At 38.0% G+C, this 134,272-nt stretch overlaps 11 protein-coding genes, 2 long non-coding RNA genes and 1 pseudogene across 46 annotated transcripts; 7 read left to right on the top strand and 7 right to left on the bottom strand.

Annotated features, from left to right (window-relative positions):
• The first annotated feature begins 3,599 nt into the window (after window positions 1–3,599).
• Window positions 3,600–7,535, top strand: LOC103719464 (probable serine/threonine-protein kinase WNK4). 2 transcript variants are annotated; one of them, XM_008808720.4, is made up of 7 exons: window positions 3,600–4,295; window positions 4,662–4,699; window positions 4,821–5,048; window positions 5,129–5,349; window positions 5,792–5,949; window positions 6,049–6,454; window positions 6,535–7,535. In XM_008808720.4, exons 1-7 carry the CDS (start codon window positions 4,227–4,229, stop codon window positions 7,347–7,349), a joined length of 1,935 nt encoding a protein of 644 aa, XP_008806942.1. In that variant the 5' UTR covers window positions 3,600–4,226; the 3' UTR covers window positions 7,350–7,535. The 2 variants fall into 2 exon arrangements, with proteins under 2 accessions (XP_008806942.1, XP_008806941.1); XM_008808719.4 differs by having other exon boundaries at window positions 3,600–4,322.
• Window positions 7,536–8,842: 1,307 nt separating this feature from the next.
• On the bottom strand, window positions 8,843–14,459 carry LOC103719465 (DNA-directed RNA polymerase III subunit RPC10). 3 transcript variants are annotated; one of them, XM_039121827.1, is made up of 5 exons: window positions 14,251–14,459; window positions 13,925–14,082; window positions 13,742–13,829; window positions 9,526–9,942; window positions 8,843–9,444 (listed from the first exon to the last, which is right to left on the bottom strand). In XM_039121827.1, the coding sequence occupies exons 2-4, from the start codon at window positions 14,036–14,038 to the stop codon at window positions 9,812–9,814; spliced, it is 333 nt and encodes a 110-aa protein (XP_038977755.1). In that variant the 5' UTR covers window positions 14,039–14,082; window positions 14,251–14,459; the 3' UTR covers window positions 8,843–9,444; window positions 9,526–9,811. The 3 variants fall into 3 exon arrangements, with proteins under 3 accessions (XP_038977755.1, XP_008806944.1, XP_038977741.1); XM_008808722.4 differs by having other exon boundaries at window positions 13,925–14,197; window positions 14,307–14,459; XM_039121813.1 differs by having other exon boundaries at window positions 13,925–14,459.
• Window positions 14,460–16,789: 2,330 nt separating this feature from the next.
• On the bottom strand, window positions 16,790–22,411 carry LOC103719466 (protein yippee-like At4g27745). Of its 15 annotated transcripts, none has more exons than XR_003387961.2 (6): window positions 22,148–22,409; window positions 21,626–21,804; window positions 21,347–21,536; window positions 20,718–20,993; window positions 17,339–17,564; window positions 16,790–17,241 (listed from the first exon to the last, which is right to left on the bottom strand). XR_003387961.2 is itself a non-coding variant. In XM_026809384.2 (4 exons), the coding sequence occupies exons 2-3, from the start codon at window positions 21,437–21,439 to the stop codon at window positions 20,766–20,768; spliced, it is 321 nt and encodes a 106-aa protein (XP_026665185.1). In that variant the 5' UTR covers window positions 21,440–21,536; window positions 21,626–22,141; the 3' UTR covers window positions 16,790–17,564; window positions 20,718–20,765. The 15 variants fall into 15 exon arrangements, 2 of the variants coding, with proteins under 2 accessions (XP_026665185.1, XP_008806947.1); XR_003387967.2 differs by having other exon boundaries at window positions 21,347–21,557; window positions 21,626–21,708; XR_003387963.2 differs by having other exon boundaries at window positions 21,626–21,708.
• A 3,956-nt stretch (window positions 22,412–26,367) lies between these two features.
• LOC103719469 (calcium-binding protein KIC-like) lies at window positions 26,368–27,271 on the top strand. The gene has a single exon (XM_008808726.4). The coding sequence runs from the start codon at window positions 26,679–26,681 to the stop codon at window positions 27,057–27,059; it is 381 nt and encodes a 126-aa protein (XP_008806948.1). The 5' UTR covers window positions 26,368–26,678; the 3' UTR covers window positions 27,060–27,271.
• Window positions 27,272–30,615: 3,344 nt separating this feature from the next.
• Window positions 30,616–31,582, bottom strand: LOC103719470 (vegetative cell wall protein gp1-like). Its single transcript, XM_008808728.4, has one exon. The coding sequence runs from the start codon at window positions 31,369–31,371 to the stop codon at window positions 30,775–30,777; it is 597 nt and encodes a 198-aa protein (XP_008806950.1). The 5' UTR covers window positions 31,372–31,582; the 3' UTR covers window positions 30,616–30,774.
• Window positions 31,583–33,814: 2,232 nt separating this feature from the next.
• On the bottom strand, window positions 33,815–34,391 carry LOC120104651 (annotated as a pseudogene).
• An 11,886-nt stretch (window positions 34,392–46,277) lies between these two features.
• Window positions 46,278–54,137, bottom strand: LOC103719471 (serine/arginine-rich splicing factor RS31-like). 4 transcript variants are annotated; one of them, XM_008808730.3, is made up of 6 exons: window positions 54,031–54,137; window positions 53,630–53,771; window positions 48,842–48,954; window positions 48,441–48,670; window positions 47,081–47,332; window positions 46,278–46,651 (listed from the first exon to the last, which is right to left on the bottom strand). In XM_008808730.3, the coding sequence occupies exons 2-6, from the start codon at window positions 53,733–53,735 to the stop codon at window positions 46,621–46,623; spliced, it is 732 nt and encodes a 243-aa protein (XP_008806952.2). In that variant the 5' UTR covers window positions 53,736–53,771; window positions 54,031–54,137; the 3' UTR covers window positions 46,278–46,620. The 4 variants fall into 4 exon arrangements, with proteins under 4 accessions (XP_008806952.2, XP_008806953.2, XP_038977683.1 ...); XM_008808731.3 differs by having other exon boundaries at window positions 53,630–53,745; window positions 54,031–54,117; XM_039121755.1 differs by having other exon boundaries at window positions 53,630–53,807; window positions 54,031–54,113.
• A 6,202-nt stretch (window positions 54,138–60,339) lies between these two features.
• On the top strand, window positions 60,340–65,620 carry LOC113463554 (RNA-binding protein 1-like). The gene is made up of 6 exons (XM_026809385.2): window positions 60,340–60,557; window positions 62,366–62,487; window positions 62,573–62,792; window positions 62,866–62,927; window positions 63,023–63,104; window positions 65,247–65,620. The coding sequence occupies exons 1-6, from the start codon at window positions 60,455–60,457 to the stop codon at window positions 65,348–65,350; spliced, it is 693 nt and encodes a 230-aa protein (XP_026665186.2). The 5' UTR covers window positions 60,340–60,454; the 3' UTR covers window positions 65,351–65,620.
• A 5,266-nt stretch (window positions 65,621–70,886) lies between these two features.
• Window positions 70,887–83,730, top strand: LOC103719473 (probable N6-adenosine-methyltransferase MT-A70-like). Of its 11 annotated transcripts, none has more exons than XR_005509615.1 (12): window positions 70,887–71,613; window positions 71,756–72,852; window positions 72,989–73,701; window positions 74,153–75,613; window positions 77,170–77,268; window positions 78,634–78,717; window positions 78,806–79,161; window positions 80,506–80,722; window positions 81,760–81,839; window positions 82,487–83,035; window positions 83,234–83,333; window positions 83,451–83,730. XR_005509615.1 is itself a non-coding variant. In XM_039121740.1 (12 exons), the coding sequence occupies exons 6-12, from the start codon at window positions 74,189–74,191 to the stop codon at window positions 82,761–82,763; spliced, it is 2,538 nt and encodes an 845-aa protein (XP_038977668.1). In that variant the 5' UTR covers window positions 70,887–71,613; window positions 71,756–71,888; window positions 72,065–72,144; window positions 72,571–72,852; window positions 72,989–73,701; window positions 74,153–74,188; the 3' UTR covers window positions 82,764–83,142. The 11 variants fall into 11 exon arrangements, 8 of the variants coding, with proteins under 8 accessions (XP_038977668.1, XP_038977661.1, XP_038977665.1 ...); XR_005509611.1 differs by having other exon boundaries at window positions 83,226–83,333; XM_039121740.1 differs by lacking the exons at window positions 83,234–83,333; window positions 83,451–83,730 and having other exon boundaries at window positions 71,756–71,888; window positions 72,065–72,144; window positions 72,571–72,852; window positions 82,487–83,142.
• LOC120108168 lies at window positions 83,461–84,956 on the bottom strand. The gene is made up of 2 exons (XR_005509651.1): window positions 84,420–84,956; window positions 83,461–84,322 (listed from the first exon to the last, which is right to left on the bottom strand). It is a non-coding gene; the product is annotated as an uncharacterized LOC120108168 (long non-coding RNA).
• Window positions 84,957–92,633: 7,677 nt separating this feature from the next.
• LOC103719475 (26S proteasome regulatory subunit RPN13-like) lies at window positions 92,634–104,282 on the bottom strand. 2 transcript variants are annotated; one of them, XM_008808738.4, is made up of 14 exons: window positions 104,130–104,282; window positions 103,800–103,848; window positions 101,094–101,186; window positions 100,906–100,965; window positions 100,409–100,447; window positions 100,238–100,312; window positions 100,056–100,122; window positions 99,890–99,980; window positions 94,640–94,758; window positions 94,530–94,553; window positions 94,337–94,431; window positions 94,186–94,263; window positions 94,045–94,099; window positions 92,634–93,053 (listed from the first exon to the last, which is right to left on the bottom strand). In XM_008808738.4, coding segments are annotated over exons 2-14 (822 nt in total). In that variant the 5' UTR covers window positions 103,824–103,848; window positions 104,130–104,282; the 3' UTR covers window positions 92,634–93,051. The 2 variants fall into 2 exon arrangements, with proteins under 2 accessions (XP_008806960.1, XP_008806959.1); XM_008808737.4 differs by having other exon boundaries at window positions 92,636–93,089.
• A 6,068-nt stretch (window positions 104,283–110,350) lies between these two features.
• On the top strand, window positions 110,351–115,961 carry LOC103719476. 3 transcript variants are annotated; one of them, XR_605988.4, is made up of 6 exons: window positions 110,351–110,578; window positions 110,709–110,818; window positions 110,951–111,155; window positions 111,236–111,348; window positions 111,425–111,573; window positions 115,469–115,961. It is a non-coding gene; the product is annotated as an uncharacterized LOC103719476 (long non-coding RNA). The 3 variants fall into 3 exon arrangements; XR_003387969.2 differs by having other exon boundaries at window positions 111,425–115,961; XR_003387970.2 differs by having other exon boundaries at window positions 110,664–110,818; window positions 111,425–115,961.
• Window positions 115,962–118,083: 2,122 nt separating this feature from the next.
• On the top strand, window positions 118,084–119,211 carry LOC103719477 (mitochondrial import inner membrane translocase subunit TIM23-1-like). The gene is made up of 2 exons (XM_026809388.2): window positions 118,084–118,251; window positions 118,360–119,211. Exon 2 carries the CDS (start codon window positions 118,382–118,384, stop codon window positions 118,952–118,954), a length of 573 nt encoding a protein of 190 aa, XP_026665189.1. The 5' UTR covers window positions 118,084–118,251; window positions 118,360–118,381; the 3' UTR covers window positions 118,955–119,211.
• A 6,441-nt stretch (window positions 119,212–125,652) lies between these two features.
• On the top strand, window positions 125,653–132,252 carry LOC120108113 (F-box/WD repeat-containing protein pof10-like). The gene is given in 5 exon segments (XM_039121674.1): window positions 125,653–126,823; window positions 128,581–128,778; window positions 130,120–130,279; window positions 131,906–131,990; window positions 131,992–132,252. Coding segments are annotated over 5 exon segments (597 nt in total). The 5' UTR covers window positions 125,653–126,804; the 3' UTR covers window positions 132,127–132,252.
• Window positions 132,253–134,272: the final 2,020 nt, after the last annotated feature.

The raw sequence follows: 134,272 nt of genomic DNA, 5'->3' as shown, positions 1-134,272 counted from the left end.
AACTTTAGTGGCTTGTATTAAAGCTCTATCCAGGATAAATCTTACCGAACGCCTACTACATTCAAAGATATAGGCGTTCTTGGCCAGGCTAACATGACAAGCATCGTAGACGCCCAGTGCCCTAGCTTGTATGACATTACAGTATAAGACATACAACGCCACCCCACAGAAGAAAGAAAGGAATCATTTTTACGAAAAAAAAATAGAGGGAAGAAGAGAGAGATGCCGAACCTGATGCGAAAATAGTCGCAGAAGGAAAAAAAATTAAAAAATGAGCACACGCTTAACGACCGCCTACAAGTTACCTTGCGTAAATTACAAATCCAAAGCGAAATTTCTTGGATGCCAATAAACTAAAACTGACTAAAGATAAAACATGAACAACACAAAAAATCTAGTAAAAGGAATTCCAACGAAACTCATTCTAAAATTCAAAAAAGGAACCAATTTTATCGAAAAACAGAAAACGGGAAAGAGAGAGAGCGAGAATTTATGACGTTAAGAGCCGACTCCCATCGGCTATTGGAAATGGAGCGGTGCAGCACCTCAAGAACAGCTCCGGGCCAGGCCTTTGGCTCCATTCCACCCCTCACGAGAAAGCAAGCTAGGCAACCTAATTACTTTGACTCGGAGGATTGAGAGATTTTTTATTAATGCTTGTTATTCACCATGGAATGAAACTATGGTATAGAATGATGATTTAATACCAATAGATGTTCATGTATCAGATACTTTACAAGATAACTAGGAAATAGATGTGACTTTGTGATATATCAATTGGCACTTCTGCATCACCAGCTATATTTAGTTAATAATGCTAACATTTCTTGCGTTTTCTTTTAGCAATACTAAAACTTGTGAATTTTAAATTGCTTGGGAACTTAAATTAAGTAAATTATTTCTAGATGTATATATTCTAATCATAGTCAAGAAAATGTCTTTTTGGCTGCCAAGTTTTATTAAACTAGTCAACATAGAATCTAAGACAAAGAAAGTTGCTGAATATACAACAGTGGTTGTTTCCCATACAACATGCTTTGAAAGCTTATACATTACATAAATAATTAAAAAATGAGTCTTACAAAAGAAATTCCTCTACATGTTGTTAATTGCTTTAATCAATTTGTAAATAGGTTGACTTAAATAAAAATATCCATATGAGAATATACACATCAAGGTCGATAGCATTCCACTTATGCTATGCATCTAATATCAATACAAGAGGAAGAATGTATTTTACGAATTGTTGTAATTCTACTAAATATGAAATAGTCAAGAGGAAAAAAGCAAGAATCCATATCAGTTACTCCATTACAAATCTCTTTAATGATTATAATTCATATGGAACGATGAGATTATGTAGGGCCACAAAAATGTCATTTTAGAGTTGGCCTGACAATTAAAAAGTTTGGCTAAAATGAAGCTGACTTGGGGGATAAAGTATGTTCCAAATTATTGGGGTTATGATAGTACAAATAGAGATACTAGATATCAAATGATGATTTGCTAACAACAGATCGCTTAATTGGTTGGCACCTTTCCCTTGGGCCAGGGCTCATATTTTGGACATTGCACACAAAAAAATATATAAATAAATACTTTGGTGTTACATTGTATATAATGGTGTCTGTGCCCTTCTAGTATTGAATTTGGAATTTAATGCATATTCAGGTAATGGACCTTGAAAGATTAGCTATGGACCGATAGGTGGCTTTCTTTATGGCTGACCACTTCAGTATGGTACTCTAGACCGATATAATGCTTGCTCTGAAGATTTTTCGAGACTTGTTGCTTTCTGAGTCTCTTGGTAATATGAAATATCCATTTTAACATCATATGCTACTTGTAGATATTATAGGATATAGGTTTGACAAATATATTATACATTAGTGAAGTATATGTTCCTATCTCAAGTTCCATTGCTAACCTAGATATATGGAGGCCAATTAACGATAATTGCATTTCTACTAGCAAAAAAAAAAAAAAATGTTGGAGCCTTATGCTTCACCTATTAGTTGAGCTTTAAGGTGAACGGAATTTTATTGGCACAAGATTTTCATTTTAGTACCGTAGAAAAGAAAAGCAAAAGCCTACCTAAATCTTGCCCAATAAATAAGAGTAAAACATTATTAATTTATTTGTTATTTTTATTAACCACATAGCTTAATTACTACTACAATTTTCCAATCACTGGACTGACACAACAGGCAAATGCACATCATTTCTAGTATATATCAAGCCTTTGATCTATTAAACTTTTGACTCATACAAAAATTCAATCACAATTTATTAACACTCATCAACAATTTTACTAAGAGCTACATATGGCACCATGCAACTATTTATTATTTTACCTGAAAATACTATAAGTGTTGGTAGATGAAAACTAGCTATATGTGGTGTGAATTATAAAAAGCTCCACTTCAAAATGAATGAGCTCTAAATTGAATGTGCAAGTCTTTAAGAGTACCAACAAATGATGTGAGATAGGATTCGTAATATCAGAAAAAAGAAAAGAAAAGTTAGAGACACTTAATCCCGAAGATTTGGGGGATTGGCAGTGTTGCCATTATATCCGGACCGAGGTAGGAGTACAACTCGGATGTCCTTGAGGTCAGCTAGAGACCGACTGTGCAAGCTGGTTGAGATGTTAGGTGCTGGACTCCTCTGCTGAGTGGCTTACAAGAAGTTCACTTATCGAAGTATTTCTGACGGAGATCCTCCGATATCTAAGTCAAAACAACAAGATAACAATAGGAAAGAGAGATTTCAGCAAAGTGAGGACTCTGTAAAAAGAGTAGCGTATTGCATATCTCAGGTCCCGAGGCAGTGGCTGGTGGTACGGCCGTGGTGCAAGGGTCAGTCCGTGTGGACAGAATACGGTGCAGGTCTGATGCAAAACATGGGGCTACCATGATCACGGACTATCAAGATTGTCGGTTGTTGGGGATGTCAACCCTTGTCGACGCGTGCCGGTTGTTCTCCGTAGCTAGCGACTCCTCAGTTGAAGCCGAAGTCGTTCACCTCGATTTATATCTGAGAACAGAGAATTCGGTCAAGCTCGAGGTCAAGGTGTCCAGTATTTCTTCATCGGGTAGTATTAAGAGATAGGCTATCCCTACTTTGTTGTTCATTATACACGAGCAACTTCTATGAAAAGAAAAGAAAAACTAAATCAAATATATATACATATACATCCTCGATTTTAAGTAAATATTAGTAGCATTATGATTGAACAATTTATAGCAATATGCATATAAGTTTAGCATTGATTAAAAAAATTGGGTGCACGATATGGTGAGATTCCTAAGTCGGAATACCTCTTGAAAGGTAGGAGTTACCTTCTATCCAAAAAAAAAAAACAACCCCGACAACCCGGCCTCCAACCCTGACATTTTCAGATCTGGCTCCTCTTTTGGACCCAATTCAAACCAGCCGGATCAACCACTTCGCACGCCCAAACGTACCAATCGTGGGGCCCACAGGATTCTGCCCTCGCCTGGTCAGAATTTGTAGGTTCCAAATTGGCGTCTCCCCTTTCACTGTCCAGGTCGGAAAATATAGCAAGAGGCCAAAAAGGGGACGTTGGTTGGAATGAAATGCCTCTCGCCTGACCCTCCCCTCCGCCACCGAACATTTGTCGGCTCCTTCCTTCTTTTCCGCTCCCCACCAATCTCTCATCTTCTTTCCCTTCCTCCATTAGCATCAGATTCAGAGGGTTTTGTTTTTCGTTTCTTCCCGTCCTTCCAATAAAACCTATCCATCTCTCTTCTTTTCTTTCTCCCCCTTCTCTTTTTTCTTCCCTCTCCACACTTCTTCTTTCTTTTCTTTTATATCAATAATGGGTGGCTTTGTCTCATCTTCCTAGTATCGAGCTGCGCGGCTCCGTGCTCCCCGAATAGAAAGAGAGGAGGATGGTGGTTTCTTGGAATTGGGAAGAGACTTTGGTGAGAAAATGAGGGACAGGGGCCGGTCAATTGCGGGTGGGGATATGGATCTGGGCTCGTCGGAGATCCCAACAGTCGGATGCCGGTTCCGCCTGCGGTCGGCGTTCGATTCGTTCTCCGTCGCTTCCGAGTCGTTCTCTGAAGGCTGCCGTCGGGTTGCGATCGGGTTTGTGGCTCAGGCCAAGCGGCGACCTTTGGAGAATTGATTGCTATTTCTCTCTCCTCCTGTCTTTTTATAGACTATTATACGCACCTCTTGCTAGTGTCTGTTCTTCGGAAATGGATCGCTATAGATTTGGGTTTCCGAGGGACGTGGGCGGTGGCGATTCGGATGCAGAGTGTGTCGAGGTTGATCCTACCGGGCGATACATCCGTGTATCTCCATTCACCCTTTTTTTTCCCTTTGAAATTGAATTGGATCTATTGTTTCGGTATTGTTTTATTTGCTTGAATGAATAATTGCTTACTTAGCATCGCTTGGTTTGTAAAATTCTTATTTTTGTGATACAATCGATCCATTGATGCTTTCATCATTCGAAATATGCTGAATTGATGTTAATAGTCAAGTCAATGTTCATTTCCGATGATGATTTTGTTCAAGCGAGCATCTCATCGTTTGGATTCTGTTGCAAATTGATTATTTGTTTTCAAGTCATAGAATAATTTGTCTGATATTACATTTATTTGTTTTCCATGTTGTTTCGGTGCTTGCAGTACAAGGAGATCCTGGGGAGAGGAGCATTCAAGACAGTGTATCTATCGACAACCCTTGTCTTGGTCCTTTATTTTGTTGTCTTGCACTTTCCTCTAAATAATTTGTTGCCAGTAATGGCTATATATCATACATTTCTGACACATATCTCCACCATGTAGTTATAAAGCATTTGACGAGGTCGATGGGATAGAAGTTGCATGGAACCAAGTCAGAATTGATGAGGTGCTGCAATCTCCAGACAACCTCGAAAGGTTGTATTCTGAAGTTCATCTGTTGAAGTCTCTAAAGCATGAAAACATTATCAAGTTTTATAACTCATGGGTGGATGATCAGAAGAAGACCATTAACATCATTACTGAGCTATTCACTTCCGGAAGCCTAAGGCAGTAAGTACTTGTTGTACTACTGTTACCTTTTAGTTGGCTAGGTTATATCTATAACTGGATTTTATTTTGTAAATTTGCAGATACCGTAAAAAGCATAAACATGTGGATATGAAGGCAATAAAAAAGTGGGCAAGGCAGATTCTTCGGGGCCTGGAATACCTTCACAGCCACAGACCTCCTATTCTTCATAGAGATTTGAAGTGTGACAACATCTTTGTCAATGGAAATCATGGAGAAGTTAAAATTGGAGATCTTGGATTGGCTATTGTCATGCAACGGCCTACAGCTCGTAGTGTCATCGGTAAAATCTCATTCTTATTCGTCCATTTCTGTTAAAGACAATATTATGCATGTAATGATGTTGTGTGTGTGTGCGCGTGCAACAGGGAGGGGGGGAAGCGTATACTTATGTTACTATTATGTTATCTAAATTGAAACTCTAACTATTCATGAATAAATTCTCAAATAATCTTTTATATTATTTTGAAAATTTTTAGTTGTTCATAACAAGAATTTCGTGACTAACTCATGAATTTCTCATGATATATATCTAGTTTATTTATTAATTGTGCCACTTTCATTTGTTTTTTTTTGTTGTTGTTGTTGTCTCTCGTGCTTATTATATTTTGCGTGCTATTTTTTGTATCATCTATATCTTTTGTTGTATAAACTTGTTGATAAATTTATCTATTAGTTCAAACACTCATAGCTTTTATTTGATATTTTTGTGATAATGCATGTAGGTACACCTGAATTTATGGCCCCAGAACTTTATGAAGAGGAATATAATGAATTGGTTGATATTTATTCTTTTGGAATGTGCATGTTGGAAATGGTTACTCTTGAATATCCTTACAGTGAATGCAGAAATCCAGCTCAAATTTATAAGAAAGTAACCTCTGTAAGTTTATTAATTTTTTAACAGTTTATATAATTGGCAATGGCATTTGTGTTAATTTGTGTTTTCTTTGAAATCATCTTTCTTGGGTTCTCTTTGCAGGGGATCAAGCCTGCAGCACTTGCTAAAGTTACGGATCCCCAAGTAAGACAATTTATTGAAAAATGTTTGGTTTCTGCTTCCGAGAGATTGCCTGCAAAGGAGCTCTTGAAAGACCCGTTTCTTCAATATAATAATTTGAAGGAGGCTGTTTTTGATCATGTTGATTCATCAAATGTTAAACCAAAAGTATTGATTTCACATTCAAAACAATTGTCAATGGAAATAGACTGGGATAATAAGTCAGTTCCAGGGAGCTCTGGTACTGGTACAGAGAATAACAACATGACTCCACGTGCGCCAATATTAGAGTTCCGAAGAATAAATGGGAATAACGAATTCAGGCTGAAAGGAGAAAAAAATGATGACAGCTCAATCTCGTTGATCTTGCGTATTGCTGATTCATGTGGTAAGGTTCAATGATAATGACCAAGCAATAGTGAGCTGGATTTTATGTTTATCTATTATTCTTTTATTTTGTTTTTTCAGGTCATGCAAGAAACATCCATTTTCTCTTTTATTTGGATTCTGATACAGCGCTTTCAGTTGCTGGTGAAATGGTGGAACAACTGGATTTATCTGATTATGATGTTATTTTTATAGCTGATTTTATTGATTTCTTAATCATTAAACTTGTACCTGGCTGGCAATCTTCTACTCATCACTCTTTAAGTGGGCCTTTGAGCATGTACAGGCAATCAAGTCAACTTTCATCCGATTATTATTCAAATCCACGACATTCAATTGCTTCGGTTGAGATAGGGTATGAACAAGCTGTTCTCTCTCAGTTGAATATGGGAAGCTCAGCAAGGGATCTTGTGCAAGTTGATGATGGCATATCAGACAAGAAGATGGAAGAGAAATGGTCAAATATTAATTATAATTCTAATTTCAATGGTTTAAATGGAGGAGAAAAAGTTTCTCAAGGGTCAGCTACGTCAGTACTCTTTGCTGAAAGCTATAGAAGTTTAAGTGGGCATACTGATGTTGACTCAACAATTTTGGATGATGACGGGTGTAAAGAAGATAAAAATTGTAACATTAGGGAGGGGCTTTCTTCAAATGGTTATGTTAGCAAATTGGAGTTGCCTTTTTCGAACTTAGGAGAACCTTGTGACAATCCAAATTCGCTAAGCGGTTCTTCATCATTGTCCCTGATTGATAAAGAGCAGAAAGAGTTGAAGGTGGAGCTTGAAATTATTGAAGCTCAATACCAGCATTGGTTTCATGAACTGTCAAGGATGCGGGAGGAAGCTCTGGAGAATGCTAGAAAGAGGTGGCTGATGATGAAGAGAGATGGTTGATTGTATCATTCTCATCCTTCATCTCGGTAGCTTTTTTCTTTCGTTCGTTCTTTCTTTCTTTTTTGCTCATTTAGATGTGTTGAGCATTTTATTTGAATCACCGTTAGTGTTTTCATTGTACAGTTCATGCTGAGTTTGTTGATAAATATGCTTCCATGATATGAGTTGAAATTTAAGTTCATGTAACGTGCATTTTTTGTGGTTGGTTTGATGGTAAACTGATGCAACTCAAGTGAAACACTGCATGCTTGTATGCATATTTTGTTCTTTATATTGATTGGCTTTCAGCATATAAATTCTAGATCTTAGATATGGTGTGACAAAATATCATTCTTTTTTTCCTTGGGAAATGAAAACCATACTTTTAGAGCAGATGGTCTATAATAATCAAGATCAAATCTTCATTAAATGACAAAGCTAGGAAAGATGGTGAAGAGTGGGTCCAAAGTATTCTTCTCTTTCCAATTGGCAAATGTATGAGCACATCGAATAGTTGGTGTTCCATTGCATCATCAGTCTTCAAACCCTTTATTGCTGTCATGTATGATTAAATTGATAGAGATGCTTCGCATTTGGGCGAGTTCATATTCTCTCCTTTTTTTTGATAAAAAATTATTTGAAGCTCCCTTGCGTATAAAAATGGTGCTGTTCACACTGAAAATGTGACTCCTGGTTAAAGATTGGACTCTTCCAGACATTCTTGATTGAACAAGATGATAAAGTAGCTGGTGATCATCCAGGCATCCTAAGAGAGCACCTAGTCTGCTGTTATGTCAGTTTGCCATTTAATCATAGCATTTTTCTTAAATTTCATTTTAATCGGGAGCCATGAGCTGTCTCTGCCTCATCTTTTCAGGGGTAATTTGATTTGCAAATTATCTGCACAGATCCTATTTGGACGGTGCTGGTGACCTTTTAAAAGGTGGCTCTTATAATATGACTCATATATATATATATATATATATATATATATATATATATATATATATATATATATTCTTTAGTTGATATGTACAACATTCCACTATATTCCACTTCACTTGTTTCTAAATCACAGTAACTGCATGTCTTAGTTATATTTTACTACAATAACAAACCTCTTTCATTTTCTTGCTACATTTCAGAGTTGGACTTTGGCTTCATGATTCCCACCACCATGCCACTTAACAGAAATTATAGAGAATATTGCATCTGCATATTTGTGACATGGTTCTAAGCTAACATGACAATGCGTAATTGGAAGTGATTAAGAAAGATGTACTGACATGTGTGCGTAAGAGAGTATGCAGCCTTTGCATGGTTATAGTGCTACGAATAACCTTTCAAGAATCTATAAAGAAAGTTAAAAACGCCTCCATGTTAGCCTGTTCTTCCGCTTCAATCATTGCTTCAACTTTTTGAAAGAAAATAAGTGCCATGGCATCAACAAAGTGAAATTCCATATGCTGACTGTTTTACCAACATGTTTAATTGGTGATAAATAATCAAATAACTTTTCATGATAAGGCCTCATTCTGAGGAAATTTTTATTGAGAGCTTCACATTTTCCTATTTATTGAGCAGATCAACCTCCAGTAAATTCCCTGTAGTCAAAGGAATGGTAGCACTATTCAATCACCAAATGATCAGGTTGCATCGTTCTCATGTTTTAAAAAAAATAGTCATGAAACATTTGCCCTATCTTTTGGTAACAATAAAACATTTAGTACCTCCATTTAGTACCCATACTAATGTAGAGGGTGATGGAATGATCCATGGAGATCCTTCTTCTGCGACTTGAAAGATACTTTGGTCATTTCTCAAGAGTTGGTTTCCTCAGGTGGATAGTAATTTTTGCTACAATCATCTCATTTCCCCTTGGATCCTCATCCACCAGATGTGTAGGAGTGAGAATATTAACAAATGATTGCAAACGCTGTACACGGGGCTGAGGATCATTATCCAATGGGAAAAGCAGCAGCATGACCAAAACTTTCCATTTGGAAGCACCAGGGATAGCACATCATTTCCCCCTTTGTTATGCAGGAGCCTTTCAGTTGGAAGCAGCTCATCTAAGCTCATCAAACACTTCGCTGCTGCGATGGTCATTAACAAGCTGAAACTAACAGTATTCAGGCTTGCTAGGGCGAAAACAGAACTAAATGCACAAAGAGGAATAGGCACTTTCCAAACCTACCTTGGAAATGGGACATTATCTCTCCTTCCAGTCAAGATCAGATGATGCAGGTATAATCAATAAAGGGAACAAGACGAAACAAAACGACATCTCAAATATGGAAGGAAGACATCTGCAAATTAGTAGCATATGCAAATTAAGGACGAAAGACATTTAAAATGTTGGAATCATTTTTTCCTTGTCAAGTAATGGTCTTGCATGCCGAAACACTAAAATCAAATATCACGATTTGCAGGGAATTCTTTAGCATGCAAAGAATGCAAGAGCAGATGCAGGTGTCAAAAGATCAGTCATCTCTCCATTCAAATTGACATCCCTCATTGCAGCACATGTAAAATGTTGTCATGGGCTCATCAGCAGATCGGATTTGCATCTGCCTGAAGTATGCTTCTCCATGATGACATCTTGGACAGGTTGCTGCAAGATAAAAAGCATAGAATTTGTCAGCCAGCATAATCAAGTTTGTAAAAACAACTCATAAAGCCCTTCTTAACTATCAATAAATGCTATACGGGTTTCCTCCAAAAAACCAAATGCTAAACAAGGGAAAGGTGCAATCTGAATCAGCTTGCTTCAAAGTGCTCTAATTTATCCGACAAATTGTCCTGGCTCCCTTTCAAAGAAGAAGGAGATGGTGGCGTCTTGAACAGAGGAAAAATATGGCTAGCTTCAGCAAACTTAGAAAACATGAGGAAAATAAGAAACTATTGAACACTTGTGAATGCTCCAGCATACTTCATGTTCTTGACCTTAAAGTCACACGCCCCCACCATCACAAAACATCCATTAATTGTGAAAAAAGGACATATTGGATCCAAAAAATTAGCAGTCCTGAATTTATTTTCACTCAAGGTTTTAAATGTGCACAAGGAGAGATCTAAAAGTAAGGCTATGAGTGCCTCAGAGGGCCAAATCACTAGGAGTTGTGTTATTAGGTGGTTCACACAACAAAATGATGGAATCAATAATTCCCAGTTAAAAATTGACTGGAGAATAATATAGTCTTGCAGACAAATCTTGTTTGATAAGTTTGGCTCCTCAAGAAAAATATGGTTAGAGTGAAGGAGTTTTCTTCTCAAACTGATAGTCTGCACTGTCAAAAAGAGAGCCTGCAGACTCTATACTGAACCTTTGCAGGAAAATCCTTATTACTCAATTAGGTGGAAAATGTTGAGTGAGAACTACATCATTGAGAGAAACAGATGGAGTAATGCTTGTAAGTAGTTAGTGGTTAAGAAGGAAGGTGTAATAGAGACGAGCAGTGTTACCTTTTTTTTGAGAAATAACAAGCAATGCTACTTAAGTACATGGGATTGGTGATCATAAGTGTCTCAGTGTCTGACAATTTCAACCTCTGGATAACTCAACATGGCTGCACTCATGTATAATGCATTATACGAATATATAAATTAATTGATATACAATACTGCTAATTAAGTTGATTAGCGAATGGTACTTCTTAAAAGAAATAGCTATATAAGAACTGGGTAGGACATCTCGTTAGAAGTATTCAGCACTTCAAACTGTTAAAAATTTGAAGTCTCATTAGTTGAACCAAATGTCCATTGAAACTCCACTTTAAAAGGTTGTGCCAATTGCTGATACTTCGGTGATGTAAGCAAGACACTCCATTTCTGAGATGCCAAGGTGTTAGTGTCATGTTGTACCATGTCCATGTTTCCAGAACTTTTGGCAGTTACAAAATTCTAGAAACTAACTAATGATAAAAAGAATGCTCAAGCACATTTATTCTTTCCTGTAGGGAGGCCAAAGCCTAATAGACAACTAAAAGGTGATAGAAGCCTGACATAAGATTTCTAACTGCAGTATTTCTGAAGCTGAAGTTTAGTTAGATAACCATTTGACAGTTTCCAGTATTAGAAATAGTTGACCAGATAGCTAATCAGCTGCCTGGTTGGCTTCATCAGCAAGGTCCACAGGACATGTTGGTGATGCCCATGCAATTCGGAGTGTGAGTCAGAAGATTATGAATCCAGTTAGTCATAGTGCTTAAGTCATTTATAAATGAAATGGCTGAAGGTGTGATGGTGAAAGGCTTCTCTAATCGCACCATAATTCAGTCAAAATAAAGGTGCAACTAAAGTAAACACAACTAGTAAGGAAAATGCTACTAGACCAATCTTGATTACATGGCCAGGCCAAGACCACACATCTGAAACTTGATGAAGATCTTATGTAATACAAAGTGCTCGTACAATTGCTATCACATACGAAGTACTTCGTTCCAGCATTATGCAGTTTCTAGCAAAACCATGTAATTAAATCTCTCATGACTTGGACTAGCACTATGCCTATATGAAAGGCATCATGGAAATGATATTTGAGATTGTTAGTCTTTTCATTGACTGTTTCTGAACCACTTACAAGCTTTACATTCAATTTCGTTAGACTCTCAAGGAAATTGAGAGTAGGTTCTAGTGCATATAAAAAGTCTCTAGTAGAATATTAATGGGAAAACGATGTTTAATTATAAGTTCCATCAGCATTAGCAAACCTTGATACAGGCCAGGTACAAATAGTTTGCGCTGTCTTTATCAATCCATGGCTCCTAAACTCAAAACATGTATTCCAGCAGGATCATGTCAAAGCAGACATCAGTTTTCAAGATCATCTAAAGTCTCTCATTGGGGGTGGGGGGAGGGGGGTGGACCATAATAATTCTTTCAACACTTTCCATAAGTGCTTTAATGATCCAACATCCGATTTGTTCTATGTGTTGGATGTCGCCAAAGTCCAACCAACTGGGGGCGTTTTTTGTGACTTGACGAAGATGAAGTTGCGTCTCTTTGGTCTTTTAAGAGTTAAGGCCAGTCCAACCAATTGCTCCCATCTAGTGTCATCCATTCCTGAACAAAAGAGATGTGGTTTGTTCTGTGCCTGTTCAGTCACTTCTGAATAACTCCTTAAGAGTTAATGGGAAAAGCTCGAATCTAAATTATCACAACGAAACTGTCTCCAAAGGCGCATGAATGAAAACGAAACTTTGCCTTATCAGTGTGATATAAGAATTTTCAGTTATCAAGAAAGGAACAACTCCCATCAATCTTTGGAACCTTTGGAACTAAAGCTTCTAGAAATCATTTTTTAAAGGCCTTCACCTATGTTTCCTTTGTTGAATACCAAAGTCATTATTATCGTTTACCTATCTCAACATCCTCTCTTTTGCTATGCTCGTCTTAGTTAGTTTGCCCTTATTTCCTCAGACTTCTAATGTAAGTAAAAGTATTTGTTTCAAGGCCTATTAAATGTAAAAACTCAAAAAAAAAAAGGGCTGAATTTGTCAAACTTGTATAGATTTGTATGTCTCCTCAGAAAAAAAGGGGAGGAAACTGGCATTAATGGCAGATGTGCAGCTTTTAAAGTTGAATATAGAGAACAGGGAGAGCAGAAAAAATTGGAAGCTATGCTGCTTGAAGATGATGACACTTGGGGCATAAGTCAATACAAAAATTAGATATGATAACTGCAATTGTTTCCATGGTTCATAAGATATAAAACATAAGAATAAATTTGAACATATTGGATTTACATGACATGTAAACAGAGCATGAGGCTAAAAACATGACATAACATAGGAAAGGAGGAAGAAACTTGGATGAATGAATATTACAAGACCCACGGCTCCAATCTAGACGAACTTGACTGATACTGATAAACACCACAAAAAATGATTATATTATCCATTACAATAACCAGAGCTGTCAATAATTTGACAATGGACCCAAGGGAGTTAAGAACATGGAAAAGATGGGGCGTTAGTAATCAAGAAGAGGAACCACTTCTTGACATGTCATTATGAGTATAAGCCACTGTCTGTGGACTAAAGAATTTGACATCTGAATTTGGCATCACAAGTTCCAAGATTTTAAATGATGAGAACTCCCAAGTACTAAAAATTTGCTTTCTTTTTTGTTAAAAGAAAGTTTTTGTTGGTATTGAAATCATCATGTTAGAAGAACTAGCACCCAAGAACTATTTAGAACAAATAAAAAACAGGCGGAGAAGCAAACGTATATCAGCACATGCCCTAAGACGAGAAAAATTATTCCGGAAATGCTTTCTTGATCAAACTCTGCTTACACAGGAGCAATGAATAGGTCCAGATAAACAATCTAGCCTAAAAGGCAAAGCATAAAGAAAACGAGAAGCAATCATTCCGAAAACCGTTAATGAAACCAAGTTCAGAAGCACTTACTTCCGGTTTTGGGAGCGAACTTCATGGCATCCGATCCACTAAAAATGGGCTCCAATTCTTTCTTCACCAGATGCTCTTTCTTAACAATCTAAGCCAAGCCCAAGCAAAGTTATACAAGAGGGAATGATGGAAGAGAAAGAGAGAGAGAGAGACAGAGGAGGAGAAGAGAGAGAGGCCGTTCACCTTGTTCTCGATGGGGCAGACGTAAGGGCAGGTGGGGCAGAAGAGCCGCAGCTTCCGCCCGCTGTTTGCCGGCTCGATCTGCAGCAACATCGCGCACGTCGGGCAGAATTCCATCGCCGACAACCACCTTCAAAAACTCCCTGCTTTCTCCCTCTTTCCTGGAAAAAGAAATTGGGATGATTTCTGTTTGCTTATTTATGATAAGGGAAAAATTGGCGGCTCTTCTTGAAAAGTTGGAAAGCTTCGAGTGTTCGATATCACAGCATCTCTGCTCTGCGAGAGGAGTTTAAGATCAAATCAAGAAGTGGGAAGAAAAATCTAATTACGATTTAAGGAGGGAGCTTAGAAAGTTTTGGACGTCGAGAAGGCGGAATGCTCGTACTTCGATTTCTCGATTTCTCGGTTAGGACGTAACAGAAGCCTAAACCCTACTGGGAGAGAGATTTCCTCGGCCTGAAACGCAGTGGGGAGTTTGCGGGATTGGCAAGCCTCGACCAGGACTCGGGCCATCCAACCCACCACGAAAACCGGGCTCCAGCCTACGATTTAATGACCGAACCGGGTAGGCCCAAACCCAACCCATCGTACCTGTTTACCCTAGCTTGCAGCACTACCTACAAAATAAAATTTTTCAGAGAATTTTTCAAATAAAATACACCTTTTTGCAAATTCAAAATCATTTTAATCTTTTTTGGGAACAATAGTAGCCTTAAGCCTTCGAGATTTGATTTTTTTCGCCTTATGATGTAAGCATGTTAAAAACTTGGGACAAGTTTTTCAATTACCTTTTGTACAAGTTTTAAACAGGATTTATAAAGTTTTATGAAGAACAGGATTCAAAAATACAACTAATATGACAGTTGGTTTATAAAATTATTCAATAATAATTATAAAATAAATAACTAATACTATAACTTATTGGAGTATAATAAATGAGCATGTTAATATATCGACAAACTTGCAAAAATCAGTTATAAAAGATTTTTGTGAAAATTCTATTTAGAATTTATGCTGGACCAACTTGTGCATTGGTGAGCTAGTGTAAAAGAGTGCTTCTAGCCCTTCAGGTCAGATTTCTTCTTGTTATACTGGCACAATGAGAACTTGCACAAGTTTTTAATATCTTTTGCATGCACAAATTATTAACATCTTTATTCAAGTTTTGCATAAGTTTTACGTGGATTTATAAAGAACAGAGTTTAAGAATCCATTATAAAATTTACCATTAATAAATATATAGAATAAACAGCTAAAACTAAGGTTTGTTAGAGCACGACAAATAGGTAAAATATAAAGCTAACATATTGGTAAATGTGTACAAAATCCATGTAGGCTTTCTACTATACTAATTATAGTATGAAATCATGTATTCATAATTTTATGTGGATTATATTTAGAAGTTGTGCATGTTGGTGCAGGATGACAGACAATTTTGTTCTAGTTTGGTAAATTTATACTAGATTTGCAAAAAAATAGAAAAAATAATATTAAATCTGTGAATTGAAAAGTAATTATTTTTTTCTTGCAAAATCCTCAATTTTCTAACATGTAAGACATAAAAAAATTCTAGTCCTCCCAGGACAAACAATTGCTAATATAGAAAATAAATTTAAGATTTTTAAGTAGACCCCAGCGCCGGTCTTATTCTTGAAGTGATAAATTAGCGGTGCGGTTCATTTGGCTTGCCTCCCTTCTCGTTCTCTTCCCAACCCATGCCAGTAACATCATGTCTTTGCACCCACGTAAAAAACAAAAAAAAAAACAAATTTTTTTTTTTTGAAAAAGATGGGTAGGGGAGGGGGGATTGGGGGGGAGGGCAGGATGAATTCCTAATGGACAGTGGAACCAAGCAACCACCCCCTCGATGACCAATCCCGAATTCCTTCCAAAGTTATCTTAGCTCCGAGCCCCTCCCCCCTAACCCTAAGCCCCAATGGGAAATACCTAAAATAACAGCTGCTTAAGAAAAAGCTCCAAGCCGAGCTGATACAACATCTGCCATCAATTAAAGTCGGTCCGAAAGCAACAGGTTTCATACCCCTTCGAGACCATTCACAAAATATATTGGATTACATAGAGCCGTTGAAGAAAAGGAAAGCAGATCAGTTTCATCGGGTTATTTCCAGTCTAATCTAGAATCAACACCAAACGAAGCTTCATCTTAACACTAAAATCAAAAATGGAATGTTTGAGGAGGAGATCCCAGAGACACCTTCAATGTAACCCTTTAGATCCTGACTTGATCAGAGAAGAGATCAGGGCGGTTAGGGAGTATGTGGAACTTAGCAGGGCCGAGGTTATTCAATACTCGACCGATCCTTAATCCTAACCCTCGGAAGACTACACCAACTAGTTGGCTATGTAAAAAGAGAGTAATGCATTCATTGAAAAAGGAATACAGCGGAGAAGCCTCTTATCTCCGGTTCTTGATTTCTCAATTCAAATAAACATAAAACAGCTTACGTTTTAGACAGTTTTTCTGATGTGACACCAAAGGCGCATATTTGGGGATTAAGCCTCTTTCCATTCAACTTCGGAGGGTGGGATGGAGACGGTTCTAAGGTGGGAAAAGTTCAAATCAAATCCTTGTCGCAAACCTTTCACATATACATGAATCATACTTTTTTGGCTTGCTGTCATAATATTTTCAGCCAGCGACCGTATACTACCACTGTATAATGTGTGTTTTATTCAAGATGTTCTCATAAAATATATCTTTCCGCGAATCTTGCTTAATGAAGTAGAAAGCTTTTTTGCTTGTTTAGATGCCTGAATATACTACCAATGAGATGTCTCCAAAGAGGTCTAACGGAAGTATGAAACAAAGGGATAAAAACAGACACAACAATCCAAAGGGACCAGAAGAAAATTACAGTGCAATTTTAAGATTTTCAGGATACCAGCAATCAATCGTTTTAGATGGGGAGGGTCCTCCCAAAAAATATCCAAGGTGTGATTTATAGCTTTCCTTGGTATATATCTCTGTTCGATAGCTCTCGAGTGTGTGAAACATCAACTAGACAATCAATCTGGCCATTTCGACCATTATTGGATATGCTTTGATTTCTGATATCTCTTGCTTTATGGAGGAGAAAAGAACTTGGGGCTGAAATGCTGGAATTGATAAAAAAATAATTAGAGCATTGCAGCAATTGAATATACCAAAAGGCACCCCCGTATAGTAATGATAACCTCATAAGAACTGGATAACCTGACAAAACTTCCACAAATGACTTGATTCATCTCCCAACTGCCAGCCACCAGTATCATTACATCATTTAGCAAAAGTAGCAGTCAAGCAAGCTGTATCTCTGTACCTGGAAAAATTCATTGAAATCAAATGTCATTCGATACCTGGCATGTCTGCCTAATCCAGTAAAGTACAACTACTAAGGTTATGATTAGGGATCAAACCCAGGTAGCTTCAGGGGTTGCTCTCTATGGGATGTAAGGTGTTCCTGTCATGTAGCATACCGTCGAAAATATAAGTGTGGAGAAATGAAGGTTAATCAGCAATGATACCTCCCTCAGCTATTGAGTTATAGCACTCAGGATTGCTACTTCATGTTATACGAGATGTCATTTGGATTTACGACGAAAGTTCGAATTCGCTAGGGCTGGACCACTTTAATTCAATCTTCTGCACAAAAAACTAAAGATGATAACAGATGCTTGAAAACTGTCTGAGATAGATCCATACAATACTCAGATCTTGAAATCAATTAAATACATACATAATAAATGAACTTGATTAGCAGTTTTCAATGATTCGCCCTATGGTACTGAACACAAAGTCATGGACAGAACTCAAGCATCACCTTTGGGGTCACCACTGACATCCTAAAATCTAACTGAAATATTAAAAAAAAAAACTGCACATAGGTTTTCTTTTACATGGAAAAGTAATGCATGGGAGATAAAATCAACCCACCACAAGCAAAAGGCAATTGGAAGCAGATGTAATAACAAAAAAAGGACCACACAAATGATCCCATCAACAAGTTCTAAATGAGGCATGTGAAATTGAACTAAAATGATCTTTCCTGAAGCAGTCCAGTCACTTCAATCAATTATTGCTCAAGATAACTTTTGTTATTGTTAAATAACGAAACAGATTGTAACCAAAAAAAAAAAAAGAAAATCCCAAAACAGATGGAAGGATCGTGAAACTGATTCAAGACATGAACATGGCTCTGCCAAATAAGTTGGCTTGAGTAATCACGACAGATCCTAAAAGAAAGAAGCCTTTTTCAAGCTCAGAAAGTAAAAGTTTTTTCTTGTTCAGAACAATGGGCAGATCATAAGACCTTAAATCATATATTAAATAGTTATCATCATTGACAACTATTAATAAATAATAAAATGTGAGAAGATTTGTGGTGTTATAAACTCTGTAATGAAGATTGGTGAATCTTTCAATAATTTGGTACAAGACATTACTAATGGCAAAGGCATGTTTCCAAATTACCAAAACAACTATACTCGGATTTCACTGTTGGATCACAATTTCTTTCACTCGGAATGATCAAATTTGCAATGTTGAAGCTTCTATGGTATCAAGTAAAACAGCAGTTGAAGAACAACTTGTTTCTTGGTGACACTCATGACTATAAGCTGTTTTCTCAGCTACTTCATTTATTATGAGTCCAATGGAATAGCTCAAACAACTAAGCAATAGTCTTGTGCAGAGTTATGTCATTGAAGAAAAAGAGGAAAAAAATGAATTATGTGAAATGGCTAGGTATTCACGTAAAGTTGCAAATTGGTCAATTTTCAAAGGTACCAAATATACAGAAGAAGTTGACTATAAGGGAGCAGATTTTTCTTCAGTACACACTAACAACCAAATTCAATATAAAATAGGATAATACTTATTGGTAAAGGATATTGAATTAGACACCAGATGATTTTAAAGGAAAATGGCTCAGAGTAAAAGGCAACCAGCAATCATCTAAGATGTGAGAATCACAACATGGAACAAAGAGAACTACTTATAAATCTTAACTTCTTTACCAAAGTTCAACACCTGCATCAAGAAGCATAACGTCAATACGATGGGTAAAATTTGGCGAAAGATGGTGTACTTTCTCTCCATTCAGCATATTATACCAAAATATAATACATGATGTAAATTGGACCAAGGGATCAAATAATGATTGATGATTTCTGCATACTGAAAGGGTTTGAGCTTTCACTTTATTATATTCTGATAGGTAATAAGAACCTTCAAATATAAGTTAACCATGACATATATATATATATATATATATATATATATATATAAAGTTATCATTTGCATGGATATCAGTTTTCGCCATGGACAGAGCTCCAGCACTTAAATCACATTACCATTGTCTCCCTGATCATGCAAAGACTGATCAAAGACTTAAATTCTGACGAAAGATATTTTAAGAAAGATTGGGTAATTAATTCTTAAGTATTCGAGTGATGATAAATGAGGAAGAACAGAAACAGAGAAGATGCCAACAAGTCTTGTTCACATAAAAGGACATATCTCCTGACGATACTAAGAACTCGGTGAAGTAAAAAACAATGGTAACTTTAGCGGTGGCAGATAGAATGAAAACTGGGCCTCCTAGTAAAGCTTTGCAGTTTTATGTTTAACCAACCTGTGTCTGCTTTCAGTATCAGGAGAGTGAAGCAACAAGTCAAAGGATTGGCAAGGGTTGTGCTAACTTGAACAACTTTTTCCACTGCCATTTCTATGGGAATAAAGGGAATATTAGATTCTAGAAGGTAACAACAGTATATAAGCAATAATTGTCACAAGGTCCAGGTTTATATGCAGTTCAGCAAGTTCACATTTTGGCAAAAGGCTTATGGTAAAGGAAAAATATCTCACATCATAGATATGCTGCAAAATCGCAAGATATAAGCCTGTTTGGATGGCCAATCAGCTCATCTTTTTGATAACTCCCATGTGCATGGGTAGGTTGAAGAGATGAAACAGAAAGATGAAGAAGTTGAAGAAATCATGGGAGCCCATAGATCCTGCAGTCCCAGTATCTACTGACTGAAAAAGGTAGAAATTGAATGATATGGGGGAGAACATTTTCATTATGAAGTCTCAATAAATCATGGGAAAAAATAGTTAACATTTTCATTATGAAGTCTCAATAAATCATGGGAAAAAATAGTTAATGGTAAATCTAAGAAGAAACATCAGATGCTCCTAAAGTTTAGAAAGATCATATGACTATAGCCGTAGTCAATGAATCGTTCCCATTGTATATGAGACAATCAATTAAGAAATCCTTCTTTGACATTTATGCCAGATCTTCTTATTATTTAAAAGCTAACCAATGCTTTTTATCTGTTCAACAACTAATAAATAAGATTCCGTTTTAGTTATATGACAAGCAAAGAACTCGTTACAAGACATTTTTGTCGTTTTCTTAATGACATCCTTACTCCATAAAAGCAGCTTTTGAATGAGATAATCTTGCCTTTTATGATGTTGAAACAATATATGCAATTTCTTCAAAAAAAAGAAGAAATAATATATGTAAGAAATTAATACTTCAAGAGTAGTTCATCAAACTTATAAATGCTCAGTAATGATGGGACACATGATCCCTATGCATGAACTTGTGATTTATTCAAAAGAAGAATAACAGTTTCCACTACACAATCTCTTCAAATGGCAGTGGCATGGCAGCAAGATGTTTCAAGCAGTAGTGCTGGAACTTTCATTGAACCATTCTGTACAAGATGAATATTTGGAAACATGAAAACACTCAAAAGGATCGTGTCACAAGAGAAAGGCACTTGCATTAAGAAATTTTACCAACACAACGCCCACAGTGCCCACAGGTGGGAGCTACCAGTTCTCCTTCACAATCTTTGACTTCTCAAGTATAAACTTCCCTTCTTTGTACTTCTGCGTCTCCTCGTATGCTCTTTCATACTTCCAACCCAACACTTCATGACAATCACAGCAGTAGATATCAGCAACCGTATGCAATCCTGTCATTAGCTGCCTATCCTCCTTCGGCCCCACAACTATGTTCATTGTGTGAGAAAACAGAAATGCACGCCCATGTCTCCCCTGAGACCATTTTTGAAGGTGGCAGAAACACAGACCATATCATTCTCTCAGAGTGCAAGCAAAAGCAAACACTACGCAAATACGCCAAATCAGCAAAACTTCCTTTTATTCGAATCCTATATCTTTTCTCAAATTTTTCAATCTTGAAGTTGAACATTTAGAGATCAATCAGTACGGTTCATTCATTGCTCCATTTGTATATCCAATAATTTAAACTACGCTATCATATTGGAGGCATAGTATATAAGAAAAGAAACAATTTGAAAAGGAAATCCTAATGTAACAAAAAAAAAAAACAAACAAAAAAATCCTAAATCGCATCACATACAAGCAGAGTGATGCAAGAGCTTCACCTGAAAAGCTTTCGAAATGATATCATCATGAAGGGCGACATTGTTCCGGCAATTGTAACAGCTGTATAATCGAGGCCCAACCACTTCAGCCATCAGCACCCTGCCCTTCTCGTCTTCAACTGCTCCAATTAGCGGGAAAAAAAATAGAATCACAAGCTCACACAGACAACAAGCAATTGTAACCTCTACACTGCATCAAAACACAAGAGATCTGAAACCCAATTACACCAACTTTTACCTAAATCAAACATCGAAGAGAAACAGAACAATTAAACAAACCTCAAACTCTAAGATACTTCAATCGCTTCTTCTTCCTTCCTCCTTCCTACCGACAAAAAAATTTGTCGCCCATTATCCGATCGCTGACAACGCGTCAGACAACAATTATAATCCAAAAACAAAACACAGCTCGCATAGACCCAAATGATAAGGGAGACAGAGAATAGGTTAATTAACCACTGCAAAACTCAATAAAATAACAAGTAGGAGTTACAATCCAAACAAACTACGAATTATTTAAGAAAACACTAAAAACTGGTCGATACAAAGGCTAACTGGGAGGCTGGAGTTGAACATCTGAACATCACTCGGGCATCAATTAACAGATTAAACTACGTTAAAAAAAAAAAGTGAATAACATTGGAAACCCATTAGGGTTAAATAGAAATGGAAAGCGTGAAAGGGAATCCATATCATGATGTGGACATGACCCATAAAAATAAATTCCCCATCATGTCTTTATGGGATAAGATGGGATAAGTTGGAAAAACAGTTTAAAATAAAAGAGGCTTCCGAGATTACCATTTAATCAACCATTGAACTAGCAAAAGAATCACAGAGCCGAGAGGAAACACGAGTCGGAAAGCATCGATTCCTTTCTTGGAAGGATCAAAAAAAATACGGAAAAGGCGAACAAATTCTTGCTACTTAAAAGAGGAGGGTAGGAAGAGGTGGAAATTAATTATGTGATGATCTAAGCGACCAGGCGATATTGGCCTTGTGGGAGAGCGGAAGGCTGAGAGAGACGGGGACAGGAGTAAGCGTAGAGGAGGGTTAGGGTTTTTTTATTTAAAAAAATCTTTATTTTCTTTTTTTTTTCTGCCATCTTCATCGGAATTGCTACGTGTACCCTTGAAGCTACCCAAGAAGTTGTAAGTTGCTACTCGGGAACTCGGTGAACCCCTGAGGGTGAATTAGACAATCAGGCCCTAAACATTTTTTTTTTAAGATTTATTTTTTGATGTGTGCCCTTCTAAATATCAAATTTTACATAAATATTTTTTCTAAATTAATATTCATAAAACGCTTATTTTGCTATTTCATTTTTTTATTACTATTTTTTATATGTACCAATACCATTTAATATTGTTAAAAATTTAATAATTTTAAATTAAAATGACTAAAATATGTTTAATGGGTAGATGTGAAAAAAAAATATTTATAAAGTGATCAGGATGGAAAATAAAAAATAATTTCAAAATTATATTTTATTTTTAATTAAAATAAATATATTTTTATTAATGGTATTAAAAGAACCATTATATTAAGAGCATTTGTGTAAAAACAGTGTTTTATGAGAGTATAAAAATAAATATTAATTTTAAAAAAAAGGTATTCACATAAATTTGAATTTTTAAAAGAATATTCATACAAAAAATTGTTTCTTTTTTTTTTTAGAGCGGATGGCTCATACACGCCTATCATGAATGCACCTAAAAAAGTTAAAAAATAATAAATTTTGGAGTATTTTAGACAGCTTTCTTTTTCTAACCTACAAAGCTAACATGATCAGCCATATATAAAGCCATCAGGCCCTAACACCCGTGTGAGACATCGAGGGCAAATTAGGCAACGTGGAAGCTGAGCTCCTTTGTTTCGTATTGGTAGATGAGGGAGGATAAGCCATTATGCCCCACTTGTAATGTTGTGAACCTTTTTTTAAGGATTTTGAGGACGTATGATGCTTTGCGATTAATTTCTTACTTCGGACTTCTGATCGTATCTAGTTCGTCATGTTTTCCATCCCATTCGAAGCCGAGATAATTAATAGAAAGATAAGCATTGACGAGGCAAGGGATATGAGCAAATATATGACTTGTTGAATGTAACGAATTGTGGAAACGGGCTGGGCTTAAGACTTGGGCTTTTTGGGCTTGGTTGGGCCAGTTTGGGCTAAAATTGAGTTCGGTGTTATAAGCCCTGCTTTCAAAATAATGGCTCTGGACTTGTTTGTTTTATGATTGACTGGACTTGAAATATTCGATTATCCTGGCTTATTGTTGCTCAAGAGTCCGGCTAAACCAGATGGTTCTCGGACCCGGGTTATCGTCGGACTGGAAACATCATTTTTTAGGTGGATCTTCAATAGTTAAACGTGGCGATATTGGGACGATGGCTCTTTGGAGAAAGATAGAATCGTGTTGTCGGACGCTACATCATGATATGTTAAAAGTAATACACAAAAACGTGAGTTAATCGACTTTTTTTAACCCAAGGAGATGCCGCAAGGTGGTTCGGGAGTCTTCCGGTTAGTAGCATCACATCCTTCGAGGATCTCGCCACAATGAGATGGTTCTCCCCATTCCATGTAACAAATTAATTGGCCTTGATTATATTATATCATACCAAAATCTTTCTCTATGAATAAAATATAATGTATTATCAAAAAAAAAAAAACTTCAATTCCTTGTAACATGTTAAATATGTTATGATTTTAATTTCTCTCTGCGCTTCATGGCGCATTTCTCTAATAACTTATTGTGATCTTAATAGTTCAACCAATTTATTAATTTATTTTATATTAGAATATGCATTTCTGTCTCCCTCTTATGTCTTGCTATGGTATTTATTTATTTTATTTTACTCGATTTGAAGGATGAATCTCGAACTTTGATGAAAGGGGAGTTATTGGAAGTTGCAAAGTAGTCGGGTTTACGAGTTACACCCAATTCTCTTTTTATTTATTTATTTTAATAAAAATGCATGAAGCCCTTTTTCCCTCTGCCTCTGCCCATGGCTTTCTCGTTTGTACTCATTTTATTCAAATTATTATATTAAAATTACTTATCGGAATTTAGGATTAGTGGGTAGTTACAGAAAATTGTTTTTGTATTTCTTATGCATGGATGGCTACCGAGAGGTAGCTATTTTATAAGCTATATATATATATATATGTCAATGAGTATGTTTTGAAGGTAACGAGACTTTTAGGTGTAAAAATGTTATTCTTTTGGAAAACTAGACTATAGTTTAGATATTTTTGCAGAATTTGGCTAAAAATTCTATAAAAATATCTATTGGCTTATTTAACTTACATTTTTGAAAAACCTATCTAAATCCAATCAAAATTCTAGCCATAGATTTTATTTTCCACAGAAATTGGACCAATAGAATTTATATAGGGTCATACTTAAATGGATGGCTTAATCTACGAATTCTTCAGAATTTTTAGCCTAATCTCATAAAAATATCGAAACAAGCCTTTAAGAGAAACAATCGTGCTCAAAAAAAAAAATCTTAGGAAAGTTAGTTTCTCTTAAAAGTAAAACATTTTTTGATCTCTTAAGGAGGATCAATCCCCCTCAAAGAGGATTTCAATAGTTAAACCTTAACTTTTTATTTTATTTATCAATATTTTTCTAATTGAATTCTAAAGTCAAACCTCAAGAATATTTTAACTATATATAGCTCTATCAAGAAATAATAAGATAAAAAGTTAAGAATAATCAAAAACTTTAAAAGAGTTTAACTACTTGCATGGAACGCAACTAGCATGAATTTAATTGCGACTATGTTGCAATCAATGCTACAAACATTTTACATCTACTTGGGGGCTATTGCCGGGGTTGACATAATGGTGTTATTGCTATTAATTGGTCGCATACGATAATCAATTTGACTTCACATCCAGCTCAGGACAACCTAATCAAATAAAATCATCTTTGGAACCTATCTTTGAACCCCATTCCATAATAAAATTATCTTCACATTGCTTTCCTAAGATCATAATTAGGCAAACAAGCAAACACCAATTCATGCACTTAATATCCATCCAGTTACACAACAGACACGTGGAAAAGCATAAGATGCATCATTACATAACAAGCTCCAGCCCTTCAGCATCACCTTTCCCACGCTCGGTCCACACTTCTGATGCTTTTTTGAAGCTGAAGCCTTGTGGTAACCACCGGTGGTCCAGAGAAACCCGACCCCAGCCAGCAATCTCCCGTCATTTCTTGCGCGCAGCAAACCAAAGACATCGGAAAGTCACCGTCAGCACCCATCACCACACAATTTCCACCCCACCATAAACAAAATCATTCATTCAATCAATCCTGCCAAATCCAATGGCAATTTGTTGTCGGATTCGGCCCCGGAAGGAGTGGTTCCGGTCCCATACCTATCGGACCGGCGGGTCGTCCGATATAATGCTTGACCATTAGATTACTATTGGGATCCATACTTAGCATGGGCTTTGATATAGCGTTTGCACGCCAGAAATCAAATATCATGAATCGATGCGTTGATAATATAATAATTAGGGTTTTTATATGAGCATCCTCCTCAATATCAAATTTGATATAAATATTTTTTTAAAATTAATATTTGTTTATATATCTTCGTAAAATATTTATTTTGTTATTTTATTTTTTGATATTTATTTTTGCATATATACCAGCCTCATGATATTAAAAAATAATGGTTCCAAATTAAAATGAGTAAAATATTCTTAATGAATAGATATAAAAAAAAATTATTTATGAGGCCGTCGCAATAGAAAACAAAAAAAAATAATTTTGATTTTTTTTAATTTTTAGTTAAAATAAATATTATTTTTATTAATGGTGTTAGAAGTGCATTTGTAAAAAATAATATTTTTATAAAAATAAATAAATAAATATAAATTTTAAGAAAGTATTTTTATAAATATAATTTTTTAGGAGGATATTTATTAAAAAAAAGAAGGAAAAAAAAAAAAAACTTAACAAGGAGCACATAGAAGCTTCGCGCGCGGTGTCGGCTTTTGCCCTTGGCTGCTACGTCCTCCCGGATAACAGAAACGCGCCGGACGCGGAGCTGAAACGGCCTCGACCGCGAGAAGCTTCCACGAAACCTCCCTCCAAGAATCGTCCCAAGTCCCCACTAGCCGAGCGCCCCTTGACGCGGTCGTCACGTCCGGCTTCATCGGTCCCTCCTTCGTAGAAGCTGTTAAAAAGAAAATTATTTTTTTAATGATTTTAAGAAGTACGATGCTATTAAAAAGGAGAGACGGCTTCTCCTTGTGGCTCGCAAAGAAGAAAGCAAGAAAAGAAAAAAACAAAACGAGAGAGTGATGGCGGAGGAAGGGGATCCGAAGGCGGCGGGGGAGATGGAGTACGAAGACTTGATGCCGACGATGGCGGAGAAGCTGGAGGCGGAGGAGTTCGTGAGGGAGCTGTGCGGGGGGTTCAGGCTGCTGGCGGACCCGGGGAGGGGGCTGATAACGGCGGAGAGCCTGCGGCGGAACGCGGCGGCGCTGGGGATGGCGGGGATGACGGCGGAGGACGCGGCGGCGATGGTGAGGGAGGGGGATCTCGATGGCGACGGGGCGCTCAACGAGACGGAGTTCTGCATCCTGATGGTGCGGCTGAGCCCCGGGATGATGGAGGACGCCGAGGCCTGGCTCGAGAAGGCGATCGCCAGGGAGCTCGTCAGACCCTCCTCTTCGGCCTAATTTTATTTTGTTTAAATTTAATTGTGGAACGAGGTAGAAGATGAAGAAAATAGATTCGATAGTTTTATTACATGGCTAATTGAGTCCTTTTGTACTTCTGTATGTTTGGATTTGAGATGTATTTGGTGGTTTAGTGGATAGAGTAATTTTTTCCAAACACTAGCTTTCATTTTTTTGCACTTTTTTTTAACAAGAGATCTCTGAATGCCCCATCTTGGATTTTGCCTTGTCCTCTCTTTTTCTCACAAATCTTGGTTAAAATTGTCGGATAATTTATGTTGGATTCAGAATATTTGCTTCAGCTTTGCAGCATTCATGATCAGAACATATTTATATTGGCAAAGTTCCTGCGAGTTATTACTAGTGGCGTATTCTTGCGTATTGCCTGATGCTAGTTGCACATAACTTCTTCCTTTTGGCAAAACAAAAAAATTCTTCTTCAACAGCTTTGATAGTTTTGCAATGGAAGCCTAACGTTCCACCACCTTGGCACCAAAAGGCAAAAGCATTAGATGGGAGTAGATTCATGCATCATTCATGGCTCGAGCCAAGTGCACAAATATCCAAAAACCAGCTCTTTCGAGCCCATATTATGGTTTCCACTGCCATGAGTTCTGCCTCCATGGGTCCTGCATCCCTCAATGAAATGAGACATGGCCTGCATTACTTGACCAGCCAGGTCGACGCTGCTTTCGATATAATGGAGATAGCACTTGAAGTAACAATGGCAAAGAATCTCTTTGAAACAAGGATATGGTTTTCTTTCGGAAATAAGAAAAAGTTATACGGAATAGTTTAGCTTCTATCAGTTTCAGCGGGTGCAACTCTTAATTTTTCTCTTGCGGAGAGCATGCTATTATTCTATATATATATTTTTTTTCAATGCGTTTGGAAGAAAACCGGGGATAGTTTAAGTGGAGGAAAAAAGCAACGTTTCAATAATATTATATAATACATTATATATTACAAAGTTATATATTATATCATATGTAATACCATATTATGATATTAATATTATTTTGTATAACTACATTGTATTTAATATTGTACTGCAATATTATATTATTTAACATTCATCGATATTAATGTTATATCAATATTATAGGAGGGCTAAATTGGACTTTCGATCTCATAATAGCAAGGACAATGGAGGAGCTGTAAACATAATTAAACTTGGTTTAAGCTTATATGGGATAAAGCAGGGATAAATCCCCTTTATCGATCCTAACATCGAAAACAACCTATAATTGATTAATAATTCATGATCAATGTTGGATAATTGGCTTCGATTAAGTGGTCATCTTGACTTCTAAATATTCTTCATGGCCTCGCCTACAGGTTTGATATAAAAACAAAATTAGTAGAGGAAGTCCAACTGCAAAACTAGTCCATGCATGCTTTAGAAACAATCACGACCTAATATAGAAAATGGCAATGAATCATTTACAATTAGAATTTGGATGACTTTTTTGAGGTTGCCTTCTCTGACTAGTAGAGGTGGAAAAGGTTGGTCCATCGAATTAATTTGTTTGGATTAAGATAAGAATTTTAGGCTGGCCTCTTGAAGGTCGTCATTTGCTAAACCAAACTTGACCTATTTCCACCTCTTTTCTAAGGGAAAAATATTTCAGAAAGAGACACGAGGAAGCATATCCATTTGCATCTCGGAGATGTATGACAAACTTTACTGTTACAGTCATGAAAGAAGAAATACATATAGATGGGACCACAAATGAAATAGTTTATCATCATTTACCTCAGTCGAAGTTAATTAATCTTGTTCATCATGAAATAACCTATGGTAAATGAGAATATATAGAGGTTATTATGGTTTCTTTAAGCAAGGTGATGGACCAGAAAGAAAAATAAAAACAATAGATTGCCATGCTTTCTTGTGCAAGTTTCTATATGCATCCGTCCCTTCAAAAAGTCATTCAATTAATTGTTCTCGAATTGGTTTATACGATGACTCGAAATATAACAATGTGACAAAAGAATCAGATCCCATAATCCAAAGTAGGGATTTGCTGGGTCCCTTAGGGACTATTGTCCCTAAAATAACCTGCCTGCTCATGAATTTTATGTGGATCTAACTAATTATGGCCATCACCAATATAGGTGCAACATTGCCAGGCATACATGAGAGACATCATTGGAGAAAAATATATTTGCTTCCCCACTTGAGCTGCAGCTTAAAGATAAGCCTACGTTTTTGTGGGTCTTATGCAAAAGTTGAGAGGATCTATAGCTGCAATGCAAATTGCAAAGGCACCATTTATGCCAACTGCATGGTAAAAACTCTTATTTTCACTATCAGGACTGATTGGATGGATACATGCCAGACTTTGATTATTTATGTTGAGATTAATCATGATGCCAACAAGCTATTTCATTATTGCATGCAGAATTGATAGATTGCCATGTAGCGCATGAGGACCGAACCGAAGGGAAGGTTTCCACTGCTCAGCTAAACCAATTGCAGCAACAGATGAGATCAACGTCTACAACAAAAGTTCATCTTCAAACATCCATCAGTGAATAACAAGAAGTCTTGCCTTGGCACACATTTACAGTAGTAGTCTAGGAGGCTTGCCATCATTAATTAGATAGACGAACCAAGGCTCCATCCAAACGATCGACGATATTGTCCTGTAATGATTTAATTTTGCAAATGGCTTCGGCATAACAGTTCTTCCTCTCTATCTTTATCTCTGAAATTACATGTGGGACAGGTTGGTATGCGAGTTGTCCCTCTATCTTGATCGAAGGCATACATTTTTTTTTTTAGAGGTAGCAGACGTATGCCCTTAATGATTTAGAAGAAAAGTTAATAACTAGCTCCTTGAATTTTTAAGAAGACGTGATAATAATCAAGTGCAATATAGGGGCCACTATACTGGGAGTGGTTGGAGGAGCAGCATGTAGCATGATGGTGCTACTGCACGCCATGCTGATGCCTAAACCTCAACCTTAGATTTTTTTTTTTTTTTTAATTCAAGGCAGACAAACGAGTCTCCAATGTAGAACAATAGAGAATGATATACGGTACTGCCATTTACTAACATAGTGAGATTAACCTGCGTAAATCTTTGAAAAATTTGTCAGCAAATTTTGAAGGTCAGGGTTGTATCTTTAACACAAACAAAGGATTCAGCTGATCCGGGTCGCTTTGAGATTTGTGCAGGCAGATCAATGATAAAGTTTGGAGTACTTTGAGATCTGTATGGTGGTGGGTGATCCAATGATGGACCACCGACTTAGTGATCTGTTCTTCTAATTGAACTATGACTATGAAATTCCCTTTCAGAAATCAAAGTGCGCTTCTGAATTAGGAAGTAGATTGTCTTGGGGTCAGTCTGACCTTCCACCTGTCCAGTTTTGACCTGTTTTTTTAAACTAAGCGGTTAACATAAGATTTGCAAATGCTCCATTTATGTCCCAAAAAAATGAGATTGAGCTAGCTTTTTCATAAGACGAGCCCAAACAGTTCACGCACAACTTGCTCAATTAATTAATACCAAAACTTCGATCATCCACAAAGAGAAAACTAAGAGGGTTTCGGCTCACAAGCAAATTTATTCTTCAAGAACACCATATATTCTCACAAACTCATACAACGGTAAAAGCATATATCAAACGGAAGCTGTTAACAATAACCCTTCAACAATTTAAACTCAGAACATATATCTGCAGGCGTGCGCTCTCTCTCTCTCTCTTATTTTCCGCTGCCATCTCTTCCAACCCCAGAGCCAACCCTCATCTTATGCTTACGGCGTTTGATGTAATCCTCCACCCTCTCATTAATGTTCTTCTTTGATCTTTCTGTCGCTGCCGCCGCACCCGCCGGAGGGGCTGGCTGCGGCAGTGGTTGTGGTGTCGCCACTGCCTTTGGTGGCATTGGTTGCGGTATCGTCACCGCCTTTGGGGGTGCCGCGCTCGGTGGCACCACCTTGTCGGGAACCCTCCGAACTGGGACTGATGTAGTTGGCGGCGACGGCGGCGGCGGTGCCGCTGGCGTTGGCAGTGGGTGGTGCGGTTCGGCCTTGGGTGCAACGGTCTCAGCCGGTTTCTTCTCAGATGTAGGTGGTATGAGTTTCGCTGAAGTAGGCAGTGCCTTTTGAGGACCAGGATCTTTCGTGCCGGAGTCCAGAGAGTGATTTGGCCGAGTCGATGAAGGATTGGTGGTGCCTTCAGGTTCCTGATGGCGGAAAGTGAGGCGGCGAAGTGGGCGGAAAGCGGGGTTGAAGGCGTTGAAGAGCTTCTCACACATGCCTAAGGGGCGAGAGGTTGTTGATACCTTCTTCTTCTCCATCTGGTGTAGAAGAGAGGGTTGGATTTTGTTACGAAGATTGGAAGGGGAGAAGGGAAGAGTCTTTAATATGGGACGGGGATCGTCAGGATTAATGGCTGCAATCTTGCATGAATTGCTAGTGTGAATGCTAGTTGAGAGTTTGCGTGAAGTCAAGTTGACGGGAAATGCTTTGCTTTGCTTTGCTTTGCTTTGCCAGATGCCCAAAGGCCACAAAAGGGAGATCTTTTTCCTTAAACTTTTGTTTGGGATCATATTCTTCGTTGGAAACGGGCCATCGTTTCGTTGTTAGACTAAATGCCATAGAATAGTGGATTAGATTGTTCATTTGGAAAAGCAGAAAAGTGGTGATCGAATTTAGAGGCAATGGTTTTCGTGTAATTTGTAGAATTCAGAATAACGGGAAATAATTAATGGTGATTTCTATTCGGAATCTGTATATGTATCACCGAGTGAGAAGGGAAAAGAAAATTAATGGAAGGGAGAATAATTCTCTACTTTCTTTTTAGAACAACTAGCTGGAGAGCACGCAGGCGGCAATATTTGTTAAAAAAGTAGAGACAGGAAATAACGAGGTGGGTGCGAACAACTGGAGCGAATCGCACCACCATTCGTAAGACTACGTACCAGAGGAAGACTGCATGGCTGCAGACTGCACTAATGGCCTACCACCACCCAGAAGGTATCCTGTCTTGCTCCCGGTTCACACGAATCCTTGTTGATAATGTCCGATCCGATCTGACCATGAGCAACAACATCAGGATGAAAAGATCGTTTGGAAGATTTTGCTGGATGTCATATGTCAGATTGTCAGGAAACATTGGACTTGGATCCATATGTGTTTCTATTAGACCGGATTGCAACAGGGGACTCCTTTTGGGTGACGTGGAAGAAAGGTTGTGCTTTGCCTAAGACAAAGCTAAAGAGCTATGGACAAGGGGCGCACCGGTAGTATGGGTAGCTGCCAACCATTGCTCTGTTATACTCAAACCATAGTAGGTGGAGACGTTGCCTTCTAGGCCATATATGTCTACAGAGAGGCCAATGGAGCTGCAAATTGGGTGACCTGGGTTGGTGAGAAGGAGTTGTCTAGAACGCTTCAAGACTTATTATTTTTTTTGATTTTTTGGATGTATTCACACTAGAAGTGTATGAATCATCCGTTATAGAAAAAAAAATCTATGGAAAGCACTAGTGACTTATCATGGGGAAGAATTAATTAAGTACTTGCCATTGGATCACGATCGAAGAGTTCTTATTTTGTTGGTTTTAGCTTCAGGCATGCTTGCACCTTAAAAAATGCATGAAATGATTAAGAAATTGTAGTTTTAAGTTGGACTATTGAACTATTATGCAACTGGCCTTCTGGCTTATTTGTGCTTTAGGAATGAAGAAACTCCCTTTATCCAAAATTATCATCTTCCTCCTTTGTATATACTTTTTCCAAGTGTAGTGGACTTTCGAGGATAGAGCTTAAATTACAACGACAAGAAAGATCTCCTACTTTCCAACCCTCTCTCTTGCTCAAAGCTGTCTTGGACAAGGATTTAGCGTCAATTTATAGGGGGTTGGCAATAAAAGCTATTTGGTGCTTAATTTAATGGAACTTTTTCAACTTGGAGTCGCGACTAATTATAGTCAACCTTATATTCATGGGGAAAAGCTTGGATGATTATATTTGTAGTGAAGATTTTTTAGACCTTAAAAGTACATAAACGAATTATCAAATTTTTTAAAGTTTTTAAGTTCAAATTTCTCATAGAGATTTTGTTCTTTGTTGGTGCTGTTGGGTTTTTGCATTAAAATGCATTATATATATATAAAGATATATAATAAGATCCCCTAGACATAAAGCTACCGCCCTCCCCTCCTCTTTGGAGAAAGGAAAAAAAACCCTACCATCTATATGATTTATCTTAGCATCTAAACCAACTAAGACTATCACATCCATACTCTTCTTAGTTGTATAAGAAATTTCATATAGAAATTACAAACCACTTTCAACCTCTAAGTGTGTCCATAGATTCACTACAGGAAAACCAACCTATCCCGACGCATTTTGCGACCTTTCACGACGCTTATAAGCGTCGGCTAAAGTCCCGCCGATGCTTCTCAAAGCATCGCCAAAGCGTCGGCGATACCTGAGTGGGAAAAAAAATTTTTTGACGCTTTTGGAAAATGTTGCAAAAGGTAGGTTTTTAGCGATGCTTTCTAGATTAAAAGCCCACGCTTATAAGCGTCGGTTAGCCTTCAATTATTTAAAAAAAAATATTTTTTTCACTAGGGACCGAGTGTAGGCATTATCGAGAGGGAAGACCACTAGATTGAGCAGCGAAAAAATGCCCTAAAATGGAATCAGGAATCGATAGCGAGAAGAGGAATTAAAGAAATAAAAGTACAAGAGAAAAAGAAACAAACAAAATCTAATACTTACATAAGAGTTGTCCTACAGCCGTGATTGAAGCTCGTCATTCGCCTTGGCTAATTCATCGCAAGACTCCATGGCCCTCTCAAGATCCCATTCATACAGAGAGCACTCCTCCAATTTGGCGTAGTGATTCACCAAATCAGCATATCCCGATGCCACTATCTCCTTCTCCTCGATGCACCTCCTCAACCCCGGGGCATTCATGGTCGCCTCTGCCTACCCACATCAAAATCAAAACTTCCCCATAAAAAACCAAACCCTAGAAACCCAGGAGCAAGAAGAAGCCGCAAAAGATCAAAGAACTTGCACCTTATATTGCTCTACACGCTTCTCAGCCTCCTTGAGGCGCTCCTAAAGGATGAAGATCTGATCTTGGAGGCGGCGGCAGGCGTCTTCGGAAGCAAGAACCTTGAGGCGGAGGTTCTTGTCAGAGATTGGGAGGTCGAGCGAGTTCTCAATGGATTCACGGATGTACTCGTCGGTCTCTGGATCCATGGTCTCTTGGCCAAGAAAACGTATAAACCCTAGAAATCCTAAATATTTGGCTGCAGTCAAGAAGTAGGGAACCTCGGAAACCCGAGGAAGAGGGAGTAAGGCGGATCGAGAGAGAACCCTAACCTGGAGATCTGAATGCCTAGAGTCATCTTTCCTCCTCCTCGCTTGCCTGGAGTCATCTGAACGCGATGGATTGTCGGTGCTGTAGGGAGGAGGAGAGGAGAGGATCGAGAGGGTTATAAGAGCTAGAAAAGAAGGGAGTGGTGATGCCGAACCTGGTGCTGGAGAACTCGTAGAGCTTCATTTCCATCTTCCCCCTCACCATCTTCCCTCCTCCTTTTCCTCCTCTTCACCTGGAGTCAAGTTTCCCAAAATAGAAAGAAAAATAAATAAACAAGGAGAGGGGAGGAAATCTGAACACATGGAGTCATCTTTCCTCCTCCTCACTTGCCTCCAGATTGGGGCTCGGGATGAAGGTGAGAGAGGGGGGAGGCGGTGGATTGTCAGCGCCGTAGGGAGGAGGAGAGGAGAGGAAAGGTTATAACAGCTAGGGCATCGATCGATGGGAGGCAGATATTTGAGTGAATTTGGCCTCCGACGACGCTTATAAGCATTGTCGTAGGTCCTGTAAGATGTTTTGAATTTGAAATTTGAAACGGTTGTGAACCGTTTCTCCCCATTTAAACTCATTTAAAGCCATCCTAAATGCAAAGGGACGTTGGGCTCCAACGTTACTCCAGATGGGAGAGAGAGGATAGTTCTTCACTCTCCATTAATTCTCTCTCTTGACATCGGTTCTAGAGCTTTTTCCTTCGGCGTTTTTTTCTTCCTGGTTTTTTCAAGCGTTTTGTACGAGAATACAAAAAAAATCCCTGCGGAGTTCAAGAGATTTTGTAGTACTGTGCACGTCTACAAAATCAACGGTCCGTTGTATCTTGGGAAGGGATCGCCAGAATCCGGTGCATATAAGGAGGCGAATCTCTTTCAAAGACAGTGACTACACGCCTCGGACCGATCTACAGGTATTATCTATTTTATTTTGGATCTAAAGAAAACGACATCAAAGAGGTACGCATCGAAATCAGTTGTTTCAATGATATTAAATTATTTAAGTTTTATTTGAGTTCTTTGAGTTGATTATTCCAACACTTTTGAAAGAGAATTTCGCTTCTGAAATACAAAGATGGACAAAGTTAAGAACTCATTAAACGATATCCTGAAACCCGAGTCATTTGATGGAAAGAATTTTGTTAGATGGCAAACAAAGATGGAGTCTTGGTTGGACACATTAGATTTATTTTATGTGGTTTCAAACAATCCTTCAACTAAGGATCCAATGGATCATGAACCCGGCAGATCAGCTGCTAAATACAAATTTGATAAAGATAATCGTTTGTGCAAAAGTTTGATACTTAGTGCACTAAATGATAACTTATACGACATCTACTCTAGAGCTGAGGGTACAGCTAAGACATTGTGGGATGAACTTGAGTCGAAATATGGTAAAGAAACTGAATCAGAAGAAAAGTTCATCATAGGAGAATATTTTTCTTACAAAATGGTAGATCAAAAATCAGTAATTGATCAAGCACATGAAGTCCAGAATATAGTGGCGAAGATCGTCGCAATGGGAATTTCTATAGATGAGAGAATTCAGGCGGCAGCCCTTATAGAAAAGCTTCCATCTTCCTGGATAAATTTTAAAGTCTCTTTGAAGCATAAGAGACACACCCTCTCTTTGGATCAAGTACTTGTGTCCCTTCAAATAGAAGAAAAACACAGGAATAACCATAAACAGGATTTAGGTATTGACTCAGAAGTTAATGCAAAGGCAAACTTAGTAGAAACGAAGAAAACTAACTTCTGGAGAAATAAACCCAAGAAACACTTTGAGAAGCCAAAACCAAAGATTCAAAAGGAACAGAGCAAGAGAACATGTTATGTCTGTGGAAAACCAGGACACTTTGCCAAACAGTGTAGACATAGAAAGGACAAAGTCAAGGGGCAAGGTGACAAAGTGACTCCTCAGGCAAATATGATAACAGGTTCTGGCTCTACTGGAACCGAGGACAGGTTAGTAATCTCAAAACTTGAGTTAAATCTGGCCTACAATCCAACCGAATGGTGGATTGATACAGGAGCTACTGTCCATATATGTTCTGATATTTCCTCTTTTTCTTTCTACCAGGAAGTTAAAGGGAGAACTGTGACCATGGGCAACTCCAGTGTTGCACAAGTGATTGGAGAAGGAGAAGTAAAATTGAAGTTCACATCTGGAAAAATTATTACTCTCCACAACGTGCAACATGTGCCAGATGTTCGCAAGAATCTTATTAGTGGTTTTCTTTTGAGTCAGTTAGGCTTTAAATTAGTGTTTGAATCAAATAAGGTTGTAATTACCAAAGGTGGGACATTTGTAGGGAGGGGTTATGTTGCTGATGGGCTATTTAAATTGAGTGTATTTCCATGCAACAATATGAATAAAAATGTTTCTTCTCCACTTGTTATGCATATTGACTCTTTAGAGATGTGGCATAGTAGACTTGGACACGTGAATAACAATACTCTTAAAAGAATGATGAGCTTAGATTTAATTCCTAAATATAATTTAGAGAAGAACAAAAAATGTGAAATTTGTGTTCAAGCTAAACAACCTAGGAAACCATTTAAATCAACAAGTAGAAGTACTAACCTACTTGATTTAATACATAGTGATATTTGCGAGATGAGCGGTATTTTGACGAGAGGAGGAAAAAGATACTTTATTACCTTTATAGATGATATGTCAAAATACTGCTATGTATATTTAATAAAAACTAAGGATGAAGCCTTAGAAAAATTTAAAATTTATAAATCAGAGGTTGAAAATCAAACCCAGAAAACAATAAAAAGACTCAGGTCAGATAGAGGAGGAGAATATAGTTCAACAGAATTTGAAAAATTCTGTGAGGAACATGGGATTATACATGAGACTACTGCCCCTTATTCTCCTCAGTCAAATGGAGTTGCTGAAAGAAAAAATAGAACTTTTCTTGACATGATTAACTCAATGCTTATTAGTTATGGTCTTTCCAACAATTTATGGGGTGAAGCTCTAATTTCAGCATGTAAAATACTTAATCGTATACCATTTAAAGATAACCAGAAAACACCATATGAGTTATGGTGGGGTAGAAAACCTAGTCTAAAATATTTTAAAGTTTGGGGTTGCCTTGCAAAAGTTAAAATTAACTCTAGCAAGATGACTAAACTGTCTTCTAAGACTTTCGATGCAGCTTTCATAGGATACGCGGAAAATAGTAACGCATACCGATTCTTAGTAGGACGATCAGATGTACCTGACATTACACCGAACACTATTAAAGAATCGAATGATGTAGTATTTTTTGAGAATGTGTTTCCTATGAAAGAAAAGAGAAAGTTAGAAATAGGAGAATCCTCTAAATCACAAAATGATAACACTGAAATAGAACCCCAAGTTGAACTTAGAAGGAGCAAGAGGCCTAGAATAGAGAAAAACCTAGGAGATGACTTCTACACATTCCTTGTTGAAGATGAACCTTTGACTTATGCTGAAGCAATGAAATCTAGTGATGCACCTCTATGGGAGGAAGCCATTAAAAGTGAGATGGAATCAATCCTTTCACACAATACATGGGTGTTAACCGACTTACCTCCAGGGTCTAGACCACTAGGATGCAAATGGGTCTTTAAAAGGAAACAAAATCCTGATGGATCCATTGAAAAATACAAAGCTAGGTTAGTTGCTAAAGGTTTTAGTCAAAGAGAAGGAATGGACTATTTTGACACTTATTCTCCAGTCACTAGGATAACTACATTCGAGTGCTTATAGCATTGGTGGCATCTTATAAACTTGAAATCCATCAGATGGATGTGAAAACAGCCTTTCTTAATGGCGAGTTAGATGAAGAAATTTATATGGAGCAGCCAGAAGGTTTTGTAGTTCCTGGTCAAGAGAATAAAGTGTGTAAGCTAGTCAAATCCTTATATGGATTAAAACAAGCTCCTAGACAGTGGCATGAAAAGTTTGACCAAGTCATTTTATCATATGGCTTTAATATTTGTGACTTCGATAAATGTGTATATTGGAAAATATTTGATAGGTCTATTATTATCCTATGTTTATACGTAGATGACATTTTAATTTTTGGTAGTGAACATGTCACAATTTTTGAAGTGAAGAAATACTTAAGTGATAATTTTGACATGAAAGATCTAGGATTAGCTAAAGTAATCTTAGGAATCAAAATTAGAAGGACACAAAATGAGATTGTTCTAAGTCAATCTCACTATGTTGAAAAGGTGTTAAAGAAATTTGGGTACGAAAATTACAAGCCAGTTAGCACCCCATATGATCCTAGCATAAAATTAAAGAAAAATGGTGGGGATAGTGTTTCTCAATTAAAGTATTCTCAATTAATTGGAAGTCTTATGTATTTATCTAACTGTACAAGACCAGATATCTCCTATGCTGTAGGCAGACTAAGTAGATACACTAGTAATCCCGATAAAACACATTGGAATGCAATAGAAAGGCTTCTTAAATATTTGAAGGGTACCATTAACTACGGGATATACTATTCTGGTTTTCCTACTGTACTAGAAGGGTATAGTGATGCTAACTGGATTTCTGATTCCGAAGATACAAAGGCCACTAGTGGATTTGTCTTTACACTAGGTGGTGGTGCAGTCGCTTGGAAATCTTCCAAGCAGACCTTGATTACTAGATCCACCATGGAGGCTGAGATGGTAGCCTTAGAGTTAGCTGGTGGAGAAGCAGATTGGCTTAGGGGTCTGTTATCAGATATTCCCATGATGGATAAGCCTATTCCTGCTATTTTAATTAACTGTGATAATCAGGCGACTATAGCAAAAGTGAAAAGTAAAAATCACAACTCGAAGTCGTCTAGGCATATTGAGCTTCGATATAAAATTTTAAGGAAGCTCACCTCTACTGGAGTTATAACTTTAAGTTATATTAAATCAGTGGAGAACTTGGCAGATCATCTGACCAAGGGCTTGTCGAGAGGACAAGTTCAATATGCTTTGAGGGGGATGGGTTTAAAGCCTATTTTTAAGTCACCGTCGGTGGCAACCCAACCTATCTGACTGGAGATCCCAAGATGTAGGTTCAATGGGACAAACAAGCTGACTGAGTGGCTGGTAGGAGCACCAAATTTAAAGTGAACATGGTTCACTACCCATCTCTATGGAGCAGGTGCTCAACTGCACTAGACAGGAGGATGGCGTAATGCCTTAATGATATCAAGGCTATTATAGCAGGGTATAGAGTTGCAGTATACCCTTGGAGATATCACCGATGTGAGTGTGACTGTGGGGCCGCAGTCAAATAGAGAATTAAGGCTTGTTCTCTAGGAGACACTCACAAAACAAGATACCTGCGCACGGCCGTAATGCGCTACCCCGATGGAACTCACATGCAGGGTCAACTCTTAGTTGTTCGGTATTTTAAAATCTATACATAAAGTCCAAGTTCAAGACTTTGTTCACTTCGGACCGGTGTGGATGGCAAAATACCAACTAGAAGAAGGTTCAAGTCCGGAAGACACCTTTTATCGAAAGCTAAGTGTACTGAATGCTCGTACTTTGAATTTTTTAAAATTTTGACATTTTCAAAATTATCTCAATTTTTTTTTTTTCGAAATTTCAAATTGGTGGGGAATGTAAGATGTTTTGAATTTGAAATTTGAAACGGTTGTGAACCGTTTCTCCCCATTTAAACTCATTTAAAGCCATCCTAAATGCAAAGGGACGTTGGGCTCCAACGTTACTCCAGATGGGAGAGAGAGGATAGTTCTTCACTCTCCATTAATTCTCTCTCTTGACATCGGTTCTAGAGCTTTTTCCTTCGGCGTTTTTTTCTTCCTGGTTTTTTCAAGCATTTTGTACGAGCATACAAAAAAAATCCCTGCGGAGTTCAAGAGATTTTGTAGTACTGTGCACGTCTACAAAATCAACGGTCCGTTGTATCTTGGGAAGGGATCGCCAGAATCCGGTGCATATAAGGAGGCGAATCTCTTTCAAAGACAGTGACTACACGCCTCGGACCGATCTACAGGTATTATCTATTTTATTTTGGATCTAAAGAAAACGACATCAAAGAGGTACGCATCGAAATCAGTTGTTTCAGTGATATTAAATTATTTAAGTTTTATTTGAGTTCTTTGAGTTGATTATTCCAACAGGTCCAGACATTAACGACGCGTTTTAAGCGTCGTTGATTTCGAAGCTGTACCGACGCTATTTAGAAGCGTCGGCAACGTTCGGCGGTGAAGGGGGATTGCCCGACGCTTCTCCCTAGCTTCGGAAAAAAAGCGTCGGAAAATCTCTATTTTCCTATAGTAATTCTTTTTCTTTTTCTTTTTTTTGCCTAAGTTGAAACTCATTGTTTTCATATCGCTAAGCTCAAGTTTCATGTAGCGACTACAAACTTCAGCAATTTCAATAAGGAACATGTCGAGCAGAAAATTAACAAAAAATTCCTGAAGAGACTTTTGATTTTTTGCTCATTTTTAAGCTCGTTTCTATGAAAAATATGAATGGTCCGGTATCAATGAGTATGTAGATGAAAACTATTTGTAAGTCTCTAAATAAATTATAGATGTTTTTGGATTCTTAAGCTCAAGCTTCATATAGAGACTGCAAATAATTTGTTATCTCTATATGATTCAGATATCAAAGAACTTTCCAACTATTTTAAGTTCTTCAGTTTCGTAAGGTACTTCGTAGGAATATGTCAATAAAAAATTACTTAAAGATCAATAAAATGAATTTTCAATTATTTTTAGATTTCTAATCTCAAATTTGATGTTCAGACAACACGTCGTATTCAGACTCTTCACAAAGAATGTCAGTAGGAAACTACTTAAAACATTAGACTATATATCAATCCATCTAGTAATTTTTTTGAATAAACTATCTAATTTCATCAAGCACTGGATTCTTCTGAAATAATAAATATCACACCCATGTGTACCTCAAAATATGCCTCAAAAAATGTCTAAATCGTTCTTTTTTTTTTTTTTTTTTTTTTTGCTAATACGGGTGAATCATACCTGACGGGTACAGATACACCCAATAAAGTCAAAAAATAGGATACCTCGGAGTGCCAAGGGCAGCTCCCCATCTCCAGTCCACAAAGTGTCTCCGGCATGGCGGGCTACATATGCAGCCACCCAATCCGCAGCCCCATTGGCTTCACGGTAGATATGGTTGGCCTGAAAGGCCCATCCATCCCTCGCCATAGTCCATATGTCACGAAGCAAAGGGTGGTCGCTGTCGTCACCCCTCGGACCCTCTCAGATCCAACTGATAACGGTGGCTGAATCACCCTCTAGGATGATAGACCTGGCCTGTAACACGCACCGGGCATGTCGAAGGCCCGCCCAGGCAGCTCTCAGCTCCGCGCTCGGAACCGAGGAGTCAAATAAATGACTGCCACCAACGGCCACAACCCTAGCGAAAGGGTCCCGAATGACGAAACCCGCACCTCCCCTCGTGCCGCCATCCAGGACTGACCCATCAAAGTTGACCTTGAGGAAACTCGGGGGTGGGGGCTCCCAGGTGAAAAACACCGTGTGGGATACTGCCGAAGCAGGGTGGGAACCCCAGATGTCCCGAGCTGTCAAGGTCCCTCCGGTGGTGGAGGTGTGACACATCTCTGCCGCCTGACTACGGGCACTCTCGACGACCTACATCGTTCACCGAATATACAAGCGTTCCTGGCCAACCAGATCTGGTAGGCAGTACAGCTCGCTCGAGTCACCTCCTGACGAAGCCTAAATCGTTCTTTTTTTTGCTAAACCAAAAGGAGAAAGGGGGAGGAAGGGACAAGCCCAACCCCGCGTAGCAGCCCCCACTGGGCCCCCCACCCCGCCAGGAGTATGTTCGATGCGGGCAAACCGGGTCGTGTGTTGGGCACGCCGACCTATTTTACTTATACCCTCCCCACCCGTGAGCCGGCTCGGTTACCCGATCCGACCCTCCGTGTGAGTACGTCACACCTGGCACCACCCAGGCTACCAGCCGACCAGTAGCACTTTGAGACCCCGTGTCCAGGCATGGAGCATTCGGTCTCCAAATTTAATCGACGCCCGCGCGTTTCGAACCTGGAACCACTTGGTTGGAAGTAAACGCCCTGTTCCAACTGGGCTACCACCTTGGTGGCTAGATCGTTCTTTTTGGTATGTACTTTTTTGGGAGGTAAGGGGGGAATAGAGAGCGAGATAGGCATTTAGGCTCGGAAAGACCCCTCAGTCCACCCATATTTGCACCAAAAACCAGGTTACATGCATCCATTAATCAAGCACATTACATGATGAGCATAATAACATTCATCTTCTGTATATATAATGGTAATGCTCGGCGATGTGACTCCATCACTCAATATGTATCTATTTATTTATTTATTTATTTATATCCCAAATTAACCCTTTTTCTCCAACACTTGTTGAAGGCTCCGTCGTTATCTAGAATAGCGTCTTCTTCTGGTCCAGTTTGCTTGTGTGCTTGCGTGTTTCTATTGTGCGGTTGGAATATGAACAAAAATCGTAGGGGCAGGCAGGAGAAAATATGGAACAGACTTCTTATTTTATCATGTTTTTCCTAAGGTTCATTTTAAAGAAAAAATTCAAAAATTAAAGACTCCTCCCACTAATGAAGTTATCAATCCTATAATTAAAACAAAAAAGTAAATTACATAAATCTCCTGAGGTTTATATTTGTTATACTTACATCCAGTAGTTTGTAAAACATCTACTTAATCTCAGTTAAAAGTCAAAATTGTCTCTGACTGAGGAGGAGAATATATACGTTTTTTTAATGTCCTTGGGTGACTGTTACGTCACATAAGGTTATTTTGGTTATTTTCATAATTTTTTTGATGTAGCATTTGGGTCTCATAAAGTTAACAGTTTGACTAATGTTCTATTACGTTATGGGTTAAAGTATTAAATAAAAATAAATCTTAGAAGGATAAGCGTAGGTTTTTCGCACTATTGGGTGTAATGTAACTTACCCCATATCTCAGGGAGATTCTTGTAAATTACCCTTAAAAAAAAAGAAAATGACATATGGCATCCTCTTTCTTTCTCATTTCCAAAACATGCTGTTTACCGGTATATACTATATGGCCAAGTAATACACACCAATCAAATTAATTATTTAGCAAGCCAATACATTTATCTAGAGATATATAGTTTCCAGAACATGGTGTTCACCAATACGCAATACACGACCAGCTGATACACTTAGCAAATTAGTCATCTAGCAACCTAATACACACTTCTAAAAAAAATAATATACAATTTTCAGAACAACATGTTCACTAATACGGACTACATAGCTTGGTGATACATACTTATTGACTTTCTGATACATGCTGCAAGTTTTTTTACTAGATATCCGGCAGTGATCCAACACATACGCCCAGATAAATTGAAATACAGTTTCGAGAACATATTTTTTACCAATATGTACGATATAGCTGGATGATACACATCAAGCAAAAAAGTCATCTAGTAAACCAATACATACCTCTAAGTAATCGATACATAGTTTTCAAAACATAGTATTCATCAATACCAGTACACAAGTTTCTACCTTTTTCTAACACAAGAATTATATATATATATATATATATATATATATATTATTTAGATCTATGAACTTATAGGTGCAAATATTCTTGAAAAGAGAGAGGGGTTTGGACAAGAATAAAGGAACTCGAGAGGAGAAGAAAAATATTACAGATGGAAGAGACAGCTTGATGAGGAAGAGGATATATGGAGAGACTTGATGAGGAAGAAAGAGGATGCGAACAATCTTTCTTCATGAATAATGCTTTTAGCTCATGTAATTTTTTTTTTTATTTTTTTTTAAGTTATAAGACTAATGAACTCTGTTAGTAGGGAGTTATTTGATTTTTGGAATTCCTCTTTAAGATAGGTGTCAGAGGAAACATAGCAAAATAGAACTCCCATCTCACATGATATTTTATAGTCCCTGCCCCATATATTTTTTCTTCCAAAAAAATGAAGTCCCAGTTCTTCCCTTACCAATGCCACGGTTCAACTTTAGGCTGATGTAGTGGCAACCAAACATTTTCCTTCTGTAGAAAACTATGTATATCTTCTGCGGATGCTTTGATATCTATGCAAACGGATGAATATCTGGATCATCTGCGGTTGCTTTGAGATCTATACAGGCGGATGAAAATATGGATCATTCGTCATTTCTTTAACATCTATGCAGGCAAATCAATAACTAGATCATCCATGGTTGCTTTGAGATCTGTGCAGATGGATATATATTTGGATCATCCATGGTTACTTTGAGATCTGTGCATGTGGATGAATAATCCTGATCATCTACTTATTACTTTGAGATCTATGCAAGGGGATGAATAATCTTGATCATCTATATGGTTGCTTTAAGATTTTGTATATAGTGATTAATAATCTAAATCATCCACTAGTCACTTTAAGGTATATGCAGGTGGATGGTTGATCCTGATCATTAACTAATTGCTTTAAGATCTCTACAAGTGGATCAATAAAGTTTAGAACACTTTGAGATCTATGCAATGGACGATCCAAATATTCTTTCTAATGTTTAGATCTCAAAACAATCAATGGATGTATCAGATTATTCATCAATTTGGACAAATCTTAAAGCAATCCAAATAATCATCCGCTTGCATAGATCTCAAAGGGACCATATAGATGATCTAGATTATTCATCAATCTCCACAAATCTTAAAGCTAGAATAGGCTAAAAGAAGAAGAGGGTATTTTTGTTAACTACAATATCACCTGCTAGCCGGGACGTCGAAGGACTGATTTGGGAAAAGAGTATCTAATAAACTTGAGAGATCCAAGTCGAACTTTTTAAAATTGAGAGGTATCTTCGAGATTTGCCCAAGGATGAGAGAATGTTCCTGTAATTTTTCTAGTATGTTTACAACTTACATATAAGCTCTCTAATAAACTTAGAATCCTCATTGGATTGTCCAGCACCATTTGTTGGATAGATATTATTTTTCCTCAAAAATAAATTTAATGTGCAAAATGGTAATATGCGATGTAAACAGTAAGTTGACGCCGTTTTCCTCATCGCAATATGAAAAATCATTTCGAGAAAAAAAAGGTATCCTTTCACATCAATGTACTTTTTTTTGTGTGTATTGTATTATCCCCAATTTATAGCTATATCCTCTATCTAGCATAAATATTCCAATAGGCATCACCTTGGCCCAAATAATAACCATGGCGAAGACAACGACGTCCGCCACATCGTACTACCTCAAAAACTTCCTACAAAATGATACAACGGCAATGACGTTGGCATTGGGATGCTATTTAAGTCATTTAGCGGACAGAGAAAATGTATAATATGTTGTGGGATACAGAGGAAACGGCTTGGCTGAAGAATTAGCTTTACAACTAATTCATTTCTATTTTAAACCAAGAGATTTTCTTAAATTTGTTAAAACATAAAAGGTTAGTGGTCCTTTGAATCACTGCACACAACATGGAAGAGTTAAATCGCCCACGAAAAAAGATCTTCAGCAAAATAAATCTACGTCAGAACAGACTATAAAACTCATCAAAAAAATATATAATAAAAAGCCGTTTCTGAAAAAGAGAAGAGAAGAACAGCCGGTTGCCTCCGAAAGAGAGAGAGAGAGAGCGCGATAAAATTGAACGCCATCCAGCTTTTCCGATAACTCTCACCTAAGGACCCCTAATCCAAGCGATGGAAGTGACCCAAATTAATGGATTTCAATCAAATTGGCCCTCCAGAAATTTGATATCCCAAAAAAGTCTTGCTTCCATGCTCTTCTAGAAGTACTCTACCCGTAATGACTGCCTGCCTAGAGTACTCCCTGAAAAACGAATGCCTGCTTAGCATGCAGAAGGCGAGATACATGATGCAATCCAACGGATCACGCAACGAAGGACATTAGTCCAATCCATAACACCATTAACAGTCACTATGAGGTCGACGGGAAGAAGAGAACAAAACTAGTAGGCACTTATCTAATACAATCCTTAATTAAACGCTTTTACCATAAAGTAACTAGGACGAAACTAATGCAACTCGTATCAGTAAAACAAAAAAAAAATGAAAACGAATATAGCATCCAATCATAAAATTATATAACATAACCACGCTGGCTTCCTCGCTAAGAGCTAATCAAAGGGTAAAAGGGGCGGATGCAGAGAAATCCTAATGATAGTCTCCTGATGATTCGTTCACCACGCACAGCCTCTCACAACCCGGACGCTTCATGTCCTAGACCTTCTGACAGGAGAGCGGCTGTAAACAAAAACACCAGGATAAGTATAATCAAAAACGAATTCTAAAACCTACCCAGAGCCATAAAAAAAAAGTTCACTGAAACACGCTTGATAAAATAATATAAAAATACGTCTCAAATTGTGCCACCGTTTATAAATTTGAACCATTCAACATACTAGCCTGCATTCGCCATTTCTGAATCTGAACTATTCAACATATTCACCTAAGTTCAAATACAAAGAGAATACATAAAATTCCCAGGTTTTTTAAGGTAACATAAAATTCGAAGGGTAAATTGAATGGACTGCTGCACTGCATCTGTTGTTGAACATCCAAAAGCCTAGAAGCACCCATATAATCACCATTCAAGCAGGCGCAAACACAAACATGCACGGGTACAAATTAACACCAACGGTATGTAACATACCAAAGTTTTGCAATCCTCACCTTCGATAATGACCACAATCAGGACTTCTGCTCCTATCATATGCTCTGTCATATCGATCATAGACAGGACTATGGGCACGACCATAGTCAGGACTTGGGCGAGCCCTGTTGTACACTGGACTAACAGAGCGACCATATGGGCTAACATTACGCCTTCCATAACCACCCCTCGGAGGGCTGTCCCTCCTGTCACCATGCTCACCATCATCCCTAAAGGCATACTCAACCGATACAACACGATCCAATATCTTGCTGCAGTGTACAGGAGAAAAAGATGATGATCAGCATACCTTCCAAGCATCATGGACCAAGCTTTCTAGCAATATGTTTAAAGCTCAGTAAAATAATACAGACAGAAAGGTAATGGGCAGCAAAAGTGAAATTAAGTACTTTAAAAAATTGAAATTGTTAATGTTACAAACAAGAAACCAGATAGGCATATGCAATAACTTGACTTTCAATGGCATAGAACTTGCAAACCCAGCTTCTCAATCATGATTCATACAAGTAAATTATACGGCAAATGATACACTAGAGCATTAAACTAGACAATCTAAATCTGACAGCCATATCAAAGCATTTGATCTAGTTATTGGCAAGCACAAGATGAGCTCACCCTAGAACCAAAAATTCCTAATGAGTGAAAGAGGGAAGAAAAGAGAGGCTTCAGGTTTCATGACTCTGTAACATATAACCCAATTACAGAAAAGAACTCTACGCATCAATGAAGAATGCAACTAGGCACCAAGGAACAGAAAGCAAATCATCAGTAGACACAATTTGGTTTATGATTCTTGCTAGCCACCAGCATGTCAATGTGTATGTCCAAGCTTCAAAAGGAGATCAATCTATAATTTTTTCCCAGATATTTCTCATAACTAAACATGTCAGTTTGGAATCAAGGGTACCTGCACCACCAACATGGATTGTGCATGTGCATCCATGTCGTGCGTGCGTGCGTGTAAGTTACAGAGAGAGAGAGGGGGAGGGAGGTTTTAGGCTCCTGAAAGCAAAAACCTCTATCAGTAGCGGGACCCATTCTCCAACAAGTAACTATATCAATGGGTAAGAAGTAGGACTAACAAACATTCCACAGATAACACCAAAAAAATCCAACAAAATATGCTACTACTCAAGTGATATACCATAAGCAACATGATCAAGCCATTGTGGTAACAAAAACATGCAAGTCAAAATAAATGTTAAGACAAATAGACATGTGCACAACAGAAGCATGCTTACTTTACTGTTAAACAAGAAGACACAGCAATAACAAGAAACAAAAAGAATAATCCAATCCGTTGAGTAAAAATTTTCAGCATAAAAAATGTTAATGAAGGAAAAGAACAAGAATGCTAACCTCAAATTTGTACGTCCAAGGGCTTTTGTGGCTTCCTCCTGGGTTTCAAACTGCACAAATGCAAAGTTCCTCCTGATCCGAATATTTAAAATCTTCCCATAAGGTTCAAAATGCCTTTCGACGTCCCTGACTCTAGTACGGATTGGATCAAAATTGATAACAAAAAGTGTTTTAGTGGGCCTAATGTTTGCCATTGACCTAGAGCCATGTCGTGGACCACGTTCCCCTTGCTGTAAGAAAACACTCAGACAAGTGACCATCAGATGTCATAGCATAGCTATTGACAAATCCAAGACAAAATACCCAAAAGACAACATCAATAATTGAACCATGAAAAAATTATAGCAGGACAAAATATAAGTTAATATACGAAAGATTTTCTTTTCAGAAAGGGAAATTACCCTTGACCACTCAACTGACAGCCTGCGCCTACTATAGCCAAAAGGAATATCATCAAGGCCTCGTATGGCATCTTCAGCATCACGTTCATCTTCAAAATAAACAAAAGCATACCCTGCAACAAAAAAATATTATAAGATAGAGAACAGCATAAAAAGTGATTCGCATCATTTTGTTGCCCATATATCAGTATGACATCCAAATTGGGTCATATTCCTCATGAAAACAGAAAAATACTACACCTGCATACATCTGTAGGCCTGACACTAGAATGTGAATAATGGAATCCTTTTAAGGTAGGAACTAAAGCATGATGTCATGTAAGTTAATTCCAAGGTATGAAGTCACTGCCCAGCATGGTTCACCAGAAACAGTGCAGGCATTCAGCTGGCATGGCATGATGATATTGGTTGGCATGGCATGATGTTGACATGGCATGATGATTCGGTTGGCATGGCATGATGATAACAGTAGGCATTGCATGATGATGAGTCCTCAACAATCATGCCCGGGCAATGGCAACGTTGGACAATGCAGAGGTGAGAAACGGATGTTCGTGTGAAACAACAAAGTATGCCGGTAGTGAATGGTAGGAGCTGATGTGCTGGCAGGAAAGTTTCCTTCAATACGGGAGGTTTTTTGCATGGAAGTGATGAGCCCAGAAAGAGCTCGATTTCTCTTAGTAGTTCCTGCGTCAAAGCAAACATTTAAATATGGATGTCCTTCAAACAGAAATTGCAACACTGATCTTGTCAGACCAACCACTGTCTGAAATTGACACAGTGGGCGTACATAACATTACGTGAGCCATGTTGAGAGTTGCAGTCTATCATGGTAACAAAAAGTTCCAGCTTTGTCATTACAAACTAAAGGAAATAGCACCAAATTTGAAGTAACTTGTTTACATATCTTGCTGTGACTAAGGAGAATAACAAGACAAGGAAAAAGATACAAGTGCATATGCAAATAGGTGATGTGTGAACCACAACCTAGCTCCCTACATCCTTGCCCACATATGAATCTACAGAATCATGCAAAGATGGGGTTTTATGCTTCATGGCACACCAATACAGACTACACCAATGCATGCAAGTGCACCTAGCAGTCATCACTAAAAATGACCCTTCATAAAGTTTGATCGCAACAGAAGCCAGTCACCACAAGAATTAACAGAGTATATATGAGTGGCTCTACCATTTCAATCACATGATCACCCTGGTTATGACCTGTCCACAACATCATGGAGGGGCAACCAATTCGATATCCTGCGCTGCTCATATTAACATTCAGAAAACAGAGTGCACAGACATTTTCCATTGCTTTGCAGGTTTTTATCACATGCTCATTGAGCAATCACTTAATGAACAGGTTTTCTCCAAATTAGAACTAAAGATTTGCTTTGATCTGTGATCAGAGAGTATTCAATCACTTGGTTTTTGCTCTACAACTGTTTCAAAATATGCAGAACACAACGAATATGCAGATCATCCACTAGGATGACACACCATGCGTTTTTTCACAGAACACCATGAGATAAAATTATCTTACATATATAAGGATGAAAAATACTAATATATAGTATAACCACAAAAAAATTGAATGCTATTGGAATGAAATGTTTGAAAAATCCTGTATTAAAGGGTGTGCCTTAGTAGGAAGGTTCTTGCAAAATAATATTAAATAGGAGGGGTTCCATTTTGGATTTTATATTTGGGATTCTTTATTTGACACCATGCTTAAAAAAAATCAAAATTTACCCATTAACAAAAGTTATGTAATAAGTAATAACGCACCAATAACCTCATAATTCACGTTGTAAACCAGTTAGAATGGTTAGATGGCAGCTTTTCCAATTAAAAAAAATCTAATTATTCCTTAATAATTATAAATACCTAGAACAACCACATTACACCATTAAAATAAATAAGAAGACGAAGAAGTAGAAGATGCAATATCGATGTAACAAGAATTAACCTAGTAAATATGAAAAAAAAAATATCCATTTGATCCCGTAAACATGTGCATAAACAACAATACTGCATGGCATTTTTAAAATTGCCTAGCCCTTCTTTTCTTGTTCGTAGAGAAGGGGGGCAGAGGAAGCGAGAAGGAGGTCAAGGTCAGAGAAGCATTTGGATGGGCACAAAAGAGTCACTAGTATGCTATAGTCATTCACATAACGCAAGCTCAACCACTCCCATTACCATGTTTCTCCAGTTCAGTTTAGGTCTTTTTTTATGTCTATCAACACCTTCCACTGCTCAGCTAAAAACAATTAAGGGACCATTGATCATTAACTAAAACAATGAAGAATCCCATTTCTATAAAGTTTAATGAGTGCATAAACATTAGAAAATACAGCAACTAGTGGAAAAATCTTGAATAACTTTTAAGGCATGGTATTGAATTATTAACTTATTTCTAGAAGGAATTCAAAATACAAAATTAACTAAATATTCAAGCAAACTTTCTTTAAAAATATTCCTTAAGTTGCTCAAAACTCTATGGAAAGAAACAAAAAAGTCCCCATCCCGATGTCAACACCAGCATAAAAAGTATAATTTAGCAATGCTATCAATAGTAAGAAGACCAGCTCGTCCAAGCGCTCAACAAACAAGTTCATTTTTTATCTGAAAATCAAAAACATATCTAGGTCTACATGTGAGCTATTAAGAAGATAAGATGAATTTGGCAAATAGCAAACTTCCTCTGATCAAAAAAAATTCTATGGATGAAGCAACTTAAAAAATAAAAAGGAGATGCACAAGGAAAAGCTAAACCTAGATGCAAAATTTGATCATATCTGCATCAAGCATATATAGTTTGGTGCAAAGTCATGCCTAACTAAACAAATATGCAAGCAGTGAAAGCTAAGGCAAAAGATAGACAAACTGAAACATGAAATTTCTTGACCTTTACAGCATTATTAAAGAAACCTTACAATGAGTTCACACAGCTGGACTTCTGCCACATTTTTATAGCCTTCTGAGTCAGGAAGTAACCCCAACTAAGGCCAAAAAAGAGAGTGTGTGATAAAAGAATTTTCAGAACTCAATATTGCAGTAATAAGCAAACAAATGAACGGCAAAATAAGATGGTCTCACTTGATCATATAAACATGGTAATATACAGGACCTGGAACTACTCACAACAGAAAATTTCATGATGTTAAAAAGTTTTTGACTCAAGAAAAGGTCAGAGATAAGGAAACTGTAGGCACAACAAAAACTTCTAAAACATTGTTATGTAAACAAAATTCAGAAAGTTTCTAAAATTAGTTGTACAATATCAGTGAATATCAAGATTCATTATAAAAATTGCCAGGAACATCACGGAAGCATTCTTCTTTCGCTCTAAATCAGAAAATTTTTGGGCATAAAATATATGAAAAATTAAAGGATTTGTAAACTATTGGATAAGTCTATAACTAAGCATATTAAAAATTTGATAGATACAGGACTTGCACCGCATAAAGGAAAGATTGCTACTTGAAACCTCGAAGCAGCTCTCATAATTTGTTTTAATACAGTCAGCAAATGAAATCTACACTTCTCAAGAAATGGTGTTTTCACTATATAATTATATTCCAATACACAGAGAAAGCATGAAGACCTAAAATCAAATACATCACCAAAAAACAGTCAATTTCTTAAACATTAGCTAACCGCACAAGATGTACAACATTTATTTTCAAAAACGACAAAAAAGAGAGAAGATATCACGGTGAAGTGCATTCTTCGAATTGCCCCCGATATGACAAGCCATGAGTCTTCTGGATCGGTAAGTGGTAGAAACCCTTTCAGCCACAATGTAATTTGCAAATAAGGATAAAGAAAAGCTGTTTATATTTTAACCCACAAGATGACCAGTTTTTCCATTTTTCCTCATAACAATAACTACTGTTCATGCATGAGTTGGTGATGGACATGGGCAAAGAGTGTCATTGCACCACCTCCAAGTGGGTGTCAGAGATGTAATAGATATCCCAAAAAAGGGACACCATCGGCATTTAAATCAGAGAACCCCATTTCTTTGCCGACTTAGAATGCAAGGGATATACCAGAGAAAAAGGACGAGCGCATCTCAGATTTTATCCAACAATCCTACCAATTTCTTTATTAACACGCACTTGTCATTAGGAGGGAAATTGCACCGCCCAAGATTGAATGGGAACTTAATTATGAAAGCCCATCATATCATAAACAAATTGGAACTCTAATTTAGATCTAAATCAGAGAACCCCGTTTCTTTGCCGACTTAGAATGCAAGAGATATACCAGAGAAAAAGGAGGAGCGCATCTCAGATTTTATCCAACAATCCTATCATTTTCTTTATTAACACGCACTTGCCATTAGGAGGGAAATTGCACCGCCCAAGATTGAATGGGAACTTAATTATGAAAGCCCATCATATCAGAAACAAATTGGAACTCCAATTTAGATCAAGAGGCAAAGACCCTCCTCCTTGAGGGCACGCAACAAAAAAGGCTGACGCTTTAAACTAAAAGAAGCCACAGTGCTGATGACTCAACCGTATGCCAAACCCAAAAACAAGCTCTTGAGTCATAACAGTAGACTGATCTTTCTGGTACCTTTCCATGTCAAACATGCTCGCCTTTCAAACCAGAGATAAAAAAAAAAACAAGAAGGAAAAATCCAATCCAGAGATAAACCGACACCCGAAAAAGAAAGACAAATACAATCCAGAGATAAACTGCCACCCAAATAAGAAAGAAAAAACAAATCCTGTAAAGAATAACAAAGGGTTCAAAGACAGCGAAGAAATTTACCAGATTTCATGTCGATGCGGTCTACCCTTCCATATCTACCGAAGAGCCGCTCCAACTCCGACTGGCGAGTATCGTAGTCAAAATTTCCGCAGAACACCGGCCTCATCCTTCCAGGTCTAGCCAAACAAAACCACCAAGAGCCCTAAATCCAGAGGCGACAAAGATCAAGAACAAGAAACTGCGAGAAGAAAACCTCTATGAACCGAATACAACAGAAAACGATCGCACAAGAACCCTAAACCCACAAAAAAGATCCTATACAAGAGAATCATAGGAACAACCCAAACCCTAACCAATCTCAAAACCACCCTAAACCCTCAAAGAAGATCCTAGAGACGTGAATCGAAGGAACTTAGCAAAACCTAACCTAGGAAACAGAGAGAGACGTGAAAAGACCATACCTTCTACAGTCACGATGGCGAAGAAACCCTAGCAAAAGAAAAGGCCGTTAGGCTTCCAGGGGCGAGGGTGCGTTTTAATAGGAGAGGTGGGGGTGGGGGCACCGGTTTTGACGCCAGTTTGACGCCGCTTGTCTTTCGCTCGACGGTCCACCTTAAAAGTGGCCCACGATAGGGGAGGGTGATAAGGCCACCATGGGGGACGAATGGATCCAAGATCTGGGCCCAAAATAGCCTGATCTCGCGGCTCCTGTACCGTCCTGGGCCTTCAATCTTCGGATAGAACTAATTATAGAAAACTAATGGACGGTGCCGACAGTCGCGGGACATGGGAGGGCGCCCTTCTTCCTCTTTTTCGGCACTTTCCCACTATTGGGGTGGGGATGGGGGCAATTTCGGCAGCGCAGCCGCGGGAGGGGGCTCAAGAGGGGTAGTTCTAAATACACCCTCCCTATTGCTCAGGACACCCCCCAAAAATTAAAAAAAAAATACCCAAACTAACCTTTAGTGTAATTACCATATTGCCCTTGAAATTTTCTCAGTACACCCCCCTTCCTCCTCCTCCGTTTCGTGCTCCGTTCGGCACTGGATCGCCGAACAAAATGCTTCTGTTTGGCTGAACGGTGCCGAACAGAAGGCTTCTGTTCGGCGATCCAGTGCCGAACAGAAGGCTTCTGTTCGGCAACCCTCAACCGAACAGAATCCTTCTGTTCGGCGGAGGGGAGGGGAGGAGGGGTAGGAGGGTGGGGAGGAGGCGGCGGAGGGGGGAGGGGTAGTTGGAGGAGGGGGAGGTGGAGGAGGAGGAGGAGGAGGGGGAGGTGGAGGAGAAGGGGGTGGAGGAGGAGGCAAAGAAGGGGGAGAAGGCGGAGGGGGATGCAGAGTAAGAGGGGATGGGGATGGGGGGCGGAGGTAGAGGGGTGGAGGAGTAGGAGGAGGGAGGAGGGAGGAGGAGGAGGAGGGTGAATAGGCGGAGGAGGAGGGGAGAGGGATGAGGGGGAGGCAGAGGTGGGCGGGAAGAGGGGGAGGGGGAGGAGGAGGATGAGGAGGGGGGAGGAGGAGGAGGCAGAGGCGGGGCGGAGGAGGAGGGGAGAGGGATGAGGGGGAGGCAGAGGTGGGCGGGAAGAGGGGGAGGGGGAGGAGGAGGATGAGGAGGGGGGAGGAGGAGGAGGCAGAGGCGGGGGTGGGGAGGGTGGGGGTAATTTAGGAATTTTTAATTTTTTAGGGGTGTCCTTAGCAAATGGGGGGGTGTAGAGAGTATTTAATTTTTTTTTAATTTTTGGGGGGTGTCCTGAGCAATAGGGGGGGTGTATTTAGAACTACCCGCTCTTACACCCCCCCATTTGCTAAGGACACCCCTAAAAAATTGAAAATTCCTAAATTACCCCCCACCCTCCCCACCCCCTCACCTAAATTGCTCTCTACACCCCCTCGCCTCAAGCACCTCGCCGGCGACCAAACCCCCTCCGTCTCCCTTTAAACTGTTCCGCCCAAAGCACCTCGCCAACGCCCAAAACCCCCCCGTTCCCCCTTCTCCCTCTCGTCGCCGGCATTCTCCCGATCTCCGACCACCTCGCCGGCTTCTCCCGAAATTTTTTTTTTTCACGGTTCGTGCTCCGTTCGGCACTGGATCGCCGAACAAAAGGCTTCTGTTCGGCTGAACAGTGCCGGACAGAAGCCTTCTGTTCGGCACTGTGCAGCCGAACAGATCTGTTCGGTTGAGGGTTGCCGAACAGAAGGCTTCTGTTCGGCACTGTTCAGCCGAACAGAAGCCTTTTGTTCGGCGATCCAGTGCCGAACGGAGCACGAACCGTGAAAAAAAAAAAATTTCGAAACAAGGTGGAACACGTACCCTTGCGGCCGATTCTTTGTCCCAAATCACTAGTTGCTTGTCCATGCTTCGAATGGGGCTTAAATCTCCTTCAAAGATCGCCTAAATGATGTAAATGGATCGAGGGGTTTAAGGGGGGTTTTTTTTTTTTTCTTTTCAAAACGAAACGGAGGAGGAGGAAGGAGGGGTGTATGAGAAAATTTCAAGGGCAATATGGTAATTACACTAAAGGTTAGTTTGGGTATTTTTTTTTTGGTTTTTGGGGGGTGTCCTTAGCAATAGGGGGGGTGTATATAGAACCACCCCTCAAGAGGGGGCTGGCCGTGGTCGGCTGCGAGTGGCCGTTGCAACCGATTTGGCCTTTCTCTTCTTCATCTCTGATAGAAAGGCGAGATCAGGAGGTGCAGAAGCATTTTTTTTATTTTTTAAAAAAATAAAAAAGGGCTCCAGAACGGAGAATTAAAACTGGTGAAGTTATTGGACCGAAGATTTTAGGACCGGTCAATGGAGACTTTTTGTTATACCAGAGTCTTTCGGAGGATAAGGAATTAATTTCTCCTAATTGTATGGGATAGACATAGTTGCTAAAGATTTCAGATTTAAATAATTTATTTTTTTAATTATGTATTATTTCTCTCCTTGGTTAGTTTATTAATAAGAGTGGGTCCTTTTTTTATTATGCATTGTTTCTCCTCTTGTGTTTCTCATTATTAGTATCTGCTCTAAGGTACCGGTTAAGGCCTGCTTGGAAAGGAAAAATTATTTATTTGGAAGAAAATCTTATATTTTTGATTGTTTATTGGTTGGTGACTAGAGATAAATTTGGAAATTGATTTTGTGGAACACAATAAAGGTGCTCTAAGAATTCATGATGTTCCATAAAGTCTATAGTTTATGAATGGTTGATGTTGCAAATGGGTCGGACATGCTGCCATGATGATGAATAACTAATGTGAACCATTTAAAAAAATATTCAAGTTGAAACCAAATTTGTTTTGAAATTAAAAATAGTCCGAGAAAACCGAGCTAATCAAAGTTGGGGTTTGGTGAGATAAAAAGCTTAACCCTTATTTGTATCTGTGTATGTACTACAATCCTAATATCGGAACTGATCATCTCCACCATCAAAGATTCAAAGTTCACACGCTCTCCACCACTTTAAACCTACCCATTTTTTTGTTTGAACTTCCATATGATGACTAGGATCATGTCTTACTTTTTTTTTTTTTGAATAGAGAGGAAGGAGAAGAAGACCAACCTATATGATAATTACCAAGGCTAAAATTTGAAGACACACTTGAACTAGAACCTTTGGTTGCTAATTAGAGGGGGATGGCCATTGCGATAAGCCTTAGTCACAAGATTATATCCTAGGGCATGGCTCGAGAAATATATTTTGGCTCGCCACCTATTCTATATTTTCAATATGATAGTTTATAAATGCTTGTGTAGGACCTTAGGAACGATCCAACCCTAGCACAATAATCATCAAAACTTAGCATGTCACACTAATATCCAATTGCCATGTAGGGTTCGAGAAGCAATGGGTAATGATACTCTTTTCTCTATTTATCTATACTCCTTTTTTTTTCTTTGTAATTCATATAATGTAAGTTTAGAGGCTATCTCTGGCTACCCTCTTAATTGACATCTCTCAATTGGACTGCATTGAAATTTCATGCATATTAAAAAAACCAAAGAAGAAGAGAAGTTCACAAATCTACATCTATTGGTGTCGGGAAAACATAGTTTTACTCTGGCTGCTTGAATAGAGAGAAGACACTCCTTGTGTGGCATATTTGTTTAATTAATTTGCTAACCCTTGTATTAATTCTAAAGAAGGACGAGAGCAACCCTTACAGAGTTTATGCTGGTGTTGCTGATATTCTTTGTATGATACAAGCAAGGTAGTATTAGTTCATACTTATAGGCAAGCTAATTGCATGATAGATTTGTTGGGAAATGCAAATAGAATAAGTTTCAATGGGTCAAAATTGAACTTCTATATAGAATGTAGAGTAATGCCAAATTTCGAATTTTGGCATGAATAATGTAAATATGTGAATATGTTTATTGGTGGAGAAAGTACATTAGGCCTATAGTTAAAAATTGCATCTGCATGGCATATCAAAATGTAAAGTTCTTTGATTAGAGATGCAAGAAAATAAAAATTTAACCGCTTCAGTTGCAAAAGCACCTTGAACTTCTATATAGCACAACATTGGGACAATTTCTAGCACAAGATAGTTTCTAACCCATTGGTTAGAATTTATGTTCAGGCACCACCAACTTTAAGCTTCACGTACCCAAGTTCAATGAATTGTAGACCTAGATGTTCAGATTCGTGATATATAATCTATAAAGTGATAAAGCACGTGTTCTTAACTTACACAAGTGAGATGATACTTTTGAATCTTTGATGTATCGACACTCACTTGCTGGTATCGAACCTTCACCCTCTTGTCCGGCTAGGGGTGATACCATCCAACCAAACACCACTTGATGGAATTAAGGCTACAAATGGGTCAAGTTGACCCGATCCGACCAGATTTAGAGGATCCATGGGGCCGGGTCGGGTTCTAAAATTAGACTCGTTCTATTTTCTGAGTCAAGTCTGGGTTTACTAAATTCTGACCCAACCCGACCCATTTGATTTTTGGGACAATTTTGGGTTTCTTATTCTATGACTTGACCCTTTTGATTTTTCTTAAAATTCTGGGCAATTTTCCTCGTTACTTTTAGAAAATGGAGACTACTCGGGACTCAGCATACTTGGAGTTCTATGGCCTTTGGTATGTTCTCTCTCTCGCTATGTGTGCGTACTTCATTTTCATGGATATTGTGGGAAATGTTGACTCTTTTTCTTCTAATTCTCCTGAAACTATATAGATATTGGTGTCATGTTTGGGGAAAAGAACAAGTTCAACAACAATGATCAAGAGCTCAGTTCGGAAGATCAATTGGGAGAATCCATTCTAAGAATAGTCAGCTTGGAATGACATTTCAAACAGTGGAGCCAATTTCCAGAACATCATTGACATTTGCACCCTGACCATTGGCATCTTTCATGCCTTTGTCTCTTAAAATCTCTATGGGTGATAGATATCATGAATCGTTGTGTTTGAATTACTATTATTTATAATACACCTAAAACTTCATTTTTAGTAGCCAAAGAGGACAATTGGTTGGGACACAAGGGATTTGTGCAAATATTGAAAATTATTTTAACAGTGAAGTTGAGCAATGCTTGAACTTGGTGTGAATAAATAATTTGCTAAGTCAGAGATGTATCTCTGTAATGAAAAATAATTTTGCAACCCATTTTAAAATTTCCTCTAGGCTTACCATATAAGCATCACAGTATAGAGAATTTCATAGTTGACTCTAATTCACCAGCTTGTTCATTCAGATTTCAGTGTGATTCGGATTTGTTAATTATACATGAATTTTTATAACACGTTGTGCATAATACTAAAATTTGCTTTGTATTTATTTTGTAAAATTAAATAGGGTCCGGACCTAACGAGAACTAGATTCAAATTTTTTGGGTTGGAACTGAGTTATACATGGATCCGACTCGACCTGAATGACTCGTTGAGTCAAAAATTGTAGCCGCAGACCTGACCCGTTCGACTCGATCTTCTATTGGATTTGGTTTGGGTATAAAATCAGGATCCGAACAAGAAACCGGATTGGGTATGAATCACTAATGACCCGATCCGAGGTGTCCTATTTGCATCCCTAGATGAAACTATATCTCAAAGTTTCTAGATATTGTATCCCATATTTCAAGATATAATATATATTTTGTTAAAGTTTTCCATATATTAGTCCACAGACCTTTCAATTCGATATTAATTCCTGCTTTCTATATTTATATTATAATTCATGAATCTTGTGACTTATTATTTATACTATCTTGGATTAAGATAACCAGATAATAACAGAATATTCTCTTTATATTCTCCTAACAATGCTGATTTAGTATCATCTAGATATTTTTGCCTCTAGTTTTTGAACTTTTAACTTATGCCTCTCTACAATTTCTCTCCTTGTAGCCAAGTATCGAGTAAGAAAAAAGTGAAGTGAATAAGAAGTGACCAAATCCGAGCCCCATTCCTTGTCAAGCCAATGTCACTTTATTCTTTGCAACATTGATTAACTTTAACAAGAGTTAGATCAATGATAATTAACAAAAATGATCGTATCTACAAAAAAAAAAATCACAAAAATGTTATTATAAACAAAAATAAAAATTTATCTGTAAATATAAAAATATTAGGGGGTAATCCATAATTTTTTTTTATTGAGCCCAACATATTCGCAATACCCAAGGAAGATAAGGCTTCCCTTAGGATTAGCGACCTCGCAAATCAATGGCCTAGGTCAAGTGAGAGCTCTGAAGGCGCAGCGCATATAGAATGTACCCGGTATGGGACTCACACACAACTCCGCCGCTCCACTATTAAATAGCGCCTTGGAGCGGCGTCGGTTGTTCCCTTGGCTTTCCGCCTTTCGCCCCTCTCTCCTCTTCCGACCTCGATCGGAATAGACAAGAGAGAAGCCTTAGGTGGCCTCTTTCTCTCGCCAAGAGCGCCGATGGCCGACGGCCAGTGGAGGTACGGCGACGCTCGCCACCAGGTGTCGGCCCCTTTGTCTCCCCTTCAGATCACCGTGAAGCGCCCTCGTTCCGACCACGGAGGTGCTTCCTTCGCTTTTTCCGTCGCCTAGGGTTTCGCTTCTTTCCACTTGCCATGATATGTCTCCGGATGTTTCGTTGATTTAATTTGGATTTTGTTTCTACTTTATGGGGTTTTCCTTGTTCTTTTGGTGGTGGTGATGGGTGCAATGTTGGAAAATTCTCTGTATTTTCTCTTTCTTGATGAGTTAACGTACCTTGAGATCGAGTAGTTGGTCCTTGATACAGTTTAAAGATGGTTTTCTGGGAGAATTTTAGATGAAATTGCTTGTTTTTGTGACTGTGGCATTAAATCTTATCGTATTAGGGTTTTAATGGTTGAGAGATTGGTTAGAATACGTGGATGATGGCTAGGTTTGAAGAATTTCTGTAATTTACTGCGTCTTTGTCTATTATGTTGGTACTGTCAATCTGCTAGTTGAGATATTCACAATTGAGGGGCCAGAATAATTCTTGATCTCGTCGTATTTATTTCTTATCAACAAATTCATTCGTTTTCTTTCTGGATAAGAAAATTTGGTTCTGTTATTTTGTTTATCTGTGCCTCTGATAAAGTTTAAGAAAAGGAACATTTGCTAATGTGTTGGTTCCCTTGAATTTCCCTCAGGCCTTGTTTGGGAAAATTCTTGAGAAAATTCTTGCTCTTTGATTTTCTATGTTAAAATAATCATGAGAAAATTCTTTATTTTTTCCTTTATTTTACTGACTTAATTTCCTGTTCTTTTGCTCTCTTGGCAACCAAACATAGTCTAAGAGATTTTAGGGGATGAGCTTTTTAGATGGTTGGGGAAGCATGAGATGCGGTTGGGGGCAGAAAATGGTGCATGTAGAAAGTGTCTAGGAGGTTTATTTAAATCATATTCTTCTGTTGACTTATCATGTGGCTGTCAGGTGCCTATTGTCCCTTGAATTCCTCAAGGAAAATAAGATTCTCAGAATAGATTTTTCAGAGATAAAAATCCTATGTTTTCAGTCAAAAATCTTGTTGCATTCTCTATGAAAAACTTGCTCTTATATCCCCTTTATCTTGTATTTTGCAATTACTTTTACATGCATGGATGTGCATGTATGTGTATTGCCAATTCATGAGACCTTTGCTTTATCTGAAGCTTGGGGAATTTGATGCCCCATTGTCTCATGCCAGCCCTTGCAACTGTGGCCATAGCATCATCATCAAAATGATTTCAGTAGGTCAACAGTTCAAGTCCTGAAGAATAAACAATGGCTAATTGTCTTTCTACCACATTGCTTCACACTCAATGGCTTTGTTGGCATCTTGACCATTTAACCACCCAATCTAGCATTCTTAAATGGTCGATTGACAATTCACAAAGAACAAGTGTCGTTAATGAATTGAAGTTTTGCGTGATCGGGTTTTACATGTAAAAATAGCGTCTGTGTCCTAAATTTTTTTATCATTTGAATGATTAACTAATTTTTGCCGCATGTAAAGTATTGTTAACTAATTTTACACATCCATAGCCTTCTTTAATCAGCTTTCCTGATTTTCAAATCTTGTGTGGCAGAAATGGTTGTAACATTGTATTGGGTTATAAACTTGTAGCTGGTAATCCAATGTTATCTTTGTTACAATTATATTCTTGCTCTTGTAGTAAAAGTATGTTTAACAATATTTATTATTTTGAAATAATAATGATTTCTTTCTATGGAATGCTAACTAATATAAATCAGAAGCAAAATTTTGTTTAATTCTCATTACAAAATCAATGATAGCCCATGTAAAGTGTGCATAATGATCTATCTTGGAAGGAGGTCTCTTTTGCTCAACTAAATGTGTTTTGACTTTGAAGATGTTCCTAGTGGTCTGGAATATGTTGATTATTATCCTCGTGAAGAAGGGAGGGTGGGATGCCGTGTCATCAGGGACACTGCATCGATCAATGCATCCTATGAACGTTATTTGCGTGAGCGGGTATGCTAGAAAGATGCTTGACATTTTATTTCTTTTGTTAAATTTAATGTTATAAAAGTCTGATCTGCATTGGGAAATTTTACAGCGAAATGTGTCTTATGGTGGCGGCGAATCCCTTAGGCCAGTTGCTGGTGGAATGGGTAGTCATTCTGTTGATGATATGCATATGATGGGTGTTGGGGGCATTGATGGACAAAGTGATGGATATGGAAGTGGTAGACCAGAAATGCCTCTGCCTCCAGATGCATCGAGCACATTATTTGTGGAGGGCCTTCCTGCGAACTGCACGCGCAGGGAAGTGTCTCGTATCCTTCTATAGATGTTCTAGTCTTTCGATATGTACATTTTTCCAGGTGTTGCTCCTTCATTTCTATGCAGATATTTTTCGTCCATTTGCAGGTTTTCAAGAGATTAGACTTGTGAATAAGGCATCTAGACATGTGAGTTACTGCTTTTACTGGATTGGATTATTATCTGGTCTTTTCAATCCATTATTTGTCTACATCTTAAAATTTTTTCCTGTAACGTGCTGCAGCCTGGAGGAGATCCACTTGTTCTATGCTTTGTCGATTTCTCTAACCCTAGTCAAGCTGCAGTTGCTTTGGATGCTTTGCAAGGTGAAGGAACAGTATTGATTTTCCTATCTATTGTTATGGACTTGTTAGGCTCATTTATCTTTACATTTATTTTCATGCTTGTTGATGCTATTTTTGTTATGCCATGGGTTCTCTTGTGATTGTTTGTGCTCTTTACCAGTTCTTATATCTTGGTTGTTTGATTTTGCTCAGCAATTTCTTTAAGGTTCTCCATTTATAATGCTGGTTCAGTAACATTATATCCCAGATTGTGTTATTATTGCTGACATTTGATTCCCTTGTTTGCTTCCTGATTTTGAAAATGGTTTTAGATATAAGTTAATCAAAGTAGTTTGGAATTAGAATGCTTTTCAAAAGGTTTCATGACACATCTGCTTCATGTTATGTAAGAACATTGAGTCCTTTTTTTTCTTTAAATGAGATTTCCTCCGTATTTGTTATGATTTGGCTCATCTAAATTTCCTTGGTTACCATGCAATGCAGAAGATTGCTATTTTTTTTATTCTGGTCAAAAGATAAAATATAATTGAAGTGTATATCAAGGTGTGCATGTAATATGTTACTATGACAGCACAAAGAACCTCGATAGTGGAAAATGGATGTAATTTAAAAGTCTTATAAGTTAATGTGATAGAGCTTTATCGCACGTGTGTTTGGAAAGGGTGGTCTAGTTGGTTCAAAATGTTCCATCTCACATGAATTTTGTTGCTGCTAATTGAGTGAAAGTTTTTTGAGGCCCACCATGAGGAATTAGAAAGTGTCCATCTTTTGTAAGCTGGCCAATACAAATAGCATAAATGATATATCTGTTTGCGGGGCAATATACCAGTAAAGGTACTTTCCTCAACAAGTATGAATGTCCAATTGTTCATGTCATGCTCATTATTGTCATTTGTCATTTCTAGGATGTTCATTCAATATTTTACTGGATATAAAGGTTGTCTGTTGTGTATAGGCATATTGACTTCCTGAGCAATCTTGAAAGCTGTCATCGTCAATCCCCTATTTACTACGAAAAGATGTAATTGCAGTAGCTTCCCATGTGCTATGGAAAAGATTCTAACAAGGCAGTAGTGATATTAAGATATTGGTTTTTTTTGATTATGATGGGTATTTTGATTTGAGCAAGGGGTAATGACGAATTAACAAACTTACAGGCCTGTTGTTAGTGTTTTCTACAATAAAATGTCAACCTTAAATCGTCATTCATTTATGCTGAACTGACTCTTGGTAGGCATGCAAACGTAGCAGCACTAGCTAAATGTACATTGAGTGTTTCACTGTAGATAGAAGTAATTTTAGGTGGAATCATGCAATTGCTGGATACGTGTGTGCATGTGCTTATATCATGTATATGCACATAAGTACTTCTGTATTCTGCAACTACGCAAAGTTTTATTTTGAGGGATAACGTCACTTAGTGTGCGTGTGTGTGTGTGTGTGGTGTGTATAATCCATGTATTTGTGCACCTTTTTGGAGGCTTGAGGTTGATTTGCTAGGTCGGAGAGAAATAGGGAGTGGTCTTGCTTAGAAGTGCTGCACAGGGAGGTTGGAGATAGAGGAGCCTTTCTTTCTCTTTGTTCTTCTGTTTTTAATATGACTTCCATTCTAAGTGTCGACATGTTTGTATCTAGCCTGACCTATGTTTTTGTCTGTCTTTAGTACGGTGGCTAATTCTCCTGGGCCTTCAAATGAAATATTTTATGGATTTGATCTAAATTGAGCGCCTTATATGGGTTGGTTGTGTTGGATGAGGCTGTAGCTAGCTGCTGCATGAACTCTCATTGCTTAAGATCATGTAGGGTTTTTATATTGGGACCCGAAATTTGTTTCCACCTTACATCTTGGATTTGAAGTAAATACTTACGAACACTTTAAATATCCCAGCTTTTGGAGGAACTGTGGCATTTAATAATGCGAAAAATTTGGTATGCCAAACATCTTGATAAAACAAAATCCATAGATTGTTTTTCTAGGACTCGTTTAATGTGCAAAAACAACCTTAATTGCTGGTACTTGGCATGGAGTCGCATAAGTGGGCTTCCTTTATGGAATGTTTTAGTGCGCCGTTTGGTTCATGCGTTATATTGTAGGTCCTCTTATGCTCCAAAAAACAATACGTCGCTTACACAGCATAAAGTTGTCACGATTCAATTTTGCAGGTTATAAGTTTGACGTGCATGACCGAGATTCAGCCAATTTAAGGCTGCAATTTGCTCGCTTTGCTGGTCCGAGGTCAGCTGGCAGACCTCGTGGCAGGCGTTGATATCGGGAGGATTTTCTCTTTCCAGGTGACAGATGCTGATATTTCAGTCTATGCGTTTGTGTGCAAGTAAAACATTTGCTTGAAGATAATGTCAGAGGGTTATACACTCATTATGCTGAATCATTATTCAACTGTTACCATCTTGTAAACATGTTGAGATCAGGATGCTTTGTTGACCATGGGACTGTTAGTAGATTAACCTTTCCGGTTTTCTTTTCATAGACTTTGAACGTGAGAGTGCGGAAACTTTTGAGTTTATATTGCCTGGCATATCTATTGTCTATCCCATAAATTGGCTTCGCAATGGCATTTTCCTTCAAAGGACAATATGTGCTATTGTTTGATGTTCTGAAGTAGTAACTAGTTTGACATTAGTGCTGCAGTTGATATGAAATTCATGGTCCTTTCTCCAATTACTAATTTTGAAGATTGATTGCGGTACATCTATTTATCAATTGCTTATATATGCAAAGGGGTTAACTCTTTGTTTATAATGAATTATATATGAAACTTTGGGATTGCAACAGTGGACAAAGCTAAAGTAAGCTACTTATGAGGTAGTTTAGAAAATCGAATTGGTGCTTTGTATTATGTCACCTCAATGACACGAGCTTCATGGCTGATTAATCTCAATTCAACACAATTTAGCAATCTACTTTCCGTTTTAAAATTATTGAATGGGCCGAAGAGATGGGTTTTTGTGATTTAAACTATGAGTCTTGGGTTACTGCTAAAATTTGGTTGAAGGAAGCTGAGTTTGCTAGGTGCCAGTTGTCTGTATTGGGCCCCATGCATGAGAAATTTGCATCATTTGCATGGTTTATCTAGCTATCTCTTTTATCAAGTTGCAACTACGAGGGTTTGTCTCTCCCTACTCTATGATTCTATGTGCCATTTTTCCTTGTGATACATTCTACATCTGGGCTTGAAAGTTGGGCAAGTTGTCAAATGTGAAATTTTGTTGCATTCATCAAAATAGGACAACTCCAATATATTTTTTCACTCACTGATTTAGGAAAATAAAGAAGTACCTGTAGCAGTTAAGATGTCAATGCATTCATTGTTCCTGTTTTGGCTTGTAGATTGGCATCATGTTTGAGAAGTTCCACATTTTTGTCTTCTCATTTCTCATTATCTTGATCTTTGGAATAGTTTTCTAGTGCATATGTATAGGTGGGTATTAATAGTAAAGGTAGCACCTAAGCTTGGATATTCCAATAGCAAATCTTGAGTTAAATTCGGGATTGCTTATGTTTGTATAATTTCTTGGGGTTTGTTGCCTATACTTTATATCATATTTCTTGTTATTTGTCCGGGTTTTGAATTCGTTTACTTATGAATTTAAAATATGATGTGTTAAAAAATGTCTATACCCCACCCCCACGTGTGGGGAACACAACATAAGCTCATATGGCTAATGAGATTCTGGATTCTGTGTTTTCCTTGCACCAATATAAGTTCAATAAAAGGCTAGGATGGTTAAAGATTTCAATTTGTTTTTGGGTTCATCAACTCCGGACATTATAGCCAAGAATTGTTGGTCATTTTTTATGCTTTACTGGTTAAACTTTGAATTGAGATCTTAAGGACATGTATATCAGAAGCAACGTCGGCGGAACCATCCCGAATCGGGTGGTTCCGCTCGTTCCGAGCCACACCGGTGAGACCGGTACGGTTTCGGCTGTAAAAATGAGACGCTTGCCGGAGCCGGAGGAGAAAGAAAGAGAGAGCGCAGGAGGGGAGGTAGGGAGAAGGAGAGGTGGCAGACACCGGCGGAGGGCCGTGGAGGGCCGGCGAAGGCTATGATAGCCGAGGCCGTTGTCGGTTCTCCTGTTTCGAAAGAAAGAGGGGAACGGCTGCAACGCCGCTTGCCATGGCTTCCGCCGGCATCCACCACCCTCCTTTGGCCTTTTCTCCCTTGCTCTCTCTCTCTCCTTTTATCTCTCCCACGGTGCCGTGCCTTCTTTCGGTACGAGCCCAACACGTAGGGAGTTGTTCCGCCGGGGAACCGGTATGGTGCCCGATATCAATTCTTTCGACTTTGATTAGAAGGAATCTAACGGATGTTGTAAGGAACTTTGTAGATTGAAGTTATGTATTGATGCTGTAATTTGGAAGCCTCATGATGAGTTAATCCACATACCTGTTTGCAATATACGAGATTTTTAATAAAATATATAGAACCATTTGCACTACCTCTCTGTGAAGAACATGAGTAAGGGGGTGATATTTATCCATTTATAAAATAGAGTGATATTTGGCTCTGCCCCAGTACCCCACTGCAGGATGCTGCTTTCTTATTGTATATTTTTTAGAACAGTTGCAAGCTATCTTTTTGGCAGATACTCTTTTTGTAGATACTATGAGCTTGCAGATTCATATTCCTCTTTCTGATTAAAACTAGAAACCTATGTTCCTTTTTTGGGTTAAAAGGAACGTAAATAAATTATTTTCTTTGAGAATACATCCTTTGTTTGTTGGAGAAATAGAAGTTATTGGCATCTTTCCCCAAAGAGCTTGACCTTGGAAGAATTACCGGATCTTGCAACAGGAAAAGAAAGAAATAGAATACAATTCTGTTATTGTGCGAAATCATTGATGGATAAAAAATAGTACTTTTCTGATCCGGAGAGTTGAAAATATGATGCAAAGGAAATGCACCAATAAGATTTCTTTTAATTTTCATTGGCATTTAAATTCTCTTTTTCTAAAAAAATATTAGATGTGCTTTTGCTAGTAAGGCTGTAGGTGGAATGGGTATGAGCGGACACACTTATATTTACATCCTTGCTTTTGTGGAAAAAACTATAAATATGACTGTTAGACAATTTGTCTTTTTCCCTTGTTATGAGCCAAAGATTAGGATCAATGTCTGTATTTGCTACAAATGAATATTGATATTCTGCTAGTGACTGGTAGGCAATGTGTAGAAATTTGTGGCCACTTAATGAGATTTATACCTGTAATCGTGGTATGCGTACATGAGTATTGTGGCTCCTTGCCTTTTAGACAATTGATATGTGTGTCACTTGAATCCAATTGGTCGATCAAATAAACAAGGATAAAGGTATGTTAAATAATAAAAGTTCCCAATGTTCTTTATATCGTAATAAATTTATGCTTATGTTATTGCGTACCCAAGCATCAAGTATGTATGCAGATTTTAATCTGCGGTTTGCTCCTGATCAAAATAGGAGACTTGCGTGCTCCTGATCCAGATAGGAACAAACATTAATGCATTAGGGCTGCAATTGGGTCAGGTATAACAAAAAGTGAAATTAAAATGGTTTATTTTATAAGAATAGTTATTTCTGAAGTTACACAATTTTCTAATTGGTCAATTTTTTTGAAATAACTTTTAGTTGAAGTTATTTTTTTGGCTTGGTAAAGCAGTATTTGGTTCAGGAATTAAGCAGGCATAAAGCTGGTCACGAGTCTTTGATTTATCAAACAGCTACTAAGTGATAGGAAGCAATAAATAGTTGTATGGGTCAAACTTGCTTATATTAGCCATTAAGAAGAGTATATATTTTTATATTCGTCTATAATGTATTATTTATATGCCTTTCTTTTGGGATAGACTAAAAACATCTTTAGTCAAAACTTATTCTAGAAATTGTAGCCTTACAAAAATAAAAGTAAATTTGGCCAATATTTTAATGAATATAACTTTCCTATGTAATTTTTCCAATCCTAATTTTTAATTTTCCTGAACCAAATGTAGCTAAAAGAAAATGGTGGCTGTCATAGATAAAGCTCTATGCTGGGAAAAACTATGATATCTTTTTTTTTTCTTGGATCAGTTATGCCTGGCATGAGGCAACTTGATTGAAGCCTAACTATGATATCTTTATAACTGTTTCTTATGTCTGTATCTAGCACTCTTATTTTTAGATTTTCTATAGATTGTGTTATATTATAACAAGCTGACAACCCAATGTAAGCCTAAGATTTCAGCTAGCCGGTCATCCATTGCAGGATGGAAAATTAATTGGATGTGAGTAGGGACCGTTAGTGGCATATGAGGCTTCTCTAGGAGAAAGCAGTCAAGCTGCAATTCTAAAGTTTGGATGCCACGACACAGCTCTTCCAGGGTATACTCCCTTTCAAAAGAAAAATAATAATAATATTTTGAAAGCCCAAATGAGGCAAGATCTTCTGTGGTTTCTTAGATTACATTTGTTTTGAACATAACGATATAAGCACCAGGTTTATGAGTTACCTAGTTCAAACATTTGAGAAATACTTCTGAAGGTTCAGACTTGGTGCCTTCTCCAGTTGATGGTGTGCACGTGTAGGTTATGTCCTGATTTACTTGCCTGAATAACATTTGTTTTTCTCAAGCAGGTACAATTTCTGATGCGATTTTCAATCGAAACATACACATTGAAGATAAATAGTGAAGCTAGATAATTTTATGGTTAGTGTAAACATATTTTTTTGACTTGAAGTTCTACTACCTTATGTTGAATAGATAATTCACATGGCTTGCCATTGCAGCTTTCCAACATATTGTGGATTTTTTTTTGTATTCTGCTCTCAGTTTTTTAAAAAAATTGACTAATAAGAGTGAGAGAGCATAACTTGTTAGAAAATTGAAGTGACATTACTGTACCACACGGGCTTTGTGATGGTCTGCTCTACTCCACAATAACATGCATTTTTGTTGTTGCTGGCTGACTGGTGGCTTTGTTAAAAATGTTTTTGACTTGCTATTGCAAGTGTGAGAGTGAAATAATGTGAAATATAATCAACAGTAAGAGAGATAGTGAAATAAGAATATGTATTGTCTTTTTTTCAATTATTCTATTCTGGCAATTTATTTGTTGAGTACTTGAAGGTGTTGGTGTCGTCCTTTCCATTTGTCACAATCCGTTTTTTGGAGCTATAGAAAACTGTTGTTGTTATTATTATTATTATTGTGTGTTATTTTATGCAGTTCAACCCTCTTATCCTCTGGTTTTCCTGGTGCACAGGATGGGGTTTGTGTCATTCAAAAGCGGGTAGGTTTGGTTCATGAGAGATCGGGTCATTTATGGAGCACTTTGGCTCTTTTCGATGTCACGATCAGGCTTTGAGTAATGGAGTGTACCCTCATGGCATGGGCATGTCTTCGGCTACCAAGACGAGGTGAGAGAATTTAATTATGATATTAGAAGAATTAAATTTGACATCAGGACTGTGTGTCTTTTATGAGGAGAAAATTTGTCTTCATCGATTTCATCGGAAATGCAAACCCGTTTTCCGGTTGCTGCTTCCCATTTTTTTCCGTCTTTTGGATTGCACTTGCCTTTTCCTTCTTTATTTCTTCTTCTTTATAATTTACTTCTTGTGGAGGTTCGACTGATTATTTGTTTAAGCTATGCTTTGCTTTGCCCATGTATAGTTAACCTATCAAATCATGTTATTCTTGTCTTGTACGTTGATATGTAATTTTCTACATTTAGATGTTTCGAATGACAAATTTTAAAAAGAAAAGAAAAACACTGACTTCTTTTTCGCCTTTTCCTTTGTGCGTCGATGGTTTGGGCCGTAGGATCCCTGGTCCATCGCCTGGCGTTTCCTCGTGTGGCGGGCCATGTTCCCTCGCTTGAGTCCTGCGCGCCAAGCGCTCACACACTGCGGCCCAAAATCTAGCGCGCAGGCCGAGTGTGGCGCGTTGCACAGAGTCCGGCACACGGCCCGCTCGAGAGAGCCTCGGATGGTCACGGACAAGTCCAGTTCGAGTCCGGGGGGCTCGAGGACTCGATGGTGATTTGCCATCGCAGTGGGACCCGCGCCTCCACTTCTGCGGTTCACTGGCTCTCTCCCCGCCCCCCAACCTCTGTACGGCTCTGTACGTGTTCGGGCAATGGGTCCGGGTTCTGATTCGAATCTCTTCACGCAGTCAACATTGTGGATTTACGGATCCAACCCAAGAAGCAAGAAACAGAAGGCAAAGTATGTAACGGACCACGTGAGGAAAGGAAAACATCCTTCACCTCGAACGCCTTTTTCCGCTGGTGACCATCCACGGCTCAACTACCGTCGATCCGTCTCTCCCAAGATCTTTGGCAGTTGGCAAAGGAAACAGAGCTAGTGTTTGTCTAAGAATTCCAGTTTCCGATTGGTTGTTTTATCATTTTCTTAGCATTGAATTGGATCCAGTTGTTTGGTGGAGAGCAGGTACCTGGGATATGGCTGGGCAGGATTATTCAGGAGGTACTTGGTGGTGCCTGCTGCTATGTGGTGGCCTTTAATCTTGTTCAAGTCTGTCTCTTCAGGTTTGCCTTCCTCTCTCTTCCTTATAATTTCTAGTTCCAAGCTAAGCAGAAAAGGCCGAAGGAACATCGCTGATTTATGAAATGAACCAATGTTAGGAGTAGCTAATTATACATTATTTTTATATGCATAATGTGGATACAGGGACTCCGTGGGAAGGAAAACAGGCCGAGGCACAGCTTGACTTGTAAACAGTTCTTGATTGCCTTCGTCTGCAGCTTTGCATACAATATGTTCCCCGGTTGGAATTGTGCCGATTGGACTTGATTGGTCATCTGTATGTATGTCTCTCTTTCTATATGTTCTCTTAGAAAAGGGACAGACCTAGGATTAAGCGGACACATGCTGGTGGAAGCTCACTCTCTTGTTTCTTAGTTTTGCTAGTATGTCTTCTTGCTAATGTTTGTGATATGAGACAAAGCATCTTTCCATTCTGCCTGTTTGATGCCACAGGTCCACCAGAAGCAGGCCCTGAATCTAGAATTTTGGTTAGGACTGCCTTTTTCAAAATGTGTTGTAGATGGAGCAATGACGTGAGTTCAACTTTTTATTATGTTCAATGTTTTAACAAAGAATTGGTGTATAATTGAAGTCACATAATCTCATAAACAACAGATAATCCAGTGCATTGCTATTCATAACATATTTTGGATGAGAGTGGTGTTCTCTGGATGAACTTATTTGTTGCTCTATCTCAATTTTTCACATTCCGACTGGCTTCTGTCACATGATCCAATCTCTCGACAGGGTTAAGCAGTTGTTTTACAAGCTAGCATCCGTTCATGGAGAAAGTCTTAACTGATGTATCAGATGTATGAAGGGATATTCTCGCATCAAATGAGACCAACCGGTCTCATGCTTTTGGGGACTGCACGCTACCAAACAAACTTTCTTTCGTTTCAATTCCCTGATCCTCATATAACTGCAAGTCAGTACATAAGTTCATATGAATTTTGCAGGACTTCATTGATACTCATGAGCATGGATTCTAGTGCCACCCTGAAGCTCGGCCCTCTCAAGATGCATCGTGCGCGCGGCTATGCGCGAAAAAGATACATGCTGAGACCCCAAATGATCGTCCATGTGGTGATAAATATCTGTTGCAGTTTCTTTTCTGTTGTGGTGCTGTATACTTTGCAGAATTTTCTTGGCTTACTCCTAAGCATCAGATGTATCACTCCTAATACATATTGTTATCCAACATCATATTTGTCACCAGGCGTTTCTCCCAAGTGTTTTATGTGAGTAAATTCTTCAGTTCAGTAGTTCCATAACATTCCATTATCTGATTTGCAAGTTCTAGATCTATTTTGTTCTCCCTAAACCACTGAAGCGCTGCTTTTTCTGATTGTTTTCTCACCTGTTTCATTTGTTCAGTCTTCACTCAGTCATTGCATATGGGTCGCATATGGATTTATAAGTTACTCGAAGCATTGCCTTTGGGCTCTGGATTCAAATCCATGCAGTCTTGTTGGAATCGCAATTGTATGCACTGTTACCGCTGCATGAACTCTAAACATGATAAATCATATGCACTGTTATTGCTGACAGAGGATGGTCGATGCAGCTTTATTTCTATCAGGTGGTGGGAACCTTTATATCGGCACTGGTGCACCTGGGAACCGCATGGGGGCTCGTGAGCACCATTGAATGGGGTCTGATTGGGCCTAGCACAATCTTTAGTGACCTTGGAAACCATACTACTTAGCAATCAACTGGTTCCTCCTACTTGGCGCCATTTGTCTCCTTGTCTGGCTTGCCCACAAGGCCTTTCCACGGCAGCAGTGATCCGCTTTATCGCCGTTTCTTGGATTATCCCCTGCTTGATGCTCGCCTTGCATATATGTTAGTGTTGTTACTTGGGTTGGGTTGGATCTTGATGCTCGCCTTACTTATATGGCATTATGCTCTCGCCCTCTCCAGGGATCTTGATGTGCTAGTGTTGTTACTTGTGTTGGGTTGCCACGATTATGCCCTCTCCAGGGATCTTGATGCTCAGTGTTGGGGTCTGAGGGTATCATGATTCATGACCCGTTGGTGGGGATGCAAGTTGGATGGATGCTCGTTGACTTCTTGGTCAACCGCGAAGGGTATTGCCGTTGACTATTGCCTATGCTTTACGGTTTGATCGTGTGCGACGTTTGTAATTTTATTTGCTTGAAAAAAAAACCCCATCGAATCTCTCTCATCTACTTTTATTTAAATTATATCTAAATATTCATCTTTTATTATTTATTAAGAATGATCAATTATTTAGATAAAATCAAATTTTTTTCAAAAATTCAAGTTGAAGTTGTTTTTTTTTTTTAATTTTGTTTAATTTTTTCAGTGATTTATATCCAATTCGACTAGAATTACAAATCTGGCTTTGATCCAGTCCTATCCGAATATAAAAATTTTGGATTGGATATAGCCCATACTTAGACTTCAACCTGATCTGCATGAGAACTGTCAGGTCTTTTTTTTTTTTCATTAACCTGATCCAACTTGTTGGCTCTGGATTCAAAATTATGATTTGAATATAAAATTAGGTTGGATCAGGATCAAGCATATCCCGGGCTTTCATCTTCTTGGAACATGCCGCTTGTGCTTAATCACCACTTTGAACTAATTGCGACGATCTGGCGCCGCGCGACTCCTCAGATGTTAATAAAACGGGTATTATGTCAGTTTAGCCCTTGGACGTGCACGAACGGTGCTTCGCAGCCTCAATCAATCGTTGGATCCGAAAACCTGCCGGTTCCCTCCCCTCGTAGTCCGCTTCGCGTTTGTTCTGGTGGCGGGGCACTCACGGCCATGGACTCCCAGACCGACGGCGGCGGCGGAGGGGATGACGTCACCACACTGAAGGAGATGCGCCACCAGTTGGAAGACTCCATCGAGGCCCGTCGGCAAGCCCAGCAGGACCTCATCGTCTCCCTTCAGACCGTCGTCCCGGACCTCGTCTCCTCCCTCGACATCTCCCTCCGCGTCATCTCCGCCTTCAACCGCCGGCCCTTCTTCCCCACCCCCAACCCTAACCCTAACCCCAACACCCCCCCCTCCGATTCCCCCCGCCCCCTCACCCCTCGCCGCCGCCCCCCTCTCCCCGACTCCCATTCCCTTCCTCCCCGCACCCGTCCCAAGCCCTCCCCTGAGCCCCGCCGCGACCGCTCCTCTCCCGACGCCGACGGAGGCGGATCCGGCGGCGGATCCAGCGGCGGTGGCGACCACCTCTCGGTCGTCCGCACCATGATCGCCGTCTACCTCCTTGAGCTCATCCCCTTCACCGAGATCGACTCCGCCGCCCTGCTCCGCCGGCTCGAGGGCGACCAGTCCTCAGCCACCCCCGCCGAGAAGGCCGCCCTGGTCGAGCTCGGCGGGGAGCTCGGACCGATCTCCGCTGTCGAGACGGCGCTCCGGCGGATCGCCGAGGAGAGCGGCGGGGTGCAGCTGGAGGACTTCACGGTGAACGGGAAGTCTATGTTGATGATTTGGGGTATTGATCGGAACAAGCTCCTCAAGGAGCTCCAAGAGTGCTCCTCCCAGAATCAGCAGCCGCGGGAGGCGGAAGCCAGTTTCGCCGATGGGAACAACCAGGGTCAGGGGCCGGGGATGGGCGGAGTCGATGGCGGCGTTGCGATGATGCCGAGGCCACCGCCAGAGATGTGGATGGGGCCTCCTGACCCTCATTTATCTGGCATGTCTCCTATGTTTCCACAGCCTGGCGCGCCGCCGCCCATGGTCGGCCCAAGGGGCGGGCGGAGGGCTACGAGCTCGATGGGGATTCCGAGGATGATGGGCATCCCTCCCCCCAACAGGCCTGTCATGGGGCCTGGCGCTGCTATGGGAAGCCCAAGTCCGGCGCCATCGAACCAAAGGACTGAGGAGGATGAGCTGAAGGACCTTGAGGCATTGCTGAACAAGAAGACGTTCAGGGAAATGCAAAAATCGAAGACTGGAGAGGAACTTTTGGATCTCATTCACCGCCCGACTGCAAAGGAAACTGCTGTTGCGGCAAAGGTTCGGAAATTTTGGTTCTTATTTATATCTGTGTCGCTCTTCTGTGTGTCAACTGTTATGTTAAATTGTTATTCATGAATTCATATGCCTTGATGGATTTCTTGCTAACTAACAAAGGAAAAAATGATGTGATTCTAAAGTTAGGGTCTCTCTAATAGTTGAATGGATCACTTTCAGGAAGAATATATGGCATTTTCAAGTGTTAATGTCAAAATTGAGTGGTTAATATTTTTTTTTTGTTCGTGAGTTTTCTCACGTCAAAGATTGTGTTTGTTGATTTAGTTAGTATCAGCAATTGTTTGATTTTAGTTTACGCTTTGCACAGTAGAATGGGGAAAGGGGTGATTATTTGCTCCTTCGTGCTAGACTCACTACTCAATTGTTGATTTTCTTGCATTTGTTCTGTGGTATATAAAAATTCTATCACTTGCCTTAAAAAGAATTATAGCAGAACTGCAGGCTTTACTTTTTGCAGAGTTTTACAGAAATCAAGAAGAAGAAAACCTTCTTGCTTATGCTTTAATTCCTGAAGGTGCTAGTAAATAATTATCAACTCTATCTTCATTTCTCATAGGATAGTCAGCATCCACTTGCTTTCAAGAATCGAATTTATGAAATAATTCATAAATTGATCCATTATGCTCATACACCAAATAAAAGCATAATCTCGAACTTTAAGAAATCTCCAATTCTTAATATAATAAAATGAGGCTAAATACGTTGAATTTCAGGCAATTGGAAGAGCTTGCCCTCATTAAATGGACATGTAATGTTTTAGTTTAAATGTGTGCAGGAGAGGATTCTAAAGTGTTAGGCATTTGTACCAATAGGGGATTGAATGATATGAAAATATTCAATGGAGTTGAGTGCCAATTTGATTTGGTTTCTGGCATATCTGAATTGCATTTTAATTAAAGTGCATTTTGGCCAGATGAACCAGGCTAAAATGAAACATATGAAACATATAATGCCATATCAACTTAAACTCGTATTAGTATCTCTGATGGATGACATTTTATAAGGGGCTGGTTGCCCATTCTAAATGCACATTGTCCATTCAAATCTCTTGAATTTTCTTCATTCCTAAATATCTGCCACAAGGTAGAAAATGCTCTCATGACTTGGACTATGACTTGTTTGCTCATGAGAGCATGTGTTGTGTGCAGATTTTTCTGTCATGAATAATACTTGCATATTGCTCCTCAAACTTGGATTTCAACGCAGCTACTTCATGATCAAAAACAATACAGAAATGGGGAATATACTGGAACATGTATAAGTTGTTTAAATTATGTTAACCTGATGCAAAATTATGGGGGTTCAGGCCTAAATTCAATTTTTTAAAATTGTCTAGTACTGGTCATAGTGAAAGTTTTATATGAAGTCTCAAGTGCCTTCCCATTTTGGTTCCTTATTCAGGACAGCTTGTGCATCTTTACTGCTTCTATCACTAAACTATGTGTGGAAGCTGCTGAGGGCTTCCTGCTCAAATATTAGTTACTTTCCATGCATGTTTTAGCACTCATGGCACCTGATGTTGAGCATTCTGTTTTCAGTTCAAGACCAAGGGTGGCTCTCAACTCAAAGAGTATTGTACACATTTAACTAAAGAAGATTGCCGACGCCAAACTGGTTCATTCATTGCATGTGAGAAGGTTAGTGTTACCATTGATTGTTTAACAAAATCATGCATAAAAATGTAATTATGCCTATATCTCATTATCTTGCATTTGATATGATTTATGTGGAATCTTTTGGATGTTTGTATGCTGCACTTATACTATCTTCATATTATCATCATACTTGTGTTTCACGCAAACTCGTTTGATATTAGAGAAAGGAATTGGTAATTAATTAAATCAATATATTAATGCCACAAAGTTGTAGGTTCCTGCTTCTAGTTACGTCATTATAGTTAATGATTAACAAAAGTGATTTCATTTCTAACTTTAAAATATTGCTCTAATTGGATGGTTTGGTCAAATTATGTGCTAGAGGTAAGTTCATTACAACACTAGGCTTGAAGAGAAAATAAAGATCTAATATCACTTGTAGTTGACGAAGTTTACTGAGCATGTTTAGCAAATAAAAAGATTTCAAAGGATTTGGAAGTGAATGCTGTACTTCAATAGTACATAAAATCATATATATATTGATCTGGAAATCAATTGACCCTAAATTAGATAGTACAATAAAGCTACACTTTTAAGACTCGTAAATAGATTATGCAACATGCAATTTATATGCACAATCATAGAAAGAATATACAAAAAAAGTGTGGCGTAGTGTACAAGGCTCTGCAATTGTGGAGTCTAGGGAGGGTCAGATATACATAGTTATACCTGGCATGCAGAGAGTTTGTTTCCATGTTTGGAACCCATGACCTCCAAGTCGTAATGGAGCAACCTTACGGTTGCCCCAATGCTCACCCTCCATAGAAAGAATATATAATATATACTAGGTAGGATTTTTGATATAAAGCCATATATATTGAATATTTGGAGTTCAATGGACCGTTAATTAGATGGTACAATAAAATTATATTTGAAGAGTCATAAATAGACAATGCAACATGCAATATATATGCACAGTTATAGAAAGAATATATGGAATATACTTATTAGGGTTCTTGATATATAGTGCAGATAGGGTGAAATTGGTTCTCGCTTTAAGTGAAAATACTTTCTGTAGTGAATAGATGATGTTTCTAAGGATTAAAAAAGAAGAAGTTGAAGAGACTGTGGAATCTTGTACTCTTGCAATCCTTAAAGTCTATCTGTATTTATTAATCAAGACTGGCCAGAAATAAAGGCGCTAAAATAATATCAGCAATCCTAACCCGATTACTTTGAATAGTTTGCATAAATGGAGAATGTGCTTATTAGTTATTAATTAGAGTTCGGTTAATATTCTGACAATAAGAAATGAACTTGCTTCTGCTGATCTTTCTTTTTTGGTCATATCACTTCATCTTCTGATTGCTGTATACTGTTTTTAACCTGCCAATTGATTGTTAACAGGTGCATTTTCGGCGGATTATTGCTCCGCACACTGATACAAATTTAGGTGACTGCTCTTTTCTTGATACATGCCGTCACACAAAGGTTTACTTTTTTTTTCTATTTTATCAAATCCCCTTAGTCATCTTTTCTTGTACTATGGTTTATAGCTGATTAATACTTTTGTTAACAGACCTGCAAATATGTTCATTATGAACTTGACCAAACACCAGATATACCTCCAATGAGAATGGGTGCTACTAATCTTCCACCTCCAAAACCAATCAAGTCCCAAAGGGCCGAATATTGTTCAGAAGTGGAGCTTGGAGAACCTCAATGGATAAACTGTGACATCCGTAACTTCAGAATGGACATTTTAGGGCAGTTTGGAGTTATCATGGCAGACCCACCTTGGGACATTCACATGGAATTGCCATATGGTACAATGTCAGATGATGAGATGAGAAATCTTAACGTACCTGCATTGCAGACTGATGGTCTGATTTTTCTATGGGTCACTGGGCGTGCAATGGAACTTGGGCGTGAATGGTAAATTTTTCTTTTTGCCATATTGTGCATGAAAATTGCTGGTATTTCTCTTTGTTATAAGAACCAATAATGACTTAGACAGCCATTAGAGCTTTTATTTTCTTTTAATCATGCAAATATGGTAGAAAGGGTGGGCTTTCAGCATGTGAGAGCAGACAATCAACCATAGCCCTGGCCCCTGGACTTTTATTGCAATTTCTTACTTTTTGCTGTTCTCTTATATATTTTGTTTTTGTGGCAAACTTTAAAAGTTCATTGGAGCAACTTGTAACTGAGGGAGGTCCTGTTTCTACACTACTGTGCAGGAAAACCGTTGATATTGTTCATTGTTAGGAGAATCAATGATGACTTATCCATTACATCTTTTATTTAAAAGCATTGTGAAAATATGGTAGAAAGGGCAGGCTTTCAGCATGTCCGAGCAGGCAATCAACCATAACCCCTGGCCCCTGGCCTTTGATTGCAATTACTTACTTTTTCCTGATGTCTGATATATATTTGTCCTTTTGACAGACTCAATATTACATTTGGAGTAACCTGTAACTGAGGGAGGTGTCTTCTTACGGCAAGCTTATCATATTTGTTTATTTCCCCTTGTAGTTCCTTGTGAATATGAGCGAATGAAGACCCCTCTACCATATCAAGTCATGTTATATCACTGTAATTATTTTTAGGCTTAGTGTCCAAAGACATGAAATGGTCAAACTGCAAAGGATCTTTTGTTAGAACATCTAACACTGTCAAAACTTGTATTGTATGTGAGACAGATTCTTTTGCATAATATAACCAAGATGTTGATATTTGATCTGCCCAAACTGTACCTTTCTATGGTAACATATGTGGCATTTAACGGAGACATGAAGCTTTAAAGGTTCTGTCACTGTGAGTCCAAACTGTAGATAATAGAAGGAAACAAGGGTTTGACTGGAGCCTAGGTGGAAAGAAATAATTGTAAATTTTTGCTCTTTTAGTATGAAGGATATCCATCTTGGTGTTTATATTAAAACAACCTTTTCCATAGTATTACCATACTTGATCTTGTTTTTGTGCTTCTATTTTTTGCTGTCCAAGATTGTTTTTCAGCTGAACAAAGTGAAATTAGTTGGAACTTTTTTAGCTGATTAATTCTGTTTGGTTTTTCCTCTGATCACTGCACCTTTCTAGTCATTCAGAGACAGTAACATATCAAATGTTCTTATTGCGAGTTTCTTTTTAATCTCTTATACATGATTGCATTGGCATATTTATTTTATATGTTTATACAAACAGTTGGCTTTAGACTGGTGGTAGGACTTTGAGGCAAACCCATGGAATTTTCTTTTTCTTTTTTTTAACATTCATCAGTTTGGAGCTTTGGGGATACAAGCGTGTTGAGGAGCTCATATGGGTGAAGACCAATCAACTCCAACGAATTATTCGAACTGGACGCACTGGCCATTGGCTTAATCATAGTAAAGAACATTGTCTTGTTGGAATAAAGGGAAACCCAGAGGTCAATAGGAACATTGATACAGATGTTATTGTAGCTGAAGTTCGTGAAACAAGCCGAAAACCTGATGAGGTAATCTCAGATGTTATGCCATGACTCCTTTTTCAACAGAAATAGAAAATAACTAATTCTAACTTTGCCATTATTGCTCTGTGTTGCTAATTTGACAATTTACAAACCCCATTCATTAAGAATGCCTATAGTTCATCTTAGTGAGTTGATTGAGAAAGAATGCATGTTCTCATTCCTTCTCTTTCACATTATCAGCTTTTCGATACTATTATTTTCATGATATCAAGACCTAGAATCTGAAAGGCTTAAAGCAGATCCTAGGAAAAATCTTTTGGAAGTATTGATCTTAATGGTTGTCTTTCTTCACAAGGAACCTTGCTTTCAGCATAGCCTATCATTTATTTCCTTTATAAAATTTAATTCTTTCAAAATTTTGTCTTGACTCCCGACATCCTCTATCATTTCATTTTCGTCACCGTATTTCTTAACTTTTCTCTCCATTCTAGGTTTTTGTGCCCATATTGTTTTACCTAACCCCTTCAACATATTGTCAGCTCCTTTCATCTTTCTAACATTTTCTGGGGTATTTGATTTCAGTTGTTCATGTTTATCAAAATCTGTTCATACTTCATAGTCTTTTTCTTCTTTGTTCTCTGCTATTTTCCCTTTCATTCTTCTTTTTGCTCCTCCTTTTTCCAGAAGCTGCATGTTGCACTTCATGCTAGAGATCCTACCTAGCCAAGGTTCAAGTAAATTTGTGCATAAAGGACTCCTTTGAACATATAGGAAATGATATTTTTATTAAAAAAATCTCAAAAACATATGGTCCTTTCACACAGAGCACAATTAGGCACTCCAGTTTGGTAGTTTGTGTCACTATTAATTATCAGCACCTTATGGTGTTGCCCTGACACGGCACTCCAAATTGCCTTGTCATGCAACGGTGCTCTGTTATACTCCACTAAAAGTTTATCCTTTATATTCAATTTGTATCACATAAATTTAGATATACAATCATACACCCGTTAAGTATGCAAGTTTTCTCAATATGCAAGTCCAAGGTCCACAGCTCACATTTGTACATGGTTTCGCTGCAGATGTACCCAATGCTGGAGAGGATAAGCCCCAGGACAAGGAAGTTGGAATTGTTTGCTCGAATGCACAATACACATGCTGGGTATGCTTTTGCTTTCTGGTTTCTGTTTCCTTGGTTATGTAGTCACACTAGATAGATACAAATGGTATGTTGGATCTTGATGCCAATAACCAGTAATATTTCACCCATTCCATCATAATGTTTGTGTCTAGGCAATTCCATAATTTGATTGCAGGAGAATGGTTTGTGCATTTTTGTATGTAAAACACTGTAAGCTGTGTTATTCAGGATATTTCATCTTAATAATAGGTAAGTTGCTGTTCAAAGTTATTTTCCAATGAAGGACCATAGAGAACCTAGTTCTTGCTGCCGACCCATCCACATCCCTGCCCTAAATAAATAAATAAAATAGAATAAGAAAAACAACAATAAGAAGAGGTCCTAATTTGATAATGTTCTGTCCTTCATCATGAACTTAGTTTCCAGAAGTTTGAAGTTAACGTCTTGCCAAGTTACGGCACTCACTAGAGGGGTTCTTGTTTCTATTTCCTTGCTACAACAAGGATTTCCTCGTAATTCAACTTGCACAGGATACTTAAAATTATCTTTTTCTTCTTACTTCTATATTTATTTCTATATTTGATAATTCAACTTGTTTCCATGGTGCACTAGACCATCCATTCCGATTTAACGGGCTTGCAATTCTAAGGGTTAAATGGTTTTATCAGGTGGTTATCCCTGGGTAATCAATTGCAAGGAGTCAGGTTAGTTGATGATGGTCTGAGAGCAAGGTTCAAGGCTGCTTATCCAGATGTGGAGGTACAACCATCATCTCCTTCCAGAACAACTTCTGCCATGGATGGGGATTCAAACACCACACAAACTAGGAGCCCTTTTGTTGGGACAGACTCAAAACAATCATCGAGCCAATTTATGGAGCCAACACCACCCGCGGGCTATTCCGGAGGAAAACCTATGGGCGCAGATTTTGAGACATCTTCTTAATATCAGCACGTATAGTTGGTTTGTTTTTGTCATCGTGTGATCTTAGCCTTTTTTCTCTGGGTGCATGTTTCATCAGCTAGTTGGCTGCCCTTTCTAGGATACAGAAAAAGATGTGAGCAGCTGGATGCTTTCATAAGGAGTGCTGCTGTGATTGCCAGCTCCCAAAACCAGTCTCCCAAGGCAGTTTGGGACATGAGTGACAGGCAGGCCCCATATACCAGCCCGACAGTCACCGCCTCCGGGTGCCGGGGGTGGGTCGCAGAGTAGTGCCGGTAAATTATTTATCTCATAAGTACTGTTACTGCATTTCACAATGCAATTAATGTATAATTAGATTTTTTCTTTTTTTAATGAGAGAGATTTGATTACTGTTGTACCTTCTCTTTGTCACCTTTTGGGGTATAAAAAAGCCTCAAAAGCAGCTCCATCAGTCCAGCTTTCTTAACACCAAAAGTTCTGTAGTCGAACAGGTATCTGGCTGCATGCTCCTGATTCTGCTACCTTTCTGTGAATTGCAACCGGCTGCCCTCAAAAACACCCTTGATTGCTGCAATTTATCCCCTTACCGTGGTGCGATTTAGATCTCATGCGGAGTGGAACTTAGTTAGCCCTTGGGTTTGTTTGCAGCATATAGCAGTTTCTGAGAGTTGCAACTTGGAAGGTACTTATTTATTGATAACCATGCAGTGCGCCATCGGATAGAGGATGGGATAGCATGGATCTCAAAGTCTGTCCTGTATTCCGGTGAGCTCCCGAGAAAGAAATGCAGATTCTACTTTGCTGCTGGACCTAAAAGGCAGTGCAAAGGCCATGAAAGGACCTATCACCGCGTGAAACAACTAATTGGATGCTCTATCATTTTCAATGTTTAGATAGAGTTTAGACTTTATGTGGCCGCACGTTGTTGTTATTATGTTTTTCAAAGGACGTATTAAATAGAACCATGGTGATGGTCTTGGATCGTCTATTCTTTGCCCCGTAACAACAGCACGTCTATTGCTGCTGCTAAAAGTTTTAAAAAATAATAATAATCTTGTTCCATCTCTACCTTCTCTAAAAGAAGAAAAGAAACCCGTGCCGAGTGCCCACAATTAAAGATTACATAAATACAGAGAAACCGAGATCTAGATTTTCTCCAGGAAAATCTCAAGGTCCTGTTCTTCTCTCACAGGAGACGCAGAAGGACCAAACCGACAACCGACCCAACAGCCGCTGAGCCCCGAGCGAGCCCGCCCCCGATCCCTGCGGCGGGGAGGGGCCGAAGACGATGGGATACGAAGGAGAAGCGGCAGGCAGCGCCGACGACGCCCCCGGCGGCGGCGCGTCTGCCCCCGGAGGGAAGAAGGTGCCATTAGCGGCAGGGACGGCGATCGCCAGCTTCTGGAGCTTCTGGCAGTGCTCCGGGACGCCACTAGTAAAATAGTAATTGCCGGGCGCCGTAAGATTAAACACCGAGTTGCCATCGTTCATCTTCTTTATCGGATCCGTTAGGCTGCAGCTGTTGTACGCCCGCTCCGTCACCTGGATCACCGAGTCCTGGCTCGGCGGGTAGAGAAACACTGCCCACAGGGGAAGTGCAATTGGGCGGTAAGTTGCCGGAGGGAGGTGACGGGATTTGAATGCGATGAGAACGAAAGAGGGGGAGGGGGCTCTTACAGAGTCAGTCGCTGAGGCGGAAGTGGTATTTCTGAGACCAGAGGGCGCAGACGTGGGGGTTGGAGGGTGGGGGCACCCCCCAGGAGTCGAGATCTCCCACCTTGTACTGGTAGCACCAGCACCCACTTATTAGCATTGCTGCGAGGAATTGGAATGCCCACGAGAGCCGGCGGCAGTCGGCAATGCCAGATGGGACCATTTTCTCCTCTTTTCTTCTTTCTTTCTTTTGTCTAGCTACAGAGTTATTGCGAGCCCCTTCCCAGCCGCTTGGAGGAAAGTGTGGAGGTGAGAGAGTGAAAAGGAGGATGGAAAGCGAAGGACCGTCTTTTTACTGATTCTTGCTCACCAAATAGCCGTTGTATATAGGGCATCTCCGAAGGCTGTGATAGATAGAGCCCGAGGTCATTAACACCACCAGCGCGACTTCATCTGAGAGGATTAGAAACATCTGGAGTTCTCACATTGCTGTTACAATATCTAGAGTTACTCTTGTCACTTGGGAGCCCTCATTTTTTGACCATCTCATGATGAACTTCGATGGTAGTATGTCGGTAGATGGAGATAGAGAAAAAACGACTTTTATGATCCAGGATCACAACTCCAGATTGATTGCTACAAGAGGATAGTCCGCTTGTGACATGATAATTATAGGAGGAGAGCTTAGGGCAGTATGGGAGGATATCATCTATGCGGGAGTGTCCTAAGGGCTAATAACATCTTCCTAGAAGGAAACTCTACTATGGTGATCGATTGGATTCAGGATATAGAGCAAAAGGGCGATGGTCACCTATTGCTTAGAGAAATTCAATGGTTGGTGAAAGACCGTGATTCATTTCAGACTGCTTATGTATATTGGAAGACGAACAGAATGGCAGACTAGACCATCTCCTTCGTTGCTTATCATTTTGGTGGTGAGATCTTTTGGATATGGTTTGATACCACCCCTCATCTTTACGCCTTTTTTTTTTACTGGTTGCGCCTATGCTAGACTGATGCAAGCAACTATTGTTAAAAAAAAAAAAAAAAGCCGTTGGATTCCAAGAAAGAGGAATCTCATATCATAAATATACGTATAAAGAACATGAGAAGAATAGCTAGCGGGTTTTAAGAGAGTGGGAATGGATGGTGCGCGTGGCCGCGTGGGGAAGACGGGGTTCATCGTCGCAGCTCGTTGCTGATTGGCTGGCCAGGTTGTGCCGTGCCGTTTCCAGCAACAGCACGTGGGACGGTTGGACAGACGCGGGAATCATGCAACGTGGTTCGGAACACGCGCAACGAGACGGGTTCATGCCTCCTCCCGGCTGTCCGCAGCATTGATTAAGGTAGGTTGTACCATCCTTGCTGCCAATTAAATTTTATCTGAATTATTTTTTTTAAGATACAGTAATATAAGTAGGTCGACGGCTTGTGTGAAAATCCAGACATGTGTTTAATTATATATTAATTATTCACAAGGTAATATTTATATAGATTCAACAAATTCACATAATATTTTTCTGAATTGTTACAACTTATTTATTGCAAAATTTAAGACTAATTATTTATTAAATTGCCGTTGAGCATATTGGATTATTTTTAATGCCCAAGTGAGGTTAATTTTGCTGCTGAGATTAAGATATTGTTGAGCTTTGATCATCAAGTAAATCATTTATACCAATCTCGGAAGGAGTCATACATATACATAGCACATGCATAGCATGCACTGATGACGTCCATCCTACATCCCATACATGATGACCCATTTTGAGGTGGCACGTAGAGCTGCGGTTTGGATCTTATGCCGTTTATTTTTGAACGGGAGAGAATTCAAAATAGTAAAACTCACGCGGTGTTGGACGCCCAAATATACACACACGTCTGATCGAGTCGCTTCTTTGATACTCGCTAATAAAGTATCGTATAATTTAGCCGAAGTTAAATTCGCATCAGATTGACCGTTGACCTGTTAAATAAAACTTGGTGAGCCACACAGAGAATCATTAAGGTATTCCAAACTTCATACAAGCTCTTAAGAAAACAAATCAAAAGATAGTTAGGATGAGAAGCAACAAAATTAAGGACAAATGGAAAACTGAAGCACTTCAGCTATCATCAGGCAAATTAAGGTTCAGAGGTTGTAGCCAATAAGCAAGAGACGATATCATAGATATTGAATGAAGTAAAAACATGCAGGACTTGATGGCATAATTGAAACTTTGCTTCAAAATTGATTGTAAGAGTTGCAAGATGCTATATAGCTTTTGATGGATTCTCTTACTATTGTAAAAAAAAGATCTTGCTGGCTCAGAAATCACTTGTCTATTAGAAAAGCTTCACCTCTAAAGATTTGCCTTTCAGAAGTATTCTAGTCGATTGAACACAAATTCTAAGGACTTTCATCAGCTGGAGCGAGCCCCCATGATTTATTTTTTTTTGTGATACAGAGCCACCATGATTGTTGCTTGCTTCAATTTTAGATAAAGAAGGAAGAAAAGGGAAAGATAAACATCAAAAAAGAAACAATTCACAAGAAATAAATTTTTACTTTTTTTTTTGAGGGAACATGAGGCATAAGTCAGAGCCTTAAATTTATGGCTATCAATACGAAGTATGTTGGGCAGGATAGCAAACATATATAACACCGTGGATTTCAGTCCAAAGGATCGGGGTAGTGTTGCATTTCACTCCGAACGGAAAAAGTGGGTTGAGTTTCCAAACTTTATTGAGTAATCCTTTTGAATTACAAAAGGTCGAGCCAACTGGGAGAAAGAACTTGAAAAATTATGCCATCACAAAAGTGAATGATTTAAGAAGTTTTGGCATTGAAAAAGATTAGGATAGAAACATACATAATGAGTTATATTGGCTTTTGCTCTCCTCTTTCAGAGTTTTAAGCAGAAGGAGTTGAACTGAGCCAATATCATATCATGTCTTCTTCTGCTGCTGCTTATTCTTCTTCTTCCAATGCTCAAGAGATTAAAATACCCTTCTTTACAAAACACAGCAAAGCATAGATATCATTAGGTTGAAATAAAAGAATTGAAGGAATCAAACATGTCGAAGCTCCCAAACACATGCAGTTGGGAGGTGGCAAAGCTCCCACAACCATGTAAAAGAGGATAAGGACTAGCAATATTGCCAAGCATTTTAAAAAACGCCACCCTTGTTTCGGAAATTGTGATCCTACTTCATGATATCTTCATAGTTATTATTTTTAAGGATGCTGGATTTGAGTAGGTGCTAAATATCATGCGCATGTAAACCTTCGATCCAGCATTTCCTCTTGGGCAGTGAAGAGGATGCGTCTGTTGGTCAGCTGGTCAAGAGAAGCAACAAGACTGAGGCCAAATGGAAACTAGAATGAAGCAATACTCTATCACCAAGCACAGTAAGTTCAGGAGAGACAGTAGAAGCTAGAGACTTTCTGATAGCAAAGCCAATAAAACAAATATATCTCCAAGAAATGGAAGTATTTATTCTGACCAGAGATGATCCCCATGCTGCCTTGCTTGATTGGTGCCCATGCAGGCCTAGCAGGAGTAGAAAAACATTAAGACAGATCTCTGTGGCTTGGAAAGCACGAGTCCAGCTTCTCCTCTAAAGGTTGCCTTTGAGAAGTAATACCGGTCAGGCGAATATCTGGATTATTGGGACCTTCATCAGCTGGAGTGATGATCGAAGAAGCCATTGTTGCTGATCTTCAGTGTAAGCTAAAAGATCGACTTTTTTTTTTTCCAATTGAAAACGAGCGAAAGACAAAACATTTGGTTGAATATTTACAAAGAAATAAACCGCAAGAAAAAATATCAGATCCTTAAATTTGTTGCCATGCATTAAGATTATTTTGCCAGGACAGGCCGGAAAGCAACCACAGCTCCTTGGATTGGGATCATGCTGCATGGAACATTTGAAAGAGCTCGAAGGATCACAGTGTTGAAGTAATCCAAACATAGAAAGTAATAAGGTTAAGCTTCAAGTTTTGATCGCTAAATGAACTGGAAAATGCTATGCCATTCGAGAAGTGAAATAATATAAGAAGGAAATTTTATTACTTAGCTATATATTCTCCACCAACAACAATTTCAAGCTCATCCGTGGAGAAGGTTTAGAGTTGAAAAGTTTATGAATGAAGCATACATGAGTGATATTGGTTCGGCTCGCCTCATCTTCTGAATCTTAAATGAAAACAGATGAGCCGAGCCAATATCACGTCATGTCTTCTTCTTCTTCTTCTTCTCCCTTCTGCTTAAACTTCGTCTCTTTAGTGCTCAAGAGAGAACGATATCCCCCTTTATATAGCATAGCAAAGCAAAGATATCATCAGTTTGAAATAAATAAATGAAGGAATCAAACAATGTCAAGTCTCTCAAACACATGGAGTTGGGAGGTGGCAGAGAAAAAAGGATAAGGATTCTGGTACGGCTAAACATTTGAATAAATACCGCCTCCCTGTACAATTTGTGATCCTACTACGTAACAACCACACAGTAATTGTTTTTAGAAGAAATCACCTCCTGCCCTTACATAGACTAGAGCTGCAGCTATTGACACAACATTTAAGAGAAAAAAAAAAATCAAATAACAAGATCTTTAGGTTGCACCGATTCTAGATATTCTAGGATTGAATAAATGAGATGAGACTTTAAACAGAAAATAAAATTGCATGGCCAGTAACTTGATTACCTCAATTCAGGCTATGGCTTCTTTTTTCCTTCGTTTTTTATGTTTTTTGGTAGCTATGGCTACTTTTTAATAAGAAACAGGAAGCGTGCAAGGATGGAGTTGAACGTAGGACTCTTCTACCAATACGTAACTTTACCAACTTGGCCAAAATTGGCACCATCTAGGCTAAAAAATTTTAGGCCCAATTTATCGATTAATTGAAAAGGAGGGGGAAAAGGAGAGAATGTGCACCAGTGATCAAATCATCAATGATATTTTCCAAAGCAATTGTCAAAGTTTTTCAAATTATTTTGACGAAAGTTGGATAGAAAGATGAAGCCAGCGGTAAAAGATGTGCATGGCAAGAATTTTAAAATAAGTATTTGTGAAGTTATGAATGATAATAAAAATGATATCTATTTTTTTCTTTTTATGCAGAAGAGGGGAAAGCCTTAATGACAAACTGAAAATGATGTGATGATTGAAAAAGAAGGATAACTTTGGAGAAGATGAGTAGAGAAAGATTAGATAATAAAAATATTTTTCTAAAACTATATTTTTAAATCATATTTTCACAAGGCACCATTATTTACCATAATATATTGAAATTTATGGTTGTTACCTATTATTTGACAATTAATCCACACATAGGTTAAAGATTAAACATGAGATTGCTATGAAAACTATAGGTGGAAATTAAAGTGCCTAGTTAACAAGAATCGTATATAGAAGGCCAGTCAATCACAACTAACTTATCTCATTGATAAATAACAAGGGAATAAAAGTTCATCCAATTTTATTGCCTATGAAGCCGGCAATTGGGCCATTAAATCAAGATAACAATTGAATATGGTGATTGCAGCAACTGCCGACGTTTATAGTAACTTTGTTAACGGTAAGGATATTGCTTTAGATTCGTTGGTCCCACCATCTGGGTGGTGTTGGAACTTGGGAAAAGCTTGAAAGCTGGTTCAACCCACTGATGGGACATAAATAGGTATTATAGAAGATTAGCATTAAAGTATACCTGCATATTGTGATCCAAATCAGTAACCAATTCATACAAAAAGCCTTCAAAGGTGTACGAATGCCCTTCTCTGCGTTGTTGAACAGCTTTTTATCACATCGCCGTACCAATAATAGCACTGGTTGGATTAAAGAATATGAGATGCTGGTACTATAGATTCCCTTCGAGCTCCACTGGTTCTAAAGTCTCCTGGCCCAACCGCTCTACAGTGAAACAACGTTGATGGAAATAAAGATGAGTACGGCAAGGAGACAAGTGCGGTTGATTCATTGGACGACTTCTTTTCTTTTTTTTTTTGCTGCTGATCGCTCCGTTCAAATGCTGCAAACGAATCATTGGACCTTATCATCTCTTTTTCGAAATATTTTAATTTTTAATTTTTAGGATGTATCCACGCTAAATTTATATAAGTTATCTGTCTTAGCAGCAAAAAAATAAAATAAAATAAAATAAAGGCCAGTGGTAAAGATTTTTTTTTTTATTGAAGAGGATGATGATCATTTACAGGGTGGTATTTGTAAAGTACATGGAGATAGAAGAACTGTAGGAGATATTACAAGGTTCCAAAAGCCAATTGTGATGGGATCAGAACAAGATAAACTGATCAGGAGCACCAAATGACCGGTTAGGGGACGTTAAACTTCAATAAACGGATGCAACCTGCAGCACTGAATTTAAACTTCAGCAGAGAAATTAAGAACTGTGAAAGCTTCACCTCCCGAATTCTGGACTTCTTGAGTATCAGCAGGTTCTAAACTTGTTCTTCATCTCTTCTTTCCAACGGGAGATCAAATCTTTTGTCGTGTCAAAACACAGCAAGAACCAGGCAGAAAAGATTTGATGTGATGGAAACAGCGGTGAGGAGTGGTCAGGTAAAGAGCAAACAGCAGGAGTCGCAACAGACTTCCAACTCAATTCCAAACAGTACTGACAGAGAGTTAAATCAACGCATCAATCCTTCTCTGCAGAGACAACTGTAACCACAATCAAAGACATCAGGATGACAAGTTGGCAAAGAGAAGAAGACAGATGTTGAATCTGAATGCAGAAGATACTTATCTTGGAGCCCTAAAACAGCAGAGTAAGATGAATTTATACACCTGTTAATGACGAAGGTATGATCCTTGGCTTGTTCCATATTTTCCAAAACTCTGGCAACAGCTTGTGATCACATATACGTGGAAGAGACTAGCATCTCAAATCTAAGAAAAGGTGTTCAAAATTGAGTTTTGACACGACCCAAATTTCAAATAGGTCGAATTAGGTCTGAATTCAATAACTCACTTAGAAAATAGAACAGATCTAATTTTAGAACCTAAACCAGCTCCACGAGTCCTCCAAAACGAGTCAGATCAAGTCTAAACGAATTAGGTCGGATCGAGTTACGGATCAACCCGATCCATTTGTAGCCTTAATGGGGGCACCGCCGATGTGCTTTTATTTTGATGGGGATAAGATTGTTTGAGAACAAGTTCGCTCTCTCCTGGAATAGAGATAGGGGCGGAAGTGGATCGAATAATATCCATTCAAATTCGTTTTTATATTCAAATCTATTTGAAGATTCATCGAACTAATATCCATATCCACATCCATCTAAAAAAAATTGAATATAAATATATATAAAAAACTATTGGACGTATCCAATTCTATTTAATTTTATATAACAATCACAAACTTATAAAAATAAATAAATAAAGGCATTAATATAATATTAAATTAATTTATCTTATACTTAATATTTTTTTATTCTATACTTATAAAATTTAATTATCTAACTTATATCCATATTTATATCCACACGTTCAAAATCCAATTTATATCTATATTTGTTTAAAATAAATATAAATATATATTTTTGTATCCAAGTAGTATTTATAATTATTAAATAAAATAAATATGAATATAAATATACTGATACCGATTTCAATGGTAGATAGAGATGACTTTCTAAATGTGCATACAAGGATATCAACCGGACATCAAAATATGGATGCCCACATTAGACAACTCTAGATAAGAGACGAGGCTTGCCTTGATAAACTAGACAGCTAGATGACTGATAACAATCTAATAGGCTGCAACTTTTTTAAAAGTCCCACTCTCATATGCAACTTTGTTGCTATCATGTCAGATGGTAGCTCTGGGCACATGCGGCCATTGCATTGCTCTCTAGTTCGACTCATGTAACAAATAAACAGAAGACCGGTCCCATCCGAAGAAACAAATCAAAGACCCGTATATCCGAAAACAGAATGCTGCCGGCTGATACCCTAAACCCCTTTCCCTCTTGTGGTCTGTCGCATGCGACTGCGAAGAAACCATTTGGTAAAAGGTTTGTGCCGCATATCACCAGTCATTCCAACAACATTCCATTGAAGCTCCTCATAGCTCTCCATTTATGTGGTAGATATAGAATGCTTCCTAATATACAACCAGAATAGTCACTTGAAAAGATTAGTGACAACAAAAATTAATCCCAAAGTAGTCCTCATGCTCCATACAGTAAAGACAACTCCATCGTCAGTTGTCATTGCAGAGGTCGATCAACTAACTGCAAGTTGTTCCTTGGAACTAGCTTGCATCAGATTCCATAAAAGCCTTGAATATAAGAAAATAAATGGCCATATAAGGTTAGATTCGAAAACAATGAGCAGCTTATTGATCTATCTGTGTATATCAACCAATATCTGTAATCACAATGAATGTTACGATCACGATGACCGTCCAATTCTCACATGCCTTTCTCACTGATGAAGCATCCAGATTATCCATGATAGGCAAGCACCTGAATACTCTTACCTTTGCTTCCCCTCAGACGGAATAAAATGATTCGAAAATCATGTTACAGTGCAGTCAGCTTTCATCCATGGTATCGCTTCCACCGCATCACTGTGACTAAGCATCCTTGTTCTCATCTTGCCTTGATTGTGTCCCTCCAGGTTCTGATGATTTCGACACCGAGTCTTCTAGAGCCTCAAGAAAAGAGAGAACAGTGAATTTATCTGCAGAAAAGGCATTTTAGGTACTGGAGTAACTTCGCTTAGCCAAACAAATCAAAAAAGTATCAATTAAAAACAGTACCAACACCAAATCATTGTTTTATTTTGGCTGTGTCCCATTATTTATGACTGGAACTAGTGCCTAGGGCTCTTAGATGAAGACCATGGAATTTTTAATTTTTAAGCAATTTACTTCATGCTAACTGGAGTTTTCCAGGTATTGTGGGAAGCACCTCAGTTGGCCAAGTTACCATGACCGGTATCTTGCACTAGTTCACAGAGGGTTAGCAATTGGCAATGAGCCTGTGGAAACATTAAACTTTCATTGCCCATACTGCAAACACCATGCTGACAAGGGGGGCGTCCAGCGGTTTACCATATATATGAATGTGTGCTAGCCATTTCATGCAACACAGGTTGCTGAGCATGGTGTAACCAGGGGCGCAAATGAGCTAAACTCAAGCGAACCGGGCCTTGCTCAAGCCAATTCATTTTGTAATTGAGCTGAACTCAAGACAAGCTCAAGCTGCTCCCGAACAGCTAGTTTGAGAGAGAGTGAAGGCTTGAGGTCCCTCAAGCTAATTACCGGAGTTATATTTCAATCTTATAATCAAAATACATTCTTTTTTTATGCAAATTGAAATTTTCTAATTTATAAACAAGAAGTAAAATAAATATAAAATTATATAAATATGTCAAACATGTTTTATTTATATTTCAATCTTAACCAAGCAGACCTGAAGCCAGCCAGGCCTATTAGCTTTAGCTTGGCTTCACTATTTAAAAAGCCAGCCAAAAATAAGCTGCTCGTAAACAGTTGATTTCTTTGGCAGCCTCAGTTTTAAAACTTCTCAACCAACATCTTCACATTTCTGGTGTGAATGGTAAGCCAGGCATAGATTATGAAGCCAATCGTAGAGAAGAAACTTGGTTTCTTGAACTAAGAAGTAATACTTACATTTACTTGGGTTGATTCCAAACTGGGACAGGTCTATCTGTCCTGTCCGAAGCACCTACCAGATATCCGAAGAATAGTCAGGTTACCCAAAACATGGAAAGATACCCTCATCTTTAATCATTCATAAAGTAAAATTCTTACATGAGTAAATGCATCTACTTGCTGGCGGAATGGTGGAGACTGCAGCAATTCCATGAGATCAGCAGGAGTCCATGAACCCTGAAACAGCAGAATAATCAAAGACTGCAATGACAATCACTGTATCTCCTTAGTTTTTGCAATTGGCAGATACCTCTGGTAAATATGATGCCAATTGCTGTTCAAGTGGCAAAGTTTCAATCAATGGCATGACTAAATCAGGCTTCAAAATATCTATTAATCCTAATCCTGTTAACCAAAACAAGATCATAAGTTACCAAAAAAGAAGGTCATGCACACACCTTCAGCCACACAATTAAAACCTCAAAATTCAGTTGGCGTTTTACCTGCATCAGGATCTTCAGCAGCATCTACAGCAGCAATGAAACAAATAAATTTCAGAAGCTCACAGAATCAAAGTAAAAGATATGTCCATGAATAGGAAAGAAAGTGATACCTGACGGTTGAATGCTTCTCAATATCCTCTGTAAATCTACCAATTGTACGGGTCCAGCAGATGAGGTTACTTCACCAGCCAATTCGGCAGCCATGTTTTGATCAACCAAGTTTCCAGCTCTAAGTGTATGAAAAGCCGAAGAAAACATCAGAAGCTTTCAGAGAAGATACAAAAATAAAATAGCAGGAAAATCAACAAAAGACTCAATAAACTCACAGAGAAGGCAAGGAAAAAAATTACTTAGCATCCATATTATTGAGATCAAAAGAAACTGATCACAAAGTCTCTGTTTCATTAGGAGGGTATAAAATATAAATGCCAGATTAGGAAATGCCTTAGACAGCCATCAGTTGCTGGTTTCCAAGGACAAAGCTCCAAAAAGAATTATATGAACAAGTCATCAGCAGCTATTACCAGGTCAAAAATACAAAATGATTTACACCCAAAGTGAATAAATGTAGTAATTCCTATTATTCACCAAGAGTAGGTCTATGTGGAAGAACTTCACAGGTCCCCTTTTTTACATTACAAAGAATCAGTCAGTTGGTTGGCCGTTGGCAATATGTTTTACCAGAATGTCAATTGGAGGATGAGTGTTCAGAGGAGGAAAAAATTAAAGATAAATATACTATTAAAGATAAGAGGAGTGAAAGACAGGAAAAGAACTAATGAAGGGAAAATAGACAGCATATCTTTAACGAAGATGATTGTGATCTTAGTAGGTTCAGTTGCATAAGAAGCCAAAAAGATACAGTGCAAGGTATTTAAGGAAAAATGCATATATTCCTTTGACAGTGTCAAATGTAAAAAGGCAATAGAAATTATTCCAAGGGAAGATGAATGTACCCCTTTAGTAATCAACACCATCAAACACCTTACACAGACCCCCTTTATATGATTAATAATGGATCCCCCCCCCCAAAAAAAGGATTGCTAATGCTACAAAGATTGATAAGCTTAACAGTTAACATCACTGACATGAGTTCGAATTTTTCACCAAATGAGAAACCCATGCACTAGTAAAAGACCCCTCTAGTCACTATTAAAAATAGCTAAATTGCTTCATTCAAGAATTTCAAGGGATACGGTAGTATTGGAAACATGGAAGTTCTTAACCCATCTCTGGTTTGCGAGAAAAAAAAAAGAACCAGAGCGGAAATTCCAATTAAAAGGGAAAGCAAAACAAGGAATCAGAATCAGCACTTCTATCACATTTTTCAGGTAGAAAATGGAAGAATGCAAGGGTAGAAGTGGCGATTCCATTCCAGTGCTCAACTTCCAGTTATAAGCTAGATGGATTTTTTTTTTTTACAATTTTTGGAATATACACTTGACTAAGGAATAAAATTATAGTTTAACATCTTTTAAAATCAAATTTTAATATTTTTTCCAACTTTAAATCATAAATGCCACTATTAATCTGGGACAAAGATATCATCGTTCTTGTTTGATACCGCAAATACAGCAAAATAACTCATACTGGAAACAATATTCATTCACATATGTATGAGAATTGACCATATCTCCCATCTACCAATTGAACCATAATTCCTATATTCAAGGGAATGGTGAAATGTGATTCGGACACCTCTTGCACAAACTAAATATCAGAAGAGGGCCTAAGTGGGAATACAATTTTTTATGCTAACCCTCACTCTGTAAACCAAATGTGGCATTTATGCTGAAATTATAGTCTTTCAACATGAATTTTTCCTCCCTTGCCATATTGTAATCTAAATGCCCATAATAGGTAGTGCTGGTAAAGGACTCAAGGAAGTGATGTTGGTTCTAAGCCCATGGTCCAAGGCCTATCCAAGGAAAACAAGCTCTGAGAAAGGGCTAAGCCCCAAATAAAACCCAAGTGGAATTCAAGCAAGATGAGCTAACATAGCCTAAATGAGCTTGACTCCTATAAAACCTGACTATTATAATTATTTGTATATAAAATTTCATTAATCTGGACCATGCATTCAAGATGGATGGCTAAATTAAAGGCAAGTAGAAGACTTCGCTTGACCTAACACTTCACTGGTTCACCCCATCATCTTTCATGTTCCCTATTCCTCTTCGCCACCCCCTCCATACCCAATCGCCCTAAGTTATCAATTGTTGCTTGCATGATAGATCAATTCCTCCCCTATTCAGGACTCCTCTCTCCTTGCTCTCTTCTCCTTGCAATTTCCTCCTTACTTTAATAGCAGATCATATTGCCTATCACCATCCATGTCATTTCCGACCAACCACCACATGCAGGGCATCACACCTCTCCTCCTTTCCACCCAAGCATGCCAAGGCAATGAGGCAGCCCTAATTGGTAGGGACCCTTAAACCACCTTAGCACCACCTAGGTACCTAGATGAATTGACAAGTCACTCAAGTGCTCCATTTTTTTTAAAAAAAAGGCAGAAAATATATTAAAAAGTAACTTAATCAACCTAATTCTTTCCAAATCATGCAAAAAAAATATAATACCATAACAGGAGCATAGGTTAGCCAAACCAAGGAATGCACTCATCATTTAACGATCCCCAAGCTCAAATATAAGAGTGATAAATGAAAACAAAAAAGAAAATTGTTACAACAAAAAATTTGTACAAGTTTAATTTTTTTTTTTTTAAAAAAAAAGGCTCCTAAGCCACACGCTTAACTATAATCATATAATCTCACCCCAAAGATTACAATAAGGTGAAAATAGGAAATACAGAAGACAGGGAAGATAAAAAAAGAGAAAATAAAGAAAATAAAAGACAAAACAGGGGAAAGAAAATCGAAAGGAGAAGAAAAGGAGAGAAGAATAAGGCCAATAAAAAAGGAAGGATTTCGCAAATGCGAGGAAAAGGAGAAATCTTAAAAGAAGAGGAAAAGGTGAAGGATATTTTAAAAGAGGAATAAGAGAAGAAAATAGGAAGGAAAGAGGGAGGAAAAAAGGGAAGGAAGTATCCGGAAAAAAAAAAGGGAATCAAAGGTGGAAACAAAAGAAGCATTTTAGTAGAAAAGGGCTGCTAGTGGTTGGATAGCTACAAGCTGGGCTTCAATTGGAGGTACATAGGCAGCAACTCTGGTAATAGTCTCCACAACCCCCAACCACATCCAGGACGGGAAAAAAAGCCACTATTCCTTATTCCTTGACCCTAGCCCGCTCCAGCCCCTTGGTGCCTTGTGCCCAGGCCTAATCCACTCTCTCCTTTCCTCCAACCATGCCGACAACCTCCTCAACCCCTTCCCTTCACTTCTCCCCTCAGACTTGCAGATTAAAGTTTAGAGGGAAGTCAAGCTTGGTTCAGTTTCAAATCAAATCCAAACCATGCACATCACGAGGCAGCACTTATTCCCCCACCCCAAGACAAACAGCAAATCTGAGTGAAAGCCGAGCTTATAGGGTGCCTAACCCCAGTCACAGTTGTGAAATATTAAATTTAGCATCCAGACTTTTATCTTATGATGCATCTAAGATTGATAGATCGCTCTATATTTTAAAGCAATACAAGAGAAGAGTTGATGCCAACAAAGATTAATCCTTTAGTTGTCAAGGGTGGAAGCCCCAACATATTTATTTAAAAAAAATAAGCAGTTTTAGTTTTTCTAATTTTCCCCTTCTCCTCCTACTCATAGTTTACAAATATTACAAGGAAAATTCTACGTAATTCTTGTCCAACACAACAAGGAAATTTCTATGTAATTCTTGTCCAACACAACAAGGAAATTTCTATGTAATTCGACACTGACTTTGGCTTCAAAAAATTCTCTTGCTAAAAAATCTTTCCCTTCTTTCCTTAGTCCTCCAATACTTCTTTCAAAATTTTCTCCACTATTCTTGTTTTATCGGCAATAATTCAAATATTTAATGCTAAAAGAAACAATTCTAAAAGTGCTTATAAAAATGGGGTAGGCCATAAGAAAGTGTCTTCACAAAGAACTTTACAAGAAACAACATCTTATATGCAATATCTTTTCTATTTCATTCTCATAATAAAAAGGGGCCACATAATCCTTCAAGCATATCATCATCAATGAGAAAGTTTTAGAGTTTCATGTATCCAATCTTAATTGTCCATAACAGTAAAACCAAAGAATCATTTGGACGTGCCCAATTCTAATTACCATGGCACAAGGACTCATGTTGCAGCTGTACCTCTAAAACATCTCCAACACCCTATCCACCGCATATACATAGCGCATGGTTAAATCTTGTTCTGTAATTTCTCCATGGGTGCTACCACTTGCTCACTTCTAAAATTAGCCACTCCATTGGATAAAAATGCCATTACTGGTGCTAATAGATAGCATCCAATCACTAGATTTTGCGTTATTTTTCTCCTACTCGTCACTAATACAAAAAAACATGTATTTATTCCCACGCCAACATTGGGTCTGTGAATATATCATTATTCATATCATTGACTAGTTTTTGTCATCTTCTCTTCAGCATTAATGTTACAACAGCTAATCTCACTTTCCCAGGTGCAAAACAAAGCTTCACTTAAATTTTCAAATTTACACATAAGTGAGCAAAGCATGCCAAGATTGAGCACTGTCATCAGATTTTCTGTGCATATCACTTTCTTACACCGGATTTACCTAGGAGTTCGTAAACTTCTTCATGAACACTGATACTAGCTTGCAATTTCAACTCTTTATTTCTGAGGTAACCCTTAATAGGAACACTGGGCAAATGAGGATCCATAAAGCTGACCCCAACACTTTCAACTCTTTTCTTCATCTTACTTATTTTTCAGGGGAGCTTCCCTAGAGAGTGGATTCACTATGAACATGCAAGTTGCAACTCTCAAACAATCCCTCCCTCGGATACAAGGTTCACCAAGTAAAATAAACATATTTAGGAAAAAAAAAACTAATTGTATGCCACTTAGTGTAAACTATATGCCATCCTTCATATTACTACTACTTCTGCAATCCATTTTTTCGCTTCATATAATTATGAATAATCAAGATAGAATAATCTAACGCAAGTTCAAAAGTAAAAATAGAAGAATTCTAATGCAAGTGTCATTCCTTTGACTAATTCTTGTGGCTAATTATGAATTGAGCAAGTAGATGAGTACTATGTGCATTTTAATAGTTGCTGAGAAAGACAATGTTCCCTGCACAAAAAGAATAACAGCTACTAGCTAGCCAAGGAACTGAATTAGAATGCATGAGCATATTATGGGCTTATCAATATTTATCAAAGACAAAATTAAGCATCAGATTAATGCAACATCTCCTAGCTTGCTGATACTTTGTGCATACCTGGATGAGAGATCATCCTCAGCAGTATCTTCTGACATCTCAGACATTTGCAGAGGAACTGAAGCTTCAGCCTCATCTTCACCAATTACATCTTGTTGATTGAAAAATACAGTTTAACTTAGAGACAGAATTATTACAAACTGTCACATGAATGATGCAGAAATACCTAAAGGCCGATTAATGTAGCTATTCATGGAGTTGCATATCCGTGTGTCTCCATCAGCTCTTGGCTCCTGAAGTACAACAGAATATAAAAGTCAAATATCCAAAAAAAAATGTGCAGTAAATGGTAAATAAGCTCTTACAAGTAAAGGAAAAAAAAAAAAGAAAGATGAACACAATGCAGACCTGCATCCAGAAAAAGAACTTCCTATCATCAGAGTTAAACTTTAAGATGTACACTCTTTCAGAAGATTGAGTCACCTGAATAAGGGCAAAAAAGAGTAAGATGCATCAGGAATGCATAATCAAAAGGTATACCGAAACCAAAAGCATCAATGGTTTAATATGATATGAAACCTTCTCAAAAACAGCTTCATCTGGGAAGATGATCTGATCCTGTGATATTTAGAGTCAAGAAAGACAACTTGAAAGTTCTGAGATGAAGCGTCTATCAAGAAAAAAAACCTGAAATAACAATCTCAGATAACTGAAAAGGAAGCTAATACTAGGACCTTGCAAGGTTCAGGTCCATGATAAAAAGAATTGGAATCGGGAAAAAGAAAAAAGGGGTCAGTCAATAGATGAACTAATTAGTGAACGTAGTAGCGCTACGAGACCCAAACCAATTTAACAAAAGTGAGATTTGTGCACTTACAAAGAAATCCATCCAGCGGATGAATGAATTTCTTTAAACATATTAATGAAATCACAGAGTTAACTCAAAAGGGGAAAGTATGAAACAAAAAAAAAAGAGGCTCTGTCACAAGCAGTTGGCACCAGTGGTGGTGTCACAGACTGTAGTTTACAAAGATGTAGTTGTGAAAACATGAATCACATGAAATGGACAGGGATACTTCTTCAACTATATTCTGACTCCGATCAAGCCACTGAAAATGGACCAATCCTTCCTCGCCCTAAACATACAAGTCCACAAAATTTATTTCAGAAATACTAGAAAGTGAAAAATAACTCAAAAAAACTCAAGATATTCCTAAACAGTATAAATTTGCCACAAAAAACTTGTTCTAACATTAATCCTTACCCTTCCTATGCGGACAAGTCCTTTGCGAGTATCTGGAACCACTCGTGTTCCTTCAAGAAACATCTTGCCAGCACGAAACTCCAACATGATTTCCTGGTAAAAAATAACCATTTACTTGGAATTCTGTGAAAGAAGAAAGAAAAGAAGAAAAAACAGAAGATCTCAAGGACTCATAGTAGAGCATATTTCCACAAATCATTGAGGAAACACTCCATGAACAGACCAATGTCTATCTCCTTTTCAAAAGATTGCCACAGCAGTGCAATAACTCTATCAAGAGCAAACACTTCAACCAAACCACAAGGAAGATTCACGGTAATACTGCAATCTGTTTTTGATGGACAAGCAGGATTGCATCTCCAAACCCAAAGTAATAAGCAAAAATCAGTTTGGAAATATAATTCTTATTTCAGAAGGCTTTTACGAAGAAGAGCATGGATAATTAAATAAATTATAAAGCATCAATGGTACTATAAGATCAGGAGATGAAAGAGAATAATCAAAGCTCCTCTGTACCAAGGTCTTGAGCATTCCAGAAACACCTTCAGTTATAAAAAGAAAAAAGAAAAATCCGCCCTCCTGTCTAAGATGACATTCAATACATAAAATCAACATTCTTCTCCCAACACCACCATTCCAGTCTACCATACACTCACTTCGACACATCCTTGAAGGTGCTATACTGCAACTCTCTGTCCCCCCATCATATAGCTGGGACAGAAGACTCTCATGTGAAAGCATCATACAGTGGAATGGCCATTCAAATCTCTACCAATTCCAATATGTGAAACAAACAAGAACCGAGTAAGGTATGTCCCCGACTTCTCTTTCAAAAAAATTACAAATAACTCCAAACCATCTCCTTCCAAATCAGTTTAACATGTGAGAATGATGTCTAGAACAAGCCAAGAAAATACACATGGTATTCATGTTTTTACTTTTACATATATTGTTTTATGAATACTGCTTTTAGTTTTCTATTTATATTTTGGTTTACTTCACTTCTTTAAGCTGTACTTACTCACATGGTACCTATTTTCTTATTTTTATAAATTATGTTTGTGCTATTTTTTTAAGTGTGTTTTTATTTTGCTATTCATTTCCTATTTTGTGGTTTTTGTTTGCATATTATGTTTTACATTTTTTAGTTTGCATATTTGGTATTTTCTAATTTTAGTCTTTAATTTCTCTTTCTTTCCTGTTTTACGTTTTAGTTTGATATTTTTATATCTTTTGTTACTCTTTCCTTTTTTGCTGCATTCTTTTGTTTTTATTTGCATTTCGTATTTAAACTGTTCAGATATAACTTATCTCAATGGTTTCTAAGCCTTTTTCTTTTATCCTCAGACATGCATTGCATGTAACATTCACTAATATACCAACAAGACTGATAAATACACTTTAGAATTTTACGAAAGCACTTCTTTTTCATACATGTGAGTTGTGACATGGATGGAGATATCAATATTGCTATATCATTACAAATGGGTAATTTATCAGGTATCTAAACATGGGCAGTTAATAGATCTCTAGCATCAGACTCCCAGGATCTAGAAAAGAAATCATATTTTTCTAAGGACGAAGTGAATATTTCAACAGGTTGGTACCATAAAGGAGGTCTGGAGCAAGATAATCCAATTACTCTGAGTCAACCATTATGTTTGTCAGTTTCTCCATCTTTATGCCACCGTCCAATGGACGACTCCTTTCTATCATTCTGCACCAAACATATACAAGCACATTGTCTGCTGCCACCTCTCAAAAAAATCTCCCTGTCCACCCAGCAACACTGCCCCATGCACATCTCAAAATCCAGTAGTAAACTGTTTTTTGTTAGATGTGGATGCAAGACCTCAATCTAGTTCAGATTTCAGTTTCCAATCCTTCCAAAGTACCTTTTTCTGATCATTGTTTATTCATGTTTCGTCTTCTTCTTCTTTATAATCTTCAACTTGCGCATGGAAAATTGTATACCCAAAAAATGGCCAAGGAGGAACAATTGCCACCAATTTTCAATCACTAAACAACTTTTTTTTCTACAGAAACTACTCAGATGTTCTAAAACTATTGTTCCTAAATGTTTATTTATCAAGTAGGGAATTCACCACCTCATGCTCTCTTACAGTAGCAAAAAAAAAATAATAATAAATAAATAAATAAATAAATCTATGCCTTCATTCGTAACTGACAAAACCAACAATATTATATCTAAAATCACCAACAGACCCAAAAAAACCCACTAAAAGAGAACCAATTTATGCTTTTCATCCTAGAACCCAGGCTTCAAAACTGTCTATTTAAAAAAAAAACAAAACGGGTCAGGCCAATCCTCCCCCACCCCCGAAAAAAAAAACCCTTCTCCCTATACCCACTGCACCCCTGACTCCAACCAGAATCGAATTCTTGCTCCCTTGCCAGGGTGATACCATCTGAGAAAGTGGTCATCGGTTCACAGTTTTAAATTTTAAAGGTACTTCTGTTAAGTGCTAAACATATTCCAGTAGTGTCTCGTGAATTACAATGCAAGTCATCTTTCCTGTCACGCTCCAAGATATAATCTTTATAGGAAAGGAACTTCTTTAGGAACTTTTCCCCTCGCTATCAGGCAAATTTGAAGCAAAATAGGGAACAGTATTAAGGTCAACCATAACAGAAACACGAGGAAAAGTATTAAAAACAAAAATCAGCTAGTCCATTTATCAGTACCTGCAATGAAGTAACTCCCTCCATAGCTGGCGATCCAATAGCTCCAGACCTAAGTTTCCATGACAAGAAACGATTCATGCTAAAGGAGTACGGATATCAAACTAACTACAAGCATTCCAAAGAAGTACAGAGAAGGAGATGGCTACAAAAGCATCAAAACTACTGATAATAGACGTTAAACACTAGGTCAAAAAATAAGATAAATCGAAGGGGGGGAAAAAGAAATTGGGAAATCATCCAACAAAATTAGGGTTTCCACTTGCTGCAAGCAAAACCTGGTAAATCCGAACAGAAGAAAGAACCGAAGAAAAAAATCGATGGCCTTCTCACCTTCCAGCGAGCAAAAAACGAATCGGAGAATTGATCGAATTTCGACGATTTCTCCGAGGACCGATTGGAATCGGCGGTGGGCGGAGTCTCGGTTCGGGGCCGGGGGTTTCTGGGGGTTGCGAACGGGAAACATCCAAGGGTTTTCGTGCCCGACGGGCGAGATTTTATTAACATATATTTATCCAATAGTGGAAGCGAAATTACTATAACGTCCTTGACTACGCCTTTGGTGCCCGAGGCGAGATTTCTTGGCACAGGCAAAAATAATTGTATCGTCAAGCAAAAGAAAATATTAACTTCAATTCTCTTACTTCTTGTTCAATTTGATCCTAATCAAACCAAAATTGGTTTTGAGTTTGTACAATGAAGCTAGGCCTATTTATTTTAGCATGTTGATCTACTTGAATTTAAAAGAGATTAAATTTAGTCAAAATTTTGTTAGCTAGTCTTCAATCTTCTTTACTTCTTAATAAAATGGGTTTTGGTCTTATCATCACTATAGAGGCATGCCTATACATAATTGAGATTCAAGTTTAAACCCACATGTATTTATAATTATAAAGTCCAGATATGGATTTAGTAATTGTTGAGAAAGTTCCATCAGGTTTAATGTATATGTTACTGCAAGAAAAAAATGAAATTAATTTACTATGAGCCTTAGAATTTTTTGCATGAATACCTTTCTAAATATCGGATTTTGCATGAATACCCTTCCAAAATTGATATTTGCATGTATACCCTCGTAAAACTCTGTTATTGTACAAATGCCCATAATATAACGGTTGCTCTAACGGTGTTAAGAAAAATCATATTTATACTAATTAAAAATAAAATAAAATTTTAAAATTGCGCTATTATCCTTGTCTTCTTCTCCTGCGGGATTGCGATCTATTTGCATGTCTACCTATTAAGGGTATTTTAGTTATTTTAATTTGAAAACGTTAATTTTTTAACGTCATTAGATAGCATGGGTACATATGCAAAAATAAAAATAAAAAAGGGTAGAATAGCAAAACAAGTATTTTACGAGGGTATACATCCAAATATCAATTTTGGAAGGGTATTCATGCAAAAAACCTATGCATATATGAAGAACTCTCATTCTAATTTAACTTGCAACGGATATACTAAAAGGCCCTGTTTGGGAGAGCTTTTGGAGGGCCAAAAAGCACTTTCTGGCTCTCCAAAAGTTCTTTTAGCTAAAAAATGGTGTTTGGTAAATTTTCTGAAAAGTTGTTCCAACTTTTGCGGAAAGCTGAAAACAGCTTTTGGGGAGAAGCTCCAATTTGGATTTTTCCAAAAATGTTGTTTTCAGCTTTTTCGGAAAGCTGTATTTTTGACCAAAATATCCTCATTTAAAAAAAAATTTCCTCCCAAAAATCTCTCTCTCACGGTCTCTTCCTCTCCCACCCAACCCCATTCCCTCTCCCCCGCCGCCGCATCCTCTCCCTCTGCCCCGCCGTCGCACCCCCTCCCTCTCCCCCGCCCCCATGGTGGGGAGTTGCCGAAGAAGAGGAAGACAGGTGGTCTTCCCCTTTCCGCGGCCGCTGCCGGCGACGATGTCCCCGTCATGGAAAGGGACGGTGCCGAAGAAGAAAGAGGTCCCACGGCCCCCCTCCCGCGTCTACGAGGCCCCGCCGTCGCACACCCTCCCTCTCCCCCTTCCTACGGTCGCCGGCGGTCCCGACCCGCCCCCCTCCCGCGTCCGCTACGGCCCGGCCCGGCGCTGTCGGCCTCGCGGGAGAGCACTTCCCAGGGGGCCCACCGTGGCCGCCGCCGGCCGCGACCCGCCTCCCTCCCGCGGCCGCCGCCGACCCCGGTCCGGCCCCCTCTCGCGGCCGCGGCGGCCTGGCCCCCTTCCGGCGCCACCGGCCACGCGGAAGGAGAAGAAAGGAGAACGGGGGAGAGGAAGGAAGGAGAAGAAGAGAAGAAAAAAAAAGAAAAAGAAAAGGGAAAAAAAGAAGAAAAGAAAAGAAAAAAAAAGAGAAGAAAAGAAAATTTAAAAATTAAATAAATAAATAAATAAATAAATAAATATTTATATAAATGAATGAATGAATGAATAAATAAATAAGATAATAAAATAAATATATTTCAACATTATTAATTATTTACACTAATAATTATAATATTTATACCTTTATTATTGTATTATACTATAAATATTATATTATATTACATTACATTATAATACATTAATATGTTATTTTAAATAATTTAATATTATGTTATATTATGAGAAATTAATTTATACTAATAATTATAATATTTTATACCTTTATTATTGTATTATACTATAAATATAATATATATTACATTATATCATAATACATTAATATGTTATGTTAAATGATTTAATATTATGTTATATTACCAAATATTAATTTACTCTAATAATTATATTACTATTATGCTATATTATAATAATATTATTTTATATTACAAAAATATTATACTATATCGTATATTTATGTATTAATATATGTTATGTTTTATTATATTCTGTTGTATAATACTATGCAATGTCCTTTATGGTAATTTTGTCATACAAAAGTATTTTCCTAGTTTGTTTATCAAACACAAAACAAAGTACCACAACACTTTACGAATGTAGTTACCAAACAGCAAAAAGCTTTTTATAACAGCTCTACTTCAGACAGTTCTACTTCCAACAGCTTTACTTCCAACAGCTCTCCCAAACAGGGCCTAAGTGTCATAAAAATTACAAACAAGAGAACTTCATGGGATATCATTAAAAATTGTTATTACTCAAGACATCAACCCCTAACTCCTAAGTCTACCAAACTTATAGACAAGTTAAAGTAACTACAACTAAATTCAATAGGGTAAGAATATACAAAACAAAAAAAAAATGATCATTCATACTACAACAATCCCGTTATATATGCAATACAAACAAAAGAACTTCACAAGATGTACTATAAATAACTGTTACCTTGATTTGAAAATCAGAACAAATGGAATACTTGTCACTACCACCTGCAAGAATAAAGCACTAAGCATCTCAATAACTCCTAAGTTTGCCTGACCTACAATTAGTGGAATAGTTGGATGGATAAAAATATTTAAAATAAATAAGCCAAAGTAACTAATAATTAAAACTAGTAATGTAAAATATAATAAAAATAGATAAGAAAATATTAAAAAATAGATAGGCATCCATACCACAGGTCCACAACAATTGCATTATGCAACAAAAAATGATCATCAACTTGGTATTTACCTATATAATTCTAAATAAATTAATTAATATTAGTAGAAAGGAGTCAAGGATTTGGATGTCAGTCAAGAAAACAATCTAGAAGTATATGACATTGCATCTTGTTGTGAAAATAGACTAATGATATAGTGAAAACTCGAATCTATTCATAAAAAACAAATTAAAACAGTGTTGATAATCATATATTTTTTCATCTATTTTCCCCTAAAATTTAATTAATCATCAATCGACTATAACAAAATGGTTGATAGCATTACATTGACCAAGATTTACTTAATTGATCATGTCGGGAGCCGGGAGGAATCATGGTTCACCATTGGTCATTCACACATCAAACCAGACATGGGAAGTTTGTTATTGGAGTCAACTACTTGAAAGGAATTATTTGAATGATAAAATTTATTTGTGCAGGAGAACTGCTACGCACCCAGGGGAAGTTACTAGCGCAAGAAACCATCCATAATGGTAGTTATTACTTGAAGTAGCTATACATCTGCATCATAATAAGGAAAAAAAGCTTCATCCAAGATCACTTTCGCTTTATATAATAACAATAGAATCATATTTGGTCATGACATCTGATTATTGGAGCCATGCATCCTTGGATTAGGATTAAGCGTCCAGAAGGACTACCTACTCTAGAGCATTTCTTGGTACTCTCAACCATTTGTCTAAGCAACTCATTTTTTTTGTATTACAATTATCCTACAGTCCTCCCATGTAATGGATGAATTGCATCATGTATCTCCTTGCTACTGTGTTAATTATTTTCTTCATGCGAACGATGACTATTATAGACGGCAAGTATTTTTATTTGAGCGACGATTACTCTGGTTCTAGTGGTGATTGTACATATATGAATAATAACTACAACAAGGCATTAGATAATTTGTGAATGTTAAGAGGAGGAGCTACCTCAATGCATCTCTGCTACCTATAACAAATCCAATTTCAAGTTTGTGGTAGATTATAAATTATCATTATTGAGGCATGAAAATAATCCACCACTCTTCTCATTGATCGTGGCATGGTCAACATCGACTAAACCAAGTTGTTTTCTAGTGAAACTATCATCTTGAGAGCATGTCCTTTTTTAGTCTATGTGAGAGGTTGGTAAGGGAACATAGCACTCAAGTGCCACTTGATACTTTGTTTTGATTCAATCTTTGCCATTTTGTTAGTTAGTCGTCCCTTGGTGAAATATTGCCACCACTTGTGTTTCTTTCAATATGTTCACAATGGCTAGCATATCTAATGAACCTTGTTAGTAGTATATTTAGTTTCACTGTGCCAGCTAATTATGCATTGGCCTTTATCTGAAAAGTCCAATAGCTTTAATTTGTTGGAGACTTCAATGCTTACATATAATTTTTGATTTTATGTATATGATTTTTAATTATTCTTATTTTAAAATAGGTGAATTGACTTAGATTGGTTAATTTTGATGCCCCCCCTCCCAAATGGATTCATTCATCCAACTATTGTTCAGTTATCAATAGTCATTATTTAGTTTCAAAGCAAGCTTGGTTAAGATATGGGAAGGAAAGTAATTCTATCGGCAAAATAATAAAAAGGTAAAACACTCATCTTGTTTATAAAAAAATTTCTGCCATGATGATCGGGATGAGAGCACGATATAAAATGGAACAACAATGTGAAATGATGACTTTAATATCATTGAATGTTAGTTCAGATGGCACTATCTCTTGCTACTTAGACAAGAGGATGTGGTTCTAACTTTGGTTGAAGTCATCCTTAAGGAAGGGATAAGGTGAAAATAAGAGTTGAAAGGCAGGACAAGTTTCCCATAATCTTGGAAAAAAATAAGATGGTGACTTCATTACTAATAATTTGCAGTGACAATAACTTGATTTAGATAAATAACGGAAGAATATTGGGGGGGGGGGGGGGGGATAAGACCAACAACTATATTTTTTGTCAAGACAATGTAGGGACTGGATCAGAGAGTAAAATTGGGAATACTGCAAAAACATATATAAAACTAAATATAACTCATGCTATGCACAATGTATGATTTTTTTCTCATATTTCTAAGTATTCTTAAAATGCAATATAGTCAGTTAACAAATAATAATAAATAGAAGGTTGTACTAGCCAAATTTCTATCGTACATTAATCAATAAACATTAATGATCATGGAGCAGAAATCAGTGTCATTAATACTAGTATCCACATAGTAAATAGAAAGCTCTGCATAGATCGTGTCTAAACTCGAATATCGGTATCATTAACATTGACTCGATACAAATATCCAAACTCCATCATTAATACCGACGTGGCTCCATGCAATGGACCAAAAATTTTCTTCTTCTTTTATTTATTTTTGAAGTGCAATATGACAATATATTTAATTATAATAAATATAAGGTTTTATGTCAAATTTATGGTGCAAATTAAACATTGAATTTTATTGATGATAGGGCATATTGATATCGATACTATTAATATTTATTTTTATATTAAATAATAAATTTTAATGCTCGTTGAATATATTAATATCGCCATGATTAATATTATTGTCCACAAGAATAGAGAGTTTTACAAAACCTAGCCTTCACTACAGATGTATGAATTAGGAGAGCAAGTTCACAAAAAAATAGGAAAGTAGATAAACTAGCATAGCAGGGAGAGAGAGAAGGGTGCACTTATCCGTCCTTGACTTTTCAAAAGTTTTCAAATGCGGTATTGCAAAATTAGTGTGCAATTATCTACGCAGAATCCAAATGGAAGGACGCTATACCAAAAACTTGCCAAAATTAAGAGCTATGATGTGGCAGGGAGAAAAAAAAAAAGGCTTCACGATATTTTTTTAAATAAACCGTACGGTCGTTAAACCAGGGGCCCGCGTTAAAAACCGCCCACAATCTTCCTTCTCGGACTTACCATTATGCCCTCCTCCCGAGACGCTCCCTATAAATACCCCTCCGCTCCGCTTCTCCCCATTGCGCTGCAAGCCTAGTACCAAAACCATTCGCCTTGCAGCGCGTCGAATCCTTCTCCGATATTAAAAAAGATCAGAGTATTTTCACCGATAAAATGCCTCCGTGATCGGCTTTGAAGAGACCGTCGGCCAAGTCCTCTCCGAAGCCCTCGAATCGTCGCGAGTCCGCGAAGGCCGAATCCGTGGCGATCGAGAAAGAACCCGCCCCTGCTGCGGCATTGGAGGAACTTCCTTCCAAAATCAATCGTAATCTCCTATTTGGTTTCTTCCCCCCATTCTCTCTCTTAGGGTTTTTTTTAATTGAGTTTTAATCTTCTTGATATATTGACAGAGAGGGATCCAGTGCTGATTTCTTCTCTCCATTCTCTTTCTCTAGGGACCTTGATAGTTATTCTTCTAGAAGAGTTGGTGTTAAAGATCAGCTGTCTCCACCCACAGGGAAATACGGACCTAGGAATAGGAAGAAAATTGCTAGGGATGGATCTGGTAAGCTGGTCTTGTTTTCCTAAATTGAAAAAAAAAACAGTCCGATTAACTTGGAAATCATCTATTGCTTGGTCTTAATTGCCAAGTTTTTTATCCTTTTCTTAAATAACAAAGTGGTCATGTCTGGTGCAGCAGTCAGCAGCAGAAGATCTAGAGATCTTTATCCAGAGAGCAGTTCATCAGGCAGATATGCACTTGAGAGTTACCAAGGTATGCCGACTACTTATTCCCGATCTAGGAGGCTGGATGCTGAGGCAGATTTCTATGACCCTCGATTTGAATGTTGGGAGACTTATGAGTATCCTGCAGTGTCTGGATATAAGCATACCTAATCTGAGTAAGTGCCCTAGGTTTCTGGCTTTCCAGCACCTTATATTATTTTATTTGTGATATTTGTTGATGGTTCTTCTTGTTTAGGATTGTGACTTCTTGGCATCAAGCTCCTTGACAAGTCGGGGTAGAATCAGGTCAGAATTGGAAGTGGGTGCTTATTCTCACCAGGGTGCTTCTGCATATGATGAGTATTCCAGGTATTATATTTTCCATTTTATGATTGCATATACTTAATTTATTTACTAATAATTAAGTACATTTGGTGTTCCACAGGTTCCTGCCAGATGAGCGGCTTGGCTATGATAGAAAGGAGTATTCAATCGGGAATATGGAAATAGATATTGTTCTGGAACTGTTGCTATCAAACATACTATTGAAAAAAGACATCCCTAGGCAAGATCATATATTGACATGTAGATCAGGTTTCATGGTCTCTTTTCAAACTACACTCCAGCTTCCATTGTATTACTTTTATTCAGCTTATAAACTTGAACTTTTAAGACCATAAATTCAGCAACCTGTTTCACGCGAGATGATATTACATAATCCATTTTTATTCATTTTAAGCTTGATCTAAGTGTGAATACTTCTGCTCCTGCAACCCAAACCCTGGGCTAAGGGTTTGGCTATCCTGATAGGTAGTTGTGTGTTGAAAGGCTGAGCTGAGACCTCTTTTCTTGCCTTCCACCTATTCAGAATTAGCTCAGGCTGCTCTAATTGTGGGTTGTTTCCATGTAAAAATTGGCCTATCTCAGCTAACAATATATGGAAAACCTCTCTTTATAGAAAGTGCAAGATAAAATTGCACTTGGTCATATGGATCAACTTTTCTAGTTTAACCAGTGATAGATTTTTGAAGAACAGGACACAGTAGCCTTTTGTTCAGATGAAGGTTTGATAAAGTCTATTGCAACATTATAATAGCTGCTGTGATGGTTATGCAGGGCTCCTGTAATGTTGCATATATTAGTAATGGGAACTTAAATTACAGCAGTTTCCTGACCACTATTCCGTTATCAGTCTTACGTGATGGGAATAACAACTGTTGTTTAACATCTTCAATATCAACTCTCTGCTGGTTTCCTCCCCTAATTTACTGAGCAATAACATTTATGTTTTCTGCTGCGGTCCGTTATGTACCGTTGTAACTGCAAAAGACATTAGCTGCAACAGTCATTACAGAAATTTCCCATTCCAGGCAGATCTGAGCAAAAAATTCCTGTTATTTTATCATTAAAATGATGAATAACAGTAATGGAAAGGGTTAATTGTTTGTAGATATTGACGTTATTGATAATCGAAAACTTTGTTCAGATTTGGTGTTTGGTGCTTAACCTGATGATTATATCATTTTTTTTCTTTTTTTTGGGGCTGGGTTCATAAAAGGGATAATTGGTGTTGGATTCATTAGGTATGAGAGAGAATGTTTGGGTGAGCATCTATATGGTACTGGTGCCATGTGCTTGCCCATGTTGAATGATATAAATTTGCACAGATAATGGTATATTATTTGTAGATATGTGGTAAATTGCAGCTATAGAGAAGTTTTATTAATGTAGGTTGTGAAACTTGGTATCCAAATGACTGAGTCATCGAGATAGCCAACCGACTAAATGAGGGTTTACTTTTATAATAAATGTAAGCATGTGCTGGTTCCACCATTGCCATATTTTTGTATGGACTCATGATGATTGACTAACCATTAGCTGAATCATAAACTGTCACATCTATGATGGTTGGCTTGATGTGTCATTCACCTTATCATGCTAAGGTTTAAGCAGGATTAAGCGTGTTCTTTTTTACAGTTTTGTTCTGAGAGTTCATATGCCTTTTCCTTCCCATGTTTCCAACCTTCTGTGTAGAAACAAGTCTTGCAGGAGCTTCTGTGGCATCTGTTGTGCATTACTTTACCCTTCCATTCCATTCTATTCTTTGTTATTCATTTTTATCATTCAACTTAAGTGTCGTTGGTTTCAGTTAATTCTAACTTGGTTCCTAGCTATAATTTTACACTTCTCTATGAGTTTCTATCATTTTGTCCATCCTTCTTTATCCATTCTCTATTCCATTATATTCTTACTTATTTTGGCTGCCATCACTCAAATGGATTATTCTGAACTAGAAGAATATGAATATAATGTTTTTTGATTCAATATTTGTTTTTTTACTAGTAGATTTCAAGATTCATTTTGGATTTATATTAGTTTGCTATAACATTCTGTATACCTAAATGGAGTGTGCAACTTTTTAGTACTTCATATACACGCCTATACACATAGAATCAGGATTCATCTGAAAGCAATATCTATCTGCTGAGGATGGCCAAAAATGTTTTGTTCTACAGCTTTAGTATTATAGTTTAAGTTTCTTGAATCCTTATGGATCTCTGTATCTTTTCAATTCTTCTATAGGACGGTAGTGTTTAGGGTAGACAACTAGACATCATTTAACATGGACATGGTAACTTTTGGATAAATGTTTTATACTGGGGTTTATATTGTAATATGATCACAAATGAAAGATAAGATGCAACAAAAGATTATTTTGTTCAGCAATGCTCATGCATTTTAAAAATGGTAACTTTCAGATAGAATTTTTATAGTTGGGTATATACAGTAGTATGATCACAAATGAAAGATATGACCCAACAAAAGATTATTGTGTCCAGCAATGCTCATGTATTGTTATGTTGTTCCTAGCAAATATACTTATGGAAATTGAGTATGTTTAGGTGCATATGTAATAGGACTAGGTGGTAGCAGGGTTTGAGAGCAAGATTTAGAGTTTTATTAATTGTTTATGGTTCCAGTTAATTAGTATGATGTATTGGAAATCTATCGGTGACCCTAAGAAGGGAAGGGCAGCATGAGGCAAGATCTGCAAAGTCCTCTCTGTAGATCAGACTTGTCTCTTTACAATTATAACAGCTATGCATGTTCAATGGACATCTGAAAATAAGATTTTTGAATTACATTGTATACAACAAAAACATATTTTTATTAGAAATTGTAATATTTAAAATGGATGTCTATGAGAGAGACTTAAAAGGAAAATATTATCATATGAAGATGAAAGAATCTAAATTTAATAACTATTAATTCAATATTTTAAAATTTAAATCTTGATGCACCTATAATAGTTTAGTGATTGGAAATATAAGTGAGTTGAGCAATTAAAATAGGAAAAGGAAAGAACTCTAATATTTTATCCTATTCACCTTCTAAAGAATGGAAGGCATTTGTGGACTGACTGGATATCCATTGTTGTTAAAACTTGTTGAAAAGAGATTGGCTTCACTGTACTGGACTGTACCATCTTGTACTAAAGGGGAATATGCTGAAATTTCAAAACCATCATTCTCTAACATAGTATAGATGATCGTTTGTCATGTGAAAGAACATTACAATGGAGACCTAATGGTAGGAGAAAAGGAGGGTTAAAAAGCTGAAAAGAGTGTTCAGAGGCATTGGCTGTCTAGAAAGTTGAGCAGTAATATCTTTAGGTTTTCTGTTTTGGAAATAGTAGTTAATTAGCTTACTGTGCTAAATGATAATTGATTCTTTCCCTTAAAAAAGATTAGACTTAAGTGTCTGTCTTGAACTTCTCAAGGCAAAATAGTGCATAACTTGTTGAGAATAGTGTTCGCTTCCCATTGAAGCTGATATAGAGGGGTTAGACCAATATTCTTCATTTTGGGCAAAAACCGTTAATTCCCCATATAAAATAGTAAACCAATGATAAATGTTTATGATAATTTCCTTACAGTTAATAGTCTAAATGTACTTAATCCAGGTTACTTGCGATTGCTATTTTCAATAGAAGAACTTCATCAATGGCCTGGTAACCTGTAAAAGTTTCAATTCTTATTTACTAAATGCAATATACTTTGCTTTAGCCTGTTGCATTGCTGCTTCATTTGATAATTTGTTGGATGTGTATTTTTGGCATGAGTTATGTGAGTTATCATGAAACCAGATTCATTTGATATCTGATATACATTATTTATACTAGTAATCTGGTACAATTTAATGGAGTCAAACTTATAAAAATCATTGTCAACTGTTAACCTTGCCCCAAATTTAATATTTCCAATAATTACCTGTTGGTGTTCCCAACCTTATTCTATGTTTGTATCAAATAGTGATACTATGTCAGTTGTATCCTTGGTTATATTTTTATGCATGTTCTATCTATGGATTGACATGAATTTTATGTGTTGTGCAATCTCTCTATCTCAGATAAGAATATAAGGACTCTATATCATCTTGGGTTGTTTAATGTTGGATTTTGTGCTAACATCGGTCACTCGATTAACAGGGAAACCGATTGCTAGAAGTGCTTTCTGCTGTTGCCTAGATGGCTGCAGCCGTCAAGCCAGATCAGATTGATATCTGCAATGCTTTGCTAGCCTGCTGTTTGAGGGGCTTCAGACTTTTTTAGCAAATTGGGTGGCGACACCTGCTTCAGGATTAAAGTCTGCTCATGTTATTGAGGCGTCGCAAGTGTAAATACATTTTTTTATCATGTGGTAGTTCTGAAGGGGTTTTTAGCTCATGACCAGCGCTTGCTCGGTGTATGGGAAATTTTCTGCAAGGAGAAAGCTTTTCAGTTTCTCCGGCTGAAGCTCATTTGTGTATCCTACATGGTCGCATTGCATAGAGTTTTAGCAGTAGAGCTTCGCATTTTTGTGGTTAATTATTTTCGTTTGAAGCAATCAGTGAAAAGTTTAAAGTTGATCTCTTCAAATGTAGATAATTGTATCAATCATTAGGTTAATCTATGCAAATAGTGACTATTTGCATTTCTTCAAGGTGTTTTTACAGTGCCTTTTGACAACTGATTATTTTATATGGATGTTTCTGACTTGATAACTATTGCAGGGAAAAACTAGTTCATCTCCTATGATGGTACCCTCATCGGGCTTTCAGTTCTGTTACTATCATCAGCTGTCTAGTACAATGTTTCCAAAACCAGATGTCTCAGTAGGGCTACTGGCTGAACTGCCATAGAACTGGCGACCTGTGACTGGGACGCTGATGACCAGTTTGATAAGTGGTCTAGTGTTTTGCTTGCTTGGTAATCCTTTTCTGTCGCAGCTGGAATTATATGGTTGCCATTGGGAGACTGTCCTGCATAACTATTGCACATCGCCCTTTTCACTTGCAATGAACAGGTTTAAATATTTGAAGTTTGCACTGCACTAGGGTATAAGCAAAATTTGGGCTTGTAGAAGCAGTCTCATGTTGTCAACGTCTAGCTTGATTAATTTATTTGTGTCTAGGTTTCATTCAAAAGATATTTTAGGTTAGGATAATAGCTTAATCAGTTTGATTGGAAGGTTGTGATTGAGCTGAGCTGATTGAGTCAGGGTATTATCAAGCATTCATGGTTGACTCAAAATTATTTTTGAAACTTGAAAAAAAGATGGAACTTATCTCGTTTATTATTTGGTTTAGCACATAGTTCTAATTTTTAATCAAGTCGAACTCGAGCTTTTTTTTTTCTTTTTCTCTCGGCTCGATAATCTTAATTGAGCTGCGGATATGAGGGAGCTAAGCATGCAAATGTCATATGCGTTCCTTATGCGGTTTGTATTGTCTTTCAAATCATTTGCTTTCATTGTATTAGTCGTCCAAATGCATCTCATTTGCTCTCACATGCCATGTGGTACTCACATAATATTTTCTATTTTGAGCATTATGCCAATGCATAAGCAAAGCAAGGCCCTTCTGTGTGGATATATTCATTATTTTGAGCTGTACCTCTTGTGTGGTGGAGCTGGCTGTAGGAGATGGTGGCATTGTTACCTAGGAGATTGAAAGATATTCTCATGCCTGATGCGGGTCGATGTGTCCATTGTAGGGCCGTGTAAGCATGCGCTTTGAAAAAAAAATTTATCACCTAGTTATAAATTTTTATGCAAGGATTCGATAGGTAGTATATTTTCAGTCTCGTAACCATAGAATAGTGATATAAACTGTTGACCCGCAGCAGCGTAGCAATGGAATAGGTCACATATTCGTTTAGTTTCTGATGGAAATGAAAAATACCCATTTGACCTCCATGTGATGCCGTAACTGAAATGGTAGAGGAACATAGAGCTTGATGAAGACACTTGACTCTGAATTTCAATTAGACAGTTGCATTAACATGCATAAGTATGTTCTCATATCTATCATTTCTTTTGTCCCCTCCATGGTTTACCGGACTCCGTGCGCCAAAATTACGTGGTCCGACTAATTACCTGGTTAGATTGCCTAGGCAGGTTTTTGGCATTCGAGGCGAGTACTACATACCAGTTCTGTCATCTTGGAGGGCGACTCGGTCACGATGATTAGGTGGATCCAAGAAAATTCGAGAGATGAGAACTCGGACCATTCTTTGCTATGAAAAATTTGAATGATGATGAGAGATGAGAAGTTTTTCAAACTAAGCATGTATTTAGAGAGGCCAACGAGATTGCCGACTGGATGACTGTTTATGTGGCTAACCCGTGAATTTGTATTTTTTAATTTTATTGGAGGTCTTCGCACACTAAAATAATAATAATAATAGAATAAAAATAAAAAATAAAAAATGAACGGTCAGATCCGGCAGCAGTGTCCTGCTCAGCGGCAGCCCTACTGGCTCCCTCCCGTGGGAAAATTATTGCCTACTCTGCAGGCCGTGCGAGCCGCCCATCACAACCGCTGATTTTTAGATCCATGCACTGAGATGGACGGATGATTGGGATCTATTCGAACCGGCGCTCATTATTGGCTATATGTACGGCCGCGTGGTGCACGCGTGGTGGGCCGTAATTTCCCCGGCCTGTGCTCACGGCGTATCTTCTAGATTCCAGGGACCGCATCAAGCTACCAAACCTCACAAAGTGGTAGCAAAAATCAAATAAAATTCTAGAACTTGGAGTACGAAATAATATCAACCTATGCCAAGGTATAATGCCACAAATTGTCAAACCGCTCCCAAATACCACCCGATGGGTTTCTTTGTACAAGACTAAAAGAGGGAAACGCTCTGAATAGAAAATCCTCTCCCCTCGCCGCCATAGCATTCCCTAGTTTTCCTCCGCGCCAGCTACGTCGGAGACGGTATAGAAGGTAGCTTCCCCCTTCCTCCCCAAATCCACAACCCTAGATATCAGAGAACTTCCCCTTCTCCTCTCTAAATATCCTGCTATCTTCCTCCCCAAATCCACCAAACCCTAGATATCAGAGAACAGGAGATTTAATGGCCGATCCAAGAATCTACGGCGGAGACGACCCCGATCGCCGGCAGGAGCCCGGCCGGAGGCTCTACAACCCCTACCAGGACCTCCAGATCCCCTACCGGAACCTCTACGACCTCCCCACCTCGCCGGAGTTCCTTTTCCAGGAGGAGTCCGTTGCCCAGCGCCGCTCCTGGGGCGAGAACCTCACCTACTACACCGGCATCGGCTACCTCACCGGCGCCGTTGCCGGCGCCTCCCTCGGCCTCCACCGCGCCCTCCGCGCCGCCGAACCTGGCGACACCCCCAAGATCCGCGTCAACCGCATCCTCAATTCATCCGGCCAGGACGGCCGCCGGATCGGAAACCGCCTCGGCGTGCTCGGCCTCCTGTATGCAGGGATGGAGAGCGGGATGGTCGCTGCTAGGGATACTGATGACTGGATCAACAGCGTGACTGCTGGGCTCGGCACCGGGGCCCTGTTCAAGGCCGCGAATGGGCCGCGTTCGGCGGCTGTCGCTGGCGCCATCGGGGGGTTGATGGTGGGAGCTGCTGTCGCTGGGAAGCAGGCGCTGAAGAGATATGTACCTATCTAGGGTTTGTTTGGAATCCTTCTAGCTCCTGATCCTCTCGATCTGTTATTTTCTTCTCGTTTCTTGATTCTAGAGGGGACCAAAATATGCGTGTCCATTTTTGCACTTACATGCAACCATGGAGGGACCGGAAAGGTCAAATAATTGGTTGGAATAAGCCGATAACAACAATTTCATTAATTTAAATTTCGTTATATGATAGTATAACTGTTTGTATTTTGGTTTTGAGGATTAACTTATGTGACTCTGTTCTTGATAGATGTTTCAAATGTGCATCTGTCTTTGGTTCCTTAGTTGGCTCCTTCTTGTTGCTGTTTCGTCTGTTAGGAACTTTTTTCTTATGTTATATTTGATAAAATACAAAGAATCATTGTTGAATGGGAAATTTGTCATTTTGAGGCGACAGAGAATAAGTTCATGGTCTTTACTTCCATTAACTGATCTTTAAAAACTAGTTTTTAATATCAAGAAAATTATTGTAGTTATGGATATGACAAGAAGTTTAATTAATCCTTGGTGTATTTATGTAATTACTTTTACCTAATTGCTTTGCACTATTGATAGCTGAATTTAAGTTTGCTTCTATGAATGCATATGTTCGGTCTATGGAAATTGCAACATATATTCGAATTCACAGCGATTTTTCAGATATAAGATTCAAAGATGGTTGTCTAGGTTTCTTTAAGCACCCCGCTATTTCAAGAAATCCTGGTTTTGGCATTGCTTATTGAGATGAAGAACCCTTATATTGATTATGCATGATTTTAAATATCAATATCGAGCGCTGTACTATTTTTCTATCAAAATGGCACGGTATTAGTATGGTATTGGTACCACCTGCATATATAAGTTGGTATATTCCAAAAAAATTTAAAAAACTATTATTGCCGATTGGTACAGCCAGTACGGTACTGCTGGTACTCGCCGCTGTGGATCGGTATATAGACTGGTATAACTGGCCCGTACTGGTACATCTATTTTAATGTCTCGGCATCCATACTGGCGCTGGTTCTGTATTGGAATGTTATGGTATTATTGTACAATCCCATTTCAGCAATTTTTGAAACCATGATTTTATAGAGTTGTTTGTGTTTCATTGATGCATTAGTCTGGTCCCATTTAGTCGTGGATTAGGTCTGATTGTTTAATCACATTTTTAAATTTCTTCCCATTTAATCCTTCAAAGATTTTTTTTTTGTATGATCAGATTTTACCATTTGGTATTATAATGGCAAGATCCCTTATGGCATAGTACAGGCTTCTAATATTGTGTAAGGTTCTGATAACATTATTGAATGCTACAGTTGCTTGTTCTAACATTTGATGTGATAAGGACAGCCTTTGTATGTAAGCAGAATGATTTATGCTATGTTCATCATGAAATCCGATGAATTTGTTAGTGAAAAGTCAGGAGTGCAATATGAGCATTAAGAATCTCAAGGACATTAAAGTAATAATCAGGATTCTCAAAGTTAGATTGAAATATTACTTATAGGTTAGAAGATTTGAGTTATGAAGCAGCTATAAGATGGATGATTATGTTTGCTTTCTAGCTTTTATCAATAATTTGATGGATGTATCATTTTGTTTTATGCCAATTGTTAATTGGACCCAAAGTCTGACCACAAAAGAGCTGCCACAACCATGACTTCATGGGCTGATCATGAGATGTTAGATGATTGATTCCATCAATTTGTATTAATCTAATGGTGGCAGTAGTTTCTCAGAAAATGGTGTCAGTCAAACATTGTTTGGCACTAAAAGAAACTCATGGCAATACTATAGCAGTGGAAGCATGGATGTGGTACAGAAATTTGACGGGGGCATGGGGTTTGATGTTGAAGTATGTCTTACTGTAGTAGATTTTCTATTTGACTTTTCCAGTTATACTGATGACCAACAATCAGAAATGTAAATCATACATTAAAAATATTGTTCATGTGTTAAAGTTGCTGTTGCATGAAGTGAGAAACTATGGTTCTTAGGAAGAAAGGGAGGTCCAATTGTGTTAAAGAGGTACGAAGTTTGGCTAGGTTGGTATACCATATTGCACAATAATCTTGCTGACTAGCGAGTGATTGTTCCATGGACAAAATTCACAGCAAGTGAATGACAACCTTTTCAGCATATTCTAAGTTTCTTCATATATTAGATGATCTAGACCTCTATCACTTAATCAAATTATTTAGAGAAAAGAATCTTATGAAGTCTTAGACAAGTAGACATATTGCAAAACTGAAGGAGTGTCATCATGAGCTAATGTTAGCTGACTGGAAGAAGACTATTGTATTTTTATTTTTTTTGCAGGTATGAGTGAGAATTAAGAAAGCCTCAAGACTGCTGTATTTTTATTTTTTTCAGTTATGAATGAGAAATAAGAAAACCTCTAATTTCAGTATTCTGTAGCTTAGATTGCTCAAATACTTTTGCAACTGTCATGGATTGAACCTTCCTTTTATCATGGATTGAGTGGATTCCAAAAATCATTAATCAAAACTTTTAACTTTAAAAAAAATTCTAGACCATTGACTTATTAAAGGTAACAATATTGCAGGTCTTTTGTTGCTGGAGTTTGCCTAGTTTGTTAAAGAGGTAAAATGCAATGAACTAAAAAATCTAAAAGGGAGTTTGTATGCAAGTGTTAAGGACTTGTATATGAACTCAAAACTGGAAGTTGATAAGATTTGGAAATATAAACTCGCAACATGGAAATTGACAATATTTGGAAATTGACAATATTTGTAGGAAAAAAGTCTACGATTGGATGGATTTTCATATGGCCCTAATACAAACATGTATTATAAGATTTATAGTAATAAAAATTTCTCCTAAGTATATTGTCCCATATTACTTTAGCATATTTGTAAGAGGCAAATTGACAATTAATGAAGTATTTTAAATCTGCAGTGTTGTTGAATGGGTTTTAGAAACTTAAGAACAGTGTCCCATAGGCAATCGATAATTGTTTTTAGGGAGAAACTTTTAAAGAATGTTAGGTTGCAAGCCAGCAACTACATAGGAATCATTTCTTGGCACTTGGGAGATGTCCAAAGAAGGAAGAAATAGAGAAGGAAAAGTTCTAATGATGTGCTGCTGGATTCCAGTACTGTTGTCACCATGCCAGAGCCGTCATAAATGAATAATATGATTATGCTGCCATTCTGACTGAAATGTTGCTAACTTGCCTGAGTGCGTCTTAGTCTCTCAACTTTATGATTTATCCTCTCAGTTTTTCAGCTTCTCCTACTTGCGTTGACCCCACTTTGGACCTAAATTTGACTTAAACTGTCTGAACCCTCTCTATTTTGCTGACCTAGGCCTGTTGGCAGTCTTCCATGTAACTGCACAACTAATCTGGGCATACCTAGTGAACATGGTTGCCAAGATAGATAGCCAAGCCTCTAGGCCAGGTTCATAGGTGGCAAAGTGGTGCTTGTGAAGTGCATTAGTGGCCTAAGCTTGTTTTTCTTTTTAAACAACGAAAAAATGATTGGATTAATTATCCCCCCAAAAATGAACTGCAGTAGAACTCATGATTGTATTGTATTGATTCCCAATAATCATAGAAGGAAAGATGGTTTTAATTTAAGATGGATCCTATAAGCTTATAATAACATGCCTTTCTTAGTGTTTATATCTTAGACGATGTTTCTTCATCAGTGGCAATGGTTCAAAGCTAGGGGATTCCTAGGCAGTTGGAATTTGTAATAATTTGTCCCTCAAGCTCTGGTTGGAAGGTTCATAGTTGAAAGTCGGTCTCATCAGCAAGCCAATTGAATTTGTGATTAAACTTCTTTTTTTTCTCTATTTATTTATGTTCTGGTTTTTGGCTTAACGATGAGCTTTTATAAAAAATGCATTGATTTGAAGTTACTTGTGATGATCACTTTACTATTTGCTGTAGACTTATTCCTCATGAAGTATTTTGATTTTTTGAGGCGTGGAAATAGTGTGTGTAATGGGTCATGTGTTGGATAGATAGTTAACAGACTTGCCACTTGACAACATAACCACCTTGGTCAAAACTTGCTACTTTATGAGTTTCATTTTTGTGCCTATAGTCTACCTTTTTTCAGTAAATCTTTTGGATAAATTACCTCCGTCAAAGAGTTGAGGTTGTTCTTTGCTTGTCTATATCTTAGGCAATCATCAAATTGAAGGAGATGAACTTTGCATGGTCAAGGAAGTTGTAATGGAGAGCAAATTTTGGGGAGACTGTTTTGTCAAAGATGTTATTAAAATCATTATTACGATGCAAAGGCATGATGCTGGTTTGTGGGAATTGGAAAAATGCTTTGAGCATGTCATAGGAGTATTATTATGGAAGCTAATATAAAAGGTGGCTAGAGGGATCGGACATAGATTTTGGCCGGTGGTTGGTTTTAGGGGTGCTTTCTTGTTTGGCTGTCAACTCATCTTATTATGACTTTGGACTATGGACTATGAGGGGAGGAACTGTAAAGCTATCTTCTCAGAAAGCTTTATATTCCAGGGAAATTTGTAAAAAATGATAATCTAGTTCAGAGGGATATTGAATGTTAGGTGTCATTTGGCATCACTTTCATTTTTTATTTCCGAAAAAATTATTATTATTTATTTTTAAAGTTTAAAAATATAAATATGTTTGGTATAGTCAACAATTTTTTAAAAACATAAATGGATAATGAGGGTTGAGGCAACGTTAGTGATGGCAGAGATAGTAGAAGCTTGTAGTTGGGGACGCTAGCGACATGGTGGCGGGGGCAGTGGTGGTGGGGCAATCGATGATGTGGTGCTAACAATGATGATAGTGGTGGTGTTATGGCAGAGGCTATGGAGGCGGCGGAGATGATGGATTGGTGGTGGTAGTGGTTATGGTGGTGGTATGGCGGTGGTAGTAATGGTGGTGTTAGAGACAATAACGGCGATGGTGGTGGAGATGACGTTGATGGCAGCAGCATGATGGTTGTGGCGGTGGAGGTGACGACAACAGTGATAATAGTGATAGCGGTGAAAATGGAGGTGGTTTCACTGGTGTTGGTTTTCTTATTTTGCAAAATAGTAAAAATAAGAATTTCTTACTTTCATTTATCTAAAAATAACATAATTGATTTTTGAAAAATAAAAATAATAACATATATTCCTTTTTTTTGTCTTGGTTTTTTATAAGAAATAAAAGTGATGCTGAACAGGGCCTTAGTCTTACATTTTTTATTATATCAAGAGTAGTTTACATTGTATCTCAAGTAATTGGTGGAATAAAAAATAACTGATTTCAGAATAATTGTCGTTATCTCTTTTTAACTTTTTAGGTAGCTTGCTATAGGATATTTCTAATTTGGATTTTCATGCAGATTTTTTACCTTTTAGTTTACATACCTTCTCAGGATCATGCATATCAGCCATTAGTTAACTATCAGTTGCTTCCTTTTCAGGGGGTCAAAGCTGTAGTATGAATCATATTTGTAGCCTAGTGATGAAATCTCATGCTTTTTAAATATCTTTAGCATCCAAGTTTTTCTTTTCACTCATGTGATGATTGTGATTATGAAAGTGACTATCAATTTCATTAAATAGAAAATATTGTTATCATATTTCTAACCAAATATTTTTTATCAAAATCTTCTATAAATCTTTTTAGAATGTTGTAAAAAAGTAATAAATCTATTGTAGAAAAAGTAATTTTTTATAACGGAAAGGAATGCAAAAATTGGCTTAGTTTTTAGCTATCTACAATTGCATCTATGTTACTCCTGTGTTCCAGTCAATTGATTCTATTATTTGTTTCAATGACCTGCATTTTAGTTTGTTTGCTTCATTTAGTTTTCATCTGAATTTACATTGCATATTGTGAAGGTTTATACTTTGTCCCACTACTTGATGATATGTATATTGACCGTATCGAATATCATTTACTCGTTTTATGTGTGACTGAAGGTTTAACTTAATAATTTTGTCTTTTGTGTCTAATGAGGGTATGTAATTGGTGACTACCTAATTTTTGCTGTTACTCCGTTACAACGGTCCAAAAAAAAGTGCCCGTCAGTATGAAATTCTTGTATGTATATTATCTCAGAGAAATGCTGAGTTAAACAGGATCATGTTTTGGATCATGCTGTGTATCAGTCATGTCCATATAGTAATTATTCTGGTGTGTATAGATCTCAGAGAGATGATGTGTTCAACAAGATCTTTTTTGGATCTTGCATCAATCATGTTCATATATTAATTATTTGGGATTCTGAGCATAATGAGTCATTTTATACACTTGAGACTTGACATTTCTGCAACAATTTATTTCTGTATACTGTGTAATATAGGCTTGATTTAGTCAATTATAAATTTGCATAGGCTCTTTGCCTTTTTTTTTTTGACTGTAGAAAATCTGGTAACTTGGGGAGATGTCCTGTTTTGGTAGTGTGCAATTTCCTTGGGAAGCTGGTGATGAATATATGAAGGGCTAGATGTATACTGAAATTTATGCAAATTTTAGGTTACATTTTAGTATATTATTGGTGAACTTGAGGTATGAACTGCTGTTAATAATGGAAATCTGCTTGATGATGGTGAAGCTGATGTGCAGGTCAAATTTATGCACGGTTACTTACATTTGTCCTAAAAATATTTAAGGAGAAAAGCTGGCAGAGGTTGAATGTTTGATTTGTCTTCCTTATATTGTTGGGGATCAGAGCACTTTGGTCTTTCCTTCTTTTATTTTCTTTATATGTGATTCCTGCATTCTTTATCTTTCACTTTTACTACTGATCCATGTGAATGCTCGTCTAAAGCTATGGCTGATGTTTTTGTCCTCTCTATTAGAGGTGGACAACATCGCCTGGGAATGTTGATTCAAAAGTACTGCTAGTTGCAGATTATCGATAGTTTGTAAGATGAATACGGGAAATTTTGATGAAAATGGATTATAAGGTTTGTTTGGGCTGGAACTCCTTTATAGATTCTACATTTATTCTTAGTCTGACATCTCTGGGTTAAAATTGGAAATTCTGCTTAATTATTTGATATGAAATATGCTTCTCGCCTCTATTGTTTCCCTGTATCTAACTTGCCGGTTCCTGTACAAGCTTTTCTGGTTTTATATGAGTGTTTTGAAGCATTGGTTAACCTTTTGTCTGTCTTTGTGTAATCCAAGGGCAACCTCAGCTATAACTTCGATATACTTTATGTTATCTAAGTGAATATCTGCACTTTAAATACAAAGAAAAGTTAGATCGGTATTTCTGCAATTTAGGAATCCCAGCAACCATATAGCAACCATGTGGTGCTGCGATGTTGGACTTCAGTAACAAAGTGTATAGCCTTTTATAAGATTCTGCCTGTCCATGTTAGCTTCCAAAGTGTCTTGTGGTGTTAATTTTTTCGCTTTACGTCTCTTGTTCTTGTGTGGTATCAGGAGATGGATAATATCAGCCAAAGAAACGAATCTGGATGGACGGTTGTTGGCGGAACTTGAGGTCTCGGCTAATTTGTTTGGAAGTATGGATACGTGAAGGGTTGTCGTAACCTTATCTGGAGTTTGGGGCTCCTCGTTGTTTCGTAATGCGGATGCTGCTGGTGTTACAGTTGTGATCTGTGACCGAACGATTTAGAGATTGTCTCCTGCAAACTGTGCAATCAACAAATTCCCGGATCTGTTCTTTGGTCCATGTTATATGGAAGGGCACCCTGTGTTACGACTTACGAGGTCTAACGTGGCGTCGTTCATGCAGCTTCTACGTGATCTTGTTGCCGTCCATCGAATCAGCGGCAAAGATATAGATGAGCTTGAAGTACTCAGCTCCAAGACGTAATAAACTGACATGGATCACACCGGCTGAGCATTTTCGAACCCCAGCTTATCACCTTCCTGCTCCGACATGCAAGAGGCGACAAATGGTAATGGAATCTATTCTTTCCATCGTTAAATTTAGCGGCTGAGCATTTTCTCCCTCCACCTCAATAATATTCCTCGTCGAAAACCATGTCGGACCAATAAAATATTATGGTATCAAAACAGACTAAATAATGTACCATAGAAAGCCTTCCGTGATCCTTCACCAGGAAACTCCGCATGGCTCAGCTTGCGCACGTATATATGGATATTTTTATTTTATAATTGGTTTTGAGGTGGTGGCAGGATTTCCGAAGGCCACAGCCATCCATGTCACCTTTTATACCCGTCGGACTCTAGCAAAGGAAAATGAATTCACAATCCCTTCTTCAATGATACCCGCCACTTGGTCCGACTTACTCCGGTGCAGCTATAATATCAAACGCGATCCTAGCTAGCTTGTTTTTGCCCATATCGCAAAGAGTGTTTTAGAAGAACGACATGCCTATCGAATTTTGGTACACCATGGGAACATATACCTTATTAAAACGGCCGTCTGATTGGAGGCTAATATATATGTTTAAGCAGACCACTCCTTGTGTATCCTGATGAGCATAAACTTGTTCGTCTGGGAGAGCATCCAAACCCTGGATTAGCAGTCGTTTCGCGTGCACAAATACAATGGAGTAGATGTAGCAGCATTCATAAGCAACTACATCCTGCGATCTCATTATGTTCTATGTAATCTATACATAGCCATCTATTAGCATAATTTTTTCTTCAGCCGACTAATGAAGAGGCATTGAATGATCTAATGACAGCGGTTTGTGCATAAGATGGGATCCTCAAGGATAAATGTTGAATTTTCATCTTTATCCAAAAAGAGAATTGTTGATTTTTCCCTTTCCTTTTCCTTTTTTTTTTGGAAAAAGAGCCAGATATTCATGGTTCAATAATTTAATATCATTATATCTTTGTGGCATCACTTCTATGACTCTTAGAGTTAAATAATTGCAAATACAAATTTTGATTTATGTAAGGTTGCTTAGAATTAGCTTCCGCTAAAGTAAATAATTTTGCTTTGGTGATATACCCATGTTATTATTTCCATCAAAATGGAGATATACCTAAGTTCTAAAGGATTTGATACATATCAATGTCCCTGCTTCCTTTGTTTGCGTCTGCATAACACATTCAGACACCAAAAATGACTAGCCGGAAGATATTATTTGGGTGTCTTAATTCTATTTAAATTCTGCCTAATCAGAAGAAGGATTTCTTAATCCTATATAAGTATCCAAAATCTACCCCAACGTCAGACTAAGGGTTCAAATCTATTCAAATCTAGTCATAAATACGACGATCGACTCGTGGTTAGCCTCAATGGATCCGTGCTGTTTGCTCTGATACTATTTATAATAACCTAGGACCTTACTCAAAATAACTAGCCGGAAGGTATTATTTAGATTTTTTGATTCTATATAAATATTTAAAATCTACCCTATAAATAATTGATGTGGGAATAAAAAAAAAAAAAGAGGCTCATACAGTGCTCCCATGGAGAAAGCTCATGAGCAATGGCTACATGATTGACAGCAGCTATGACTGGGTTGCGGCGGTTGGCGGCAAGAATGAGTGCGGCCGGAATGGTAGAGAAAAGAGTCTCCATTTGAAAAGCTCTAGATTTGCTTTACCCCTCCCGCAAAAGAAGTCTAGATTGAAAACGAAAAAGATAAGGGACAAAAAAAACTGATTTAGTTTTAATTTTAAAAATATTTTATTATTATTATTTTTGACTAATCTAGATTAGCACACGTGGCAGAAGACAAGAAGAAACGGGGAGGTAGAAAGAGGGGCCGAACCGGATCTTCGTCGGGCTCAGACAGCAGAATTCTCTCTGTTTTCGAACTGAGACAGCAATTCTCGTGGAATCCGGAGGTAATGGAGAGATTGCCGGGGGAGCTGTGCGTCAAGATCTTCCACCTCTTCGATCACCAAACTCTAGCAACAGCTCTCCAAGGTAGCTCTGTCTCCAATCCTCCTCTCGCTATCTTCTTCCTCTTCTTGTAATTTATATTACAATTATGGTAATTATGGCATCACCTGTAGGAAAACTGCCTCCTGTCTTTGAATTCCCTCATCACGACCACAATCAGAACTGTTTATAGTTTCTTTGGTGCTTACTTTTCTTCAGTCCTTTAGATCTGGATAGTGGAATTAGTTCTTGTAGGATCTTCTTTTGAATCTGGGAGCATCTTTCCATACTGTTCAACGAGAAAAGAAAACGATGATGGAGAAGGGACAGGAGAGAACTGGTATGCAGAGCTGCTCATTAATGTCTTTTTGTAAAAGCAATCTTTTCTTTATGTTTTGTGCCCTTGCTTGCGCATGGCAATATGGATTGCTCGATCACTTCTCTTATGGACTTTTTTTTTTCACTCGCGTGAAAATTAGAAGTCTTGTGGACAAATACGATTTCTTTCATGATCCAAGCAGAGGAGTTGGGTGCAGGGCCTGAATTCTTGGCGAATTATCTAACCTGAATTGTGCGGTGCAGTCATGCCGGCAGCACACCTCTTTCTGCATCAACATCGTAAACTTGTGAAGTGGTCTTGTTTGGTGACTCATTTCTTGATATGAATCTAGTAAATATGATGCAGATCCTTATGATTATATCTCTGTATCAACTATAACCCACCTGAGAATTGTAATTCCTTTCCATTCATTGGATTGGTGCTGATTAAATTGCCATTTCTTGTGGACAAATATTACTTCTTGCCTGGTCCATCAAAGAATTTGAGTGCGGGGCTTGAATTCATGGTGAAATATTTAGGTGGAGCAGCTAGGTCATTACACCTATTCATCTGATCATGGATCTATACCATCCATTCTTTAAGTGTCCTTTTTTGGTGGAAATGCCCATCATTGTATTTGTATCTAATGCATCATTTATCAGTTGAGATAAAACCTACATATCAAGTGCTCTTCAAGATAAGAACAGGTTTTCGATGGAGAAATGTAAGCATGGATTTCTTTACTTGGCAGAACCCACAATTTTTGCAGAACTGTGAAATGTGTGAAATCAGGAAAATTGATGTTTACTTGTAAAGGCCCATGAGCGGTGGCACCAAAAGCCATTGATTAACATGCTAACTGTGCAAACATCATTATCTCCTTGGAGAACTTAATAATATATCTTTCATTCCCTTTCAGAGTGATGTTTGAAGCTTTTGTTCAATCAAAACAGAAAATGAGTCTTCAATTTGCTTTCATAAATTAAACTGTCAAGAATACTGGTTAATCATTTAGTTTACATCCAAAGCTGAGTTTGTGCTAACATCCACGTTGGTGCACTAACTAGTTTGCAGAAAGTGGAGGAAATTAGGCTCTGACAATGCCCTGTGGAGCAGCCTATTCAAGGAACGATGGGGAGAAGACAGTGCTTCATTCTACGCGCCACAAGATTCCAAAACTTGGAAAGATGTCTACATAGCGCAAGATCGATGCGATAGATATGGATTGTAAGTCATCAGCACACCCTTACTGTGTTTCCATTTCTCATAACTTATTCTTTACTCATTGAGATCAGGTGTACCAATCTGAATCTAAATTATTTTGCGATTTAATTAAGCAAGCGAGAAAAATAGGAGGAACCTATATTTATATTTTTCATAACTTATTCTATACTAACTGAGATCAAGTGTACTACTCTGAATCTAAATTGTTTTGTAATTCAATTAGGAAAGTGAGAAAATTGGGAGTAAGCCATGCTTAGGTTGCAACCGATTGTTGTATATTAGTAATTTTCTATGTTTTGATACTTGTACTGGTTATAATCATACTTAGTTCTAGAAACTGCTATTGAGTGCATATCCATATGAAATTTCCTCGAGGGCTATTCTATCCAAGCAACATATACTCACATGCATAAGATTGCCTAGCAGTAGTAATCTGCCTGAATGACAACATGATGTACATGAACACAGTAACATATCTATCCTAAAGCAATGTTTTGATGAACTTCGTTGGAACTTCAATGTAAATACAGCTTCGTAAGCTAAACTTGTCTGAATTGGGCAAGGATGAGTTGAATGTTTCATGTTTGACTTGGTTTTTATCATCTACCAAATGCATATCTAATATTTTCTCTGATGCCTCCATACTGAAACAAATATTACCACTAGATTCTTTCTCCCTAGTGGAAAAATTGATATAATCTAGGAAATTGAATTGGCATAGAGATTAAATATTTCTCTGGAAATAAAATATATGCACGCCATTTTGCATGCTGACTAATTGTAGAATTCGTCCTTGAAGGAGTGAAACTGATAAAGAAGGATTGCACTTAGGATTATTCATGAAGTTCTAGTGTTGGTATCTAGATTTCAAAGTGCCAAACATGAATGCGTTGATCCTATAGAAACGTCCATCTTATCAGAATATCAAGACTAAATATCAAATGCTGTATAGCTAGAAACTTTTCTGACATGTTGACCATAGATCATCAAAGATTTTAACCTAGTAATGCTTTCAAAAAAAAAAAAAAAAATTGCTCTATTTTGTATCTGTCTCATTTTTCTTCAATCACTAAGAATTGGTGTTATTCATAATATACACGCCTTATCTTTGAAATTGTAAGTCTGCGTTTAATCCGCATATGCTGATTTGAGAAGCCAAGCTATTTGCCAAATTTTAGTAAAAGGAAAATCTCCACTGTGCTGAGCCAAGCTTGAGCTCAAGATAACCTAACAATTTTTCAGTTTAGGGGAAAAAGAAGCGAGAAAATTCGCCTCTAAAATATATTCAAAGGGAACGAGAATGGGAGGACGGACCCAAGTGCCGCAAACCTGAACTCAGTACAGATCGCCCCAGAACAAATCTACCCCAAACCGAACTAAATGTACCTTTTTCTTTACAATTATGAAATGAAACCTAACAATTTGGACATGAATGTGTGAGCACCGGGATGAGTGCATAGACCTCATTAGGTTAGATAAAGCAACTGGATATGAAAATGGATGCCTGTTCAATATAATCAGTTGATTCAGAATTTTCCTTCTAACTGTTTGAGCACTATTTTCTTTATATTAAATATGCCCTTGACTTGTCTTTAAATGAAGTAAAATAACTGTATTACTATGTTTCAGGGGTTTGAAGATTATCAGAGAAGGAGTTGACTACTATCTCATTCATCAAGGTGAGATCCAACGATACCTAGGCTCTTGTAGGCATCAAAACTAGCTGGGACAGCGGACCGCTGCTCCAAGATAAGCTAGAGCAGCAGCGCTTGGAGATTTCCGATAAGATGCTATTCTTTATTGGGGATCTGGAAGCTGCTTGTGCTGATGCCAGGCATGTTAGAATGTGAAGTTGCCAATTGTGAAACATAGAGCTCTGTGTATCATTATTGTGCAGCTATTGTTTATCTACAAGTATGATTGGTTTCATCAGTTAATATTCCAGTATCTGCATTCGAATTTGATGCTTCTGTGGATATTTTGTGACTATACTCGGTTCACCTGTACCAAAGCACGTTCTAATTCAGAAACAGAGAGCAAATTCCATCCAATAGGTGGAGAAATTCCATGCTAGATGCCTTCATCAATTGACATTGAAGAAAGATCAGTTCTTAAGTTGCGGCATCAAAGTGCACCACGGAGCATTCATTCTGTAAACATTGCTGCAAGCATGTGGGAGGCGGCAAGAAAAGTGGAACTTGCCTATCCAAAAAGGGAAGAGAAAAGGGTGAAACTATGACCATCTGGAAATGGTACAAATCCAAACCCTAAATTTGCTAACAGACGTCTAATTGGAGCACATCTAGTAAATGATTTGGACTCCCTAAGGGCCATTCTGCCTCTGGCTAGTGAACTTTAGTGGTAATATCTGATAACCAAATGACCGATCTCTGGAAAGCACGAAAGGGAAGCACTCCACGTGGACAAAACATGAAGTTGCTCTATGAATATTACATCCCGGACCAACATTTCCCCGTATGCCCTGACGCACTACTGACTTCAGATAATCTGGAAATTTCCTGGTTTCCTCATGTGTAGGGCACATTTGTTTGTCATACTTTTCGAACCCCATCAACAGCCAAGCACACGTACAACCTTCAGGGATAGAGAGCATCTAGGTAATTTGCTTCCGCCAAAAAAAATGTAGATAGGAAGGATGCAGTCAGGAGGTTTATGCATATACTGATGACGCATGGAAAGAATGAGGTAGCGGCCTGGGATGCGTGTTGCAACAAACTTAAGCCTGATGGACGCTACTTCAACTCTTGAGCACAGGAGGAAGGTTCGAAGGAACTGAAGGATTTTAACATTTACTCGTATTTACTCTTTGATTGATTCCTGTACAGGCATCATCCCAAATAAACGTTCATTTTCAAAAGAGTCGAGTCGATTCCTTCTCATCGGTTTCACGAGTCACTTACTTGTCTTGCTCATCAGTTACATGGGCTTATAAAGGTCAATCTGCCCTGGGATGGCTTCAAAAGGACCTCAACAAAGGGCAGCTGTTCTTTGGGCTAGAAGAAAAAACAATATGGCCGAACAATTCTATGCACACCTCAACAAGTAGTGCAAAGTTGTCTTCTAAAGAATTTAACTCCAAAGAGAGGATGCAATCATGAGTCTACATGATAGAAGTGCAAAGATAAGTGGAAGGACTCAAAATATAAAATGATGGCTTTTTTTATAGAGGAAAACAATTATTCACATTCTGGTGAGATTACACGTGGCTGACTCTATCAAGAAGCAAAATTGGTTTACCAGGTTTCTAAAGATAGAGGATGCTGGTAGGTAAAGCACAAGGTCCAAATTCCAAATGGTAATCAGCAGAAATACAGTTTCCTTCATGGAAAAAATCCGAGCTTAAAACAGAACGTCGATAGATATAGAAATTCAGACACAAGGATACGGCAATATACAAGGCTTTTCAAATTTCATACGTCATGATCAACAACAACAAAAAAAAGTCAAAAAATTAGTATGCAGAGGACAATTTTCCAAATGCTATCGATCAGTATGAAAAAGAAAAATCCTTTTTGAACAAATATGAAGACACAAACTGAGAAATGGGTGCTTGGAGATGATACTTCTAAAATCTGTCAAAGGAGAGAGATAGAATCATTCTCACCGGTAAATATCAACCCAGGGAAAATGAAAACAGATACTATCTATTAGATTGACTGATGGGCAAGGACACTAAGGTAAGGCTAGCGGAGACAACAATTTGAGCACCAAAAATAACCAATAAGGTTAGCTTGATTAAGTGTATGTTGAATTGGACTTCTCTCAATTGGTCGGCATCCCTCTCCACAAGAGAGGGAAAAACAGGTAATTGCTTCCAGATGGTGGCATATTCACCATTATTTTTTTGGTAAAAAATAAATAAAATGATTAGAAATATAAAGCTCAAAAAATAATGGATGAAAAGAAGTGCGCTAAATTATAAGTTTATAATTTTATAACGTCGTGATATCAAGACACTTGTGTAGGTAAAGCTCC

Source organism: Phoenix dactylifera, chromosome 2 (genome assembly GCF_009389715.1).
Source record: "Phoenix dactylifera cultivar Barhee BC4 chromosome 2, palm_55x_up_171113_PBpolish2nd_filt_p, whole genome shotgun sequence".
In the NCBI taxonomy this organism is placed as follows: Eukaryota; Viridiplantae; Streptophyta; class Magnoliopsida; order Arecales; family Arecaceae; genus Phoenix; species Phoenix dactylifera.
This window is presented reverse-complemented; position numbering and strand designations above follow the sequence as displayed.

Bases quoted from the DNA above. Each gene is read 5' to 3' on its own strand.
- LOC103719466 (XM_026809384.2), bottom strand. From the start codon at position 21,439: ATGGCTGAAGTGGTTGGGCCTCGATTATACAGCTGTTACAATTGCCGG. The intron at 20,994-21,346 runs GTGAAGCTCTTG...AAATGGTCTCAG, and splicing joins TCATTTCGAAAGCTTTTCAG to GGGAGACATGGGCGTGCATT.
- LOC103719473 (XM_039121737.1), top strand. From the start codon at position 74,189: ATGCCGCTTGTGCTTAATCACCACTTTGAACTAATTGCGACGATCTGG. The intron at 79,162-80,505 runs GTAAATTTTTCT...AACATTCATCAG, and splicing joins ATGGAACTTGGGCGTGAATG to TTTGGAGCTTTGGGGATACA. The intron at 80,723-81,759 runs GTAATCTCAGAT...GTTTCGCTGCAG, and splicing joins CAAGCCGAAAACCTGATGAG to ATGTACCCAATGCTGGAGAG.
- LOC103719465 (XM_039121813.1), bottom strand. From the start codon at position 14,038: ATGGAATTCTGCCCGACGTGCGCGATGTTGCTGCAGATCGAGCCGGCA. The intron at 13,830-13,924 runs GTGAACGGCCTC...GGCTTGGCTTAG, and splicing joins TCTGCCCCATCGAGAACAAG to ATTGTTAAGAAAGAGCATCT. The intron at 9,943-13,741 runs GTAAGTGCTTCT...TTTATCTTGCAG, and splicing joins GTTCGCTCCCAAAACCGGAA to CAACCTGTCCAAGATGTCAT.
- LOC113463554 (XM_026809385.2), top strand. From the start codon at position 60,455: ATGGCCGACGGCCAGTGGAGGTACGGCGACGCTCGCCACCAGGTGTCG. The intron at 60,558-62,365 runs GTGCTTCCTTCG...TTGACTTTGAAG, and splicing joins CCCTCGTTCCGACCACGGAG to ATGTTCCTAGTGGTCTGGAA. The intron at 62,488-62,572 runs GTATGCTAGAAA...GAAATTTTACAG, and splicing joins AACGTTATTTGCGTGAGCGG to CGAAATGTGTCTTATGGTGG.
- LOC103719471 (XM_008808730.3), bottom strand. From the start codon at position 53,735: ATGAGGCCGGTGTTCTGCGGAAATTTTGACTACGATACTCGCCAGTCG. The intron at 48,671-48,841 runs GTAATTTCCCTT...GTTTTCTTACAG, and splicing joins TGTCAGTTGAGTGGTCAAGG to CAAGGGGAACGTGGTCCACG. The intron at 47,333-48,440 runs GTTAGCATTCTT...TGTACACTGCAG, and splicing joins CTTGGACGTACAAATTTGAG to CAAGATATTGGATCGTGTTG.
- LOC103719464 (XM_008808719.4), top strand. From the start codon at position 4,227: ATGGATCGCTATAGATTTGGGTTTCCGAGGGACGTGGGCGGTGGCGAT. The intron at 5,049-5,128 runs GTAAGTACTTGT...GTAAATTTGCAG, and splicing joins ACTTCCGGAAGCCTAAGGCA to ATACCGTAAAAAGCATAAAC. The intron at 5,350-5,791 runs GTAAAATCTCAT...TAATGCATGTAG, and splicing joins TACAGCTCGTAGTGTCATCG to GTACACCTGAATTTATGGCC.
- LOC103719470 (XM_008808728.4), bottom strand. From the start codon at position 31,371: ATGGAGAAGAAGAAGGTATCAACAACCTCTCGCCCCTTAGGCATGTGT.
- LOC103719477 (XM_026809388.2), top strand. From the start codon at position 118,382: ATGGCCGATCCAAGAATCTACGGCGGAGACGACCCCGATCGCCGGCAG.
- LOC103719475 (XM_008808737.4), bottom strand. From the start codon at position 103,823: ATGGAGGGAGTTACTTCATTGCAG. The intron at 100,123-100,237 runs GTCTGCATTGTG...GTTGTACTTCAG, and splicing joins AGTTCTTTTTCTGGATGCAG to GAGCCAAGAGCTGATGGAGA. The intron at 94,554-94,639 runs GTATCACTTTCT...TTGCTGCTGTAG, and splicing joins GAGAAGCATTCAACCGTCAG to ATGCTGCTGAAGATCCTGAT.
- LOC103719469 (XM_008808726.4), top strand. From the start codon at position 26,679: ATGGCGGAGGAAGGGGATCCGAAGGCGGCGGGGGAGATGGAGTACGAA.